At 45.6% G+C, this 114,697-nt stretch overlaps 1 protein-coding gene across 1 annotated transcript; it reads right to left on the reverse strand.

The window, feature by feature from the left end:
* Positions 1 to 343: 343 nt before the first annotated feature.
* Positions 344 to 58,418, reverse strand: LOC120057259 (spectrin beta chain, non-erythrocytic 1-like). Its single transcript, XM_039005809.1, has 37 exons — positions 57,813 to 58,418; positions 27,503 to 27,654; positions 27,080 to 27,253; positions 19,763 to 19,854; positions 19,276 to 19,356; positions 17,954 to 18,069; positions 16,768 to 16,880; positions 16,506 to 16,693; positions 16,219 to 16,336; positions 15,700 to 15,858; positions 14,997 to 15,299; positions 14,152 to 14,305; positions 13,549 to 13,943; positions 13,167 to 13,430; positions 12,695 to 12,906; positions 12,235 to 12,372; positions 11,719 to 11,938; positions 11,007 to 11,543; positions 10,625 to 10,918; positions 10,333 to 10,479; positions 9,963 to 10,226; positions 9,604 to 9,834; positions 9,418 to 9,507; positions 9,040 to 9,330; positions 8,778 to 8,908; positions 8,415 to 8,619; positions 6,540 to 6,914; positions 5,977 to 6,221; positions 5,726 to 5,864; positions 4,761 to 4,845; positions 4,430 to 4,626; positions 4,184 to 4,296; positions 3,991 to 4,066; positions 2,497 to 2,672; positions 2,029 to 2,202; positions 1,890 to 1,932; positions 344 to 1,798 (listed from the first exon to the last, which is right to left on the reverse strand). Exons 1-37 carry the CDS (start codon positions 57,919 to 57,921, stop codon positions 1,580 to 1,582), a joined length of 7,020 nt encoding a protein of 2,339 aa, XP_038861737.1. The 5' UTR covers positions 57,922 to 58,418; the 3' UTR covers positions 344 to 1,579.
* Positions 58,419 to 114,697: the final 56,279 nt, after the last annotated feature.

Consider the following 114,697-nt stretch of genomic DNA (forward strand, 5'->3'; position numbering starts at 1 on the left):
AAAAGCTCCCTTCGTGATTAAGCGCTATTCAAGGAACGACTGGGCTAATAAAGGGTTCTTAAGTCTGTGGGCTGCAGTAAGGCTCAGTACTCGTCCTCTCCCTCGTCCAGCACATCACCTTCTGATCCTCTACTCTCATCATCCCCCCTCAGCGCCCCGACCCTAACCCATCTGTAATGACCCCCCCCACCCACCTACTAGACCACCCCATGCCACATGGATGTGCTTCTGCTTACAATCCTCTCCAGTGTTGGGCACTGGCAGTGTTAACGTGCCCCTCTGCCATCACATACCAAAACAACAGACAGGAGGTGGTGAGAGAAGAGTGAAACGGAAGTCTTGAAACCATCTAGGAGGAACGTTTAATTAATTAATTAGCATATTGTCATCTACATTTTAAGAATACTTCTAGAAAGCCATCCCAACAACTTATTTAAGTGTGTGTTTATCTGTGTGAAGTCAGAAAAGCAGCATCCAACTGGACACGTCTGATTTAGAACAGAAACGTGCAAAACCCACAGCACCACAACTCTCACTAGAAAACTAAACCTCTCTGCTTCAAAAAGAAACAAGGAAACTCACAATCAAAGGAGAAATAATCCCGCAGAAGAACAAAATCAAACAGGTACAATTCCAAGTTAAAATAAAACCACTTTAAATATATCTATCATTCTGCACTGGTGAAAATCACTTAACCGCACACTGCTAAAATTTACTGAGCTTTCTTAAAAAGAAAAAACCCACCTCAAACTGAAAACGATACAAACAGAAACGAGACCAACGTGGTCCCGTGAATTAAACCAAATTGTTGTTTCGCAACATGACTCAATACATCCACTGACATACTCTTTAAATAACTTCCTTTTTATCCCCCTCAAGCTTGCAACAGCAAAAAGATAAATAATAATTATAATAACAACAATAATTATTGGCAACGTTAATAACGCCAACGTCCCAAAAATGATGTGGTCCTTCCCAAGGAGGGGGGGAGAGAGAGACTGGGAGAGGGGACGTGAGGGGACAGCACCCTCTACCGTGGTCCATGGGCTCTCTTTTATTGGTAAAACAGCATTAGAGCATATTACCCATCTAAAAACTGGTCGAGGAAGAACTAATTTTAAAACAGAATCCAATGTGGGTGAATGGAAGAGAATTGACTCTTAGGGGCCTCATAGCCTCTTGGCTCTGCCAATGCTAACCACCCCTGCCTCTCATCTCCCCACAAACACCTTGGTTCCCCCCAGCGATGAGGTCAAAGAGTTCTTATTAGTGTGACTGATCAACAAACCCAGCTTCTTGTCTGAAAATGCCATTGACGCTATAGACAATGGCTTACATTGGTAGGATGAATCTAATGTGAGAAAGGGAAAGAGCGATAGAGGGAAAGAGAAGACAAATGGAAAAAGAGAGGGAGAAAGAGCAAGCTCTGTGTGTGCCACATAGTTGTTGACAAACTCCTCAGGACCAAGGCTGAGAGCGATGCGTTTATCCCACAAGACTGTTTTCCTTTCTGCCCGTTTCAGTTTGGTGGAATTTCGACAAATATCATTTTCCTTGATGTTGTTATTCTCCAGACGTTTTATTTCTTCTTGCCAAAGAAGCTGAACCTCTTTTCGCGGTCCTTCTCCTTGCCCTCCTTGTTGCGCATGGTGACCCCTGCAGCCTCCGCTGAGCTAGGGGAGATGGGGGGCATAGTCATGGCTCGGCTCAGGACCCTGGGGCCTCCGGGGGAGCGGTCTCCTGACCCCCCTGCTGGGATGGAGCTATGAATGGAGTGGATCCACGAGGCCATCTCCGGCTGGGACAGACAAACGCAGGGTTAGTCCTCAGGAGGAGGAAAACACCAGAGGAGCATCAGAATCTTGTTTGGGTTGAAATGTGACACTTACCTCATCTTTAGCTTGAAACAGGAACTCCTTACCATCCCCTAGCCTGCACAAGAGAAAAGCCGGGTCAGTATAGATGCACATCACAATTTAATTTACAAGACTATTCTCTATTCAAACCGTCGTGTTTCCTCTCTCTCACCGTAGCTTGAAGACGTGTTTCCTCTTCTTGTAGTCGTGCGCCACCTCACACACAGCCTCTCCCAGGCTGATGGGGACTTCTCCGTGGTAGGGGATCCCGTTGGAGGCGCTCTTCTGGTCCTTGTAGAAGCCAAGGCTGCCCTTACGCAGAACGCAGTACACATTCTGCCAGGACCTATGGGAAGAGAGAGAGAAGCTGTTGGCGGAAGGCATGCAGGCATGCGCCTGAAAAGGTTAGGGACATCAAAGAGTTCATGGCGACACACAAAAGGCTATTTTCTTCATCAAAAGAATAGACACTCCAAAAATCCTACATCTAACTTATGTTGGTGTTGTTTTTGCTCGTATTAATCCCAAACTTCAACAGACGGAGTCTATATAACCCAGGGCTCTCCATTTACCCTTCAGGGTACTCCCACGCTCACTCCAAGACGCCCCTCCATGCCCAACTCCCGTCGCGGTATCTCACCTGCTAGCTGCCCTCTTGGCGTGGGTCTCCATCTCCTGCTTGCGGTAGAGTAGGCCTTCCATGGCGTCTGTGCCAGCGTCATCTCCCTTGCTGGGTAGCGTGGCAGACGGGTCCAGGCGTGAAGACGCCAGCCCGCTGTCTCTCCCCGGACCATTCACAGAGTCGGACTCAGAACCCTGTCATCCAAGACACACGGCAGTCAGGACACATGGCCACAACAATTCCTAGAAGCCATGCGGCGCAATACCAGTCATTGAGTGTCTGTCGGAACTTGACAAAACGAGACCACAGCTAAATGTCCATATCCACATGCACTAGACGGTAGCTTTGAAAAGGATGGACAAAAAACACATACAGGACTTCACAGACACACGTTAACAGACGACAGACACATGGAGAACAGCTTCAACCCCACAGGAGGGTCATCGTCTGAATGTCACTCACAGCCTTACTGGAACATGGCAAACGCAGCAGAAAGCCTTCTCATACTGTTGCTAAGATACACACTTGCTTTTTATAGAGGGGGTGTGGCATTGTTATCTTTGTTTCCTGGCAAAACATCAAATTCAATTTGAAAGGAAATCAACATTTCCTCTCGTAAAAAATAAACTTTCCCTACTAACACCCCATTCAAAACAACCCCACCAAGCTAGGCACATCCCACCCAGGGACCTGCCAGCTAGGGACAACCCTCATCACCTCATACTAACAATAGCTTGGAACTGAAACTACCCTTAAACACTCATGTGCTGGTCATTTTGAAGATGGGTACAAATGGAACAGCACCCAAGAAAGGTTTGAGAGCCTCTGATGACACCAAATGATATCATGAATCTGTGTGAGGCATGACTGCCTCAACAGCTGCGGGGACTGTATATCTTCAAAATCAAATAAAGCAATGGCAGTGACAGAGGACGATGGCGCCCTCTAGTAGGTCATGCTGAGGTACTGCAGGAGCTGAGCGCAGGCGGTGATGGGGGGATGGGATGAGGAAGCTAGGCTAGGGCTAGGATAGGTACTCACGCGCAGCGGATGCTTTGGCTTAGACACAGGTTTAGAGACAGGTTCACACTTCTCTTTCTTTTCCACTGACACTGATGATACTGATAACGACTGCAGGTAAAGACGCAAAAAGTCATTGTTAAGAAGTCCTTGTGCTAGGAGATAGCATGCTACCCTGTGCTAACGCGTTTGAAACAGACCCTGACGCACGCACGACAAAGGGACACAATCACATCATAAACGGGGAAACGGACTCACGTTGAACATATACAGGCTTGGTTTCAGTCATGTCAAAGACGTAACATTCTCTCACACTTAGAACATTTAAAATCTTTCATTCAAATCTCCTCAAACATATGAACAGGACAACACGAAGAGGAACAAGACATAAAACATGAAAAAATTATTTCAGTCAGTAGTTTAATTTGAGTGTATTAAACAGGAAGTAAGAACCTTTGATTAGATACAGTATGTCTCAATGTCCTCTCTCACCTGGGAGGTGTCCTGGTAGCTGTGGACTCCATTCACTGATACTGACTGGTTCAGTGTGGTCTGGTCTAGGCTGGTCCTGTGTTACACAGAAGGGGAAATGAGCTTTAGAACGAGGGAGGGATGTGGGGGGGGGGGGGGGGGGGGGGGGGGGGCTTCAAATTTCTCTGGTTACTAGGAGTCCCTCCAGTCTTACCTGGCATCATGTGTTTCGGCCTCAGACGGGGCCACCTCTTCTGTCGGGGGTGGTGTGGGGGTTCGCCTCGCCCTCTCCTCCTCCACCCTCCTCTGGATCTCCTGCTCCTCCAGCTGAAATGGAAGCCCAGGTTAGTGGCTGTTCAGGAGACGTTACCCTACCTTCCTAACAACGCCAAGTACATGCATTCTCCCAACTCCTGCCAACCCACCATCTTCCCATTTGCAACCCCCCCGTCCTCCTCACCGTGGTGAGTTTCTCCAGCAGGGTGAAGCGCTCCTCCCAGCCGGCGGCCAGCTTCTCGAAGGCCTCGTGGCGTTTGATCAGGCTCTCCACCTCGTCCACGTTAGAGCCCAGCTCGGCCCCCCGCACCAAGGGCTCCTGGCCTGCCAGCCATGTCTCTGCCACGCACGCATCCCGGCCAAACTGCAGCACCTCCAGAACTGAGACAGAAACCAGAAAATAAATGAGTAACCATGAAAAGATCACGAGCAAACACCCTAACTAACACACGTGTTAAAACAGACAAACGCAAAATAAATTAATACATTTAAAAAACACCCTGAAGTCCACATACCTATCAGGAGGTGGTCCATCTTGTCCTGCCACTTGTTGCTGATCTCGTCTCTCTTGCCCTGGAGCTGGTCCAGTTTCTCCAGGATCTATGGGATAGCCAACAGGCATGTCAGTAACATTACATGAACAAGCTGCAATACACACTCTGGGACAACGCCGACACGACGGTGGTAGGCCTGGTCAGTGTGGGGCCGGAACAACCGCTCCCTCAACGTCAGTAAGACTAACAACTTCAAATGGTCCGCGCGCAGTTGTGAAGAAACCTCAGGAGTTTGAACAGGTTTGGCATGGGCCCTCAAATCCTCAAAAAGTTCTACAGCTGTACCATTGAGAGCATCTTGACTGGCTGCATCACTGCTTGGTATGGCAATATCACCGCCCTCGATTACATGGTGCTACAGAGGGTGGTGCGGACAGTCGAGTACATCAGTGGGGCTGAGCTCCCGGCCATCCAGGACCTCTATATCAGGCGGTGTGAAAGGAAGGCCCGGAAAAAGACTCCAACCACCCAAGCCATAGACTGTTCTCTCGGCTTCCGCCTGGCAAGCGGTACCCTTTTTGCCCCAACTCTTTACTCGTCACATACGCTGCTGCTACGGTTTATTATCTATCCTGTTGCCTAGTCGTCACTTTACCCCTCCCTATATGTACATATCTACCCCAATTACCTCGTACCCCTGCACATCGACTCGGTACTGGTACCAAGAGTATATAGCCATGTTATCATTACTTACTGTGTATTTATTCCTTGTGTTATTATTTTTCTATATTTTTCTTTGTGCATCATTGGGAAGGGTACGTAAGTAAGCATTTCACCGTTAGCCTACACCTGTCGTTTACGTAGCATGTGACAATTTTTTTTTGATTTGATTTGCATAAACACACCTTTTACATTTGCTTTTGTCCTAATCCCTAAATCCAAATGTGGGTGTCCAGTATGTGACGTAACGGTGACATGGCCCATACCTCATCAGCTGCATAGTGGTTGTTGTTGATGAGAGAGTGTCCCATCTCATTGCAGGTGGTGAAGCTGTCTGCCCGGGTCTCGATCTCAGACTTGATGTCCTGATGGTTGGCTATGACCAACCCTGCAGAGGACACGTCCCTGACAGAGAGAGAGAGGATGGGGACGACGACGACGACAGAAATTCAGCGTAAAACCTTAATAAAAACATTGAGAACAACGATGACAGAACAGAGGCAAGGTCAGGTCTCACCTGGGGCTGTCGTGGGCGTCGATCTGCAGGTTGACCCCGTCCATCCACAGCATGAGGTCACGCACCATGTTGACGAAACGGAACTTCTCCACGGTGTCCAGCAGGACGTGTCGGCGAGCCTGGCCGGCCCCCAGCAGACCCTCCCAGGCCTCAGTGACAGAGCGCTCACTCCGGTGGATCTCCTCGGCCTTCTCCCCGGCATAGGCCTTCTGCAGCCGCGCCGCGTCGTCCTGCACCTGGTTCACCTGGGGTTGGAGGAGGCAGCCGGCTCAGAAGGGATCCTGAAAACCATGAACCTGCCACCTCATGTGCTCTGACACATTTCTGATAGCCCCCAGTACGAGTCTGAAAAGCAGCCCTCACAATGCACTAAATCTAATATTCCACTGTGGGATGGTGTGCAAAAGTGTGTGTAATGACATTATTTCTCCCACTGGTGTTCCTGTAAGTATCCCTGTACACTGGTGGTATGGTGCCGAGTTCATCCAATTGAATTCAATATCTTTATTGTCCCGAAGGGAAATTCATTGTGCAGCCAGGAGTTTAAAAGAGCAGCGGCCTACCTGTCCGCTGAGGGCCTGGATGTCGTGCTCGTAGGCGGTGTGCTGTCGGTGGAGGTGCTGGACGGTGTTGAGGTCACGGCCCAGGTCAGAGGACAGCGCCTCCTTCTTCTCCCGGACCCTCCCCAGCGCCTCGCGGGCGTCCTGGTGGAAGCGGTGCAGCTCATAGGAGGCGGACAGCATCTGGGTGCGCGTGTCGATCAGCTCCAGCAGGTCGGCCCACGCCTCATTCAGACCGTCCTTCCACTCCGCCACGCTGGCGTTCTCAGGGTGACCCGACTCGATGAGGTCATCGGCCAGCCCGTTAACCCCGTCCACGCGCTCCTGGCCGATGGTGCTGGTGTCCCGAGCAAACTCGCGGAACTTGTCCCGCAGCATCTGAGAGGAGAAGAGGTTAAAATATGGATAATAATCCCAGGTTATCGTCATACTTCTTAAAAAGGTAGCTGACAGAAAAAAGAAAAAAAAGTTGTCGGTGAGCAATTAGTGTGTGTGTGTTGTGTTACTAAGTGTGTGTGTGTGTGTTGTGTTACTAAGTGTGTGTGTGTGTGTGTTGTGTTACTAAGTGTGTGTGTGTGTGTGTTGTGTTACTAAGTGTGTGTGTGTGTGTGTTGTGTTACTAAGTGTGTGTGTGTGTGTGTTGTGTTACTAAGTGTGTGTGTGTGTGTTGTGTTACTAAGTGTGTGTGTGTGTGTTGTGTTACTAAGTGTGTGTGTGTGTGTTGTGTTACTAAGTGTGTGTGTGTGTGTGTTGTGTTACTAAGTGTGTGTGTGTGTGTTGTGTTACTAAGTGTGTGTGTGTGTGTTGTGTTACTAAGTGTGTGTGTGTGTGTTGTGTTACTAAGTGTGTGTGTGTGTGTTGTGTTACTAAGTGTGTGTGTGTGTGTTGTGTTACTAAGTGTGTGTGTGTGTGTTGTGTTACTAAGTGTGTGTGTGTGTGTTGTGTTACTAAGTGTGTGTGTGTGTGTTGTGTTACTAAGTGTGTGTGTGTGTGTTGTGTTACTAAGTGTGTGTGTGTGTGTTGTGTTACTAAGTGTGTGTGTGTGTGTTGTGTTACTAAGTGTGTGTGTGTGTGTTGTGTTACTAAGTGTGTGTGTGTGTTGTGTTACTAAGTGTGTGTGTGTGTGTTGTGTTACTAAGTGTGTGTGTGTGTGTTGTGTTACTAAGTGTGTGTGTGTGTGTGTTGTGTTACTAAGTGTGTGTGTGTGTGTGTGTTGTGTTACTAAGTGTGTGTGTGTGTGTGTTGTGTTACTAAGTGTGTGTGTGTGTGTTGTGTTACTAAGTGTGTGTGTGTGTGTGTGTTGTGTTACTAAGTGTGTGTGTGTGTGTGTTGTGTTACTAAGTGTGTGTGTGTGTGTTGTGTTACTAAGTGTGTGTGTGTGTGTTGTGTTACTAAGTGTGTGTGTGTGTGTTGTGTTACTAAGTGTGTGTGTGTGTGTTGTGTTACTAAGTGTGTGTGTGTGTTGTGTTACTAAGTGTGTGTGTGTGTGTTGTGTTACTAAGTGTGTGTGTGTGTGTTGTGTTACTAAGTGTGTGTGTGTTGTGTTACTAAGTGTGTGTGTGTGTGTTGTGTTACTAAGTGTGTGTGTGTGTGTTGTGTTACTAAGTGTGTGTGTGTGTGTTGTGTTACTAAGTGTGTGTGTGTGTGTTGTGTTACTAAGTGTGTGTGTGTGTTGTGTTACTAAGTGTGTGTGTGTGTTGTGTTACTAAGTGTGTGTGTGTGTGTTGTGTTACTAAGTGTGTGTGTGTGTGTTGTGTTACTAAGTGTGTGTGTGTGTTGTGTTACTAAGTGTGTGTGTGTGTTGTGTTACTAAGTGTGTGTGTGTGTTGTGTTAGTACGTAATTGAACGTATGAGGAAGTGAAAGGAAAGCCACTCACGGTGACATGTTCGTAGTCCTGTCCCAGCTCATGGGATCCGGCCACCACCTCCCTCTCAGCGATCCACTGCTCCAGGTCGTCCACCTCTCTCTTCAGCTGGGTCAGCCTCAGCCTCTCCTGCAGACGCCCACGCCGCTCCTCAGCCAGGTCCTTCAGCCCTGCGTACAGCTTGTCCACCTGGGCTTGCCGTAGGTTGATACGCTCGCTAACAGCAGGGAATATATATGTGAGTGAGTCAGGCCAGTTGTAATGACTGAGACATTGTGGCTGTAGTTAAATCCTATTGTGAAGTGGCATTAGTTTAATGTACTTAGCTTTTAACTGCCCCCCACCCACCCCCTCGTTAACCCCTGTGCCCTTCACCTCTCTGGGTGTTCGCTGGTCATCATGGTGCGGCTGCTGTTGGCCAGCTGGTGGATGGGCTGGGCGTAGTCCTCCAGGGTCTGCTCTAACGTCTGGTGCTTCTTCACCATCACCAGAGCACTCTGCTCATCCTGGGTCACACACACACACACATTACAGAGATGGAGTTAGCGCCATTAAGCCAGGGACACAGCACTAGAGAGCGCACAATAGACGCCATTAGGACAGACAGAGCTCAACTTCCGCCTGTCTCTCCTCTCACTTTGGCCTTCTCCTCTGACATCATGTGTAGCTCCTGCTCTCCCATCCAGGCCTCGGCCTCGGCAGCGTCGGTGTAGAACTGCTGGGCGCGGTTGGCCTCCACCAGCCGGGCGTGGCGCTCGTCCGTCTCAGCGATGAGCTGGGCCCAGGAGTCTCGGAGCTCCGCCAGACGGCCCTCCAGAGCAGACTGCCTCTCCCCGTCCATCTCCTCCTGCCCTGGGGACATCCCCCTGCGGTGGGTCTGGATGTCATCAATACGGGGCTGGTGGCCCTGGATCTCCTTCTGCAAAGTCTGGAAAACAAAACAAAAAAGGTGTTGCATTATTTTTCCCTCCTACTGTCCAGACTCTTCCCTAAAATTCCTCTCTCGTCTGTGTACCTGGTTCTTCTTGATGAGCAGCTGCACACTGGACAGGTCCTTCCCATGGTCGGTGGATGTGGCCAGGGGCATCCTCTCCTTCACCCATAGCTAATTGACCGACAGACAGGAGGAAGTGCATTAAAAGACGACGATGATGATTCTGTACAACATCTCTGTATTTAGAGTCAGGTGGGTCCCACTCACAATCTCATCCTCCAGGTCTCTGTTGAACTGGTGGCCCTCCTTGGAAGCCAGCAGTTGCTGCCGCCTCTGGTTGAGGGGGTCCTGGAGCTGGGAGAAGCTGTCAGTGACACGTCTCTGCTGGCAGTCCACCTCCACCACGGCCCCACCAGCATCTTCCTGGGACAGCGCCAGCGCCTGGGACTGCAGCGACTGCACCTCCTTCTCACGCACCTCCATCTGGTGCTCCAGCATCTACACACACACACACACAGGGATGTTTGTTATTACGCTTTCATTTCGATACGGACACTTCTCCACGCAAATGGTCACAAAGGAGTATGACAACTGAGAACTGTCTTCGGCGGTGTAATGTCACCCACCTGGTGCTTCTTGAGCAGGATGTTGACGGAGGTCAGGTCCTTGCCGAAGTCGTCGCTCTGAAGCTGCCCTGACAGGTTCTTCAGCCACACGTCCAGAGCAGAGCAGCTCTGGGTGAAGAGCTCCGCCCTGTTGGCATCGAAGAGGCACTGAGCCTTGGTGCGTGTAGTGTTCTCTAGCTCTTCCCATTGGCTCTGCAGGCCCTCCAGAGTTTGCTGGACTACAGGCTGTAGCTCTGGCTTCTCTGTCACCAGGGCCTGGCCCTCCTAACAGGGGAAAGGGGTCAGAAAAAGCATAAATACTGGCACCCACATCTTTCGGACTGCTTTTTCCACTTATTATTTTCGTCGTATAATAGTTTTATGATCCTACCTTATCGATCTTATCCAGCCAGTCTTTGTTGGAGGCCAGCTCAGCCATGAAGGCCTGGTGTTTCTGCCACTTGCTGTGGAGGTTCCTGGCCTCGTCGTACGACATGTCCTGAGCAGTCAGCATCTTCTCATTGATCCACAGAGTCAGCTGCAGAGAGAGAGAGGAGAATGATATTACTCAATGCATGTGCCTCAGGATAACTGCGGTTTTATATATTTTTTACTACAAGACAAACAGTGTCAATAAAATGTATCACACCACCATTATTATTGTAACAGTTGGCGATTCGTACCTCTTGTCCGTCCTGCAGGAAATGCTGAAGTTCGCGGTTGTCCTTCAGTTTAGACAGGAGTTCATTTGCAGCTTCCCTATTCTTCTGATGTCTCTCCTGGATGGAGTCGGCCTTCTCCTGGATCTTGTCAGAGTTGGCGTTAAGGTCGTTGACCAGGCGGCGTCCGGCCTCTACCACGCCCGTGATCTTCTCCTCGCTGGCCTCCATGGTGGTCAGGAAGTCCTCGTGCTTCTTGATGGCCTCATCTGCCCCCTGCAGGCTGGAGGGCATCTCAGTGTGGGACAGCACATACTCCTACAGAAGGAGAGAGAACTATTAGTAACATCATCGAGATAGACAATAGATGTGTTTGATTCTTCTCCACTGGTGTCCTGGTCCTCACCTGGCTGTTGAGGAAACCCTCAGCCTGCTTGACGTCCCTCAGGAAGCTCTGGAAGTCGAAGGCTTGGGCCAGAAGGCTGTGGCGGTTCTCCCACATCCGGCGCAGCTCGTGCCAGCCGGTGTCCAGTGCCTGCAGCCTCTGGGCCAGGAACATGTACTGGGCGTCAGTCTGGCCCTGGGTCACCTCGTCACCCACCGCCCGCATCTTCTCATAGTCCTCCTTGTAGTTGTCCACCTCGTTCTTGATGCTCTCGTGCTGGGAGAGCAGGCCCTCAGCCTCTGGCAGCGAGGTGGGGATGTCCTCGGACGCCACGGCGGTCTGCGTGCGGGACAGCCAGGACTGGAAGTCATCCAGGTCCCGGAGGAAGCCCTGCAGCTTGCTGGCCTCGCCCAGAGACTCCTCACGCCGCTTCATGGTGGCGTTGAGCTCCTGCCACACCTCCTGGATCTCCCCCAGGTGGGCATGGATCTCCTCTGCCTGGTCCGGGTGCTCCTCAGCCAGCTTCTCTGCCTCCTTCTTCAGGTCGTCCAACTTACCCTGAAAAGATATAGAAAATAAACAAATGGTGTCACCAACATCATATGGCATAAAATGATACAAAAGTATTGACGTGAACCAGTTAATGACTCAACTGATCGCTATAAAACATTATCTGATGCTGTGGTTTAACTTTGTCCACCTCCATAACCTTTGACCCGTCTCCCTGCCGTACCTGAATGGCCTCCAGGTCTCTCTCCATGCCTGTGAGTTTGCGCTGCAGGGCCATGACACCAGCCAGGTCGTTGCCCAGGCTCTCGGTGGACTCGATCACCTTGGTCTTCTCTCTCATCCAGCTCTGGATCTCGTTACACTCCAGGTGGTAGTTCTGGATGTTGAGGGCCGACTCCAGGGCATGTTTCCTCTGGTCCGCCAGACGCTGGAACTCCTTCCACCTGGGGACCAGAGCAAGGGGAAGTCTCAATGACCTGTTTCCAGTGCTCACTTCATACAATGTATTGGCTATGCATCAGAGGGTATTATGTGTTTTTCATGTTCTATTCATATTTTATTTGAAAAGAAATACACCGAGTCAAAAACACTCCCATGCATTTAACCCAGGTATTTGAAAATACTCTCAAATACAATTTGGTAGACTATTTGGTTCTTACAAATAACCATTCAAATAAAAGTACTTGGTTTGGGCTGTGTATTTGGATGTCTGAGAGGCATCATGTTGAGTACTACTAACCTGTTGTTGAGCTGGTCTTGCATCTGGTGGATCTGCTCTTTGCTGCGGTTGTCTGATCCCAGCAGCTGTTGGGCCACCTGGTTGACATCAGAGATACGAGTCCCCAGGTTGTTCATCTCAGGCTCCAGGGTCTCGAACCTGCAGCCACACACAGGGATGTACATTCAACACTCTGTCCCCACTCATATTTCCATTGCTTTGTCTCTACAATGGAGATTAGAAGGGAAATATCATCATAGGAAGAGCAAACGTTCTTCTGCCATGCCACAAAAAAAGACCAGAATTTACATCTGTACTGTAAAAAGGAGAGATTCAGTTTGATATCCACTCCACTTAACGAAGCACAATGATCAGAGTACACAGATCAATACCAAATTAAAAGGCTATTTAAATCACTGCCTAAAGACCACCTCTTCCTTCCTAACCCATCGTTGGAACACTCCTCCCTTCCCCAGCTCACCTCTGCTGCACCACCTCCAGGTCTTCCAGTTTGGTGGGGATCTGCATGCCGTCCAGCCACTGTTCCTTCTCCCCCACCCACAGCTGGCAGGCGCCCGCCTCGCTGTACATGCGGTAGAGGGCCAGCGCCCCCTCCAGGGCCTGACGCCGCGACGCAGACAGGGCCTCCAGCTCGTGGTAACGCTGCTCTATGGCAGGCAGACGGCCCTCTACCTACACACAGCCAGACGGCAACAACCACTCAGTCAGAGGACGCCCCTCCAAGCAGAGTCAATAACAAGTCAAGGAATACAAAATGGGAGCGATAAATAAAATATGTCTCACTTAAAATCGGAGACATGGAGAGTCTTTATGTAATATGTATGGACCAGTGTTTGTGTGTGTCAGAGAGAGAGAGCGCAATAGAGGGAGAAACAGCACGGTGCACTAGCCTAATGAGTGTTGGTTGATATGCTGTTCCAGGGGTAACTGACCTGAGGGGAGTTTGCATGGACCGGGGGCAGGCTGAGGGCCTGCTCGTGCAGGGAGTCGATGAGGGTGCGGTGGCTCTGGATCTCCTCCTCCACCTCCCTCTGCTTGCGGGCTAGGGTCTGGGTGGAGAACTCGTCGTGGCCCACCTCTTGGCTGGACACCTGGCGCAGCGTCTCCAGGATCCAGGCCTCCATGTCGTTGGCGTCCGTCTGGAACTGGTGCAGGGCCACCGCCTCCTTCAGCTGCTGCTCCCTCAGCTGGGACGTCTGGGGACGGAGGGGGAGAGAAGGAATCAGCATATAAAACAAGAGGAACCACTTCTGAAATCGATCAATTCATTCGCTCTCTCCAGACCGGTCTACCTCCTTTCCCCTGCCTGCTCACCTCCTCCAGGTGTGCCCACTGAGCGCGGACGTCCCCGATCCTCTCAGTGCACTCTGGGGCTCCAATGTGTCCCTCCTCCACCAGGGTCTGTCCGGCGGCGATGCTGTTGCCCAGAGGGCCGTAGCGGGCTGCCATCTCGTCCCTGAAGGCCTCGTGCTTGCTGAGGAGGTGCAGGGCGGAGGCGAGGTCGCGGCCACAGTCTCCTCCTGACAGGATCTGCTCCTGCTCTCTGATCCAGGCTGCCTCCTCTCCCAGCTCCCACAGGAACTGCCAGAGGCGCCGTGACTCCTCGAGGCGCACCCTCCGCTCCCCAGCCAGCTGGCCCAGCTCCTCATAGGCCCGGCCCAGCAGAGACACCTTCTCTCCCACCAGCGCCGGCTCACACGGTTTGTAGACTGAGAGAGATAAGGAGAATTAGCTAAATGGTTATTGGTGAAGAGGCATCCAAATAAATTTATAAATTCCTTCCTCCTCATAAGTTACGTGATGCATGAAAGCTGCAGAGTGCATAGTCGTTGAACGCAATCGTTACCATAATCACACGTACACAGTAACTGACTGTCGAGTGTATATTAGTGAGGGGGCGCAGGTCTGTAGTCTCACCCTGTTGGTCGGAGGTGAAGCGCTGAGCGGCTCCCTGGACCCCGCGGACCCCCTCTGCCTGGGCTGAGATGTCTGCCTCCACCAGGTTGTGAGTCTGCAGCAGGTCCTCCACATCATGCAGATGCTTCCCACTGTCCTGGGACTGCAGACGACCCTGAGAGAGCACAGAGCAGGAAGAGGTTAGAAACACATTCACTCACCATGTCTGGATTGCAAGTAGTTAATAAATGCCGCTAATGAGATGCTAATGGCAGGGAGCATTAGTAAAAGACATAGCTGCAGCAGTCACTAAGAGATATAGATTAAGTCAAGGCGTCAAAAACGTAAATGAGGGGCCAGCTTTTGTGCCGACTGATAAGTGAGACTTTATCTTTAGAAAACAGAGCGCTCATTTGGGCTTGATGAGGTAAGGCTCTCTGAATCCCAATACCATCTCTCTGAGGCGCAATGACGAAGTCTATGGGTAACGCCAGTTAGCATTGGCTCGCGAAACTACCTAACTTCCTTCATACTGGACACAGAGACAAAAATGACATCCACGAGTTCGTCTGACTCTGGGGAAGTAGATAAAGGGCCTCATTGCCCAAATTCCCGAAGTATCCCCTTTAAGGTAGGCAGGGGAAAGGGAATCAGCTGAGGCCAAGAGCTAAGAATATACTCTCTCCTAGTCAGGACCACCTCAGTCAACCTCTGTAACCCATCACACCCAGGAGTAGCCGCCATTTTGAAAGGAGTCATTTGAGTTTGGACTGGCATGCAGGGTTGATAGTGTGAGATGTACAGCATGACCAAGTGTGCATTTTCTACACCGGGAGAATATCGGGTGTGTTGCTATGTTCCAATACCTTCATCTCTCCCATCCAGTCCATGATGGATCTCATCTCCTGCAGCAGTCTCTGCAGGTCTCGGTGTGCGTTGAGTCTCTCCCTGCGAGCGGCTAACAGCTCCTTCAGGTACTCCCACAGCCGCAGCACGTTGTCCCTCCTCGCCAGCACACGGCGCACGTCGTGGTAGTTCTCCGCCTCCAGCTCCCTGGCCACCGCCTCCACGGCCGCCACGCGCTCCCCATACGCCCCGATGTCCGTCTCGATGGCCTCGTGTTTACGAGTCGCGGCGTCCACCGCTCCCAGGTCCACGCCAAAGTTGTCCTGAGGGACAAGAGGACAGATTGAGGTTAGAAGAGGTCAACGTGTGCATTGGTCATGAAATGATCTGTGATCGAAATGGTCAGCGTGTTCAAATGCATACAACGGTAGCCTGTTTAATAACCTCATGACAGTGATAAAGCTACTGAATAAGCGTAGATAATCCCCCCCCCTGCCTCACTGAGATAATTAGAGTGGTTTGTCTGCAGGACAGCAAGACGCTAAGCCTGTCCACTCCATCAAAATAAAGTCATCACAACCATCACCTACGATTACTGTTATCTCTGGGCTGTGGACAACTGACAGACAGACAATATAACCGCCATCCTTTGTCACCTGCCTTCCCAGTTTGAACACATTGCCAATTCAAGGTCAGGGGGGTGTGTGTGTGTGTGTGTGTCACCTGAGAGACGAGCCGCTGGTTCTCGCTCAGCCAGGTCTCCCTCATGGCGGCCTTGCGGTCGAAACGAGCGGCAAGCATCTCCAGCTTCTCCTGGCGAATCAGCTCGTTCCTCAGCGCCAGCTCCCGCTCGTGCTCCGCCTTCTCCAGGCGCTCCCACGCCTGCAGAGCCAATCAGAACACAGCAAGTCGGAGGTGTCTCTTAAACCAGGGGTGTTATTCATGATCCTAGACGGCTGTAGGGTCAACTGGTGTTTATTAAACGTTCTACTCTAGTCATGCATTTAAACAGGGAGTAACTGCACCTTGATACAAGGCATCAGTGTCACCAGAGGGTGTATTCATTAGGAACCAAACAGAACCACAAACGGAAGCAAATGGAACAAACGGGGAGGGGCCTAACAATTTGATCTGTAGAAACTTCTTGCCATTGGACTAAAGGTGTGTGGGGGCGTGTCTGTCCCCAGGTGCCATGTGCCCCCCCCATCGCCCTGTGGGTGGACAATAGAGTGACAGTGATACCTTGTTTATGTCAGAGATGAGCTTGCCCTCTCTGGGCATGTACACCTTCTGGTTGTTGGCTCTCATCTTGCTCTGGATGGTGAACAGCAGTACTTCCAGGTTGCCTTTCTCTGTGAACCTGAGGAACACCAACACAGCCAGGTCAGACACCTAACCTACCATGGAATACGTGCAGTTATGATTCCAACCTGCTGGAAAATGTATATCTGTTCACTTGAGATTTATGTTCTAATCTAGAACATCATCCCAGTTCTTAAATTCCCCCCAGCGGTGTATCCCCGTCTTACTTAGGGGGTTTCTCCACGGTGCGGTAGGTGTTGAAGGCTTGCAGCTGGTTTTGCACAGCGCTCAGGGAGTTGGCCAGCTGACGGTCGTTCAGGGTCAGAATGGTCTGCTCAATCCACTGCAGCAGCTCTGACGCCAGGCTCTCATAGTTCCCAACCAGCTGGTCAGCCTCAATGGCATAGTCCAGCACCTGGGAGGGAGAGAAGGGGTAAGATGGGCCCCAAGAACAGTAACAGGCCCACACACACAGCCGTTGTACCCCACCTTGCCAACCCTCTTGCCCTCCACAGCCAGGGCCTTCATCTTGGAGAAGTAGTGGTAGTAGGTGGCCACGTAGGTGATGATGGACTTCTCATCCGGCTGGTCAACGTTGACATCTGGAAAGAGAGACAGCCAATACTTCAGCACTGAAGTACATTTACACTTGATCCTTTTGCTCCACATTTCCTCTCACACACTTCTGCATGCACATACACAGACAGACACGCCCCCACACACACAGACAGACACGCCCCCACACACACAGACAGACACGCCCACACACAGAGGCACGCCCACACAGACAGACACGCCCACACACAGAGGCACGCCCACACACAGACAGACAGGCCCACACACAGACAGACAGGCCCACACACAGACAGACAGGCCCACACACAGACAGACAGGCCCACACACAGACAGACAGGCCCACACACAGACAGACAGGCCCACACACAGACAGACAGGCCCACACACAGACAGACAGGCCCACACACAGACAGACAGGCCCACACACAGACAGACAGGCCCACGCACAGACAGACAGGCCCACGCACAGACAGACAGGCCCACGCACAGACAGACAGGCCCACGCACAGACAGACACGCCCACACACAGACAGACACGCCCACACAGACAGACACGCCCACACAGACAGACACGCCCACACACAGACAGACAGGCCCACACACAGACAGACACGCCCACACACAGACAGACACGCCCACACACAGACAGACACGCCCACACACAGACAGACACGCCCACACACAGACAGACACGCCCACACACAGACAGACACGCCCACACACAGACAGACACGCCCACACACAGTCGCCCATACAAACTCCCATCTCAACCCAGTCAATTAAAACTTAAAACACACGGTGGTCTTCTCTAAATCTGCCCTGATTGATGGCCCTGGAGCGTTGCCAACCCCTCACCATGTATGGACTTCCTCTGTGATGTCAGAGGGCATCATTAAGCCCTGCCCCGTGTCCAGCCAGACCACACGGCACCTATTCTCACTTAAGCTTTAATTCATTCCAGTAATCCTCCCTCCCCACACACCACGTCCAGCTATCCCGGTACAGGACAGGAGCACAGTCTTGGTGGCCATTAGCCATTGGGGGAAGGCAGAGGGCACACACAACTCAACCCATGTCTCAGAGCTCTGACCATACTCACCTTCTGGGTCCAGGAGTTTGGTGAGGCCCAGCTTATTCTCTGCTATGTTGAAGGCATTCTGGAGGTTGTAGTGGGCGTTGGACCGCTTCAGGCTGTCAAACTCAATCACGTCCGGTCTGGAAGGGAACACAGGTGTCGCTTTTAATGAAAGGAATCGCATATTTTCTGAACAAAAATATAAAACCCACTTGGTCTCATGTCATTTTAGAGAATTTGGCAGTACGTCCAACCGGCCTCACTACCACATGTAACCGCACCAGCCCAGGACCGCCACATCCGGCTTCTTCACCTGGCGGGATCGCCTGGGGGGGGGGGGGGGGGGGGGGGGGGGGGGGGGGGGGGGGGGGGGGGGGGGGGGGGGGGGGGGGGGTGCTGAGGAGTATTTCTGTCTGTAATAAAGCCCTTTTGTGGGGAAAAACTCAATCTGATTGGCTGGGCCTGGCTCTGCAGTGGGTAGGCCTGGCTGCCAAGTCAGTGGGCCTATGCCCTCCAACACCCACGCATGGCTGCGCCTCTGCCCAGTCATATGAAATCCATAGATTAGGGCCTAATGAATGTATTTCAATTGACTGATAGATAGCATCTTCATCAACATGTCACCATGATTCTGTGAGTTCTACGGTAAGTGTGGACCATGTCAACGTCGACATTGTTTCTTCAGAGCAGTTCTAATCATCCCTTCCACTCCCTCAGCTCCACTTTGAATAGGATCAGATATGAAAACAGGGCAGTGACAGAATTGACATGATTGCCTTGTAGCACATTCAGAAAATATTTCAAATCTGCTCGTACTTTGAGCCTCAGGTGAGAAATAAAGAGTCAATGATGAGAATAATACATTGTCTTCCATTTGTTATAGAGTTGTAGTCATGTTAAGGCCAGACGCTCTAGTGGCCCGACGCTCTAGAGGCCTGTCTCCCACTGTAACGCAGTAGGAGCCACCAGCAGTGGGCAGCGTTGAGTCACCCAGGCATTGCCTTGCATGCTAAACCAGTGGGGTTTTATTTCTGTTATCTAGGTCAACTTATTCCAATTTATTTGTATCCACTTATCCAAACTGTAGTGGGTTTGAAAAGAGGGTCAAACCCAAATAGAGAACGGGGACACAGTCACCCCAGGGAGGTTGTGTGCCATAACAGGTAGCCTCTTTCTCAAACGCACTGCAAGTAAAACAGGCTACGGTATTGGACAGACTGATTATATCACAACACACACAAAGCGTGTCAGGTGATGGACAATGTCAGCGCCTACTGTTGAAATGAGTGACTGAAGCATTTCATACAGTGCGACAGGCCACATTGACAAAGGGGAAGGGCGTTGACCTGTGTTTGTGCACGATGGCGTTGAAAGCCAGGCCGTCTCTCCAGCTGGTGGTGAAGTTGTGAACGTTGACGTTGGGGTACCTGCAGGGACATGGTCACAGCTCATTAATCATCGACACAGTACCTAGGCTATTTTGATGTTGACAAACCGAGAACATGGGACGATAAGGTTCCATTTGCAAAAATATGATTCTGAGATAATTGGCTTTAAAATCGCCGAACCCTAATTGGTTTGAATGGTGTCAGAAATGTTTCTTGTATTCTTTTGAACTGAACATGAATTGTGGTAGTTCGAGTACTATATAAAGTGGACAACACTGAACAAAACAAGGCTATGTCAATATCTACATTTTGAACCTTATAGTCCCAAGCTCTCGAAACCCAACGTTCTTCAAATCTCTAATCATTTCACTTCTATCATACATTCACATTGCTTGCACATCCTTGAACATGTCTCGCTCCCCCCTCTCACTTTCCCCCTTCTCACCCAGCGGTCTTCATCTGGCACCAGAGAAGCAGGGCCTCTTTGGCAGACTTCTTCTCCTTGTTATCCCCAGTCTCCACACTGATGTCCTGGATCTGTTAGCAGAGCAGAGTACCCTCTTAGACACATTGCCTACTGAACACTTCAGCCAGCTCTCTCTCTCTCTGGGTAATTCAAACTTCACTGAAATCAGTCTTACATGCAGCTTTGTATTAGGTTTGATGATAAATCACAATCCAATCAGTCTAACAAGAGAGCAGAGATTAGGGCCGATTCATTAGAGTTTTTTTTGTAATTATGTCTTTCTTTTTTTTAAAGGAGAGGAAAAAAATTGAGCGCTGAAATATCATTCGAATATTTACATAATCTGAAACCACAGTCGTCCCAGAATACCACAGAATGGTGGTTTAGTTACGTTTCTTAGGGTCCCCATTAACTCCACATAAATTGTACAAATACATGACAAAGTATGGAACAGTAAGAACGATTCCATTAAATTAAACAGAGTAATAAAGGAAAGACACCGAGACAACAAAAATACGATTTACACATTGTTCATATACAGTTGAAGTCGGAAGTTTACATACACCTTAGCCAAATACATTTAAACTCCGTTTTTCCCAATTCCTGACATTTAATCCTAGTAAAAATTCCCTGTTTAGGTCAGTTACGATCACCACTTTATTTTAAGAATGTTTAATGTCAGAATAATTGTAGAGAGAATGATTTATTTCAGCTTTTATTTCCTTCATTACATTCCCAGTGGGTCAGAAGTTTACATACACTCAATTAGTATTTGGTAGCATTGCCTTTAAATTGTTTAACTTGGGTCAAATGTTTCAGGTAGCCTTCCACAAGCATCCGACAATAAGTTGGGTGAATTTTGGCCCATTCCTCCTGACAGAGCTGGTGTAACTGAGTCAGGTTTGTAGGCATCCTTGCTCGCACACGCTTTTTCAGTTCTGCCCACAAATTTTCTATAGGATTGAGGTCAGGGCTTTGTGATGTCCACTCCAATACCTTGACTTTGTTGTTCTTAAGCCATTTTGCCACAACTTTGGAAGTATGCTTGGGGTCATTGTCCATTTGGAAGACCCATTTGCGACCAAGCTTTAACTTCCTGACTGATGTCTTGAGATGTTGCTTCAATATATCCACATCATTTTCATTCCTCATAATGACATCTATTTTGTGAAGTGCACCAGTCCCTCCTGCAGCAAAGCACCCCCACAACATGAAGCTGCCGCCCCCATGCTTCACTGTTGGGATGGTGTTCTTCGGCTTGCAAGCCTCCCCCTTTTTCCTCCAAACATAACGATGGTCATTATGGCCAAACAGTTCTATTTTTGTTTCATCTGACCAGAGGACATTTCTCCAATAAGTACGATCTTTGTCCCCATGTGCAGTTGCAAACCGTAGCCTGGCTTTTTTTAATGGCGGTTTTGGAGCAGTGGCTTCTTCCTTGCTGAGCGGCCTTTCAGGTTGTCGATATAGGACTTGTTTTACTGTGGATATAGATACTTTTGTACCTGTTTCCTCCAACAAGGTCCTTTGCTGTTGTTCTGGGATTGATTTTCACTTTTCGCACCAAAGTACGTTCATCTCTAGGAGACAGAACGCGTCTCCTTCCTGAGTGGTATGAAGGCTGCATGGTCCCATGGTGCTTATACTTGCGTACTATTGTTTGTACAGCTGAACGTGGTACCTTCAGGCATTTGGAAATTGCTCCCAAGGATGAACCAGACTTGTAAGGATGAACCTGACTTGTGGAGGTCTAGGCTGATTTCTTTTGATTTCCCCATGATGTCAAGCAAAGAGGCACTGAGTTTGAAGGTAGGCCTTGAAATACATCCACAGGTACACCTCCAATTGACTCAAATTATGTCAATTAGCCTATCAGAGGCTTCTAAAGCCATGACATCATTTTCTGGAATTTTCCAAGCTGTTTAAAGACAGTGTATGTAAACTTCTGACCCACTGGAATTGTGATACAGTGAATTATAAGTGAAATAATCTGTCTGTAAACAATTGTTGGAAAAATTACTTGTGTTATGCACAAAGTAGATGTCCTAACCAACTTGCCAAAACTATAGTTTGTTAACAAGAAATTTGTGGAAAAACTAATGACTCCAACCTGAGTGTATGTAAACTTCCGACTTCAACTGTATACATATTCATATTTTCAGTACAGTTAAATTAGATCTTTAGATAGAGGAGAGACGCTGTGTTCAGCAGTTGTTTTAAGTTAAACTTGCTTTTTGCCTGAGTAACCTTTGGTGGCAGAGCATTCCATAACAGGTGGGGTAGAGGAATAGGACAGGACTGGGCAGGGTGACCCAGGTGGGGTAGAGGAATAGGACAGGACTGGGCAGGGTGACCCAGGTGGGGTAGAGGAATAGGACAGGACTGGGCAGGGTGACCCAGGTGGGGTAGAGGAATAGGACAGGACTGGGCAGGGTGACCCAGGTGGGGTAGAGGAATAGGACAGGACTGGGCAGGGTGACCCAGGTGGGGTAGAGGAATAGGACAGGACTGGGCAGGGTGACCCAGGTGGGGTAGAGGAATAGGACAGGACTGGGATGGGTGACCCAGGTGGGGTAGAGGAATAGGACAGGACTGGGATGGGTGACCCAGGTGGGGTAGAGGAATAGGACAGGACTGGGATGGGTGACCCAGGTGGGGTAGAGGAATAGGACAGGACTGGGATGGGTGACCCAGGTGGGGTAGAGGAATAGGACAGGACTGGGATGGGTGACCCAGGTGGGGTAGAGGAATAGGACAGGACTGGGCAGGGTGACCCAGGTGGGGTAGAGGAATAGGACAGGACTGGGATGGGTGACCCAGGTGGTGTAGAGGAATAGGACAGGACTGGGATGGGTGACCCAGGTGGGGTAGAGGAATAGGACAGGACTGGGATGGGTGACCCAGGTGGGGTAGAGGAATAGGACAGGACTGGGCAGGGTGACCCAGGTGGGGTAGAGGAATAGGACAGGACTGGGATGGGTGACCCAGGTGGGGTAGAGGAACAGGACAGGACTGGGCAGGGATGGGTGACCCAGGTGGGGTAGAGGAATAGGACAGGACTGGGCAGGGATGGGTGACCCAGGTGGGGTAGAGGAATAGGACAGGACTGGGCAGGGATGGGTGACCCAGGTGGGGTTGAGGAATAGGACAGGACTGGGCAGGGATGGGTGACCCAGGTGGGGTTGAGGAATAGGACAGGACTGGGCAGGGTGACCCAGGCGGGGTTGAGGAATAGGACAGGACTGGGCGGGGTGACCCAGGTGGGGTAGAGGAATAGGACAGGACTGGGCAGGGTGGGGGTGAGGAATAGGACAGGACTGGGCAGGGTGGGGGTGAGGAATAGGACAGGACTGGGCAGGGTGACCCAGGTGGGGTAGAGGAATAGGACAGGACTGGGCAGGGATGGGTGACCCAGGTGGGGTAGAGGAATAGGACAGGACTGGGCAGGGTGGGATGACCCAGGTGGGGTAGAGGAACAGGACAGGACTGGGCAGGGATGGGTGACCCAGGTGGGGTAGAGGAATAGGACAGGACTGGGCAGGGATGGGTGACCCAGGTGGGGTAGAGGAATAGGACAGGACTGGGCAGGGATGGGTGACCCAGGTGGGGTTGAGGAATAGGACAGGACTGGGCAGGGTGACCCAGGCGGGGTTGAGGAATAGGACAGGACTGGGCGGGGTGACCCAGGTGGGGTAGAGGAATAGGACAGGACTGGGCAGGGTGGGGGTGAGGAATAGGACAGGACTGGGCAGGGTGGGGGTGAGGAATAGGACAGGACTGGGCAGGGTGACCCAGGTGGGGTAGAGGAATAGGACAGGACTGGGCAGGGATGGGTGACCCAGGTGGGGTAGAGGAATAGGACAGGACTGGGCAGGGTGGGATGACCCAGGTGGGGTAGAGGAATAGGACAGGACTGGGCAGGGATGGGTGACCCAGGTGGGGTAGAGGAATAGGACAGGACTGGGCAGGGATGGGTGACCCAGGTGGGGTAGAGGAATAGGACAGGACTGGGCAGGGATGGGTGACCCAGGTGGGGTAGAGGAATAGGACAGGACTGGGCAGGGATGGGTGACCCAGGTGGGGTAGAGGAATAGGACAGGACTGGGCAGGGATGGGTGACCCAGGTGGGGTAGAGGAATAGGACAGGACTGGGCAGGGATGGGTGACCCAGGTGGGGTAGAGGAATAGGACAGGACTGGGCAGGGATGGGTGACCCAGGTGGGGTTGAGGAATAGGACAGGACTGGGCAGGGTGACCCAGGCGGGGTTGAGGAATAGGACAGGACTGGGCGGGGTGACCCAGGTGGGGTAGAGGAATAGGACAGGACTGGGCAGGGTGGGGGTGAGGAATAGGACAGGACTGGGCAGGGTGGGGGTGAGGAATAGGACAGGACTGGGCAGGGTGACCCAGGTGGGGTAGAGGAATAGGACAGGACTGGGCAGGGTGACCCAGGTGGGGTAGAGGAATAGGACAGGACTGGGATGGGTGACCCAGGTGGGGTAGAGGAATAGGACAGGACTGGTATGGGTGACCCAGGTGGGGTAGAGGAATAGGACAGGACTGGGATGGGTGACCCAGGTGGGGTAGAGGAATAGGACAGGACTGGGCAGGGTGACCCAGGTGGGGTAGAGGAATAGGACAGGACTGGGATGGGTGACCCAGGTGGGGTAGAGGAATAGGACAGGACTGGGCAGGGTGACCCAGGTGGGGTAGAGGAATAGGACAGGACTGGGCAGGGCAGGGTGACCCAGGTGGGGTAGAGGAATAGGACAGGACTGGGATGGGTGACCCAGGTGGGGTAGAGGAATAGGACAGGACTGGGATGGGTGACCCAGGTGGGGTAGAGGAATAGGACAGGACTGGGATGGGTGACCCAGGTGGGGTAGAGGAATAGGACAGGACTGGGATGGGTGACCCAGGTGGGGTAGAGGAATAGGACAGGACTGGGATGGGTGACCCAGGTGGGGTAGAGGAATAGGACAGGACTGGGCAGGGTGACCCAGGTGGGGTAGAGGAATAGGACAGGACTGGGCAGGGTGACCCAGGTGGGGTAGAGGAATAGGACAGGACTGGGATGGGTGACCCAGGTGGGGTAGAGGAATAGGACAGGACTGGGCAGGGTGACCCAGGTGGGGTAGAGGAATAGGACAGGACTGGGCAGGGTGACCCAGGTGGGGTAGAGGAATAGGACAGGACTGGGCAGGGTGACCCAGGTGGGGTAGAGGAATAGGACAGGACTGGGCAGGGTGACCCAGGTGGGGTAGAGGAATAGGACAGGACTGGGCAGGGTGACCCAGGTGGGGTAGAGGAATAGGACAGGACTGGGCAGGGTGACCCAGGTGGGGTAGAGGAATAGGACAGGACTGGGCAGGGTGACCCAGGTGGGGTAGAGGAATAGGACAGGACTGGGCAGGGTGGGGTGACCCAGGTGGGGTAGAGGAACAGGACAGGACTGGGCAGGGTGGGGTGACCCAGGTGGGGTAAAGGAATAGGACAGGACTGGGCAGGGATGGGTGACCCAGGTGGGGTAGAGGAATAGGACAGGACTGGGCAGGGATGGGTGACCCAGGTGGGGTAGAGGAATAGGACAGGACTGGGCAGGGATGGGTGACCCAGGTGGGGTAGAGGAATAGGACAGGACTGGGCAGGGATGGGTGACCCAGGTGGGGTAGAGGAATAGGACAGGACTGGGCAGGGATGGGTGACCCAGGTGGGGTAGAGGAATAGGACAGGACTGGGCAGGGTGGGATGACCCAGGTGGGGTAGAGGAATAGGACAGGACTGGGCAGGGATGGGTGACCCAGGTGGGGTAGAGGAATAGGACAGGACTGGGCAGGGTGGGATGACCCAGGTGGGGTAGAGGAATAGGACAGGACTGGGCAGGGTGGGATGACCCAGGTGGGGTAGAGGAATAGGACAGGACTGGGCAGGGATGGGTGACCCAGGTGGGGTAGAGGAATAGGACAGGACTGGGCAGGGTGGGATGACCCAGGTGGGGTAGAGGAATAGGACAGGACTGGGCAGGGTGGGATGACCCAGGTGGGGTAGAGGAATAGGACAGGACTGGGCAGGGATGGGTGACCCAGGTGGGGTAGAGGAATAGGACAGGACTGGGCAGGGATGGATGACCCAGGTGGGGTAGAGGAATAGGACAGGACTGGGCAGGGATGGGTGACCCAGGTGGGGTAGAGGAATAGGACAGGACTGGGCAGGGATGGGTGACCCAGGTGGGGTAGAGGAATAGGACAGGACTGGGCAGGGATGGGTGACCCAGGTGGGGTAGAGGAATAGGACAGGACTGGGCAGGGATGGGTGACCCAGGTGGGGTAGAGGAATAGGACAGGACTGGGCAGGGATGGGTGACCCAGGTGGGGTAGAGGAATAGGACAGGACTGGGCAGGGATGGGTGACCCAGGTGGGGTAGAGGAATAGGACAGGACTGGGCAGGGATGGGTGACCCAGGTGGGGTAGAGGAATAGGACAGGACTGGGTGACCCAGGTGGGGTTGAGGAATAGGACAGGACTGGGCAGGGATGGGTGACCCAGGTGGGGTTGAGGAATAGGACAGGACTGGGCAGGGTGACCCAGGCGGGGTTGAGGAATAGGACAGGACTGGGCGGGGTGACCCAGGTGGGGTAGAGGAATAGGACAGGACTGGGCAGGGTGGGGGTGAGGAATAGGACAGGACTGGGCAGGGTGACCCAGGTGGGGTAGAGGAATAGGACAGGACTGGGCAGGGTGACCCAGGTGGGGGTTGAGGAATAGGATAGGACTGGGCAGGGTGGGGGTGAGGAATAGGACAGGACTGGGCAGGGTGGGGTGACCCAGGTGGGGGTGAGGAATAGGACAGGGTGGGGTGACCCAGGTGGGGGTGAGGAATAGGACAGGACTGGGCAGGGTGGGGTGACCCAGGTGGGGGTGAGGAATAGGACAGTACTGGGCAGGGTGGGGTGACCCAGGTGGGGGTGAGGAATAGGACAGGACTGGGCAGGGTGGGGTGACCCAGGTGGGGGTGAGGAATAGGACAGGACTGGGCAGGGTGGGGTGACCCAGGTGGGGGTGAGGAATAGGACAGGACTGGGCAGGGTGGGGTGACCCAGGTGGGGGTGAGGAATAGGACAGTACTGGGCAGGGTGACCCAGGTGGGGGTGAGGAACATGATAGGACTAGGAAGAGTGGTGGAAGTGAGGAACAGGGCAGTACTGGCCGGGGGGTAATATTCACATGCACCCTCTACTCTCTAGAAAGGCATATAGAAAGGCATTGTATAGAACATTACAAGGATTCACACGGTACCTGGAAGCGAAGGATGATGGTCCAGATGAGACCCAGGGTGAGGCGGTGGTTCCCATCCACGATGTCGTGGGAGCCCATGTTCTCCAGGTGGACCTTCTGCTCCTTGAGGAACTGCAGGGCCTTGTCCACGTTCTCCAGGCAGTGGATACGCATACGCCCCTTGGTGGGCTTCGGCTGGAGAGAGACGGGAGAGAGTCAGATTGTGTGAGAGAGTGCTGGAAAGAGACATGGATAACAGAGAGGGAGAGGAAGGGCGTACAGGAATGAAGACAGATTTCATGTTCAGCACGGTGGAAGGCTCAAAGGAGGAAAAGAATGAAGGTATGAGAGAGGGGTTTGTTCAGGACCAACAAGGTGAGTGATGGGTCAGGGTTAAGGTCAGGGTCGGGAGTCAGGAGGACAGAGGAAGTGTGAGTTACTGACCAGCTGTTCTCCTGACAGCACCTCCAGCAGGCGGATGAGCATGCGTCCATCTCTCAGGTCAGTGTACAGGTCCCCGATGCGGCACGTCACACGGCCCAGGTGAGAGTTCACCCACTTAGTGAAGGTTTTCTTCTGCACCGCTTCGCGCTCATCTGGAGAGGAGAGCAGAGGGGAAAGGTGGGTTACAGCGAGGGTAAACCAATCGTAAGCCAGCTCATAGTGACTGGGAAGCAAGTGGGAAGTCATTCATTGCTTCGTAATAACCTACGTCCAATACGGTCAGCCAAATACATAGAGGGGATGCAATTCTTCGCAAGACAAACACTGATGTAGTCGTATAAGGCCATTCAAAAGCCTGAATCACCCCTCAGACAGACTGATGACAGGGTCAGTAACTCATGGGGACCTGAGCTCCGGTGCGCAGCACTTCATTTCACAGATAAGCTATGCCATTAGGTCATTGGGATCGTTGAGTTGACAGCTTTAGCAGAAGGCTCTTTAGGCCCCTAACTGAACCGATGTGTCTGGGCTGCTGACGCCGCCTCCGCCAGTCGCCTGGGAGAGTCTGGATGGGAGACCGGCCTGGGAAAGCCACGCTAACGGCTCACAATGATGCTAAACAAACACACGCCCTGGGTGAAGGAAGACAAGATGAAATGCGTTGCGTTTTAAAAAAGGAGAACACGTCACTATAACGTTTCGGGAAGATAAAGGGGACACCATGAAGCAGTGGCAGAGATATGGAGCAGGAGGAGTAAGACGCTGAACCTGCCTCCAAACAAGGTGACCTCAATTCTAGGTCACATGGTCTGTGTGAGCTAGATCTAGTCTAGGGCAGAAAATATCATTACAGTCTAGTAGCTATGGCACCCCACACACGTAATAAACAAGGCAACGCCCACCCCCCTTGGGTCAACAGATATTGCGTGTGACTAACACATTTCAGGCAATTACTATAGCTCCCGCCTAGGGCCGATCATTGCAAATAAATGCCGGATCTCTATGGAAAGATGCATAATTCAAGTTTCGTCAAAATTGGGCCAGCTGTGTCTGAGATATCGCGGGTGACCTTAGGTAAGAAACGAACAGACGGAAACAGATCCACAATCCCTTTTCCGATTTCATCATGGGACATAAAATAAACTATAAAATGTAGATACAACGCAATAAAATCAGATGAACTATCCTGCGGCTGCGAGGTAAAAAAAAGCAGATGATTTCTGAAGCTGTGTGAAATTGGCTGTAGTAATTAAGGTAAAGATTAAAGCCTCTTCAAATCCTAACAGAAAAAAAGTAATGGCTTCACAATCTTAAAATTCGCCATGTATACAAACCAAAGCCACGCTGCTGCGTTTCATGTTGTTACGGAAAGCGTCACACTATCTCCAAGACCCAGTGAAATGGATCTCCATGTGAGAGAATTTGTGTGAGATACAGAAGGGAAAGCTCCGGGTGAGATGTCCCACGTGTGATATACGCAACACTCCTCATGCTATTGGACTATGTTCCTCGTGACCTAGGCTCAGGTTGTCTGGCAGAAAATCTCTCCTCAAGGCAAAGTTACGTCACATTGTGACTAGGGGCTAAATGACTAGGAAGCCAGTTCTCCATCTGGCCAGGACGCTACCCTGCTGTCTCACACCTCACCCACCCCTGGAGCAGGAGGTCCATTAGGCTGAGCCGGGCACCACCTGGGTCCAGGCTAACAGCTCCCTACACTGGGGCGAGGGACAGAGATAGGCAGCACCACGTCGCCTGGCCAGTGGCCTGCTGGTGTCCTGCCCGATGACGGGCACAGCGACCGGGCCGGGGAGCAGCTGGCTGCTTGACAGAGCGATGGTAATCCTGAGCTGATTTATGGCAGTACTTGAAGGATTAGGTGGCCACTTTACAAGGTTTAAGGAAGCCCCCCTATCCCTGCTGAGGATCCTTTCAATCAAACGCTAATGGATTTTTTTCAGGAGAGGAGGGTGGCGGCGGGAGGGAGGGAGGGACATTGACAGGGAGGCAGAGAGGGCCAGCAGCAGGTCACTCCGAGATGACAGCCTGCAGACTTGCCAGCTCCCTTTGGGTGACACTAGGATGGAGTGAGGCATGGGTGTACCCTTTTAGGGAAGGAGGCGAGTTTTCAACTTGAAACGCTCTACATGTATTCATCAAATACCATCTCAGAGAGTCTGACTGTGGCAGCCATTTTATTTATGTAGGGTATAAGAGGAGGTTGGCATAATGAGTTAGGCCTGGCTAACTCTATAAACATGACTCTACACTCTTACAAACTTCAAAAAGACCACACGTCAAATATTACAAACTTATCTTTTAAACCATTTCATAGTAGATATATATTTAACATGCCCAAAGGCTCTACTGTGGAGTATAATGTAAGCTCCTCGCCAGTCTAAGCAGCAGCCTATTGTTGGATGAAATTGTTGGGTTCTACAGTAAGCAGGATTACTTCTAATGAGACGGACTGAGGTTTGCTCTCATCAGACCAGATACAGGAAAGCCCAAGCGATAATGGCGGACCATTAAATCTAACTGAACCACTATTTAATGAGCACGTCCCATGACGACATGCTAAACGTCTTATCTGAGGGGGAGAGCTTAGTAAGAAACCTGTTCAGCGAGTTGCTGCCCTGAAGTCACGCATGACAAAACACAACTAAAACGTTGACTGTCCCATGTCAACTTGAACCCAGGACACCAAATAAAAATAGACCCATTCTGGAATATATCTATTTTTCTTTCAATACAAAGTAATAAGCAAAAATCCCCAGTGTGACCACACTGCCCTTCTGGTTGTTGACGAGGACATCTGCTCCAGCTCACCCCAATTAAATTCCGCTAAACCCCTCTGAGCTTGACCTGTGACCCCTGTGAAGCAGCTCTGACCTCCCCTGTACCCCTCTACTACACCTGACAAGGACTGAAATGTTACTTCTCCCTCTAGAAACATGGCTAGGGGGTACAGGTGCTGCAGTATGTCACTGTTTGACGGGCTGGGATTATAATGGGATGTTTGACATCCATAAATTGTTAAACACGAGATAAAGAGAGCAATTAACAATTAATGGAATTCCATGGCTGTGAATCTGGCTGCTCATGCAACAGAACACTTGCTCAAGTTATCTGGGACTCGGGAAGAGATCTTCGGGAGGCTCGAGTGTGTGTGTGTGCGTGCGCTTGCGTGTGTGTGACAGGAACCAGTGGTTGTTATCTAGCACAAAAAGGAGAGGATAACCTCCCCCTCCTGGACTGAGTCTGTGCCTGGATCCTGGCAAACTTGACAGCTTCAGGGTCCCGGGCCAAGCCTGGCTGGAGTGGAACAGACAGACAATGGCCTTCACTTCACCTCAGTACATGATCATCAGCTGTTCCAAGTGCCATTCCTATAAATCCCCATGATGCGTGTTGATAGAACAAACAATCCACAGCTCAGAAGGTGAAAACTTGAAATGGTGGAAATGAATGTACTCTGCAGAGAGATCTAAACAAGGTCACTGTGAAATACAACTGTCAGGTGGGGGCCGAAAACACTCAGTCGGAGCACAGAGCGAGAGAAGGGCCACGTGTGCAATGCAGTGCCAGTGGTGACCTGTTTCATCAGGATAGGGCTGCTTTGCAATGCAAAACTGGGCACAGTACTATACACACACTCAAAGGGAACAATCAGTTCAAATAAATGGTCCCCATAGGCTAATCACCTCCAAACAAAGTGAGGAAGAGCCTTTCTTCACATTTCTATTTTGTTGGTATGCCACCCCCTTTTTCTCCCCAATTTCGATCTTGTTGAAATCAGACTGCAGGCGCCCGGCCAGCCACAAGGAGTCGCGAGAGCGCGATGAGCCAAGTAAAGCCCCCCCCTAACGACACTGGGCAAATTGTGCGCCACCCTATGGGATTCCCAGTCACGGCCGGATGTGACACAGCCTGGGATCGAACCTGGGTCTGTAGTGATGCCTCAAGCACTGCGATGTAGTGCCTTAGACCACTTTCAGAATTGAATTATTCACAGGAGTGTTCCTGTAGAATGGCCATCATAAATGAATATGTTCCATGGTCTGGGTGGATAATATATTACTGTCTAACTGTGATACTGATACATAAGTCATATCCAAACAGCTAAAACATACTAAAAGTGCTGCCCAGAGGTGTGCTGCAGTAGAGTGAGTGGTAACTGAATGTTATAAAGTGTTATAGAAAGAAGGAAATTAAAAACATGAATCATTCCAGCCAACAGCATTACAGCCTCTCTCAGGGGGATGGGTCAGAAACAACGACTGTCTGAATAACAAAACACAGAGGATGGCCACTCCATCTGGACTCAGTGCACTGCTGGCCAGTTAAGGGGGGCAATGTAAATAGTCAGGTGGCCATTTGATTAATTGTTCAGCAGTCTTATGACTTGGGGGTAGAAGCTGTTAAGGAGCCTTTTGGTCCTAGACTTGGCGCTCTGGTACCGCTTGCTGTGTGGTAGCAGAGAAAACAGTCTATGACTTGGGTGACTGCAGTCTCCAGTATTTATGCTGCAGTAGTTTATGTGTCGGGGGGGCTAGGGTCAGTCTGTTATATCTGGAGTATTTGTCCTGTCTTATCCGGTGTCCTGTGTGAATTTAAGTATGCTCTCTCTAATTCTCTCTTTTTTTTCTCTCGGAGGACCTGATCCCTAGAACCATGCCTCAGGACTACCTGGCCTGATGACTCCTTGCTGTCCCCAGTCCACCTGGTCGTGCTGCTGCTCCAGTTTCAACTGTTCTGCCTGCGGCTATGGAACCCTGACCTGTTCACCGGACGTGCTACCTGTCCCAGACCTGCTGTTTTCAACTCTCTAGAGACAGCAGGAGCGGTAGAGATACTCTGAATGATGAAAAGCCAACTGACATTTACTCCTGAGGTGCTGACCTGTTTCACCCTCTACAACCACTGTGATTATTATTTGACCCTGCTGGTCATCTATGAACATTTGAACAACTTGGCCACGTTCTGTTATAATCTCCACCTGGCACAGCCAGAAGAGGACTGGCCAGCCCTCATAGCCTGGTTCCTTTCTAGGTTTCTTCCTAGGTTTTGGCCTTTCTAGGGAGTTTTTCCGAGCCACCGTGCTTCTACACCTGCATTGCTTGCTGTTTGGGGTTTTAGGCTGGGTTTCTGTACAGCACTTTGTGACATCAGCTGATGTAAGAAGGGCTTTATAAATACATTTGATTGATTGATTCTGACACCGCCTAGTATATAGGTCCTGGATGGCAGGAAGCTTGGCCGCTGTGATGTGCTGGGCCGTACGCACTACCCTCTGTAGCGTCTTACGGTCAGATGCTGAGCAGTTGCCATACCAGGCGGTGATGCAACCGGCCAGGATGCTCTCGATGGTGCAGCTGTAGAACTTTTTGAGGATCTGGGGACCCATGCCAAATCTTTTCAGTCACCCGAGGGGGAAAATTGCAGTGATTTTTGCGATAACATTGATGATTTGACTGTTTTATGCAGTGATTGGTCAAATTTGCAAGCTCTTGCATAATATGCGGGGAATTACAAAATAAAAATGCCATCGCAGAATCCTAGACGGACTGAGTAGGTTCTTGTCAAGGCTCTATACTGAATGACACGAGACCGTTGCTGTTGTGAAAGGAAGTTGCACCTTTTCCTGCGTTACAGACTTTGCAATAAACAAGCTGAAGGGACAACAACAGAAATACTGTTTCATCATCACCATCTACCAACAAACACAGTGTTCCTCCAAGGAGCTCATGACTGTGGAAAGAAGATGGCAGTGGCAGCCACACCCTTCAGCTAGATTGCAGAGACAGATAGCCAGTAACAAATTATAGTGTCTCGTGAGCACATCCCCCTAAAAACTAAAACAATTGGTGGTAAAAGCATCTCTATAGTTGAATGACTATTCAGCCAGAAAAACAATGACAAGGATGAGTAACAGGAGTGTGATACGTTTGGGATTGAATCTGGATTAAAACCATTATAAATGCTAGTCATCACGTCCACTACCTCCTCATCTCCCGGGGCACCAGAAGCAAAGACACAGGAATGACAGAATATGAGACATGTCCACAGCTACACATCAGTCTAAAAACCCTCCGGCTGCTATAACTCGCTCTAATTCAGGTGTGAATAATGACAGTTCGAGGTGACATTTTCCAGCCGCAAAAGCATTTTCTTTCCTCTCCTTTTTCTGGACCCTTGAGAAGCCCCTGGCTTAGGTGAATGAGTGTTGGGTTTCATAGGCTTGTGTAACAATGGAGGTATAACTTACTCTCCTGCTCGGTCTCCCCCCCGTCTTCTGCGTGTCTGAAGGCTTGACAAAGATTGAGAGGAGTAGGACAGTGGGCTCCCGAGTGGCGCAGCGGTCTAAGGCACTGCATGTCACTGCTAGAGGCTTCACTACAGACCCTGGTTCGATTCTAGGCAGTATCACAACCGGCCGTGATTGGGAGTCCCACAGCACAATTGGCCCAGCGTCGTCCGGATTAGGATTTGGCCGGGGTAGGCCGTAATTGTAAATAAGAATTTGTTCTTAACTGACTTGCCTAGTTAAATGAAGGTTAAATAAAAAATAAAAGATAGGCTTGGCTGTGTGTTTGTCAGTCAGACAGTCAGCAGAAGCCCATTAAACACACAGATCAAATATCTGCGGCTTAAGGACGGTTATGGCCTGGACTTGACACACAAACAAGCATTTGTGAGTGCACTTACACACGTATGCATATACGCACAAACACAGGAAAATAGTCAAATTCCCGCACTTATCAACCGAACATCCCTGGTCATCCTTACTGCCTCTGATCTGGCAGACTCACTAAACACACATGCTTCATTTGTAAATGATGTCTGAATCTGGAAAGTCACATATTAACATTAGAACAGAAAGACTTATCTCCCGACACTATTCCCGACTCAGAAACAGATGAGGTTCAGTAGATACTAGCTGTACTGGGAGACTTGGAGTCAGGAATAGAGAAGTCTTCCTCAAGGCCCAGCCACAAGGTTCTTAACCCTCACCGTTGTCATGGACACACACACTTCCTAATGACTCAAGGTAAACACTGATAGGATAGAAATATATGGCATTACACCACAATAATGGCTCTATGGCTTCCACAGTTCAGAAATGTCAGAAAATATAATTTCCTCCTCATAGGACACCACAGCCTCACTGACAGTGCTTTTTTGTCATGGGTCTTTGTGAGAACATCTGCCATGTCACATACCCCCCACCTCCTCTGGGGATCATACCTGCCCTGGCGCTCCCAAAAAACAAACCAGTAATAATAGCCGCTTCACTCTCGCTGCTGCTTCTCTCTCACACAACAAGAGCCAGACAATAGAGTGTGGTTTTCCCTCATAGCTGAGCGTGCGGTTACCTTTCCAGAGGTAAGCCGGGGCGCTGCAGAGGGAGCCTGGTCAATGAGCCACCTGAGGTGGATTACACTGCTGGGAGGGAGGGTGAAGGGGGGGCACATTCCTCCTGATGCTGGTCATGTTGTGACAGCACCCAGCCCTGCGGAGGAGGAGGTAACAGGGTGCAAACAGAAACCAGGCTCAACCCTTCCCTGTCCCACTTCTCCTAATAGCAGACCCAGTCAGGAGGATACAGACATCTCTGCTGTGTTTGCTCATCATACACAAACACTTAATCAGCTGTGTAAAATGCTTTAACTTAAAAGCATAGTGTATTAGAACAAACTGTACCACTGTCCTGTCTTAATGACTCAAAATCATCTGCATTAAAGTGTGTATGGGTATTCACACGCACTATAAAGTGTGTATGGGTATTCACACGCACTATAAAGTGTGTATGGGTATTAACACGCACTATAAAGTGTGTATGGGTATTAACACGCACTATAAAGTGTGTATGGGTATTCACACGCACTATAAAGTGTGTATGGGTATTAACACGCACTATAAAGTGTGTATGGGTATTAACACGCACTATAAAGTGTGTATGGGTATTAACACGCACTATAAAGTGTGTATGGGTATTAACACGCACTATAAAGTGTGTATGGGTATTAACACGCACTATAAAGTGTGTATGGGTATTAACACGCACTATAAAGTGTGTATGGTATTCACATGCAATATAAGTGTGTATGGTATTCACATGCAATATAAAGTGTGTATGGTATTCACATGCAATATAAAGTGTGTATGTAAACTGAATGTACAAAACGTTAAGAACACCTTCATTTTGAGTTGCGCGTACACAGATTTGCAGATGTTATCGCAGGTCCAGCGAAAATGTTGTGTTTCTAGCACAAACAGTGCAGTAATACTTGGTCTGTGGTTGTGAGGCCGGTTGGACGTACTGCCAAATTCTCTAAAACGATGTTGGAGGCGGCTTACGGTAGAGAAATGAACATTCAACTCTGGCAACAGCTCTAGTGGACATTCCTGCAGTCAGCATGCCAATTGCACGCTCCCTCAAAACTTGAGACATCTGTTGCATTGTATTGTGACAAAACTGTACATTTTAGAGTGGCCTTTTATTGTCCACAGCACAAGGTGCACATGTGTAATGATCATGCTGTTTAATCAGCTTCTTGATATGCCACACCTGTCAGGTGGATGGATTATCTTGGCAAATAAATACATTTGTGCACAAAATGAGAGAAATAATGTTTTTGTGCATATGGAACATTTCTGGGCTCTTTTATTTCAGCTCATGAAACATGGGACCAACACTTTAAATGTTGCGTTTATTTTTGTTCAGTGTATTTACACTGAGTATGCAAAACTTAACACCTGCTCTTTCCATGAAAGACTGACCAGGTTAAAGCTATGATCCCTTATTGATGAAACTTGTTAAACCCACTTCAAATCAGTGTAGATGAAGGGGAGGCGACAGGTTGAAGAAGGATTTTTAAGCCTTGAGACATGGATTGTGTATGTGAGGGTGAATGGGCAAGACAAAATATTTAAGTGCCTTTGAACGGGGTATGGTAGTAGGTGCCAGGCGCACTGATTTGTTGTCAAGAAATGCAACATTGCTGGGTTTTTCACGCTCAACAGTTTCCTGTGTGTATCAAGAATGGTCCACCACCCAAAGGACATCCAGCCAATTTGACACAACTGTGGGAAGCATTGGAGTCAACATGGGCCGGCATCCCTGTGGAATGCTTTAGACACCTTGTGGAGTCCATGCCCTGACAAATTGAGTCTGTTCTGAGGCGAAAAATGGGGGGAGGGGTGCAACTCAATATTGAGAAGGTGTTCCTAATGTTTAGTATACTCAGTGTACTGCAAAGTTGTCTCGGAGCTAGAAACAGTGCCATCTTGTCATACAAAAACAAAATTCTTGGGTCCGACCTGCTACCCTCCAATTTAACCCCAACAACATCTGATGGCATCTGTGCTGAAACACTGATAAGAACGGTGATCTGAAGGTAATCCATGCAGAAATGCAGCCAGTGTTAATCTTGTGTCTGTGAGGCCCATGCAGGCTTAGCCTGGGCTTGAGCCTTCAGTTCAGATGGGCAGATAGTGAACCAGATAGTGAACCAGATGGGCAGGTAGCTACAGTAGACTGCATTGTAACATGTAGCCTACATAACATAGTTTGACTTTTGAGTATGCCATGACATCTCACTACTGTATGTCATCTACTGTCAGAGCAATGGTGGAAGGGGGAAATAATGACAAGCCTTGACAAGGACAGTGGACGGTTATAGAAGAGGGCAACAGGTCCTTTGATGGCTTGTTGAGGAAGTGGGTCCACTTGAAAACATGATGCTTGACTGCACTGATACGGTATATCATTTCAGAGAAAATTTCCCTGCCCCCTGTTTCCTTGGCACGGAACATGAAGCGGTCTCTCTTTAGGAACGCCTTCATGGCGAATTACATGCTGGGTCTGGATGCTTGACAGCAGCTCTACTAACTAACTGATCTGTAGCATCTTCATCAAGGGCATACACTTCAGGGTCTGCTATTATCATGACTGTCTAAGATGGTGTCATTTCAAAAATGTCTTCACACCATATTGACAGCAAACTTGAGGCACTGTATACACAACACGCTCTGTGTTAGTACTGGCACAGGGCTAAAGGACTGTTCTGATGATTACGTCACGTCTACCAGAGACAGAGAGATGATTGATGCGTTTATTTCCCTTGTGCCTCTAATTGAACATGTCCACCTTTGCCCCGACATACAGTATCCTCCTGTATTCTACAGTCTGCTCCATGTCATGGCATATCAGTTCTAGACTCTCCAGTCTGTCAGTCATGCAGTGGCAGGTGCAGTAGAACATATAGTGGTACAGTTCTGTGCCAGGTATCCCTGCTGACTGATGTGTTGCTCCTGACCTGGCACCTCTCACCACTTCATGGCTCCCACAAGGCTAACTTGAGGACAGGACACAGAATGGGCTTTGGCCAGAGGGAGATGTAGGATTACTAATTTCGTCAGAACTGAACACATCCTGTGTGTATGCGTTTCCTGGGTACTGTTTTCCTCCTACCACAGTGCGCTCTGCAGATGAATTGGTTCACAACATTCCCCACCGCACATAATCAAGGGTTTATGAACAAGCATCTGGTCAGGCTACCTGGTGTTGACCGTCTGCTAATCATTACTCGAGTCCTCTTCTCCTCCTTTCATCTCCCGCTCCTGTCATCTCTTCCCCTCTCCAGTGTTTCAGCTGCAGTCATTTAGCTGTGGCGATGCTCCACGGCAAATTCATTGTCGCCATGCAAAAAAATATATTTCTAACAAGGCGCAATTTGAAAACGCTGGAACAGTCCACATTTACTTTTCCTCCGCAAACAAAACAAGTACCGACTAGAAAACAAATCTGAGAACCCCATAGAATAATAGTTATCTATTTACCTTAGGGCTGTCCCTGACTAAAAACAAATCTTGGTCGACCGAGAGTCATCCTGTTCTTTCGACCAATTGATAGTTTGAAATGTTTCAACTTATTTTTCCATATTTAGACAGACACACCCTATGTGTTTCAATAAAATGAACAAAATATGCATTGAGCTTGTCTGATGCTTTAAGCACACTGTTTGATTAAATAATTAAGACACAAAAATTACTCAAGAAAGAGACTGACGGCCACACTATCTTAAAAAAAATGACAGCAAGTGCCTGTGTGGCTGGCGCACGCTGTCTCTCTCTCCTCCCTACTGCAGTGAAAAGGCACCACAACACGTGTTTATTGTGCTGTCCGTGCTGAAGCTGCAACATCATTACAGTCATTTAGTTTCTTACTTGTTTCTGACTGAAAAGTTCTGTTACCAAAATCCCTCATTTGTTTAGGAAGAACATTCCCTATTCTCTCAACCCTTGTTCTCTTTACGTGAAACATGTAAGCATCGCATGCATGTGAACAATAGGGCCTGACCTATTGACTATCATAATCACATCAATAAATTGGTTATAACATACTCCGAAAACAGTAACACTTGACAGCAAAATGTGAAAAAGAAACACGAAGCAGGTGAATGTGTACTGGTTGCTCAGGAGGTAAAGGGGAAGTCAGATCTGTGGAAGACATTTGACTTAGTTGTGGAAACTACTGCAGATATATACTGTAGGAGCAAGCATTTCCTGAGTATTATGTGTGCCAAACAGTTGCTGTTAGATTACAAAACTATATATTTTAATGACCATTTGGAACAGTGTAAACCATCCCACAACTGTCCCAGACTATGTTTGGAATATTTATTTCTTGCACAGAATAGGTCGTCTTTTGTACTATGGGGGATAGTAGATTGACATAGGCTAGTGCTTTTGCTGTTCATTAGGCCTACTCATCTTGTTGGCTGATGAAAAGTAAACGTGGACAGCTCTTCCAATATCTTCAATATGCACCTTGGAATTGGATAAGGACGCACACAGTTGCGTCCCCGATGTGTCCTTCTTCACTTGTAGCCTGTGAGAAAGACCCAATCCTTTTTAGGGTGCATTACGTTCACACAAATGGGATGCCGCCGTGAAATTCGAGGCATTATCAAGTGCTTGTCAAATTGTGAATTGCGAGACTGATAAAGTGTTAACATCCTGCGCAAAAAAACTAAGCAGAGCTTTTTCAAATCATCATTAGGGGTCACATCATGCAGCCTTACAATGTATTCAAAATCCAAACATAGCCCAACTTTTGTAGAACAACTAAAGTTACATTAATAACTCCAAATTAAGCATAAAAACGTATTTCTTTGTTAACCGAACACCACAAGAATAGCCGCACGTGCGCACTCCCTCAAATCGTTTGTTCAATTGTATTCTTCATACTATAAAATAATAATAAATTCTAAGCAAATCTTATCTGCTAAATGAACTAGTGTAGCCCACAGCCATTTGGTATAGCCAGATCAAGACAACTCAAAGTATGCTATTCTGTTCTTCTGAAATAAACTACATTGTCTTCATATCATGTTTCTTTAGACCTGTCTAAAATAAATAATGGATTCATTGTGAAGGTGTAGGCTATATTACATGGATTTATTAGACTTTTTAACATGTAGATGTTCCAAAAGTCAGCATCAGTGGCTTGTAGGCTGCGTGGAAGCCAGGAGACGCTAAATGTGTTTATGTCAATTAACGGTCAATTACCGGCTGACAAAATTTCATGACCGCCACAGCACTACCCCTGACCCTGTGAAGTCTGCCCTCCCTCGTATCACCACCACTGGGCTGCCTGCTTGAGTAACCAGCACCAGCGCCTCCAGTCACCTCGTCCTGAGAAAGAATGAGGAAACTACCAGCATCAGTCAGTCAGTCTGCCTTTACGGCCTTTTGTTACACACTCACCACTGATACAGGATTATTATGGGGATCCTGCCCAAGGCCCAAGGGCACTACAAAGGCCCTCACTACCTGACAGCCCTCTCTGAGCCAGACTTATAAATTCAGCTCTAGTACCTAGAGAGAAAGAATCTGTCTATTTATGTAGACAGATACGACCACAACATAATGTTACACTGAAGCAATCGGTTTGCTAGAGGCTTTATTCTGGTGGAATTTATTTGAATTTCAATTCTGTTTATTGTAATGATGTTCGGTGTAGTGACATTTACTTTCGGATGCGTTTGCTTGTTATTCTGTATTAATGTAGATGTTCAACTGGGAATAAAAATGTACCTTTACTTGTAATCTGCTCTGGATAACAGTGTAATGTAAACAGAGCATAAACGTGATGAATACCTACTGTAGGAAGAGCTTTTATTGGGCCAGGAGTGTGAATGTGTGAGAGGAGTAAGCACTGTGACAATTGGCCTACCGTATGTTGGTTTGTTTATCAGTGTGTGCGCCTGCGCGTGAGTAATACCCTCATCAGAAGGGCACTATTAGTGCAGTCAGACGCTGCTCCTTCAGCTCTGTAATTGAACGCTGAACTGGGCTTAAGGATCCATTTCTAAGCCAGCACACTCAAGCAGCTTCAATACAGCCTGTGATTAGAGTCTAGAGCCAGGGTAATCATTAACACTGGCCCAGCCACCCACCCACCCACCCTCACGCAGGAAATAAGACTATAAAATAAGTAAGGGATAATGAAGAGGCTACGCGTTCTATGGAAAATAAGGAATGACGTGGAAGGTGTGTTCCAAGACACGCTAGCGGAGTTGAACTGACCTTCCACGGAGTTGCATTATTTTCCAGAGAATGCAATGAGCCACAAGTTGACTATCCATTTTATACCATGGCCATAACTTAAACACATAGCCGCTAGAAATGTGTTCAACGTCCACTGAAGTAGCTAGCAAGTTTACTAGATAGTGACAGTAGTTGCCTTGGTAACCAACCAGACTTGCTAGTTTAGCTAACTAAACCATCAGCCCTAGCTTGCTTTTATGAAAATCGATTTCAACAATGCCAATAATGTTTTCAATTCGACTTTTGCTTTCAAAAGCAGCTCAAACATAGAACATGTAAGAATTAACTATAGCTACTGAATTCTACCATGCTGATATGCTGTGCATGCTCTCGAATGTCCTTCAAGCCAATCAGACTCTAGTATTCAACAGTGCCATGGTATAAGTAAGGGATAAACACCAATGTTCTGTAGATTACCTTGGAAATAAGAATGACCTATGTTTACCTTTGATGTAAAATGACATTATGCTTATCCTTGTAATTCCGATCATAACGATTTTATTAACATTATTATTCTCTTAGCCAAATAATATATTCACAAATGTAAATGGGGTGGAAAAATTCATTATTTTCTAGTTTCTTTCATTGAACTGTTACAATTTTATAAATCTCTCAAACTTGTGAAACTTTAAAAGTTGGAAAAGTCATGTCTCTGAATGTCTGTTAATGTCTGATTGCCTTATCACATTAATGATGTCCTGAATTATTCTTATTTTTTGTATTAAACACATTTTCTTTGTGGGGGGGGAGGGTCACCTGGTGTTCTATATGATTTTGTTCATTGTATTCACAGGAATGTCCCTGTATTGATGTGTAATATTGTTATTATTGTTGCAATAAAAAAAATGGAAATAATCAACGCCGCAGCCTAGGTAATGTACAGAACGGAGGCGTTTATCCTGCTTATACCACAGTTGCCAAAGAAAACAATACTAAAGAACACATTTCCTAGAAGAAATAAATGAAACATTTGTGATATTTTCATTTTTGTAAGAGAATCCACACTTTCTCATCTTTTGATTGCTAGAGAATATATGGAGGTTCTATATTGGCAACGTTATTGTCCCTTGCTTGCTAGCTAGCCAACTAGCTACGGCTAACACGGTCATGGTCTCTGCAGCCAAAATAACAGCAAAGTAGATACATTTGCATTTGTTCAGCCTGTGTTCTATTGACATTCATTTGGATAAATCCATAGCAATGAGTTGATGATGCCCAATTTTGCCTGGAATAGCTAGAAAAGCTTTGCCTTCTCGTCAGGACACTCGATACTGTTCATTACAAGGAGATCACATTGCATATCAAATGCTAGGCTAGAAGCTAGCTAAATAGTATGTTGCCAGCAAACCTGCCAGTATGGCAACCGAATTTAAAAATACCAGTTGCTTAAAACAGCTGGTCAAACTAGAAACATGTTGGAAGGATTTGACAGCATAGCGCCACTTGCGTCATGACTGCAACATAGATACCGGAGAAATTAATGTCAATCCCTCACGCTATTAGGTCATCAGACGCTCCCCCCAAAAATGTGTCTAGCTACGTTTTTTCTCCTTGGACCTGCGTTTACAATGTAACCAATTTCGGGTTGTGTGGTTGTTGGCATAGCTTTCAGTACTTTGTAGTAAGTACCGTCTGCATGTGCAGGCGCATATTGCAAGGTGTCCCAATATATTTTCCAACTGTCCCGTTATCTGTTTTTATTGTCCATTCTAGAACGCCCTTCTAGCCAATCAGAAAAGAGTATTCAACAATGCTGTGGTATAAAAGGAAATAATGCACGTTCTAGAATGCCCTCCAAGCCAATTAGAAACAAGTATTCAACAAACAAACAGTATCAATGATTTTATACTACTACAACTGCTCAGATAAAGATTTTGTTTAACAAGTAATATTTGTGTTTCTCAAAAAGATAGGGGTAAAAATTATTGCCACCCGTTTTCAATACCTCACCTTGCAAGGATAACGGCACTTGAGCCTATTTTTATAATATTTTATGGAGACTGGAAAACACAGGGGTTAAAGCAACAATAAAAAAAATCCCATGACAGAAACTTAAGGCGATCTCAGATTGATTGTCTAAGGCCAAGTTAACCTCCCCGTTCAAGTAAGAAAGTCATGACTATAATGATTTTTGGAAAAGAGAATAACCAAACGAATCTGACCAACTCCAGACCCCTTGGTTAGGGGGTCCGGGGTCCTCCTTGGGAAAACGTTTATGTAAAGGACTGAGAATCTCACTTCTGGTGACTTTTAAAAAAAAGACCTTCTACACACAAATTATTAAAAATAAAATGATAGACACCATCTAAAATATAATTTCCAGCTCCAGAAATGGGCCCAATAACATATTGGTCAAATTATGTAAAAAAAAAAAGTTTTTTAAAGTACATATTGGACCATGCGTATATTGGACCAGCCTTATGCATGGTCTATATTATCAGATGTGCTATTAGCAAGAAGCATTATCACCCGTAGCTCAACTAATGAAGCGAAGTGGCTATAAAATGTACATAGTCTGAAGCATGGAGTTTTTAACTCGCATAGAACACAAGCCGACTAGGTAAATAGGTAAACTATTCTACTATGGGGATGTCTGATTTTGTTTTAATAACAACAGTGCATGGCAAAAATATTAGCACTGGAAAGTTACATCCTGAGTGATAAAGTAGAGGCGTTGAATTATTCTGCCAGCAGCTACAGTACGCTACACACCGCTGTCTGAGTCGGGCGCTATGGTGGTGCTCATTATAGACTATTTCATTCCCTTCATCGGAACATCGGGGTGTCATCAACAATCATGCGTGTCAGTTCAGTGCGCACAGCGTAACAGAAAACAACATACAGGGTATTTGAGTATACAAAACATTATGAACACCGGCTATTTCCAGGAGATGGATTAAATAAGGATTTGTAAGCCTTGCTACATGGATTGTGTATTCAGAGTGAATGGGCAAGAAAGGATTTAAGCGCCTTTGAACGAGTTATGGTAGTAGGTGCCAGGCGGTTTGTGTCAAGAACTGCAACGCTCCTGGGTTTTTTCACACTCAACAGTTTCCCTGTGTGTATCAAGAATGGTCCACCACCCAAAGGACATCCAAACAACTTGACAACTGTGGGAAGCTTGAGACACCTTGTAGAGTTCATGCCCGACGAATTCAGGCTGTTCCGAGGGCAAATCATGTTTTTCATCGTCACAGGTAGATGCAGTGAAATGTGTTGTTTTACAGGGTCAGCCATAGTAGTACGGTGCCCCAGGAGCAAATGAGGGTTAAGTGCCTTGCTCAAGGGCCCATTGACAGAGCCTTATCCACTCAGGTATTCAAACCTGCAAACTTTCAGTTACTGACCCAACGCTCTAACCACTAGGCTACCCTGCCGGCCTATTAGGAAGGTGTTCTTAATGTTTTGTACAGTGTTACGGAGGACTTTAAACCCTGAGAAAACATGGTTGAATCGAATTGGATGGTCCTTGACTTAGACCATTCTTCCATACAGAATCTTTTCAGATCCTTGATATTCTACATCTGCGCATATTAGGGGTATGCCTACCTGAACATACTCATTTTCGTAACTGTATCCGTAGACTGACAGTTGATAGTCAGATTGGATCGAAAAAAAGGAAGCGTTTTAATATGCCTAAATAGGCTAGATGTTGGCAAAATACTGCACGTTTATAGACCATAAAAGCAGATTAGGAGCAGCACGCAAAGTGTGTGTGAGACTGTCATCAATTTGCAGTGGGTAGAGAAGTCGGCTGTCACTGAGTCAGAATGCCCATCAGCATTTCATATTTTTACCCTACACTAACCCTGCGTGTTTGATGCTAAGCACATTGATACAGTTGAAGTCGGAAGTTTACATAAACTTAGGTTGGAGTCATTAAAACTTGTTTGTTAACAAGAAATTTGTGAAGTGGTTGAAAAACTAGTTTTGGCAAGTCGGTTAGAACATCTACTTTGTGCATGACAAATCATTTTTCCAACAATTGTTTACAGACAGATTATTTCACTTATAATTCACTGTATCACAATTACAGTGGGTCAGAAGTTTACATACATGAAGTTGACTGTGCCTTTAAACAGCTTGGAAAATTCCAGAAAATTATGTCATGGCTTTAGAAGCTTCAGATAGACTAATTGACATCATTTGAGTCAATTGGAGGTGTACCTGTGGATGTATTTCAAGGCCTACCTTCATGGGAAAATCAAAAGAAATCAACGAAGACCTCAGAAAGAAATTGTAGACCTCCACAAGTCTGGTTCATCCTTGGGATCAATTTCCAAACGCCTGAATGTACCACGTTCATCTGTACAAACAATAGTACGCAAGTATAAACACCATGGGACCACACAGCCGTCATACCGCTCAGGAAGGAGACGCGTTCTGTCTCCTAGAGATGAACGTACTTTGGTGCGAAAAGTGCAAATCAATCCCAAAACAACAGCAAAGGACCTTGTGAAGATGATGTTGGAGGAAACCGGTACAAAAATATCTATATCCACAGTAAAATGAGTCCTATAGAGACATAACCTGAAAGGCCGCTCAGCAAGGAAGAAGCCACTTCCATAAAAAAGCCAGAATACGGTTTGCAACTGCACATGGGGACAAAGATCGTACTTTTTGGAGAAATGTCCTCTAGTCTGATGAAACAAAAATAGAACTGTTTGGCCATAATGACCATCGTTATGTTTGGAGGAAAAAGGGGGAGGCTTGCAAGCCGAAGAACACCATCCCAACCGTGAAGCACGGGGGTGGCAGCATCATGTTGTGGGGGTGCTTTGCTGCAGGAGGGACTGGTGCACTTCCTGACATGAGTCAGGAAGTTAAAGCTTGGTCACAAATGGGTCTTCCAAATGGACAATGACCCTAAGCATACTTCCAAAGTTGTGGCAAAATGGCTTAAGGACAACAAAGTCAAGGTATTGGAGTGGCCATTACAAAGCCCTGATCTCAATCCTATAGAAAATTTGTGGGCAGAACTGAAAAAGCACGTGCGAGCAAGGGGGCCTACAAACCTGACTCAGTTACACCAGCTCTGTCAGGAGGAATGGGCCAAATTCACCCAACTTATCGTGGGAAGCTTGTGGAAGGCTACCCGAAACATTTGACCCAAGTTAAACAATTTAAAGACAATGCTACCAAATACTAATTGAGTGCATGTAAACTTCTGACCCACTGGGAATGTTATGAAAGAAATAAAAGCTGAAATAAAATCTACTTTTTTTCTGACATTTCACATTCTTAAAATATAGTGGTGATCCTAACTGACCTAAGACAGGGAATTTTTACTAGGATTAAATGTCAGGAATTGTGAAAAACTGAGTTTAAATGTATTTGGCTAAGGTGTATGTAAACTTCTGACTTCAACTGTACCTTGTAGCAAACGTCCTCAGCATTTGATTTATCATAGTAGCAGGCTAACTGGAGCCAGCAGCAATCTAAAACAACCCAACCGAAACATGCAAGGAAAAGTGACCGGGTGAATGAAGCAAAGCGAGTGAAAGGAGAAATACGGCTTCGCTCTATCCAATCAGAGCCGCAGAGTCAACGTACAGCCCACCCTACAGCCCAAGACAAACTAGTTGAGTTACTTAGACCACATAGCACCTCACACTTGATTGAAAGATGCGCGCTGGCACCGGGAAAAAAATATCATTATATCAAACAAAAAATTACCCTGACCATAATCGTATCAGGACAATTGCCCATATCTGTTACGATACTTGTTGTGTCCGACTACTTGGCACACCCCTAGCGCATATACAGTAGACTGCCCTCTTCAGTTCAAACCACAGATTTTCAATGGGGTTCAAGTCCGGAGACTGAGATGGCCATTGCAAAATGTTGATTTTGTGGTCAATTAATTGATGTGTGCTTGGGGTTATTGTCTTGCTGGAAGATCTACTTGCAGCCCAGGTTCAGCCTCCTAACAGAGGCAATCAGGTTTCTGACTAAAATGTCCTGGTTCTGGGAAAGTTCATGATGCCGTTGACCTTAACAAGGGCCCCAGGACCAGTGGAAGCAAAATAGTTCCATAACATCAAAGATCCACCACCATATTTTACAGTAGGTATGGGGTTCTTTTCTGCTTATGCATCCTTATGTCGATGCCAAACCCACCACTGGTGTGCGAGGCCAAATAGCTTTATATTTTTTGCTCATCTTTGTCAAGGAGGACAATCATTTTGGATGTGAATGTATATAAAAATTTGTCATGCATGATGTCACCAACACACAAGTGTCTTGTATCCCTCACTTCCTTATCTAACAGATGTAACCTTCATATTGTCCCTTTTAATTCCGACACCTATAATAATGCAATTTTTTTTTAAAGGCTGTGAATTGGAAACGCATTTGAAAATGCAAAGTTAGGTTTGTTTCGCATAGCCAGTTTAGGCTAAAATTGGAATTGAGTTACCCTTAAAAAAAAAAAAACTGTACAATGTTTTCTCTGCCCCATGGCAAAATGTGTAAAATTGCAGGAAATTAGCAAAATGTTGTCTCTGCTGCCAAGAGGGCCGCTAAGACCAGCCACTACCATGCAACCCCCCTTTAAATGTATGTTTTATTAGCTGCCTCATCACAGCAGTTGCACGTTCAATAATAGGCTTGCTATTGTTGAATGTTTTCATTAAGCTCTTAATGAAATATGTCTGTTCGCTGTATGCATGCTTGCTTTCTGTTGGTCACATCATTTTACTGTTTGTTGACCGGTTAATGTGACTTGGTTAGTCGGCAGCAAAAATGACCGAAATCTGCATCTCTAATCCATAAAGACGCCAGAGCAAAAGCAGGTCAGACCACAAACAGCTTCAGAAGGAAACACGCAGCTGCCACACAGGCAACATCAAAACAGAGTCTCTGAGCAAGACTGGTTGTAACAAATTCAAAAGCAAAATCGGATTGGTACAGGGGATCAATTCAACTGAGCGTGTTTCTTCGGCAACCATTTATAGTAGGCCGTCAGTACAATGCTACATCTTTGTCAGCCACAGCTCACCTGTCCTCTGTGCCAAGGACAGCACAGCAAGATTGCTGGCTGCACAGCCACAGTGTGTGCTGCTGTCATATTTATCCTACAAGCGCCAGGGCAAGGATTCCCCCTGACATGACTGCTCCTGTCATGTCTGCAGAAGGACAGCGAGCTGAAGGACAAAACGCAGACGGACACAAAACCACACATGCAAACTTCCTTTGCTCTACAATAACATAACCGCCCAAGCAGCTTTAGACTTCAGAGAACAGGGCTGATGTGACCCAACCCTCAGTGCTGCTCAACCACAGACTAGCCACGTGTGACGCCGGTTATTCTGTATTCTTTACAGCTTGTGGGCACAGGCATAAAAACAAATGGAGTGTGTCGCCTGGTCTGGTGCCAGCTCGGTCCATGTAAACCTCAATAAATACACTGAAAGGGAAACAGAAAAGGGCAATTTACAGGAAGTGCTACGTTTTGACTTCTAGAGAACACCTCTATCAGTGGGTAACCGGTAACGTATGGATGGGTCTCTAAGCCTGTCTCCCGCTGACTGTGGAAGGTGGAGGTATGGACCATACCCAGGCCTCTCCCGTTCTCTGTGCAGCTGCTGCGAGGAGAAGATGAGGACGGCCAAGGCCAGTCCCCTGGGATGGAGGCAGAGCAGACACCCCTCAGTCATAACATCTGGACACAGAATGGGCGTCAACAGGCAGCAGCTAATAGCCCTCAAGACCCCAAAGCTGGAGTCTTCTGCTACTTTCCCAAGTAGGAAACTGTAAATAAAAACTGTGTCAACAAAAGCGTCCTTGTTAAGGTATCATTTGTGTGTGTAGGATAAATCCCAACCATGGAAATGTGAATCTAAGCCGGAAGCCTCTAGGACTAGGTTTAGTAAATCGAGAGATAGGCCTACTATAGAGCCTTCTACTACACCTGTAATGTGACCGAGAAATGAGAAATAGATCTCCTCATGTGCCTATTCACTTCTTAAATAAAAGTAAAGGAACAAAATGCTGAGGAAATGGAGCCCAAGCGTGTCAATGACCTGGGGAAGGAAGACTGGACCAGGTCTTCTATTCCCTCAACACTTACACCTACTCCACAGGGCTCAAACGCTCCAAATGGGAACAATCACTATTGGGTGACAACAACGTGACCTGCATCTAAATTAGAATAACACTACTACAGTGCAACAGGCTGCCTGTGAACAAAGTAAACCACAATAATGGCTTCTCTCTGCCCTACCAACTAGGGATGTGACAAATCGCCAATTTTGTAAAAAGGTTTAATAGCAGTAAGGCCAAAATCAATGGTTTCAAATTATTTTTTAAATATATTTTTGTAATACTTCAAGGGGTCTTAAAATTCAAAATCAAATAGCAAAATGATCCTTGGTATGACCTAACCCCCCCCCCCCCGGATTTAGACAGGGCTTAGACACCAAGGGGTTAACCATTACATTCTACCCTATAGGAACTAGCATACCGCTGTTATCCTATTTCGCAATCAAAACCTCACATTTTGTCAGACTAAGTCACTGTGACAGTGCAAGATCATTATTCAAATCAATTCCACAGGGTGTGGAATGACCCTTATCACCTGTCTAACTGACATTCTCTGATTCCCCTTATCTGGTCAACAGCTGGGCAGATCATGATGTTCAGCCTAATCAAATGGGTTTCAAGGATGGTATACACGTCCAATGAAATGCATATTCGCTGGTTCCTTCAACAATAAGAAATAAAAGATGAGAATACAAAACCAAGTACATGGCTCAGTAGAACAGAATAAACATTGTATCTTAAGTATAATACAGGAAGGCACAAATTATAGTCCAATATTTACAGGTGTTTTTGGGGGAAGGTGGATTTGGGGGGGAAGTGTTTAAATTGTGCACTCAATTGTATTTAGCACTCATAATAAGAGTCTGGTAGCAGGAGTTTTTGTGTGCGTAGCATGAATGAATGAGTGTGTTAAGGTGTGGAGAATCAGAGCAGGTGGTCAGTCCAGTTCAAGTTTTTAGCAGTCTGATGGCTTGTAGATAGAAACTGTCTCTGGGCCTGTTGGTTCCAGACCTCACGCTCCGATAACGTCTGCCTGACGTGTGGCTCGTGTGTGTTTAAAATCAGGTAGGCCTGATCCAGCCTATAGACAAAGATGGCACAATGAGACAGACATTTTACCGGATGTGTAAATGTGAAGCATTTGCTTGGCGTTTCAACTCACTACCAAATGGGGTGGGAGAAGATGAAACGAGATGGATTTTGGCCGGCATTCTGGACATTTTCTCATCGATGAAACGTTTGATGTCAATACAGTTTTCTGTTGCCAAAACTAAAATCTGTTATGAACTTTACCCATCACAAAAGTTTTTAAAAAAGCAAGTTGTTTAGAAGGAGTGTAAAGGCAAATTGAGTTATTGCACATGCACACCTCAGAGGTGGTGTCCCCTAACGGAAATATGCAGATCTGTCACGCCCCCCTCAAAACAACAGATGTGTCTTGGTGTCTAAAATGGTTGAGTGTACATGTTATTTTTCTTCTGGTTGAATAGAGGCACACTAATGACTACTGAGCAGTCCCTCCTAAAGCACACATCAGTATTTACTCAGAAGTGCAGGCAGAGGTGACTGGCACCAGGGACAGTGACCCTTTGGACCCGGACACACTACCTAACCAAATTCACCATGCCTATCAACATGGCAACATGTGATAGGCAGTGATGATGGACTGTATCCTTTAGCCTGTGTGTTTGCATTGAAACAATTAGATGCCCAGACTGGCATCTCCAGTTGAACAGGGCTTAAGGCTGACTTACTGTTGGTTACAGTACAGCTTTTAACTGGATGATTTTGTTTGCCAAGTAAAGACTACGTGTTTGCCATGTAAATTATGATGAACACATAGTTCACCAGATTTGTGCTGTACTGTGGTGAGAAACAGCTGCAAATAAGGCCCTATAAAATCAGTTTATTTTTTACCTGATTCCGTTTGAGTTTCTTCCCAAATTCCGTTTTTTGCCTTCTATATAGAAAAACAACAGCATTTGAGGTTCTAAGTCCACAACTTTTGAGATCTGGGAGAAAAAATAACTAAAAGAAGTGTAGATACCCTTTAATGCAAGTGCGCACAAGCAAGAGACGGTTGTTTGGTTAGCGATGTTTATGTAGCGCTCATGTTATTGCAGAGTTTGCAAGAATACATAGCCACTGGATTCATGCATATAATCATGACATCATTCTGCTAGGTAGGCATAGGCTACTTTGTAGTTAACGTTTAATTAAAAAGTTTTTGGGAAAAATCTTTAGATCTCTACCACAAGAAGGTTATCATTAGCATCATCGCTAACGGCTACACAAAGTGTAGACACACACACTAACCTAACGTTTCAGGCGTAAAATAAACACCTGAAACTAGATCGTCTACATACTGGTCTTGACGAGAAGATTATTATAATAATTTGTTATAACTGTCGAGCGAGGTTCCTCTCTGCGCTGTTCAATCAATGTGAATGTGGAGGAGGAGTTAACTTTTTATGGCTGCAGGGGCAGTATTGAGTAGCTCTGTTTAAGGTGCCCATTTCAAACGGCCTCGTACTCAATTCTTGCTCGTACAATATGCATATTATTGTTATTATTGGATAGAAAACACTCTAGTTTCTATAGCCGTTTGAATTATGTCTCTGAGTGGAACAGAACTCATTCTACAGCACTTTTCCTGATATGGAGTGAGATTTCAGAAATGTTGGCCTCTGGTCCCAGGTCAGTTTTAAAGTCCCTGTAAATCCTATGAGGATACAAACACTGCCCACGCCTTCCTCTAGATGTCAGTAAGAGGTGACAATTTGAATGGAGTCGATTGCGCAATCAGGGCCTGTATAAAACGCCAAAGACCGGATGTACCGTTCTTTTCCTGCTGCGCCTGACGCACGATGGACGTTGGACCTGCTCTCTTTCCAAGCTTGGGTTTAGCCAGTAATATTTCGCCGGTCATGTTTTTACTCGTTATAGGTGTTAAAGACATCATAAGGTAGTTAATTTAAACCGTTTTATAGCAATTTATATCCGTTTAGTGCGATTTTGAGGCAATTCTTAGTGATGCACTTTGAAGCTTTGGGCACGTTTCCAGTACCGGTCGAACGTTAGTGGGCATTTCGACGGACAAGAGGACATCTTTCGACCAAAAGAAGATTAGACCCAAGAAAGGATACATTGCCCAAGATTCTGATGGAAGATCACCTCATAGTAAGAAATATTTAAGATGATAAATCGTTGTTCTGTCGAAAAATTTTAAACGCATATTCCGCCATTTTCTTTGGTATAGCTTCGCTTGGCGAACCCTGTATTGCACAGTAAGGATAATTTTAGAAATGTAATTCAGCGATTGCATTAAGAACTAATTTGTCTTTCGATAGCTGTCCAACTTATATTTTTTTAGTCAAGTTTATGAATAGTTAATCATGAGACAAGATCACTGTCAAATATGGCGCCCGACATTTTCAGGCTAGTTTTGTCATTGTATAACCACGTTTTTTTGTTGCTAAATATGCACATTTTCGAACAAACTCTATATGTATGTTGTAATATGATGTTACAGGAGTGTCATCGGAAGAATTCTGAGAAGGTTAGTGAAAAAATTAATATATTTTGGCGATGATTACGTTATCGCTCTCTTTGGCTAGAATCAATGCTCTGGTAACGTTTGCACATGTGGTATGCTAATATAACGATTTATTGTGTTTTCGCTGTAAAACACTTAGAACATCTGAAATATTGTCTGAATTCACAAGATCTGTCTTTCCATTGCTGTGAGCTGTGTATTTTTAAGAAATGTTTTATGATTAGTAATTAGGTAATACACGTTGCTCTGTGTATTTATTCTAGTCGAGTTGTGATGGTGGGTGCAATTGTAAACTATGATTTATACCTGAAATATGCACATTTTTCTAACAAAACCTATCCTATACAATAAATATGTTATCAGACTGTCATCTGATGAGGTTTTTTCTTGGTTAGTGGCTATCAATATCTTTATTTGGCCGAATTGGTGATAGCTACTGGTGGAGAGAAAAAATGGTGGACAAAGAAAAATGGTGTCTTTTGCTAACGTGGTTAGCTAATAGATTTACATATTTTGTCTTCCCTGTAAAACATTTTAAAAATCTGAAATGGTGGCTTTATTCACAAGATCTGTATCTTTCATTTGGTGTCTTGGACTTGTGATTTAATGATATTTAGATGCTACTATTTAATTGTGACGCTATGCTAGCGATGCTAATCAGTGTGGGGGGGGTGGGGGATGTTGTCATAGGTGTACCGACCTCGGGCTTGCAGCCATAAGAGGTTTAATTAACCTCTTAAGATGGAGTGACGCCTTCTTAACGTCCAAAATAGGAAGTCGAGTCACAGGCTCTCTTACCATTTCTCCGGAAAACCGGAACATCTGGTTGTTGGGGACTGGGCAGTGGCTACACACGCCCAGGTAGGGGCATTTTCTGTACCGTTTCAGAAAGCTGCAGGAAAATACGAATCAGAGATGCATTTTGTTCACATCTTATGAGTGACTTGGACAAAGGAATTAATTTTCCAATAAGGTCAATACATAGTTGATTTCCTATCATTTTTTAATATTGTTGAACTCCGTTTTAATGTCAAGATTCCGTATACGAAGCTGATTTTATGGCACCCTAAACAATCACACAGCAACAGTACCTTCAACCTGACAACGTCACACATTCACACAGTGTTGGTGGTGTATTCTTTACCATGTTGAGTATGTTATGACAATGGGAAAACAAGTGTGAGTCAAGACATGTAACTGATCTCCAAACAGTAGTTGGAGGCTCCGTTAGTAATTTAAGATAAAGAGACTCGTGTGTTTATAACAGTGCATTCGGAACGTATTCAGACCCCTCAACTTTATCCACATTCTTTTACATTCCAGCCTTATTCTAAAATGGATTAAATCGATCCCCCCCCTCATTAATCTACACACAATACCTGTTAATGATGAAGCAAAAACAGTTGACATTTTTGCTAATAATATAAAATAAAATAAAAACAGAAATATCACATTTAGATAAGCATTTAGACCCTTTACTCTGTACATTGTTGTAGCACCTTTGGCAGCTATTACAGCCCCGAGTCTTCTTGGGTATGACGCTATGAGCTTCGCACACCTGTATTTGGGGAGTTTCTCTGCAGATCCTCTCAAGCTCTGTCAGGTCGCATGGGGAGTGTTGCTGCACAGCTATTTTCAGGTCTCTCCAGAGATGTTCGATCGGGTTCAAGTCCGGGCTCTGCCTGGGTCACTCAAGGATATTCAGAGACTTGTCCCGAAGCCACTCCTGCATCGTCTTGGCTGTGTGCTTAGGGTCGTTGTCCTTTTGGAAGGTGAAACTTCACCCCAGTCTGAGGTCCTGAGCAGGTTTTCATCAAGGATGCTCTGTTCATCTTTGCCTCAATCCTGACTAGTCTCTCCCAGTCCCTGCCGCTGAAAAACATCCCCACAACATGATGCTGCCACCACCATGCTTCACCATAGTGATGGTGCCAGGTTTTCTCCAGACGTGATACTTGGCATTCAGGCCAAAGAGTTCAATCTTTGTTTTATCAGACCAGAGAATCTTGTTTCTCATGATCTGAGAGTCTAAGTGCCTTTTGGCAAACCCCAAGCGGGCTGTCATGTGCCTTTTACTGAAGAGTGGCTTCTGTCTGGCAACTACTATAAAGGCCTGATTGGTGGAGTGCTGCAGAGATGGTTGTCCTTCTGGAAGGTTCTCCCATCTCCACAGAGGAACTCTGGAGCTCTGTCAGTGACCATCGAACTCTTGGTCACCTCCCTCACCAAGGGCCTTCTCCCCAGATTTTTCAGTTTGGCCAGGCAGCCAGCCCTAGGAAGAGTCTTGGTGGTTTCAAACTTCTTCCATTTAAGAATGATGGAGGCCACTGTGTTCTTGGGGACCTTCAATGCTGCAGACATTTTTGGGTACCCTTCCCCAGATCTGTGCCTCGACACAATCCTGTCTCGGAGCTCTACGGACAATTCTTTCAACCTCATGGCTTGGTTTTTGCTCTGACATGCACTATCAACTGTGGGACCTTATATAGACAGGTCTGTGCTTTTCCAAATCATGTCCAATCAATTGAATTTACCACAGGTGGACTCCAATCAAGTTGTAGAAACATCTCAAGGATGATTAATGGAAACAGGATGCACCTGAGCTCAATTTCGAGTCTCATAGCAAAGGGTATGAATACTTATGTGAATAAGGTTTCTGTTACTTATGTTTAATACATTTGTAAAAAAGATATATATTTTTCGCTTTGTCATTATGGGGTATTGTGTGTGAGGAAAATGTTTTGTTTAATCAATTTTAGAATAAGGCTGTAACGTAACAATATGTGGAAAAAGTCAAGGGGTCTGAATATTTTCCGAAGGCACCGTACGTGCCCTGCTATATTGGCTAATGACGACGGTGGCACAAAGAAGTCTCAAATGACTGGCTAACCAGGAGAAGACCATCACTGGTTCGAACATTCCTGTCCTGTGTGACCTTCGGCCTACTGATTGATCACCATGTTCAAACGCAAACACACCGCCTGAGGGACGGTGACGCAACAAGAATGAGGAAACATTCCGTTTCTTTAGCATACCAACATATCACTTCAGTGACGCCTTTATTAACACGATAACTATGTGTACCGATATCAATCAAATATATCGCTATGTCTTATCAAACTGCTGCGGTCCCAGCAGACAGGCCAGTTTTCCTGTCCCCAGTCAGGGAGGAACAGAGGGAGGAAGAAGAAGCATAAGCCTCAAGTGCAGTCAGACCGGAATTACTAGTGTGGTGCCTAAGTGTGTCTACAGGGGGTGGGGTGGTGGCGATGCCATGGACAGAGACAGGACTGGTGAGGTGGGATCGGGAGGCAGAATGGGAAGGATCGGGACAATGCAGAAAACCCATTCATACATTTTGTCAGAAAGACAGGGGGGGCTGATCTTCCTTGCTATAGGCCTAGACTGCAGGCTGCTCTGTTAAGAGATTAAATGTTTTGTCAACAGTTGACTTAAATGCTGTCACCTCATAACTTTGGGTATGTGAGTGAAGTGAATGCGAGCGGTATGCGAGTGATGTGTACATCTTGTCTGGCATCAGCAGACTGAGCTCCTGTTTGGAGATGAGATGATTGACAAAAAGGTCAGAGTCGGAGGCAAATTTCAGACTTTACACAAGCCGTCTGAAAGAGAGTCGGATCCTGCTAAGCGCAGAGCTACCACTCCTTAACGCTGAACTTCACACTGATTGGTGGGATTTAGGCTCCCTCTTTTCAAGTGAAGGGACATGTAAGATAGTATACCCCCACCGTGCACTACATAACTCTTATCTCCACCGAAGTCATTGTGTAGACCCTGTACCTAAAGCTTAGCTTGGATACACCAGCACACCTACCAGCAGATGGACTGAGTGTCAGACACACACACAAATAAAACTTTCTTTGAACACGAGAAGCTAACAGATAAACAGGTTTATCATGGAGAAAGATCCTACTGACTGGTAAAGGGGGGGGGGACCTCAGACTGAACAGTGGAAGGAGGTCAAGGAGGTTATGAAACCCTGGGGGATTTCAAGTCAAATAAAACAAAACCCTGCGCGTCTGCCTTAGTGACACTGGACAGATTGCCCAACCCGGGAGGTGAAATATCATCAGAGCACACAAAGAATTTCAAACATGTAGGGTGTGTGGACTTGCACCACAAGTCAACTCCTTGAAAATGCTCCATCCCAGACGGCGTTTCTTAAAATCTTTAAGACGGCGAGGAGGCAGAGAGAAAAAAACGATGAAACACAATGCTCTTTAGTGATAACTTCATTGACTGACTGCATCGCACTTCTGCTAATCTAACCCTGCCTAATGGTCCCATGCTAGGGAGGTGTGCAGCTCAAAGGAGCCAGGCACACCTGGTCTCACACACACACACACACCCCAGATAGACAAAATAAACAAACCAAATACCGAGTAACGCATACCCACACTGCTCCTTACTGCTAGTCTGCTACAGCACCTCAACCTTATAACGGCTCTATTGAAAAGGGGGATCACCAGATGTACGTAAGGGGAGGCCCCATGGAATGGATCGTTGCTGGGTAAACACTTCAAACCTTTACCCTGAACAATTTCAACCAGCTATTGGGTTGTATTCGTCTGACTGTGTTTCTTACTATGGCAACGGTGACTTCCGTGCCCAGGACCACGCATGGCTTAGGCCACTGACGGAGGCCTGTAATTGGATATGGAGAGCCAGGTGGCCTGGTGATCAGTTGGAGCTGATCTGTCGGGCCAGCCAGTGTTTCTAACCCCCCTGAACAGGCCAGACCTGGGACAGGAGCCTGGAGCTACACAGCCCCCTGCGCTATACTCTGAAACACAGGCCACACAAAACGGAGACACGGTGTGGGGCCAGAGCTGACCACGCACACCAGGAATAAACGGGGGGGGGGAAATGTTTGGGGGAGTCATTTCTTCATCTCTCTGAACTGGGGACTTCTGGATGGACTTTCTGCACTCTAACCCAACAACATATATTACATCAGGAGCCAAAAAGCTCTACAGATTATCCATTTCTTTTTCCAGCAGGTTTAGGAGCCACCAGAATAAGTGTTAATCCAGCCTGCCCCAGGCAGGGGCCAGACCATTAGTAAGCTCTTACCTTGCAGCTGTTTGAATCTCCCCTCCAGGATGTTGGAGTACTGCACCTGGTTAACAAACGCCGCCGGGGAGAGACAGGGCTCCCTGTTTCGCTGGTGGTCCAGCTCCATGTTGGAGCGCTCTCTTCCTCTCTCTCTCCCTCTCTAAATCAACCTCAGGTATGGAGCTCTGCAGCGTGGCTGGGCCAGTGGGCTCTCCAGCATAGCACAGGGCCAGCAGGGCTGTCCACAGGACAGGAGCTAGCTATCTACCTGTAGATTCTACTAAAGAAGCTACAGGCTTTAGTTGAAGAAAGTTCCGTTAGATCCAAAACGTGCTTTTTATGGATCTTTTTCCCTCGTAAAATCCCAGTCCTTCGCCTCTAGCAGAGATTATGAGCAGAGCACGCCATGCTATCCTCCACTTCAAAAAAATATATCCTCCTTTCACTTCTTCACAGAGGTGCAGGAGTTTTTCCAAACAAAACTCAGAACAGAATGTTCTCTTCTCTTTCACCTCTTCTGGAATCTGTGCCACACACCTTTTCTCTGAGCAAAGTAGAAACTTTTAGAGCAGTAGAAGTTCTCTTCACATTCACAGTCAAATGAACACTGGCTCTTCCCTCCAAAACGTTGAGCGCGCATTCAGCCTCATACACACACACACACACCTTGTTTGAGCACAACAGGAGAACCGGCTGTGGTCGGATGGCTGTGTAAACAAAGTCTGCTGCTCACGGAAAGCTGGGTCATTTGCATAAGGTGTGTTTTAGGGAGGAGCCTGAGAAAAGAGCGGGTGGATGGGCTGGATCAGTGGAGGGGGGTGGGGGGACGGCTGGAGGAGTGGTGAGGTGGACTTAACCATTCAGCAAGGTACAGTAGGGAGAGGCAGAAGATGGATCATTCCAATCCTTTACAATGCCACAGTGGTAGTGTAGGAGGTGTGGTCAGCCAGTGTCTAGTCTTGTTGATCTCCCATCCTCTGTCTCAGTCTTACATGATCTCTCTCTTCTCTTTCCGCCCCACGGGACTAAAATAAGGCGTTAAGACAGGAAGGAAGTAGTTGAGAAACTGGCAGCAGCAGCAGCAACACGCTCTTTCCTGCCTGAGCAGCGGAGTGTGATGAGTGAATGTGTGTGTGTGTGTGTGTGCGTGCGTGCTCAATCACTGTACACTGAGGCCCACCTAATCAAAAACGCCTAAGCATCGATTTCCCGCATGTCTTCATACACACAAACACAACGATTTAACGCTACTAAAATAGAAATGTCAATGCATTCCTCAGAAATAAGTCGACTTAACAGCCGTTTGCACTGCTCTCAGTGCTGTGCTCAACACTTAGCTGCAGCAGCAGAAAGTCCTCCAGTGACCTGGATATGACACACCACAGCCGCGTTGTTCACTAGAAACAAATTAAATGAGCTTTCTTACAGGAAATGTTGGGGGTAAACCCTTCTCTTTTTCACACAAGTCAGGTCAGAGCCAGTGGCTGTGCTAAATCATACAGGAGCCCCTAGGATACAAGTTTGAACTTTTGTATTAGTCATATACATGTACAGGATACACGTGGCATACACCGTCTAACTAAATGCTTACTTGCGGGTTCCTTCTCGACAACGCAACAATAAGAAATGATAACAGATAAGAATATGAACATAAAGTCAACGGCTCAGTAGAATAGAATAAACCATTGTATGTTAAGTATAATACAGGAAGGTCGAATTTATAGTTCAATATTTACAAGTGTTTTGGGAAAGGGGTGGGATCGGGGTTCAAGTGTTTATAACTGTGCGGTATTTAGCAATCCGGTCGCAGCGGTTGTGATGTGTGTGTAGCATGAATGTGTGCGTGCTAAGGTGTGGGGGGTAAGGTGTGGGGGGTAAGGTGTGGGGGGTAAGGTGTGGGGGGTAAGGTGTGGGGGGTAAGGTGTGGGGGGTAAGGTGTGGGGGGTAAGGTGTGGGGGGTAAGGTGTGGGGGTAAGGTAAGGGTACATACAGCCTGCCCTGTCCATGGGGCACGTGTTCAGATCTGTTGTTTTACAGGCTGTGTTTGGGCTACTTTGGTTGTACAGTACAGGAGCCCTGCGGCCTGCTGGCATTAGAAGATCTAGGGGGCCAGGGTTTTCAGAGTGACCAGCACTTTATAGAAGGAAGAGGCTTAATGAGGCCCAGAGAACAGACGCAGGCCTCTCACTGGGGGGGTGAGGGGTTCTGTCGCCAGGGGCGATGAGAGGAGAGCAGAGCTCGGTGGTGCGCTCACTGCTGTCTTGACCAAATACCAAACATCCCTGTTAACATGCAGGTCTCTGTGTGTGTGTGTGTGTGTGTGTGTGTGTGTGTGTGTGTGTGTGTGTGTGTGTAACTGTGCTCACGCCTCGGGATAAAGAAGCTTCCTTCCTCTAGAAAACAGCTTGTCCGCTTGCTGTACAGAGGGCTGGATAAACAACCCTTTTCTGCAACTTGTGAAAACAAAAAGAGGGGAGAGTATACAAGGAAGCATTTGGCAGGAGCTCCTGTATGAAGCACGGTGCAATTACAGATAATGGCCCGGTCTACGGACATAACCAAGACAGTGGAGCAGAGAGGAGGGGGGAGTGAACCATGTGAGAGGGGGGGGGGAGCGAGAGGAGAGGGGGAGTGAACCATGTGAGTGGGGGGAAGAGAGGAGCGAGAGGAGAGGGGGAGTGAAGCATGTGAGGGGGGGGGGGGGGGGGGGGGGGGGGGGGGAGGAGCAGAGGAGCGATCCACTGGCGGGGCTGAAAGTAAACATCTCCACATCCTGCAACTCCTCCGCAAAGACCCAGGCAAGGAGAGGCGCCCGGGAACATTCCCCACACGCAGCTCAGCACACTCCTGCCCCTGCAAAAGGCACACAGAGGTCATACTAAAACCCCAGAATGGAGGACAGAGGAGGATGTAGAGTATCACTCAGACAGGCCTGTACACTGATGGTGCTAGAGGGTCTATTATGTTCGTCTTCTGCACATTCCTCTCAGTGAGGATATGTGGTGGGGGGGGGCAAGAGATAGAGAAAGAACAACCAGATGCCTCCTCTCGCAGGAGAGAGCGAGGCACGGTGTTAGAGTTGAGGCTGTCATGGTGCTTTCCCAACGACACTTAACCCCACACCGGTGGGCCGGCAGTGTTTGATGCTAATGTGGCTCTAGTGTTGTGTTTCCATCAGGAGTGTGACACTAAAGACTTGAGGCGAGCAGAATCAACAACCTCCGTATCATTCAGGACTGTTGCTTTGTGAGAAGGTGATCTAGTTCAGTCAGCCATTGTTCTGTCAATACCAGCTGAAAAGTACTTAAGGCCTTGCCTTGGCTTCAAGTCAGAGCAGGGTCCGCCAGGGCCATGGCCCAGTGAGACACGGGTGCCGGCCGCGTCTCACTGGGTTAAATCGGCAGTGGAAATGCGGCATCAGTTTTCTGGCTCCACACGGAGGGCCTCATTACATGCACTTTCACCCCCTCTGTGTTCCCTTCTCCCCGTCCCTCTGACGGCTCACTCAGCCCGTGTCTGTCAGTGGGTCGTGACCCTGGTTCCTACCTGCCATGTTACCTTCCAGGCATTTCACACTCCAGACAGGTGTGTGAAGACGTCGCGGGACGCCAGAGCTTACTAGGCCACACACACACACACACACACACACACACACACACACACAGTTGGATGAGTCACACCAACACACAAGCAGGAAGTATTCAAATGAACAGCTGAGGGAAGGAGGCACTTCTAGGCCATGGCAGGAATCAGACAGGTAACCAGAGTGCTGCTGAAGGAAGTCACAGTGCTGTTGTGCTCTGGTAGTCCGTAGATACAGACTACGCATGACATATAGGACTCTAATCCTCAGACTACGGAGGCCTGGACGTGACAGTTCGAGCTAGCTGTGCATAGATGAGTCTATACAAATGAGGGAGAAACCCATGCAAATGATCCTGAGCACAGGGGATGTTCGCACCTCCTTCGCTGTGTAGGGGGGAGCAGAGGATGAGTCAACAGATAGGAACACAGAGGGGAATCCCATGAATGGAGTGAGAGAATGAAAGAACAGAACACAAGTGTAGAAGGAGAGAGACAGAGAGCAAGATCGAGAGAGCGAGCGAGCCAGAGAGAGATAACTGCTGCAGCATGTCAAAGAATGTGCACATCAAGCTCCTACTTGTCAAAAGGAGATGGTATCAGTGGCATTCCCAGGAGATGAGTAAAGAGCACGCACACACACACACACACCTTGTCAAATACTATATGAAAAGACACACACACCTCCACTAACCACACACACATCCACTACTCAGGTCACACTAGTTTGTTAGTCAGTTCAGTGTGACCTACTGTAGATGACAAACAGCCAACAGTCTGAATGAGTCTGTTACCACAAGGAGAAGGGTTGCTTTTCAATGTGTGATGAGGCTAAACTTTAAACAGCGCTTTCTCTTCAGCACTATACTATCACATACCACAGCTGGAAGTCGTGGTGTCAGTTTCTCCCTCCAGCGTTGAGGGGTGGGTTGTGTGTATGTGTGACCACAGAGATATTTTGTCTGTTTAAAATGGTAGAGTGAGAACAGAGGTGCCCGATGCTGCTGCCTCTGGCTGCAGAGCTGCCTGGTGCTTCCCTCTGCTGGGCCTCCACATTACTGCAACCAGCGTGGCTGGTCATGTTCCACAACAGGACGGTGGACTGGGAACACACACTCGTCATACACCCCGACATTCACACTCACACACACACACGCAGAAGCCGGCGCTAACACCTGGGGCCTTGTCCTACCTGCCAGGGCTTTGATGCGCGAGCGCTCAAAGAGGCGCGCCGAGCTGTTCTCATTGTCCCAGTCGGTCTCTGCGGCCAGGTCCCAGCGGTTGTTGATGTCATTGTACTGCTGCTGGATCTCCTGGCTGTCGAAGTCGGTGGGAGAGATGGTGCTCATGGTGACCGGGGCTGGGGGAAAACCATCCAACCTGCAGGGGAACAGAGGCGGGGGGGGGGGGGTCAGTTGAGGTGCCTTGAAACCGCGTGGAGTTACTTTCCCACCCCAACAAGTGTTTTTTGTTTTTGTTTTTTAGATCTGCCCGTCCCTCGTAGACTTTGGAGAACCCTTAATTCTACCTCTAACACCTCCCGCAGTAAGCTGCAGTCTGATAGTCTCACACTTTCATTTGCCACATTTTCTAGCGTGATATGACAAGGCCGATGCAAATATCAGCTGGGACAGATAGTGAAAATGAAGCCAAGCAGAGACGGAGAAAGGTGAGGGACGGCTTGGTACAAACTGCACCTGTTGTAGTTCAACTGCCAATGCAACTGGCCGTTTACTTAAGATACATATTTTAAAATGCCATTGTTCTCATATACCAGAGAAACTGATTGTATTATCTCGACTTGGCAAGAGGAGCAGCTTCATGAGAAAGTCCTATGGTTTCGTATGCGCACAAAAACTTACACACCCACACACGTACCCAAATGCATAGCGTGAGGAGCATATACTTAACCGTGATGTCTCTCATAGTGAAATCCGTCTGAAGGACGCAGGCAAAACTGCTTTATTAAAGGACGCACACGCCTCACAAACACACACACCAATTTCTGATGCCACTCTGGCCTGGTGCCAAGGGTCAATGTCACCTAGAACTGGGACAGTAAACCGAAAATTACCGGCTCCGCCTTCTGCTTACTGAAGCATTTTGCGTACGTAGGTCATTTTTCTACACAACGTTCCTGTAGATTGTTCTAAAATCATTATTTTGGTCAACAGTAATAGCCTATGCATTATGTCGATTAATGCTATGAAAGTATTTGCCTGTCCCCTTTTGGCTGTTGAGTGAACGAGCCACTATCACGCCCTCTCTCCCACTGTGACGTGGAAGAGGGAGAGATGCATTCTGAGAAGCACAAGCATATGACCGTTGCTTAAAAATGCTATTTCGGGACAAATACAGTTTTCAAAGCAAATAACGTTACTGTTCTAGTTACAGAGGGGAGAGAAGCAGCGTTCTCTGAGTAGATCATTTATTTCTCACTTCTTAGAGGTCAAGGCCGTAGTATGGTTTTGATGGGCAGCATTTACAAATCTAGCTAGGTCTTTTCAGTTCCCATTTCCTCAGGTGGTGTATAATATAGCCTATAGGGCAGAAGTAGATCTCTGGGTAATGACTGAACTCAGGAGCCAGGAGAGGACAGAGACGTGCCACGGCCATGCTCCTTCTCAGAACCTCTCCTTCCTTTCCCTGTGTTCTGACTAAGCTGTGGCACAGTAAGAGTTAAAGCCCCACCATGGAGGGGAAAGGGAGATACCTAGTCAGTTGCACATCTGAATGCATTCAACTGAAATGTGTCTTCCGCATTTAACCCAACCCCTCAATCAGAGAGGTGCGGGGGGGGGGGGGGGGGGCTGCCATAATCGACATCAACGTATTTGGTGCCCATTGAACAGTGGGTTAACTGTGTGGGGGGGGGGGGGGGTTCAGGTTTCTCCCTGGCTAAAGTGACTACCATCCTCTATCTTCTCTGACAGCTATACGACCTCCCCTCCTCGTGGGGGATCTATTCAGATTGAAACCCACAGACAGTTAACTAAAAAGGCCCATTAGCTGACATGGCCTGTTTGTTTATGAGGACAGATAACAGATCGGATCTGTCTGTTTATCAAGGCCTTGTTTGTTTGTTCTGTTGTGTCTGGCTTTGTGTCTGTCGTAAGGCTCTTAGTGGGATCTATGAGTGGGGGTTGAGTAGTGGGGCTGTTGTGGTAAAGGCCGTCCACATGCTTCGGTTCAGCTCGGCGAAGCAAACGAGTGTACTCGCATACTCTCTTAAAAAGACCTAGGCTTGAAAAACCAAGACAAAAGCACCAATAGCCCCGTTTGTCCATCTTGAGACGCCGTAAATAACTCAAGACGTCGGTCACAAATCTTTACGTTTTTTTGCAGAGGAGATCTTAGTTGCACAACTTGACATCTAAACTAAGATGTTTGGTGCATTATTTCACAAATGAAAAATGTGCGCAAAAAACGTGCCGTCTACCGTTAAATGACAACAAACACATCATTGAAGAATCCCTACTGTTGACCAATCACCGACAAAAGGGCGTAGACTTCGGTTTCCCGAAAGGCCAAAAGTTGGGGGAAAAAACACCTTGCCGAAGGCCAAAATGAACAAAAACGTCACAAAATCTATTCATAATATATGTACAAACTGTTCCGAACTGTTTCGAATGGGAAGCATGTGGACGCCTTAAGGCTTGGGGTCTTTATGTCAGAGCGATAGCGAGGCTGCTCCCCTGTCCTCAAATCAGGCTGACCGACAGGCCTTCTGCTCCAGGCTCCATCTCTCCCTGCCCTGCAGGAGGCTGTCTTAATCCAGAAGTCTGGGGCAGAGCATGCTGCCTCTCTCCCTCCACCAGGATAGACAGCTCCTGCTGTTCCATGCTCTGCTATAGAAGACCACTCATTCGCTGAGCTAGTGTCAGCACTACTCTACCACATGAACTGGGAAATAGGGAAGAGTAGACCTGCTAGAGGAGAGTTGACCTGCTACAAAAGCCATTTTCAAATAGTGGTAAATATGCATGCAGGCAAGTATGCACACACTGACTCACCCCCTAATTTAGACATATCAATTAGGCCTAGCTAAATCCATACTCCAAGAATGAACCCTTTAATACACAGACGGATCCGTGTCTGAGCAACTGGGAAAAACAGAGGAACTTAAGCCTCATATATATTCAGCAGATCCAGCAGAATGTGATGTCTTGCAGTATTGAGCATTCACAGTCTCACATGGAGTATTCAGTCTCTTCTCCCGAGTCTGTCTTCCCTCAGCTATATAAAAAAGGTTTCCCTCTAATAAGCAGGAAGCATCATGGTAAGAAATGTGGACATATTCCAATGAAAGAACATTTGTCAAATAAACAGACATTAGATAGAGGCCAGGAATGATGGAGAGAACGGAAAGAGTTCATATAAGGGGACACCTTGTGGAGGATGGGGTGTTAAAACAAGAGATAGTATATGTGAGACAGGGCAGGATGTCTGTAGGGGCTCAGAGAACACTCCTATGGCACATTTCCATTAAGGATTTACCCTAGTGTTTTACCCAAAAGGGTGAGACTTGTCTGTTTCCATCTATGCGGTCCGGCACCCGTGTCTCACTGGTCCATGGCTCCAGCGGACCTGCTTTTACCTGGGGCCAAAGCCAGGCCACTGGTACTTTAACACCGTCTTACAAAGCAACAGTCTTGACAAAGCAGAGGTGTGTTGATTTTGCTCTCCCGAGTTCTTATAGCGCAGAGACACCGGTAGGATTGTCAAACAGTACTTAGCACGTCTGAACAGTGTCGGCAGTCAATCCCTTTTGTGTTCACACAGCTAAGACCTTGATGTCGTCAGCTACTCAGCATTGTTAAAATACTCCAAACCAGAAGGTGGCAGTAGCATTGTTTGGCAATGCATGTCCGTGTGTGTTGCTTAGTGGTCTAGATTCCAATGTTGGTCTAGCTAGCTGCGCTAATGTTGCTATTTTGTAGAAATCCCTTGTTGATACTAGCCAGATGGCCACAGCTAGATAACTACCTAGCAAGAGAACAAAGAAACAATGTAATTCTCTCTCCATCATCCAATACTGACAGTACCAGCACACAGCCAAATGTTTAGCTAGCTAGCTAAAATTAGCATATTCTCTAGTTAGCTAGCTAGCTATGTTGCGCTAAGGACACTGCACTAATTCGGCAGCTGTTTCATGGAATCTAATCTATTGTGTTGCACGGTATATCGAAACTTGTGTACTTTTTCGATACAGAAAAAAAAAGTTAGGTACTTCTGTCAAATGTGTCTCACATGATTGAGAGGATCCAAGTCTGCCCATCGGGGTCATCACTAGTTACCACAGCCACAAAGTCATAATTATGCTAAACCCCACCTATTTCTACAATAGTGTTGTGTGCATTGCATTTGTGCAATTAGCCATCTACCACCCCATAGCCTAAATTGCATATGAAGTGTGACTGGCAGTGGCTGGAAGTCTATGGGTATCTGCCAGCATGATAGTAGATAGCACAATAACTGGAAGTCTATGGGTAACGCTATTTATAAAACGCAACATGCAACAATTTCGAAGATTTTACTGAGTTAGGTCATAGTAGGAAATCAGTCAATTGAAATAAATGAATTAGGCCCTAATCTATGGATTTCACATGACTGGGCAAGGGCCCACCCACTGGGGAGCCAGGCCCACCCACTCAGAGTTTTTCCCCACAAAAGGGCTTTATTACAGGCAGAAATACTCCTCAGCACCCCTCCCCCACAGACGATCTCACAGGTGAAGAAGCCGGATGTGGAGGTCCTGGGCTGGTATGGTTACACATGGTCTGCGGTTGTGAGGACGGTTGGATGTACTGCAAAATTCTCTAAAAACAACAGAGGTGACTTATGGTAAAGAAATTAACATTCAATTCTCTGGCAACGGCTCTGTTGGACATTCCTGCAGTCAGCATGCCAATTGCACGCTACCACAAAACATGAGACATCTTTGGCATTGGGTTGTGTGACAAAACTGCACATTTCAGAGTGGCCTTTTATTGTCCCCAGCACAAGGTGCACCTGTGTAATGACCATGCTGTTTAATCAACTTCTTGATATGCCACACCTGTCAGGTGGATGGATAATCTTGGTAAAGGAGAAATGCTCACTAACAGGGACACGTGCACAACATTTGAGAGAAATAAGCTTTGTATGCGCATGGGAAATGTCTGGGATCTTCTACAAGTACAAATGGCAGGTTCGTCGCAACCGGGTCGGCACGCAGCAGGTACCGCTTTTGTTCTAGGAATAAAAGGAACGGCCTCCCACTGTGATAAATACCTATCGGCAGTCTATCGGCAGTGAGATTCTCAGTGGGTTTCATGTCACACGCCTAATGGATACACAACGACACTAGAGCTTATATTAAAACACTGGCAACACACTGATGTGGGGGTAAGTCTCCATGGAAATGCGGCACTAGTGAGGTGAAGGAGGAAGAAATTGTGTCATACAGGGCCAGCCAATACAGTCCATCCAGTACGGTTATGCCTTCATGGGACTCTTAGCTAGCTACCTGGTGATGTAATATGTTCGATGAACATGGACCAGGGTAGTGAGTCTTTGTGACAGAGATTGAGGGGACTGAATAAAGCGGTCTCTAATAACATCTCACAGGACCATCTATTCCACTGCCAAAACGCACCTCATCAAGGGCCTCACGGTGAAATCAATGAGTCAGCCTACAAGGGGACGGAACACACACAGACGCCTTGCTACAACACATAATGTAACACAGGCACGTGCGTCGCTCCGCTCCTCACACATGTAAATATGAAAACAACGAGAAGAAGAAGCAGGGTAAATCCCATTAGTCAGATTAGGAAGTGGCTCAGAATAGAAACTCAGTCATTATCCTTGGATTAAAGCAAGACAGGAGGAACAGTTGGCAACGCCTCCCTCCATTCCACCCCCGCGACCAGCCGACCCCGTTACCTCCCCACAGACAGACAGGCAGCCATGATGGGCCCACTGGGGATGACTGACTGACTGACCAGGCCCCTGCTAGAGCCTGGAAGAGCTTCGGTCCTTGGTACCTGGAGCCAACGCAACAAGAGGAGGACATCACGTTCCCCGGACGAACGGGCGGCCATGGCGACCACCACTTCCTGTACTTGGAGCAGGGGTATGACGGGAATGGTGATGGGTGGGTGGGATGGAGAGGGGAATAGGGGGAAGGAAATGGTACTAGGGGAGTAAGGGGGTGTATCCCTGCTATGGCTAGGAGGAGCTGGGGCTCAGTGTCTAGACTAATCACTCCTGATTGGATCAGACACACAATCCCCTGACCCACTATGACACAGACCCTCACACTTCCACAGCCTCCAATACAGGGCACAGGGTACAACACACATGCTACGATACACCCAGCCTATGACGTAGCCTACGACACACAGCCTCCGTCTGACACAACCTAGCCAATAGACACAGCTTCGAACCTAGCCAATAGACACAGCTTCGAACCTAGCCAATAGACACAGCTTCGAACCTAGCCAATAGACACAGCTTCGAACCTAGCCAATAGACACAGCTTCGAACCTAGCCAATAGACACAGCTTCGAACCTAGCCAATAGACACAGCTTCGAACCTAGCCAATAGACACAACTTCGAACCTAGCCAATAGACACAACTTCGAACCTAGCCAGCCTCCCACTCTGAGCCGAGAATACACACACAACCTCTGAACACAGCCTACGACACAGCCTCCTCCGAAACAGCATCCCACAATTTTGTTCTACAAAGTTAATGAGGCAAAAAGAAGACCTTTATGTCTGACATTTTTCATCATGATACCTGGCTGTCACCACCACCTCTATCCTCCAAAATGCGTCATCACACTAGTCATATCAACAGCGCGTGCCTTAGAAAAGTACAATTCATAAAGTAGAAAATGACAGTTTAAAAAGGCCTTCTCTGATATCTAATGAGTGAATTACAATATTCCCCTGGTCACTGATAAAGGTGATGAATTGGAGGGGACATAAATCAATAGGGCTTAGAGCTGGGGAGGGAGGGCCAGACACAGGACCCAGGAGGAGTGTGTCTGCCTGCAGGGGATGAGATGACAGGGCTTTGTTAGGACTGTCTGCTCCATACACACAAGCCAAAATTAGGGAGCCTACAGCTTTCTCACACATGCAGTCTTTTAATACACTAACTACATACCAACAAATAACCCCCTTTATGCACATATTCATTCCCGTCACACACACCCACCAACCCCATCTAAGCAAATTAACCCCTTACACTCGTGGAAACTGGCCTATATGGATAGGGCTAAATTGAAATGTTTCTTAATGAAGAAATGTGTAATGCATAATTAGTGGACCCCAGGAAGAGTTAAAGGGAATTAAAAGGGAACAGTTGAGATTATGGGAAAATTATTCAACTAATAAAAGGTGAGGACAACAGTTCACCTGACAAGACTGAATGCAAACATTACAATCTTGATTTTATGAGCAGTTTACTTTGTCGCATTTGTTGTTAACAAAATCTGAAAATATTCTAGATACATTCAGTAACATAAGAATATTCTTGGAAAAACGTGGGTCGGTGCAACATAAGACAAAAAAAATGACAAGGGTTTGAGTGTGAGGTCTAACTGGTGTTTCCAAGTGGCCACACACCTCTCCAAAGTGTGCACAGTTCCTAAGTCATTTCAATGCACTTTTATGACTCAAAGAAGAGTCTTCAACTACAAGTAGCTTCCTGAGCTCTCCTAGCTGTGCTATTGAGGAACTAGTGCAAGCACACTTGTGGTTGTTTTGTTTGGAACACAGCCCTGAATCCCTGCCTTTACACAATTACTGTTGTCGTTTACGCAATCCAAAAATGGTCTATTATAAATCGCAATCTGGAGCAGGTGGGAATAATTCGAAAGCTTCTTCTATTGCCAACACGACTAGCTAAATTATAAAATACCATTCTTACAGTGTTAGGCTTTCACAAGGCAATTCAGAAAAGCATGAGTCATGAGTGCATTCAGATGTGTGGCCCATGGCAAATTTTCTTCACAATACAACAAACGGGCTCATTCTGGTCAGGACATCCCAGGGTATGACGCCATGTCATCTTGTAACTGTACGTCAAACATAGTGATCATAAACGTTGACACTATATTACATATGAAAATGTGAAGTGCAACTTTGGACTCACAGGTGTTTGACTGACTTCCTCTACATGCCGTCAAAGCAGTATTTATTATAATCCTCAACGCCTCATCTTTCAAAATACATTGAGTCCTCGTAATTTATAGCTTTTTCCCCCCCTCACTCAGACGACAAAAGAAATGTGCCAAATTAGCAGGAGGGATGGGGGCAACATTTTGTCACACGGTGCTCAAGTTCAGAACCGCTGTCAGTCAAAACCCATACAGCGCTGTGAAGTGGAGACCCTGAGCTCTTGACGTCACGTATAGCACGTTACTGTACAGCCACTGCGTCCCAATTAAAGCGCTTATCAGTGTCCAAATCTGCCATTGTCAACCCGTATATAAGGGTACAAGTGTAAAGCGCTACCACCTCCCTAATCACCCTTAATGTATGTTGTACAGCTCTAATGTATAGAGAATTTGGGTGACTCTCCTCCCTGCAGTGCAGCCGACCCTGTAATAACCAGATCAGCTTTATTGCCCCCCTCCTCTGGTCCCCCTCTCCCCGTCATCGTGCGCCTGCCTCGTGTTGACAGCCGTTATGGTGGAAGAGCATGTTGACGTCTGCCGAGCTGTTGCAGTGGACTTACGGGGCAAACCTATGACCCTCAACCCAAAATGGATGACGTACTAAAATGTGCCACGGTTGTCCTGGATAAAAATCGCCTTGTGACCCTTTAACAGAGACAGAGGGAAAACAAAAAACACAGAGTGTGGCGGTCATAAACCAACAAGACGTCACAGCTAGAATGGGCTGCTAAAATGGTGGTCTGCGTAGACACTGAACACTGTGGACCTCTTCCTATACACGCCATTCATCACCATGAAAAACTGTCAACCGGGCTTTTGTCTCAAGAGTGTGCGTGTGTGAGAGAGAGAGTGAGGGATCACAACAGATCAGTGTGTCTTCAGGTCACTACAGATTAGCATGACATCTTGGTTACTTTTGGGGGACATTAGCTTTCTTATCTTGAGATGGAAAAAAACTGACTGAAATATGCAGGGGTCGCATTAGCTTTCAGAAATCAGCATTTGCAAAACGCAGACAATCAAAATCTGCATTTTAAACCACTTCACCTGTGTTTTATATTGAAAGTCAGTGGGGGTTTTTCTTCAAGCGATAAGAGGCGTGCAACTATAGTTTCTCTTCACACAAAATACATTAGTGCAATACATTCGGCAGAAACAACAGACAGAAGGGCAACGCTATTCGGCTAGCAACCACACAAGTAAATTAGCTTAAAAATAACTATTTTTCACAAAAACGATACATGGCCATCACATTTTGAATATGTATCATTAAAAATATATATATATGTAGCCAGCTACATTGCCTAATGTTCCCAAACTTCTCATCCTGCTCTGCTGCCAGCAAGAAAACCCCCAGATTAAAACCCTGCTTCAACAGTTAGGAGAGGATACTATTTTGCAATGCTATGATGATGCAAAGGGAAAGTGACAGAACACCTGTTCTCTTATATTAGCTATTAGCTAGATCTAGGACAGGCTATTCTTTCCAGAATTGGAGGAAGGTAGAGCTAGGACAATAAACCGAAGATTATCGACACCGACCATACTGATCACTTAACGCAGGCATTTTGCTAATAACAACACATGCGCCACGCTGATCCTCAACACGGGGGCCCCTCAGGGGTGCGTGCTCAGTCCACTCCTGTACTCCCTGTTCACTCATGACTGCGCGGCCAGGCACTACTCCAAAACAATCATTGCGTTTTCTGATGAAACCACAGTGGTAGGCCTGATCACCGACAACGATGAGACAGCCTATAGGGAGGAGATCAGAGACCTGACCGTGTGGTGCAAGGACAACAACTTTCCTCAACGTGATCAAGACAAAGGAGATTATTGTGGACTACAGGAAAAGGAGGACCGAGCACACCCCCATTCTCATCGACAGGGCTGTAGTGGAGCAGGTTGAGAGCTCCAAGTTCCTTAGCGTCCACATAACCAACAAACTAACATGGTCCAAGCCCACCAAGACAGTCGTGAAGAGGGCACGACAAAACCTATTCCTTCTCAGGAGTGAAAAGATTTGGCATGGGTCCTCAGATCCTCAAAAGGTTTTACAGCTGCACCATCGAAAGCATCCTGCCTGGTATGGCAACTGCTCTGCCTCCGACCGCAAGGCACTACAGAGGGTAGTGCGTATGGCTCAGTACATTACTGGGGCCAAGCTTCCTGCCACCCAGGACCTCTATACCAGGCGGTGTCAGAGGAAGGCCCAAAGAATTGTCAAAGACTCCAGCCACCCTAGTAATAGACTGTTCTCTCTGCTACCGCACGACAAGCGGTACCAGAGTGCCAAGTCTAGGACAAAAAGGCTTCTTAACAGCTTCTATCCCCAAGCCATAAGACTCTTGAACAGTTAATCAAATGGCTACCCGGACTATTTGCATTGTCCCCACCCAACCCCCCATTTTTACGCAGCTGCTACTCTGTTTATTATCCATGCATAGTCACTTTACCTCTACCTACATGAACATATTACCTCGACACCGATGCCCCCCCCCCACCACCACACATTGACTCTGTACCGGTACCGCCTGTATATAGCCCCACTACTGTTATTTACTGCTGCTCTTTAATTATTTGTTATTCTTGTCTCTTACTTTTCTTTTGTTTGGGTATTTTCTTTAAACTGCATTGTTGGTTAAGGGCTTGTAAGTAAGCATTTCACTGTAAGGTCTACACCTATTGTATTCGGGACGTGACAAATTTTGATTTGATATCGTTCATTACAATAAGTAGCCTATTCAAGAGAAATGTGATGTTTGAAATTAAATACGTTTTCTAATATGGCTGATTGTTAATGAGACAATTGATGGCTACAACCATCAAATTAGTAGTAGTAGTAAAAAAAAAACTGGTCCACATTAATGCTATAAACGTATGGTTGTAGTTATCATTATCGCATCAATTCAGGCAATTTATCGCGATATTTGTCCATATGGCACAGCTCTAGAAGGAAGAATAGTGTTGGTGGCTATTCTGGCACGGAAAGGGCATCACCTTCAGGAGAACGATGGGAGCGTGGAAGAACGAGGGAAAGCAGGACAGAACAAGCAGCATCACCACCCCTCTTTCCTCGCTCTCCATTCTCTCCATCCCTCCCTGACCTGCTTTCCTCTCCGCTAGCTGGTCTGTTTTTCACTGCACCAGTTAATCAGGGAGACATGGAGCCCAGCACAGTCGCCAGGAGGGAATTACCCCAGCGCACAACATGCCAGATGAGCACACGCGCCACACTACGTCCGGGGGATGGGGCCACACTTCACTCCCTCACCCAGACAGACAGACAGGCCGTAAGCCTGGCCATGCATCCGATCCCCCCAACACCACAACAATACTTAAGCTTGCTTTGTCAGACAGAGAATACAGTCTTATAGGAACCACACACACACCGCTCATCAAATAATTTAGTTCTGCCAGTCACAGAGCTGAACTGTGGAAAATAAGGATGGAGGCTGCATGACCGCCCAGACAAACCCCCCACAGCACTGGATGATATTTCTCTATAGCTATATGCCAGGTGTATTCCACTCTGACCCTACGAGGACCGGAGCCTGCTAGTTTTCTGTTCTACCTGATCATTAATTGCACCTACCTGGTGTCCCAGGTCTAAATCAGTCCCTGATTAGAGGGGCACAATGAAAGAATGCCGTGAAACTGGCTTCTAGGTCCAGAGTTGAGTTGTAGGCCTATATGCTAATAATCAGGAATTCTAAATCACTGCAGCAAGACCCCTCTACCCACAGCCTCTCCTCTCCTGGGGAGGTAACCTCTCTCTGGCTCCATGTCCAACTGTCAGTCAAGCTCAGATGGGGTAGGACAGGAGTAGGGGCGAGATCCCCAAAAAGCCCAGCACAAAGCCCATCTCGCCAGTGACCCGACACAATGGCGGAGTCAGCAGAGCAAGGGGCCAGCAGCTCGCGCCTTTCCTGTTTGCAGAAATGAGGTGGCCAGAGACACACATGTATCAGAGGGCCACTCAGAGGCGCTGATCCAGCCCTGAATGCTTTTCTGAATAGAACAGCGGCGGCCCATTGTGAGCCTGTAGCGTCGCATTCATCAAACGCTCCAACGCCCCCCCCCCCCCCCAGAATGCTCGCAAACACGGAGTCCTCCAGAGAGAGAACGCCCTCTCCATGACACACTCTCCTATTTCTCTCTCCATCACTTCAACACCTCTACCACCCCCACATCTCTCCAAGAAACGTCTGTTTCGTTTTCCCCATCAGTGGCCATTCAAACCCACTCTCATTAGCCAGATTGATTCACTCATACAACGACACTCATCATGCCATTGCTGCGCTCACCCACGTCATGCATTCACCCGCGGAACACACGTACCAGGCGCTCAAGGCTTTTATCCATATAAAAACACCCACACAAACCTCTACAGGAACAATCTACTACATGCTTAATCTAGTGGAACACTCACACAGAGACATAGCTTCACACTCACAGACACACTAAAGACAGTTTCTTATAGGCATACATGTAATGTAATGTGACACACCAGAGACTTTAGGCCTATTCTCTCATTTGTGGCTAGCTCAAATTCAGTTGTGTTTAAAACTGAACACCTTTTTAGCAAAAATGTGACCGACAGGTTGGATTCTGTCTTACGTAGCAAAATTTGAATGTTTTAAAAAAACATTTATTTTTTTACATTGGATAAAAGTAGAGACTCAGAGCTAGAAAATGGTATATCATGCACTAGAGTCAAGGAACAATGGGAAAGTAATTCTGCTTTGAAAGTTGATAAACTTGTAGCTTCACTTTTGAAAAAATGACCCTTGAATGTTTTGGTACCTAATGAAGAGCTCTTCTTAGTCTACACCCATTCAGCATCGCTCACACGCTCTTAAGCTTTAGCCCCACCCATCTCTTTAAAGATTCACATGTGAGGCTATGTACTAAACAACCAAAGATTTCAAGACTAAAGGCTGGATACTATGGTTGTGATCGTAAATTTAATCTGGAGTGATAGTGTGTGCTCTCGGGCGTTCGTAAACTCAGAACATTGTCAGATTGTCTGTTCGGAAATTGAGAGCGTTTCGCTCTCGGAGCGTTCACAGCGCACACTGGATGCTCTGGCGACTGCAACTGTGCTGCTGGCAATGATTTAATTAAGCTTTTTTTGTATATTCTTTTGTATATTCAGCCGGTGTTGAGTGTTTGTAAATTTGTCAATTATTCTGCGCTCTGGCACACTCAGACGAGAGTGCTCTGAAATCGGCATAGATAGACGTAGCTGGTATATTCGCTCTGGCTATCGACAGTTGTCGCAGTGACATCATTAACATTCTATTGAAATGGATACTTGCATAGTGGAGTCTTTTGTTAAGACATGTAGGTAGCTAGCTAGCTAATCAATGAACCATAATCCCAACTCATAGCGTTACTACCCTGCATGAATCTGCAGGTAGCTAACCAACCAGTTTAAATGTTAGCTAGCTAACATTAGGCTATAACTAGCAATGCAAATGGCTCTGATATACGAATAATATTACTACACTGATCATACACGTTACGTCAGCTAGATAGCTAGCTACCTAACGTTAGCTGGCTCGCTAACAGTACACTAACTTGAAATGAAAACAACTTTGACTAAATTAGAAACATAGATCTGAAAATGTAGCTAGCTAGACTCTTACCCGTATACATGGTTGGACGCTTCTCCCCCTCTGTCACGGATGCCATGGTTGCCCTTCGTTTGAAGATGTAATATGCACGTTTAATACAAAATCCTTGTGTGTTCTCTTTTCGACTCAGTCTGCATATTTGCTATCAAAACGCAAGAATTTGTGTGAAGTAGTGACGCACGCCTAGTTTCCTGGGACGAGTCACAAATGTGAAAAGACCAAGACGGCTACAGCCACAGAACATCAACTGCAACGTATTAAAATGCCCAGAGAAGGGAGACCGTCGCAAATCGATATTGTACAGGATGGGCCTGGCTATACATAGACAAATCGCACAAGCCATTTCTCCACACAAGCAATAAGAACACTATACTAAAGCTAGGTTTCATTACTCAACACTGGGTAACAGAAATGACATTACTGTGCAATAGGCTAATTATGGCGTGACTGGCCAGGAATAAGGGCAACATCTGTGTGTTATCGCCATCTAGGCTACATTCTAACACAAGACTCAAGTTTAGTATGAAGCTATGAGCGCAGAAACTCTCATCCTCTCCATTCTCCTCCCTTTTATTGTGCTCGGTTTGAATTTGTAATTTAGCCAAACTGGCAGAAGTGAGCCATCCAATGTACTCCATTGCACTCATGACCTGTAGCACAAACGCCACCCACAGGTCCTGGGTCATGAGGCGTAGGAGAAAGGTCAGGGTCGGCGCTCTCCTTGGGTAACTGAGACCTTCAGCCTAATCACGGTCACGGAAAACCTCACAGATCCCAACATTGGGTTCTTTCAGCAGATTTCCTTACAGTCAATCATTCCCAGCCTAAACTCTGAACCTTAAACCCTTCTCCATTTAAGGTAATGGATGGACGCCCGATCAGTTCAACAGATTGTTGCTTCTTTACTTGAGATGGCTCAAAAAGGAGCTCTGGCAGACTTGTGTGAAGCCCATTCTCTAAGCTGCAGTAAACCTGGGGGGGGAATTTAGGAAGAATTCCAAAAGCCCAGCATGGACTCCACAGGGAAAAATTAGGAACACATGTTCAAATGTTGGACTCACAAGGCCAGAGGAGGCGTGAGGGCAAACGGATGTGTCCACAACTTGCAAAACATCCCCCACCCCCTCTATCCTGGGCGGCAAAACTCCTGCCTGCCTTGGATAACTGGACGGATGATGTGGGGGACAAACTTATCACCATATCCAAAACAGAGCAAATTGCCAGGGGACTGCATTTCCCAATACAAGAGAAACATTGCAAAACAACAACGTAATACAATCTAATTTAGGGCAACATCTATGAATTGATTAAACCTAACAATTCCATCTCTAAATACTGAGTTAATATAATAACAGCCAATTCCTGCTCTCTCCCCTAAGGCAGCAGACTTCAATATAAGTTGTGTTTCAGCACTACTAATTAAAGAAAGGAGGATCTCACTCACAGCCTATGAGATCAAACATACAGTGTATTCGGAAAGTATTCAGACCCCTTGACTTTTTCCACATTTTGTTAGGGATGCACGATATATCGGTGAACATATCGGAATCGGCCGATATTAGCTAAAAATGCCAACATCGGTATCGGCCCGATGTCTAGTTTAACGCCGATGTGAAAAACCGTATGTAGGTACATGACGTAATGACGCCACGTAAAAGTTGGCGTTACACGTGCAACACAGCATTCCTAACTTAGTCCACAATGTCTGCTGTGTGGATTGAGCAGTCAAAAAGTCGAGCAGTCATTTGAAAGAGTAAGAAAATTTCAGAGAGACAACTCAAAGGCGAAATCCATTAACGCCAAGATAATGGAATTCATTGCCCTTGACAATCAACCGTTCTCTGTCGTGGGTGATGTTGGCTTTCGCGACTTGTCGAGCACCGGTACACATTAACGTTACCAAGTGCGCTATTGTTCAGATGTTGCCCTACCGGAGTTATAGAGTAATAGCGTCACTTCACGACATACTATAGAACGCAGCTTGGGTCTTTGCGTGGCAAAAGAGACACGTCAAATAACACAGTTCTATTATAGAATGTTGTGTGTTCTGAATTTGCACGTGCAAGCCAAGCGCCACCACTGCTATCAGTAGCACTGTTAAAGCTGTACAAAAAAAGTCTGCAAACAAGCAAACACTGGCCACGAACGATGTGTTTACAATACCGCGTTGGTAATAAAGCATTATTTTTTTGACCGCAACTTCTGGGGTAGCTAGCTTTAGCTTGGTACCTAGCTAGCACCAATACAACCAGCCTGAAAACAATGACCAGTAGAAACTGCAGTCATTTTCATTATTCTTAGCAATGATTTAGGAATCCTTGTGAGTAAGTATTAACTAGGTAGCCACTTGTTGTTCACCTACTGAAATTGAACTTCAGTTCATGAAAATAATTAGCTAGCCAGCTACTTAACCCTGTCGCCCAAAGCTAACGTTATAAGCAGCCAGCTAGCTTCATCTGGCTAGTGAGGCTCGACCGGACCGGGTTATGTTGTGAAGGAATTTGCGGCTTGCCTTCAAAATAAATGATGTGATGCACAAGGTTACAAGTGATGCAGAAGGTTACAATTGTTGGAATCATGCCATATTTAGACTAGATAAAGTATTTTGCTCTGTTCATCTTTGCCTTGATCCTGACTAGACTCCCAGTCCCTGCCGCTGAAACACATCCCCACAGCATGATGCTGCCACCAACAGCTTCGCCGTAGGGATGTTGCCAGGTTTCCTCCAGACGTGACACTTGGCATTCAGGCCAAAGAGTTCAATCTTGGTTTCATCAGAACAGTTGTCCTTCTGGAAGGTTCTCCAATCTCCACAGAGGAACTCTGGAGCTATGTCAGATTGACCATTAGGTTCTTGGTCACCTCCCTGACTAAGGCCCTTCTTCCCCGATTGTTCAGTTTGGCCGGGCGCCCAGCTCTAGGAAGTGTCTTGGTGGTTCCAAAATTCTTCCGTTGAAGACCTTCAATGCTGCAGAAATGTTTTGGTACCCTTGTTTAACACTTTTTTCGTTACAACATGATTCCATGTGTTATGTCACACTTTTGATGTCTTCACTATTATTCTACAATGTAGAAAATTGGAGTGTGTAGGTATTTGGAGTGTGTAGGTATTTGGAGTGTGTAGGTATTTGTTGACGAAATTCGTGCTAATGTTGGGTTTTGCGCTAGCGCCCAAAAGACTCCCATTCACTCCTTAAAGGAGAGCTCTCATTGTCCTAGAATCGCCCATGACATGACAAACGTTTCCCATCTCCTCAAAAGTATATCCGCCGTTGCGAATGACTCCACTTGGAGGCAAATCGATCTGCAGGTTGAACATGGTGAGATTGCAGACTACTAAATTGATAGTGCAGTTTGTTAGGTGAGTTCACAGCCAACTAGCTATGTTACATGCTGATATTGTCTTTGGTATTGTGTGTAGCTACGTTTGCTAGCTAGCCAGCCAGCCCGCCCATAGAGAGAGCATTGCGAATTTTGTATTAGACTTGAGCTGCAACAGACCTTCCCAAAAATATTGTTATCTAAACACTGTATATTAAGGGAATGAGTGGTTTTGGGTGGATTTTTCCTTCAGGTTCAAGGTCCGAATATGCAGAGATAGAAAATGGAATAAAAAAGGGAACTATGTTCCATTTATACACGCTTAACTTGGGTCGGAATTCCCCCAAGTGATTAAAATTTGAAATTCTGTTACCAAATCTAACAGAATTTCTGCTATAGAATTGGCTGTAGTTCAATAACGAAAAGCATTGTTTTCCATTAGTGATAGCAGTTGGCTAATCAGCCGGTTAGAGACTAATTTTAGCCGCCTACTTGTTCCACTTAATATTAACTAGGTTACTTTTAAATTTAAAAGTGTCAATTCGCTAGACCGTCGAGCCCTCTTCCGTTAGAATGAACGATATGCATCTTCTAGAGATCTATTGAGAGCAGAGGCGCCTGTCAATCACAAAGCGAGCCCGCATCCCGGTACAATTTGTGTGCGCTGTGGTTGGTTGCAATCAAATTTCTTTACACGGTGGAGGGAGAGAGAGCATGATGCTTGTGAATTTGCACGTCCCATGTAATGTATGTCCATGGTATCGTATGTCGGGGTTTGCCAGACAGTGTCGCTAAAATGAGTGACTCCTCTCATCAGTCAATGTAGACTACCGAATCGGTGAGAGACATTCATTTGGCTACCTAATTTGCATAGGTTACATGTAGGCCTAGGCAGATAAACTTCATGGAATGTTTTCATAAGTTGTGAATCACCACTACAGAAACAATAGGTAGTGGAGAGCCTCATTCTGGTCCAAATATGATAATTAGGGCCTTCACGAAATCCAGACATTAAAACCGAATTCAACAATATTCAAAAATGTATTGACCTTAGGGAATCAACTAAACGTTTATAAAAAGTTTTATTAATGTAATGAATTTGCTCAAGTTTATCATAAGACATGAACTCAATGAATCAGTGATTCGTAGTTCGTGCAACTTTCTGAAGAAGCAACGAGAATGCCCCCGTCTGCGTGTGTGGTGCGCGCGTCTTCCACCTTGTGAAGCCGTTAGCGACGATGCTAATGAAAACAGTCTTCTGGTAGATGGATAGCCTTTCCCAAAAACCTTCTCAATTAAATACCAACCACAAAGTAGCCTATGCTTACCTGGCAGAATGATATCATGATTATTTTTATCAATCCAGTGGGTATATGTTTTGCAAACTACAATGACAAATGCGCTACAAATAAACTGCTAAACTACTGTCTCTTGCTAGGTGCACACTTGAATTTAATGGTAATTACACCCCAAAATGAATTTTTCCCCCAGACGTCATGTGGTCTCCTAACATGGCTTAAGCATTGGTGTGGACTTAGAAAAACAACAAGATTGGATGTTTTATTTTAAAAATTGATTGAATTTGGGAAAGAACAAAACGAAATCAGGCAAAAATTATTACGGGTTTTATAGGGCCCTCCCTAACAATACTTTTTCATTAATTGGGGCTATGTAAAATCAGAAAGATAATGATATAACCCTTACATTGTTTCAATATAACGTTTCATTTCTTTTCCATGATGATGTGGGCTATTTACAAAATTGTTCTGTTTTAATAAAATAAAAAATGTGAACAAACATCAGCGGCAATTCATATCATGTAGTAAAACTGTAAATATGACATTAATCTCAAAAGACAGGTTAAATGTAAAAAGGTCCCTTAGAAAACAGTCCTGGGCCCATATCCACAAAGTGTCTCATAATAGGAGTGCTGATCTAGGATCAGTTTAATATTTTAGATCATAATGAATACGATTATATGGACAGGTGTGGACCTGATCCTAGTCCAGCACTCCTAAGCTGAGATGCTTTATGGATCGGGCCCAGATAATATAGGCCAAGACGATATCCAAAACAACAATACACTGAATTCATAAATGTTCAGTCATTTAAAAAATTGTAAAGGCATGTCTTTCTAGACAATACAACACATTTTTCCAACCTGGGAGGTAAAGAAAATAATTATTAAATCATTTCACTGTGTATTTCAGATGGAATCAAGTCATTAGAATGTTCCAGAGGCCACCAAAATAGAGTGCATTTTCTGTTTGGCTGGCTACCCTATGTACTTGTGGAAAACACTGCAAAATAGATGTATTTCAAATTTAAAGGTGTCATGTCATAGCTGACACCCCAGAGCAGATGGTTAAGAGTTTTTGGAAAACGTGGTCACATCAACTGAGGGAGATTTTACCAAAATTCAGTTACCAAGCTTTGCATCGGTTTATTTAAAATGTTCAGTGTAAATTGTTACAGGGCTCTACGCTTATCTTTTAAAAAAAAATTTTTTTTACAAGGAACACGTGCGCCTAAGTTGAAAAATGTTGGCGCACACAAAATAACAAAGAAAATAGAGGTATTAATGCTAGAATCCTTAAAATGGTCGCACTGTAGAGCCCCGAGATAAAAGTAGTCATTGTGCATAGTTCTATGGTTTGTTACACTTTGAAATCAAGTTTTTTAAATACATTTGAAGTGAAAAACCTGAGTCCGTTAACGTGGAATTGCCCAGAGGACAATTTATTGAAGCACTATAAAACAGCCCAGCAATTCAAATACTCCATACAAAACCCAGACAATGAGGAAATCACTCTGTCCTCAAGTATCTTAAGCATGCAGGTAGACCATGGCATTCATTTTAGTCCATCTCAACGTTTCAATTAGCTGTGTGGGCTAATGACAACACATTGGAACTTTCATATTCAACCGTGTAAAAAAAAATGTTTAAAAAAAAAAAGTGAATATTGAGATGTCATAACATGAATCTTCATTGGGCAGATCAAATGATTCCTGCTGAAGAGGCTGAGAGCAATACTGAAATATGAAGAGGTGCTCGAGTTGTACAACCACCAAACAAATAATAGGCAGAAACAGAAAGGTAAAAAACTGAAGGCTATTTGCCTTTTATCTCAACGGCAGAATAAAGTTTAAATGAGTTGCTGCATCAGGACCTGCACATCTGATAAGAACAATAACACTGTTAGTGATAATGGCATGACTTAGCTTAACTGACATGGATGACTGCAGCACAATGATCCTGTGAGTGGCCGGAGTTGAAACAAGCTTGTATGGGAGGGATTCTGAGCATCAGCACTATGGGCGGCCCCACAGTCACATTCCCCAGCCTCCATAACATGCGCTCTCCAATCATCATCCACCTAGGGTAGACAACAACTGAGGACACTCGCTAACCCGTCCAATAGTCTATCCATAGATTTGAAGTAGTCTATACTAGAGGTCGACCGATTATGATTTTTCAACGCCGATACCGATTATTGGGAGGACCAAAAAAAAGCCGATACAAATATATAAAATCGGTAATAATGACAATTACAACAATACTGAATTAACACTTATTTTAACATAATATAATACATAAATAAAATCAATTTAGTCTCAAATAATGAAACATGTTAAATTTGGTTTAAATAATGCAAAAACAAAGTGTTGGAGAAGAAAGTAAAAGTGCAATATGTGCCATGTAAAAAAGCTACCGTTTAAATTCCTTGCTCAGAACATGAGAACATATGAAAGCTGGTGGTTCCTTTTAACATGAGCCTTCAATATTCCCAGTTAAGAAGTTTTAGGTTGTAGTTATTATAGGAATCTCTCTATACCATTTGTATTTCATATACCTTTGACTATTGGATGTTCTTATAGGCACTATAGTATTGCCAGCCTAATCTCGGGAGTTGATAGGCTTGAAGTCATAAACAGCGCTGTGCTTCAAGCATTGCGAAGAGCTGCTGACAAACGCAAGAAAGTGTTGTTTGAATGAATGCATACGAGCCTGCTGCTGCCTACCAACGCTCAGCCAGACTATCAAATCATAGACTCAATTATAATATAATAAAACACACAGAAATACGAGCCTTAGGTTATTAATATGGTCAAATCTGGAAACTATCATTTCAAAAACAAAACGTTTATTCTTTCAGTGAAATATGGAACCGTTCCGTATTTTATCGAACGGGTGGCAACCCTAAGTCTAAATATTGCTGTTACATTGCACAACCTTCAATGTTATGTCAATTATGTCAAATTAATTACGGTCTTTGTTAGGAAGAAATGGTCTTCACACAGTTCGCAACGAGCCAGGCGGCCCAAACTGCTGCATATACAGTGGGGCAAAAAAGTATTTAGTCAGCCACCAATTGTGCAAGTTCTCCCACTTAAAAATATGAGAGAGGCCTGTAATTTTCATCATAGGTACACTTCAACTATGACAGACAAAATGAGAAAGAAAATCCAGAAAATCACATTGTAGGATTTTTAATGAATTTATTTGCAAATTATGGTGGAAAATAAGTGTTCCACCATAGTTCCCAACAGCAATAGCCTACGTCCAAGACGGTAATACATTCAAACATGCAAATAAAATAAACATCAGCAATTAGACTGATGCACCATGAAAAAGTTTACATTTGACAAATCCTGTTGATTAACACGCCAGTACACCAATGGCTGGACTACATCCATCTAGAGCTCGCAATACAGAACTCATAAAAATGTTAGTGTAAAATAGTGGGTCTGTCTAGGCTGGGGGAGCCCAAGGGTGGGTATGGTTTTGAAAGATATAAGACAGCTTTGCGATAGGATCGTTTTTGTCATTGGCCCATTAAGGTTCTCCATAAGTGGTCATTCAGTCATAATCAGTGGCGATTTTAGCATGTAAATCTTGGTGTGGCAAACGTAACAATTTCTTTAGATGCATGCCAGCAAAGCCACTACACAACACTAAACAATACATGAATTGAACTATAATGGTGGCTAACGGTGCCCACATAAAGCTGTCCCCAACAGCAGAGCTTTGTTTTCAACACCATGAAGTGAATCCTTACCACTGCTACACCTGGCTATCAGTGGAGCCTTGTCTGGCAGTGAAACAGTTCATTCAGCCTCATTTACTGCCTTTTAAAAAACCATAGCTGATACGGCTGACTTGCTTAAACAAATATGGCTTCTACTGACTCCTTGTGGATTTGTGTAACTCGATAAAAACCGCATCCTTCAATAATAACGAACGCTGACATGAGAAGTACAAACTACGACATAAGGGAACGATGAGGGGATCTGAGGCAAGCCGTAATTTCGATTAAGACATTAATGAGTGAGCTAAGACGGACGTAGTCAATATAACTATTTGTTCAGCACTTTGAAATGTACAGCGACAGAATTCAGAACATTTGCGGATTCTTACAGTATTCTCCCTGTACACCAAGCTAGAAACGTATGATAAATAACTTGGGCATAGAGACAATGAAAGCTTTTACAATATTCAATGATTACATTAATCCAAGACTGCCTATAGGCTACAGAATAGTAGGCAAAATTAAGAGGTGCAAATAGACCAAATTGGCATGGGCTACTAACAGCTTACTACACAACATACACATAGTATTACTTAGCTACAGTATACATAGATCCCTGGCATATTACATCATTTATACAGCAGCATACAAGACATAGGCCTATTTTAGCACTGTTATACTTGAACAGTAAGGTGGCACGGCGGTTCTTCTTGTGTGCAAACTGTCATCAAAGTCTAGCATTCTATGGATTTATGGTGCTTTCAAGACAACTGGGAACTCAGAAAAAAACGAGGTCGAATCATGACGTCAGCAATCTTCCAAGTCGGAAAGTCAGAGCTCTAGAAAGAGGCCAGAGTTCCCGACTTGGAATTCCAAGTTGGATGACCGTTCAAAATGTATTTTCCCAGTTGTTTTGAACCCAGCAGAAGTCATGCTGGATTGACAGCATTGCCAATGTATTCTACATTTTCTGGCCCATGGTGTGCGAGTGTGAATGTTTATCCTTTTAAGCTTGGAAAATAGACCCTTTCAGACAGACATTTTAAATCCTTAAACCCAGACTTGGACCAAACACCCTCCCCACCAAATAGCAGGCAGGGGAAGCAAAATAGTGATTGCAGTTAACCACGGATTCCTTCCAAACCACTCATGGGTGAATTCGCGATTTACGACTTATTGTGTAATGTTTATGTCCAATGGCCAATGCGCACCGATACATTTAATCTATAATTTCCTCTTAAAATGTTCACTCCAGAGTGGTGCAGCGGTCTAAGGCACTGCATCTCAGTGCAAGTGGCGTCACTACAGTCCCTGGTTCGAATCCAGGCTGGTTCACATCCGGCCGTGATCAGGAGTCCCATGGGGTGGAGCGTCTGGGTTTGGCCGGGGTAGGCTGTCATTGTAAATGAGAATTTGTTCTTAACTGACTTGCCTAGTTAAATGAAAATTAATTAATATAAAGGACTGAAAAGGATTTGCCAGTAGATTGTCAACGTTATTCATGATGATGACTGCTTGTCTAGCTAGCTAAGATTTTGAAAGTATGATGTTGACATGATCAATATAATCAAAGCTACGGTAGATAAGGTGATTTGACATCATTTTTATCTGTGGCCAATGACCATGAGCCTTCTTGAATGGGCACTTCTAATATAAATCTAATGGCAGCAACCAACGGGGCTTGAACTGCCTAGCTCTCCCTGAAGATTATGCAGTGACGTAGTGTCCCCATGAGTGACAGAACACTGAGCCAATCACAGCGCAACTAGAGAAAACTACCAACGCCTACGCTCTGTGCTTTCGCTGGCTGCCCCTCCACCACAGAAAGTACTGAGCTAAGCTGAAACGCCTGCATTTTGCAGCTGCCTTACTCAAGAGACCATGTATTAACTGAAGGATTTTTATTTCATAATTTTTTTTGCAAACTGATATGTAACACCAATTAATGCCAAAATGACATGCAAAAATAGGCCAATTATAATAGTGAAGACATCAAAATTATGAAATAACACATGGAATCATGTAGTAAACAAAAGTCTTAAAAAAATGAAAATACATTGTCTATTTGAGATTCTTCAAACTAGCCAGCCTTTGCCTTGATGACAGCTTTGCACACTCTTGGCGTTCTCTCAACCAGCTTCATGAGGTAGTCACCTGGAATGCATTTCAATTAACAGGTGTGCCTTGTTAAAAGTTTATTTGTGGTATTTCTTTCCTTCTTAATGTATGTGAGCCAATCAGTTGTGGTGTGACAAGGTAGGGGTGGTATACAGAAGATAGCCCTATTTGGTAAAAGACCAAGTCCATATTATGGCAAGAACAGCTCAGATAAGCAAAGAGAAATGACAGGCCATCATTACTTTAAGACAGGAAGGTCAGTCAATTCAGAAAATGTCAAGAACTTTGAAAGTGTCTTCAAGTGCAGTTGCAAAAACCATCAAGTGCTATGATGAAACTGGCTCTCATGAGGACCGCCACAGGAAAGGAAGACCCAGAGTTACCTTTGTTGCAGAGTATAAATTCATTGGAGTTACCAGCCTCATAAATTGCAGCCCAAATAAATGCTTCACAGAGCTCAAGTAACAGACATCTCAACATCAACTGTTCAGAGGAGACTGCGTAAATCAGGCCTTCATGGTCGAATTGCTGCAAAGAAACCACTACTAAAGGACACCAATAACAAGAGACTTGCTTGTGCCAAGAAACAAGATCAATGGACATTAGATAGGTGGAAATCTGTCCTTTAGTCTGATTAATCCAAATTAGATTTTTCATTCCAACCACTGTGTCTTTGTGAGAGGCAGAGAAGGTGAACGGATTATCTCTGCATGTATAGTTCCCACCGTGAAGCATGGAGGAGGAGGTGTGATGGTGCTTTGCTGGTGACACCGTTTGTAATGTATTTAGAATTCAAGGCACACAACCAGCATGACTACCACAGCATTCTGCAGCGATACATCATCCCATGTGGTTTGCGCTTAGTGGGACTATGATTTGTTTTTCAACAGGACAATGACCCAACACACTTCCAGGCCGTGAAAGGGTTATTTGACCAAGGAGGAGATTGATGGAGTGCTGCATCAGATGACTTGGCCTCCACAATCACTCAACCGCAACCCAATTGAGATGGTTTGGGATGAGTTGTACCGCAGAGTGAAGGAAAAGCAGCCAACAAGTGCTCAGCATGAGGGAACTCTCAAGACTGTTCAAGACTGTTGGAAAAGCATTCCAGGTGAAGCTGGTTGAGAGAATGCCAAGAGAGTGCAAAGCTGTCATTAAGGCAAAGGGTGGCTACTTTGAAGAATCTCAAATATAAAATATATTTTGATTTGTTTAACACTTTTTTGGTTACTACATGATTCCATATGTGTTATTTCATCGTTTTGATGTCGTCACTATTATTCTACAATGTAGAAAATAGTAAAAATAAAGAAAAACCCTTGAATGAGTAGGTGTGTCCAAACTTTTGACTGGTACTTATACTGTATATACACACCACCATTCAAAAGTTTGCAGTCACTTATAAATGTCCTTGTTTTTGAAAGAAAACCAAATTTTTTGTCCATTAAAATATCAAATTGATCAGAAGTACAGTGTAGACATTGTTAATGTTGTAAATGACTATTGTAGCTGGAAATGGCTGATTTTTAATGGAATATCTACATAAGCGTACAGAGGCCCATTATCAGCAACCATCACTAATGTATTCCAATGACACGTTGTCTTAGATAATCCAAGTTTATAATTTTAAAAGGTTAATTGATCATTAGAAAACCATTTTGCAATTATGTTAGCACAGCTGAAAACTGTTGTACTGATTAAAGCAGCAAGAAAACTGGCCTTCTTTAGACTAGTTGAGTATCTGGAGCATCAGCATTTGTAGGTTTGATTACAGGCTCAAAAAGAGGCCAGAAACACCAGTCTCAACGTCAACAGTGAAGAGGCGACTCCGGGATACTGGCCTTCTAGGCAGAATTGCAAAGAAAAAGATGTATCTCAGATAAATAAATAAAAACTAAAGATTAAGATGGGCAAAAGAACACAGACATTGGACAGAGGAACCCTGTCTAGAAGGCCAGCATCCCGGAGTCGCCTCCTCACTGTTGACTTTGAGACTGGTGTTTTGCGTGTACTATTTAATGAAGCTGCCAGTTGAGGACTTGAGGCATCTGTTTCTCAAACTAGACACTAATGTACTTGTCCTCTTGCTCAGTTGTGCACCGGGGCCTCCCACTCCCCTTTCTATTCTGGTTAGAGACAGTTTGCGCTGTTCTATGAAGGATGTAGTACACAGCGTTGTACCAGATCTTCAGTTTCTTGGCAATTTCTCGCATGGAATAGCCTTCATTTCTCAGAACAAGAATAAACTGACGAGTTTCAGAAGAAATTTCTTTGTTTCTGGACATTTTGAACCTGTAATCAAACCCACAAATGCTGATGCTTCAGATACTCAACTAGTCTAAAGAAGGCCAGTTTTATTGCTTCTTAAATCAGAACAGTTTTCAGCTGTGCTAACAATTGCGAAAGGGTTTTCTAATGATCAATTAGCCTTTTAAAATGATAAACTTGGATTAGCTAACACAGCGTGCCACTGGAACACAGGAGTGATGGTTGCTGATAATGGGCCTCTGTACGCTTATGTAGATATTCCATTAAAAAATCTGCCGTTTCCAGCTACAATAGTCATTTACAACATTAACAATGTCTACACTGTATTTCTGATCAATTGTATGTTATTTTAATGGACAAAAATGGGCTTTTCTTTCAAAAACAAGGACATTTCTAAGTGACCCCAAACTTTTGAACAAGACATATATATACACTAAACGGGTAGGGCTCAAAACCTGCCCTGAATGACAGGTCTCCACTGGTCATAATCATACCTCAAATGGTGACTAAACCGTAGCTGACAAAACACAGGTTTAGTTTCCTACTAAATCATATACAATGTGGTGTTTTCATCTAAGTTATCTAAACGGATCCTACTCGTACAGGCCACACAGGCTCTGTCCAGGAAGAAATAAAAAAACACTTGAAGGAGGTGGACATCAATAAACCACTTAGCTAGCTATGCATTACAGATATGATCTTAACAAACAGGCCAGCCATCTTAAATTATAACGGTTGTAGTTTATATCCACAGGCAATTAACATTGCAATGGTGAGCAAGCAGCAGATGATGCTGGCTACCTCCGTGTCCCCAGAGAAGACTAATCGTGTTGTTTCCTTGGTCTCATCGTGAGACAGCGCAACAGCCAGGTTTACCCATAGCTACGATGACATATCAAAACTCCTATGAAACTCGCCCAACTGAACATTTACAAAGCTGTGCAAACAAACATTTGATGAAGATGCTTAATATAATTTGAGTCGGGTATGCATACACAATTTATTGAGGGCGAGATACCTTGCCCAATGCTAATGTCATGTTCAGTGGGACGTCGGGTATAGTCACACAGCGCCTGGTTGGACAATATGGTCAGGTTGGATGGCTGGCGGACTCGACAGAGAAGATGAGGGGCGCTATCAAGCTAGTAGCTAACTGGCGAACATCGACTCAAACAAAGGCAACACAGCATGGCGAGGTAGCCAATAGAATATACATTAAATAGCCAAGTTGAGAGCAAATGCTTTATTCATGTATGGCTCATATTTTTAGACAATGATCGATTTTAAAATGACAAAGGGTACCCCAATAACATCTTTACCTGAATATTAGGATTAGCCCACGTTTGCTAGCTAGCTGGTTCTGGTTGGCGGAGGTGATGCTGTGTTGGAGAGAAAAAAAAGCACGCTTACCCGTTCTCGTGGTTTATCTTCGTTGGTGGTTGGCTCTCGATATTTTTACCGCGTCACTGATCAAATATAAAACGAACATAAAGAGTATCTGGTTACTGGCATTAGTGACTTAATTCAATGCTAATGTTTAAAATTCCAGTTGGCAGCGTATTTCTGTTAAATCCGCATCCTTGAATCAGATCTTTTCACGCTGCTTGTGCAGCACGGCGTGATAGGAAACATAAGCAGTCCTCTACATTTGACAGAATAAAGGCAAAGCAATGGTGGTAGGCTACTCGCAAGGATATACGAAATCGTTTATAAGTTAGCATCTGAGAGATGTCCGCAGTTTCCTAGATAACCTCCAACCGTCGTCCCCTAATTCCGTTCGTTCAACAGGGAGATAGAAAGAATGAATGATACGGGGGGGGACTGAATACGCTCAGTCAATCACATTCATACCGCGGAGACACGCAAAGCCTCCAGAGTGGTGCTGTCCCTGGTTCATAATTCCAGCCTGATTCCAACCCAACAATTTCCGTTTATTAGTCGAAATATTCATACACGGTATCCTTTCTGCAAATGTGAACAGAGAAACGTTTTTTTTTTATGGGGGCGGATGAATATTGTACATTGTGCGTAATGAGTCAGGTAGGCCTATACCAGTGACTAAATTAATCAAATTACTCATGTGAATCACGTGTTGGAACTATCCCAAAACGTGTCATTCTGACGCGTCTACATCGATATGATCCTCCTGGCAAATCGATTTTATTTTTTTTATTTTTTAAATCGGACCATAGGCTATTTATCTATCCTTCCATCTTCCATAGAAATAGCAACTGATCAATATAGTGTGATTATAGCGGCACACTCCCCAATAGTGTGTGAATGTACAGTAGCCTAAACACAAACCTGTTGCATTTCAGTAAAACACTCATGCTGCAATGCATATCTTTTTTTCCAGTTGAGTTTATTTGCACAGGGAAACAATCACACAGAAAACAAATCTCAGTCACACAGGAGCCTGTATGCAGGATGAGGCGGGATAGTCGCCTTATTTAACTCAGAACACGAGCATCCACCTTTATGATACAGTCTTAAGATGACTGCAGACAGAGAGGGGCAGAACTTGCTCCATTTATACAGTGAAAGATATAAGAAATGTTACGCCTATGTTTTTGACAAACAGACTAGGAACACATTATAATGACTCCAGTAGGAAGCAGAGCACACCTACATTACACAGTGTGTGTCAGTGTAGCCAAAATGGTCTAAACAAAACAATGATCAAACTCTTCTCTATTGTTCTTGTGTGTTGCTATGTTGGTCACTGTGCCCCCCATGCACTCTATATGTCTGTGTGTCCTGTCCCACCTTTATCCGTTTTATGAGCCATATAGTGCAGTGATTAGGACATGAGAGATGGCTCAAACGGTTGTCTGTTGGTGTGTGTGTCGTGCTCGACAGGGGGCTGGAATCTGACAGGGGGTGGTGAAGAGTCAAATCTACCAGTCGGTCCAGGGGAAGTCCTCAGGACGAGACATTTACCATCTGGACTCTCCCTTCACATTAACGGTTCTGACACCGAGTCAGAAAGAGTGACCCAGTCCACTCATCTATCTGAAGCGGGAATAAGTGTGTGTGGGTGTGCGTCGCAAATTATGTTTAACAAACTGTCTGTATCTCTGCCTTGGGAACTTGGGAATGGCCCACCAACCCACTTTGGACACCCATGCTGTTCTACCTCCAAACTTTCTTTGTCTCCCTCTTCATCTCTCTTTCACTCTGTGCTTCTCGCTCTCTATATGTGGTATAGACTGAAACAAACCAGAGCATTTTACCAGTGTTCAATAGAGCATCCCATCCCCCCAGAGCCCCTCCATTCCATTCCCGCTCCTGTCCCGCCCCTACCTCGTCCCCTCTTTTAAACAGACAGCCCATCCACAATCCACCGTGACAAAGGGAAAGAGCTGAGTGCATGATATCAGGGTGCTACTGGCAGCCAGACTCTGGACAGCACAGTGCTTACACAGGGGTGCTTTCTGCAGATTGCAGCAGTTTGAGCTAAACCCCCCTCTGTCCACTCACTATGGACAGGACCTAGAGGGGGAGTGGGAGGAGGGCATCACAAGTGTGATGGATGGTGTGAGGTCGGGGTAGTCATTATTTGTTTGTCACTTTGACGGTCTGTTTTACACACCATTTTCATGTTGTTGTCCATGATCACAGCGCATGGTTTGCTCTCATAATGAGTGCATCTGTCTTTGTGAGTATGTGTGTTTGCAGTTGATAATCCCATCCTCAGCCAGGGCATGTGATACATGTGACTCCATTACGGGGCCCACCACCCTGCTACCATTGCTGTGGGCCAGACTGCTGTAGCTAACCCCAGGGGAGAGGGGAAAGGGGAGGAGATGGATGTATATAGAGAGTGAGACACCGAAGGTGAGAGTTAGGGAGGGAGGGAGGGAGTATACCCCAGAGAGGATGGAGATCAAACAGAACAGGCCTCTGCAGCCTGTGGCAGAAAGCACACGGCCCTCTACCACAATTTACAACATCAGTCTCACCTCGTCTTCCTTAGTGCTGGCCTTTTCTCTCAGCTCTTACCTCCGATGCGTGATTCACTCCAGAAGAATGAGCTTCCTCAACTGAGGGCTCTCACAGAATGGGATTTCATGGTTGAAATGCTATGGTTGATTGCTCCTGGCCGGAACCACAGAATTCAAATATATTATTATTGTTCAACATTAATTCATGTAGAAATTATGAAATTATAGCATTAAGCAATAACGCCCGAGGGGGTGTGGTATATGGCCAATATACCACGGCTAAAGGCTTTTCTAACACACGACTCAACGCGGAGTGCCTGGATACAGCTCTTAGCTGTGGTATGTTGGCCATATACCACAAACCCCTGAGGTGCCTTATTGCTATTATAAACTGGTTACCAATGTAATTAGAGCAGTAAAAATACATGTTATACGGTCTGATATACCACAGCTGTCAGCCAATCAGCATTCAGGGCTCGAACCACCCAGTTTATAATGCTATATAATGGGTCCCATGTGGCTTAGTTGGTTGAGCATGGAGCTTGCAATGCCAGGGTTATGGGTTCAATTCCCACGGGGGACCAGTACTCAATTGTAAGTTGCTCTGGATCAGAGCGTCTGCTAAATGACAAAAATGTATTAATCTGTGTCATTATATAGATACTAAGAACACATTTTGACATTGTGTTAGCCATGCACAAAATTGTGAATGGAGGTCTTGAATGTCCCCTAATCAAAGCATGCATGTTTGTTCAGGTTACAGTGAATTACATCAGTGGTTCCCAAACCGGGATCCTGCTGCAGGGTGTCCGTGGCTAGCAACAAGTTTAGAGGATGCAATACAGTACAATGTAATGTAATATTACTCATCTCCAATATAGGCTACCCTAGATGCACAACAGGGCCTGGGAGGCTCACAAGGATCCACAGAACTCCATCAATGATCCAATTTTCAACTCAACTTGTATTCCCTAAAAATGTTGTTTTGAACGTAAATGCACTGTAATTTAAGCTTTAAACCTGAAAATGTGTCTCTCTGCCCCATGGGAATATGTGTAGAATTGCAGGAAATTACCCAAATTGAGGGGGGGGCCTTTAAAATGTTATTTCCCAGGGCCCAAGACTTGGTTAGTCCAGCCATGCGGTGCAGCAGTCGTAGTAAAACTCCTTGTATGCTATTTTTGTTGGACTCTAAAGTTGGAGTTGTGTTCTGATTTTAAGGGGGTCCCTGATGCATTTGCTATAACAAAAGGAATCCCCACCCCAAAATGTTCCAATCATGTCAGCATGACTTGATCAACTCTAACTTACGTGTCAGTTACATGTATTAATCATACCAGTTGAGGTTTACATTTTAAAGCAGTCCAGCACTGCTGGTATAGATAGAGCTAAGTGACTCACTGGTATCTGTCACCCCCACCTCCCCATGCCTCTGAAACTTTCAAAGTCGCAGTCTCCAGAAAGCCGTCACCAGTATAGCGGGTTACTTTCTGGTCGATACGACCTACTAAAAGATATTTATATTCCTCCCACTGCTTTTTGGAGTCATCTCCCTGGGACAACCAGCCTATTTCTGGTGTCTTTCTTGCTCATTCTCCCTCTCGCCCTCCCCTCTCCACATCTCCCTGCCTCCCCAAACTAGTTCCTGAAGGTCACCCTGCTGTTCTAGTTTGAACTTTGAGAATAATTAGACAGAATGAAACCAGGACAGTGAGGAGGAGAGCTGGTGCCACGGCAACGTAACTCAGTGAGATCAGGGGACGAGTGCCGCAGGTCTGTTACGTATCGACGTCCCTAAGGAAGGAAGTCATACTGTAGCTCACTGGGCGACGACACTTATATACACCACACATCTGCTTCATGATTGGCAAATGCTCAGTCAGTTGCTGTCACTTCCTCACCATCCTACCCTAGTTGCTAGTGAGGCAAAAGAGGGAGGGTTTGTGTGGGGACAGAGAAGTGGATAAATGGAGGCGGTTGCTAAATATACAAGACTAACAGCATAGAGACATACATGGACAGTATATGGGAAGATTTTCCCTTATGACCCCTCCCCTGCATAGACTGCAGCTAGGTCACCTCCAATGAGGCATGAGCAGTGTGAGCAGGATTCAGCTGCTTGTTTGCCATCTTTAATGATCTCCTGTGGATATGTCGCAGATACTTACTACATACAGTACACAAAAATTGTAACAAACTGTATTTTGTCCTCATTCACTTCACTTCATTTAATTCCTTAATTGCCAACATGGCTCGATAGGCGCAATCATGTAACCAGTCAGGTGTGTTTGTACAGCTGACAAGTGAACCGGACAGAACAGACCTTTACTGTCAGTTTACCTTTTGAGGCCAGTGTCACTCTCATCCTGATTTATGACAGAACTAGCTACATTAGTCTGAATCCTAGTTCCCTGTGCGATGAAACAATTACACCTGAGCAAGAACTAAAATCACTAAGCAAGCTTTCCAACAAACAATGCATGGTCTTATTCAAGTCCATTACTGGTAGCCATCACATGGTTAACCTGACTGCTCTCCTTTTGGGCTCAGCAGTGAAAAGCAGAGCCGGAGAGAGATCCAGTTTCAGTGTGAGGATGTAGCAGAGATCTCGCCTGGATATGACCTGATTTGAGACCATTGTTACACTTGTGGGTGGAGGGAGGGAATGATAAAATGAGGTCACAGGAGAATCAGCCCATCGTAGAATAGAACCTGATAAACTAAAACCGTCCATTCGTCTCCACGCTCCCTCCGCAAGCTCTTGTTTCCAGGACAACTCCCACAATGAACATCTGATGCGTTGTTATGGCAAGATGTGTTCTTGAGTTATAATAGAGCATAACAGGTTGTCGTTACAGCACAGCCTTCCTATTTCATCTTCCTCTCTGAAGTTCACTGTCCCAACCATTCATCACTATTCACTGCACCTCTGTGTAGTTTCCTTAGAACCTTAGTATGTTCCTCTGTAATACAATGCTTAAATGTATAACATCGTCTTCACAATGAAAGCCAGGAACCGGGACTTCTGTCACATAGTATTATTGTGTTTATGAATGGTCGTGTCGACTTGTTTTGTTTATGTAAGTGGTCTTGCTGAGAGTTTTGGGTACTGGCCTTAGGACATGCACTGAGCATGTAATGCTAGATAGTGGGTTAGGATACTCCACAGTGTACTGTACAGAGAAGATGTGTGTGAACAGCAGTAGGTGTGCTAGTAAGTGTAGGTGTTCTCTTGTATAACAGACCGTGTATTTGTGTAGGAGTGGTGGGTGTAGGTGAGTATTAATGTACTGTAAGTGTGCCCCCGTGTAAAGAGTTTATGTGTTAATTCTGTGAGAATCACAGTACTGCCCCACATATATATCCCCTCCATCCCTCTCTACCTCGACCCTGGGCCCTGTGGACTGGGATCTGCTACCTCCTCCTCGTTAGCACACCTCACTAATTATACCCTAATGAGGTGTCGGGCCTGTGGGGCCTTAATCACTTCAATATTTAAAGAAAGAAGTCTATATGGCTTATTTCTTTATCTGGTCTGTGAGATTAACATTGGGTTGGAAAACAGGAAGTGAGACAGTATGGCGGAAAACCCATCGCCTCTGGCCTAGTTACCACGCGGATAGGAACAGTCTTCCTCACTCATTATGAGCCAAAATCATTTTCATCCCTACAGTTTGACTGAGAGAACCAGTCAAACATGAATCCTGTTGCTATGCAACTACAGTATCACTCTCTATTTTTTATCAGATTACCAGTACAACATGGAGCTCATAGCAAATCAAATAAGAAGCTAATCCGTTCAAGTCAACATGCATGTGATGTAAGAGCTAGGTAATATAAAGCACTGCTGCTCGTCGTTTTGAGTGGCACATAGAAAAAGGTTATGCTTTTGAGTAACCAATTACTACCACAATATTGTTGTAAGTATTTAGCTAGTAAAGGGGTGATGTTAGCGGATTCTAAACCTGATCCCCCAAAATAGTCTTGCCATTCATTGACTCCCATTGACTCCGCCCAGCCAAGCACTGACCTATGATCCCCTCCATCCTCACCCTCTTCACCTACACTGGAGTGATCTATTACAGGAGGCCACTGTAATAGCTGCTTGACACTTCTACCTTATCTGACCTCCAGGGCCAGGCGATTAGAGATAATCTCAAATTCGCAGACCTTTAGACTGAGCTGGAGGGAGATTTGAGAGTGGCTAGGCGATCCTGGAACTAGAATAGTACTGAATCAATGGTGGCTGTGGCTGTCTAGTAACAGGTACAAATAACTCTGTAACGATAACAGTCTTTCTTTTTTTTAGCCCTGAATGACCCAACTTTTTTATGGCTCCCCCCTCACCACTACCACCTTCACATCTCTCATAAAAAGAGGTTACAGTTGCTAACATCATACCATACCTATAAATAACATCTCTCAGTTAATTATAAATGTACAGATATGTATACCTGATTAAGTATTCCCTGTTAAAATACTGTATGAAGCGCTCTGCATTTTCAAGCAAGGGTTCCCCCTAGTGGATAAACAATAGAACATCTCAAAGCCGCAGCAGCTACAAACGCGACATGAAAACATACCTACAATTGGGAGATTTTATGTGATTCTGTTGAAAACACTAGTCGTAAACAAACTGAATCTATATGTTGCCCTGATCAAGTGTTTCCATAACATCTAGAACAGAGGGAAAAACACACCAGCTGTTGTTGAAGTAAAATAATCGACAGCAAACATTTCTCATCCCATCCCTCAACATAACTCACCACAAGCAAACAAAACCTGAAATGTTGCTGTTAAAGATGTGTGCGTAGTAAATGCGTACAAAAAATGTGGGTGTTTCTCTCCCAGGGTAGAAAGTGTGATGGAGAGTATATGACTGGCTGGGATGCAAAGCAGGTAAGGCATAGGAGGGTAAGAATGAGTAACTGTACCATGTGTGCCACACTCACTGTGAGACCATCCTATGGTCCAGGAGTATCAGTGCCCTTCCACGCATCCTATCTCAGGTAAATATGGCATCCCTATCTTAGAGAAATTGATTGTTTACAGTGTTGTTGTTTTTTTGTATTGCTTAGGTTCAATTACAACATAATGTCTGATGTAAGATGTTGTAAAGTGTATTTGTCACTGATGCTATTAACCAATTTGGTTGACAACAAAAATGTTTTGTTTAAAATATATGTAGAAATTGATTGGCATGCGTAAAGTATGGTGCATAGAGTCCAGGGTACGTAAAGTAAAGCGAAACAACAGAAAGTAAAAGTCACAATATGTAATGGACAGAAGTGATATCGGAGACATTTGGTTGGTGGAGAAAGAGGAATAAAACACGCAGACTAATAATTGAATGAGCTTTTTGAGTCAACATTACTGATAGAAGTCATGCCGCCTTATTGATGCTGGTTTTGCATGACTTCCTCATTTGCAAGATGTACCACTCATTGTGGACATCTACATGACTACTGTATCTCTCAGGCAAATGAAGGGCAAATGAAGGGCTAAAGATGTGTTAGTTGTCCTCTGTATAGTTAATAACGAATCTCTTTCAGACTCTGTTGAACTTACTGCTTGACATCTTGTGTTTTGAATTTTCACTACTTCACTACCATGTTGTTCTGTCTGCTTTGCCAAAGTTAACAGTCAGCTGCTGCTGAAAGTATTAACATAATTCTCCTTTTTGGCATGTGAGGATGTTCTCCTGGATGCATTTGATCTCAGATTTGATACGCTTATAAAAGCTTTGGTACTCTGTACAGCTATACAGAGTACAACTCAGACAGCACGGCAGGTCGATTTCAAGTAGGGAAAGGGAAAGTGGGACACCTCGTCAATTGTACAACTGAATGCATTCAACTGAAATATGCTGCAATTTGCTTGTATACCTGTATGTACAGTATGTATTAGGAGTGAACATACTGTCCCATGTACTGTATGAACACACACTTGTGTACCCTCCAGGATCATACATGAGGGAATGTCCTGGTCACACCATGGCAGAGAAAACCCTCTCTCTTCTCATTATCATTACAGGCAAGTATAGCTCTTTCCATAGAAACGGAACACAATATGGACAACAATGGATTTACTTTTCAGATACAATGGATGTTTTAGATGTTTGTCAGTATGCAAGACAAATTGTTTTTCCAATAATATAATGCCCACTAAATTAATTTGCTTTACAAATAGCCATGATCAACATGAATTGCTTAGGTAACACTTTATTTGGATAGCCCATCTGTAGATGCTCTACAGACTATCTACAGACTATCAGTAACATTTCAACTACTTATCTACTAACCCTAGCCCTAACCTTAACATTAGCCTGTATCCTAACCCTAAACTTAACCCTTACCCTAACCCTTACCTTAACCCTTATTGTAAACCGAACCCCAACCTTAACCTTAGCAAGCAGTTGCTTATCAACAGATAGCTTGTTGATAGTATGTGTCACGTTCGTTCTCCTCCTCGTCTGAGGAGGAGCATGGATCGGACCAAAACGCAGAGTGATATGAATACATCTTCTTTTATTAGAGACGAAGATGAAACGAACACTATACAAAAACGTGAAGCTACAAACGAAAGTGCACACACAGCTACAAACGTTAGACATAGACAATTACCCACAATCACCTAAAGCCTATGGCTGCCTTAAATATGGCTCCCAATCAGAGACAACAATAAACAGCTGTCTCTGATTGAGAACCAAACCAGGCAACCATAGACTTTCCTAAACCTCTCTACTGAACACAACCCCATACACTATACAAAACCCCCTAAACAATACACACACCCTAAACTAGACAAAACACACAAACATCCCATGTCACACCCTGACCTAACTAAACTAATAAAGAAAATCAATATAACAGAGGCCAGGGTGTGACAGTATGTCCATCTGTAGAGCATTTACAGATGGACTATCCGGACTATCCAAATAAAGTGTGACCTCAATGATGAGTAATACAATCAGCACACCTCTGTCTTCTTTCAGGAATTGTTCACAACACTATGTCACCATTGCCAGGCAATGCTATCAGGTATGCAAATCCTATGCTTTACAGTATCTTTGGTTTCTATGTTTTATTGCCTTGTTTACTCCATGTCAGTAACTACTTTGTTTAAAAGGTAAAGTTACACCTATAAAAGAGGATAATTACACCATTACATTTATCTCAATGGTTTGTCTTTAGGGTGAATGGAAGAGCACATGACCCCTATGTTGACATCAGTGGCACTACCCAACCCACTACTGGTCCAGGAGATCCTGAATCTACAGTTTCCTCCGAAATATTAGCTACCACCACATCCATGGACCTGTCTGTATACACCACTGAAACAGCCTTTACAAAGTCACAACAGGGAGAGTCAACCCCCCCTTCAACAGCATTAGGAGCGCCCTCACCTGGGGATGAAATCATGACGGAAACTTCACATGTCCCGGCAACCACTTTTACACAAGCACCTTCCACAAAAGAACCCCCTGCAAGCACGTCTCAAAATGACCTTGCGACGACAATGCCTGCCCAATTTGAAACAGCAAATGTAAAGGCCATAGAAACTACAAACAAATTGGAAGAAACTTCATATGAGACAAAAACAACAGAGAGAACAGCCGTAAATTCATTCAAAACCTCAGCAACAGGCATCTTGAAAACATTGACCACAGTTAATAAAGGAAGAGTAACTGCAACTGCAGAATCATCTGGAAATTCAGAGGTTAAAACATCTGAAATGTCTACAAGTGCATTTGAACCAGTCCGTGTTGACGCTCCTGTAAGATCCTCAATTTCAAAAGACATGATAACTACACCCATAACCTCTTCTTTAATAACAACACCTAAAATGAAATCTGCAATCAAATCAGAAATAGCACCAACATCTGTATATGCTTCAAACTCATCTGGAATGTTAAAAACAACTACATTACAAACCATAGCAACAACTAGGACATTAGGGGGGGAAACGTTTGAGCTGTTAGCCACCTCCCCTGGAAAACCATCTGAAAGAACATTAGAGACGTCAACTATAATGCCCATGTCGACATCTGCTTCTTCGGCGCCAGGCAGCGTTTCTGAGGCATTGTCTGCAATTACATCACAAAGGATAACTTTTGCCACAGTTACATTCCTACCTATTGTATCAGTTCCTACACCTGATAGCCCATTGGAAACTAAAGCTACAGCTACGACAGAACGTACAGATGAAAACAATCCTAAAACCACAGCTGCGACTCCGTATGAAACAACTGATATAAACACACCTGAAACATCATCCACAACCCCATCAACTACACCTAAAACATCATCCACTTATGCAACATTCCCATCAACTGCACCTGAAACATCTGTGAAAGTCATTAAAGAACCCTTTACAACAGATGCAACCATGGCCACTAGCTCATCAGAAAAACTGTCAACAGTCTACTTTCAAGCATATCAAACCACAACTACAACTATAACTTCTACAACAAGTGACTCTTCAACTATTACTTTATCTGCAAAACTGTTAACAGTTACAGCAGAAAGGATAACTACGTTCCCCCCATCAACTGAACCTAAACCAACATCCATGGCCACATACACAACAAACCCACACACCGAAACTGAAACATCATCCACAACTACAACATCCATATCAACCAAACCTGAAACATCATCCACAGCCACATACACACCATCCCCATCAACCAAACCTGAAACATCATCCACAGCCACATACACACCATCCCCATCAACTGAACCTGAAACATCATCCACAGCCACATACACACCATCCCCATCAACTGAACCTGAAACATCATACACAACTACAACATTCCCATCGACCGAAACGGAATCATCATCCACAACTACATCATCCCTATCAACCGTACCTCAAACATCATCCACAACTACAACATTTCCATCAATTGAAACATCATCCACAACAACAACATCCATATCAATCAAACCTGAAACATCATCCACAGCCACATACACAACATTCCCATCAACCGAACCTGAAACATCATCCATATCTACAACATCCCTATCAACAACTACAACATTCCCATCAACTGAAACATCATCCATAACTACAACATCCATATCAACCAAACCTGAAACATCATCCACAACTACAACATTTCCATCAACTGATACTGAAACATCATCCACAACTAAAACATCCATATCAACCAAACCTGAAACATCATCCACAGCCACATACACACCATCCCCATCAACTGAACCTGAAACATCATACACAACTACAACATTCCCATCGACCGAAACGGAATCATCATCCACAACTACATCATCCCTATCAACCGTACCTCAAACATCATCCAAAACTACAACATTTCCATCAATTGAAACATCATCCACAACTACAACATCCATATCAATCAAACCTGAAACATCATCCACAGCCACATACACAACATTCCCATCAACCGAACCTGAAACATCATCCATATCTACAACATCCCTATCAACAACTACAACATTCCCATCAACTGAAACATCATCCATAACTACAACATCCATATCAACCAAACCTGAAACATCATCCACAGCTACATACACAACATCCCCATCAACCGAACCTGAAACATCATCCACAACTACAACATTTCCATCAACTGATACTGAAACATCATCCACAACTACAACATCCATATCAACCAAACCTGAAACATCATCCACAGCCACATACACACCATCCCCATCAACTGAACCTGAAACATCATACACAACTACAACATTCCCATCGACCGAAACGGAATCATCATCCACAACTACATCATCCCTATCAACCGTACCTCAAACATCATCCAAAACTACAACATTTCCATCAATTGAAACATCATCCACAACTACAACATCCATATCAATCAAACCTGAAACATCATCCACAGCCACATACACAACATTCCCATCAACTGAACCTGAAACATCATACACAACTACAACATTCCCATCGACCGAAACGGAATCATCATCCACAACTACATCATCCCTATCAACCGTACCTCAAACATCATCCACAACTACAACATTTCCATCAATTGAAACATCATCCACAACTACAACATCCATATCAATCAAACCTGAAACATCATCCACAGCCACATACACAACATTCCCATCAACCGAACCTGAAACATCATCCATATCTACAACATCCCTATCAACAACTACAACATTCCCATCAACTGAAACATCATCCATAACTACAACATCCATATCAACCAAACCTGAAACATCATCCACAGCTACATACACAACATCCCCATCAACCGAACCTGAAACATCATCCACAACTACAACATTTCCATCAACTGATACTGAAACATCATCCACAACTACAACATCCATATCAACCAAACCCGAAACATCATCCACAGCCACATACACACCATCCCAATCAACTGAACCTGAAACATCATACACAACTACAACATTCCCATCGACCGAAACGGAATCATCATCCACAACTACATCATCCCTATCAACCGTACCTCAAACATCATCCACAACTACAACATTTCCATCAACTGATACTGAAACATCATCCACAACTACAACATCCATATCAAGCAAACCTGAATCATCATCCACAGCCACATACACAACATTTCCATTGACCGAAATGGAAACATCCTCCAAAACTACAACATTCCCATCAACTGAAACTGAAACATCATCCATAGCCAGAAACTCATCATCTCCACCAACTGAACCAGAAACCTCATCCACAACTACAACAACTCCATCAACCAAACCAGAAACATCCTCCACAACTACAACATTCCCATCAACCGAAACAGAAACATCCTCCAAAACTACAACATTCCCATCAACTGAAACTGAAACATCATCCATAGCCAGAAACACATCATCTCCGCCAACTGAACCAGAAACCTCATCCACAACTACAACATTCCCACCAACCGAACCAGAAACATCATACACAACCACACACATTACTTACCCATCAACCGAAACTGAAACATCATCCACATCCACAACATCCCCATCAACCGAAATTGAAACATCATCCACAACTACAACAACCCCATCAACCGAACCTGAAATATCGTACATAACCAAATACATGACATCCCTATCAACCGAACCTGAAACATCATCCACAACTACAACATCCATATCAACCAAACCTGAAACATCATCCACAGCTACATACACAACATCCCCATCAACCGAAACTGAAACATCATCCACAACTACAACATTTCCATCAACTGATACTGAAACATCATCCACAACTACAACATCCATATCAACCAAACCTGAAACATCATCCACAGCCACATACACACCATCCCCATCAACTGAACCTGAAACATCATACACAACTACAACATTCCCATCGACCGAAACGGAATCATCATCCACAACTACATCATCCCTATCAACCGTACCTCAAACATCATCCACAACTACAACATTTCCATCAATTGAAACATCATCCACAACTACAACATCCATATCAACCAAACCTGAAACATCATCCACAGCTACATACACAACATCCCCATCAACCGAACCTGAAACATCATCCACAACTACAACATTTCCATCAACTGATACTGAAACATCATCCACAACTACAACATCCATATCAACCAAACCTGAAACATCATCCACAGCCACATACACACCATCCCCATCAACTGAACCTGAAACATCATACACAACTACAACATTCCCATCGACCGAAACGGAATCATCATCCACAACTACATCATCCCTATCAACCGTACCTCAAACATCATCCACAACTACAACATTTCCATCAATTGAAACATCATCCACAACTACAACATCCATATCAATCAAACCTGAAACATCATCCACAGCCACATACACAACATTCCCATCAACCGAACCTGAAACATCATCCATATCTACAACATCCCTATCAACAACTACAACATTCCCATCAACTGAAACATCATCCATAACTACAACATCCATATCAACCAAACCTGAAACATCATCAACAGCTACATACACAACATCCCCATCAACCGAACCTGAAACATCATCCACAACTACAACATTTCCATCAACTGATACTGAAACATCATCCACAACTACAACATCCATATCAACCAAACCTGAAACATCATCCACAGCCACATACACACCATCCCCATCAACTGAACCTGAAACATCATACACAACTACAACATTCCCATCGACCGAAACGGAATCATCATCCACAACTACATCATCCCTATCAACCGTACCTCAAACATCATCCACAACTACAACATTTCCATCAATTGAAACATCATCCACAACTACAACATCCATATCAATCAAACCTGAAACATCATCCACAGCCACATACACAACATTCCCATCAACCGAACCTGAAACATCATCCATATCTACAACATCCCTATCAACAACTACAACATTCCCATCAACTGAAACATCATCCATAACTACAACATCCATATCAACCAAACCTGAAACATCATCCACAGCTACATACACAACATCCCCATCAACCGAACCTGAAACATCATCCACAACTACAACATTTCCATCAACTGATACTGAAACATCATCCACAACTACAACATCCATATCAACCAAACCCGAAACATCATCCACAGCCACATACACACCATCCCAATCAACTGAACCTGAAACATCATACACAACTACAACATTCCCATCGACCGAAACGGAATCATCATCCACAACTACATCATCCCTATCAACCGTACCTCAAACATCATCCACAACTACAACATTTCCATCAATTGAAACATCATCCACAACTACAACATCCATATCAATCAAACCTGAAACATCATCTACAGCCACATACACAACATTCCCATCAACCGAACCTGAAACATCATCCATATCTACAACATCCCTATCAACAACTACAACATTCCCATCAACTGAAACATCATCCATAACTACAACATCCATATCAACCAAACCTGAAACATCATCCACAGCTACATACACAACATCCCCATCAACCGAACCTGAAACATCATCCACAACTACAACATTTCCATCAACTGATACTGAAACATCATCCACAACTACAACATCCATATCAACCAAACCTGAAACATCATCCACAGCCACATACACACCATCCCCATCAACTGAACCTGAAACATCATACACAACTACAACATTCCCATCGACCGAAACGGAATCATCATCCACAACTACATCATCCCTATCAACCGTACCTCAAACATCATCCACAACTACAACATTTCCATCAATTGAAACATCATCCACAACTACAACATCCATATCAATCAAACCTGAAACATCATCCACAGCCACATACACAACATTCCCATCAACCGAACCTGAAACATCATCCATATCTACAACATCCCTATCAACAACTACAACATTCCCATCAACTGAAACATCATCCATAACTACAACATCCATATCAACCAAACCTGAAACATCATCCACAGCTACATACACAACATCCCCATCAACCGAACCTGAAACATCATCCACAACTACAACATTTCCATCAACTGATACTGAAACATCATCCACAACTACAACATCCATATCAACCAAACCTGAAACATCATCCACAGCCACATACACACCATCCCCATCAACTGAACCTGAAACATCATACACAACTACAACATTCCCATCGACCGAAACGGAATCATCATCCACAACTACATCATCCCTATCAACCGTACCTCAAACATCATCCACAACTACAACATTTCCATCAATTGAAACATCATCCACAACTACAACATCCATATCAATCAAACCTGAAACATCATCCACAGCCACATACACAACATTCCCATCAACCGAACCTGAAACATCATCCATATCTACAACATCCCTATCAACAACTACAACATTCCCATCAACTGAAACATCATCCTTAACTACAACATCCATATCAACCAAACCTGAAACATCATCCACAGCTACATACACAACATCCCCATCAACCGAACCTGAAACATCATCCACAACTACAACATTTCCATCAACTGATACTGAAACATCATCCACAACTACAACATCCATATCAACCAAACCTGAAACATCATCCACAGCCACATACACAACATTCCCATCGACCAAAACTGAAACATCATCCACACCTACAACATTCCCATCAACCGTAACGGCAACATCCACATCTACCAAACCTGAAATATCATCCACAGCCACATACACAACATCCCCATCGACTAAAACTGAAACATCATCCACAGATACAACATCCATATCAAGCAAACCTGAATCATCATCCACAGCCACATACACAACATTTCCATTGACCGAAATGGAAACATCCTCCAAAACTACAACATTCCCATCAACTGAAACTGAAACATCATCCATAGCCAGAAACTCATCATCTCCACCAACTGAACCAGAAACCTCATCCACAACTACAACAACTCCATCAACCAAACCAGAAACATCCTCCACAACTACAACATTCCCATCAACCGAAACAGAAACATCCTCCAAAACTACAACATTCCCATCAACTGAAACTGAAACATCATCCATAGCCAGAAACACATCATCTCCGCCAACTGAACCAGAAACCTCATCCACAACTACAACATTCCCACCAACCGAACCAGAAACATCATACACAACCACACACATTACTTACCCATCAACCGAAACTGAAACATCATCCACATCCACAACATCCCCATCAACCGAAATTGAAACATCATCCACAACTACAACAACCCCATCAACCGAACCTGAAATATCGTACATAACCAAATACATGACATCCCTATCAACCGAACCTGAAACATCATCCACAACTACAACATTCCTTTCAGCCAAACCTGAAACATCATACACAGCCACATACACAACATTCCCATCGCCCGAAACATCATTCACAACTACAACATCCCTATCAACCAAACCTGAAACATCATCCACATCCACAACAACCCCATCAACCGAACCTGAATCATCATACACAACCACCTACATGATATCCCCATCAATCGAAATGGAAACATCCTCCATAACTACAACATCTGCAATATCAAAACGTGAAACATCAGTGAACGTCATATCTGAAACATTTACAACAGATGGAACGACAACCACTATCTCAGTAGAAAAACGGTCAACAGCCTCCCTTCAAACATTTAAAGCTACAACTGAGACATCAATAACTACACTTGAAACTCCAGTTTCTACACCAAGTGACTCTTCAGCTATCACTGTACCTGCAACACTGTCTACAGTTACATCAGGAAGGATAACTACAGCCCCACCAACAGAATCACCATTAGAAACATCCAAAGCTACATTTGAGACATCAATATCAACCATTCCAGTAACTACAGAGATAACCCCCACCGGAATATCAGCTACAATAGAAAGTGGAACAGCAGCAACCTCACCTGGAAATGTATTGACAACTACAATCACATCCTCAATATCTGCTTCAACTACTGAGGGAAAAACAGAAAACCCATCTTCCATCACTCCGGAACCTCCAGCTACAAACACACGTGTTACATCAGCATTTACAGCCTCTTCAGAGAGGATGAGTATATCAACATCGAGTACCCTCCCAGAAATCACAACTCAGAATTTGACATCAACTTTAACATCTACCTTTTCTGCAACGACTACTTCAAATCACAGCATAACTCGGATGACAACAACAACAAAAACGACAAAAGCCACTGCAGGTTCAGTCGTAACTGAACCTGGCAGTGTGACGGACAAAGTTGACTCAACCAAACCTGAATCTTCAACGACCACACCTGTGCCAATCCCACCTCCACCCTCATCAACTAATGACATCTTTGTGACCATTACTTTGGTTATCCTATTATTGATTTTGGTTGCTATAACTTTAGTTATTTTTTTCTTTGATCAAAATCCTTGCAGAGGGAGCTATAATTTATAATATCTTGGACACAAAATGTATTTTTGACTGAAAGGACCTCACGTAGTAGACAAGTGCAACCTCAAGAAAGGGAGAGTAAGAAATCTATCCCGTGTTGATGTCACCTGAAAAGATTTAGTGCCTTTGAAGGGGGTATGGTAGTAGGTGCCAGGCACATCGGTTTGAGTGTGTCAAGAACTGCAACGCTGTTGGGTTTTTCACACTCAACAGTTTCCCGTGTGAATCAAGAATGGTCCACCACCCATAGGACATCCAGCCAACTTGACAACTGTGAGAAAGAATTGGAGTCCACATAGGCCAGCAGCATCCCTGTGGAATGCTTTTTGACACCTTGTAGTCCATGCCCTGATGAATTGAGGCTATTCCGAGGGCAAAAGGGAGTGCAACTCAATATTAGGAAGGTGTTCCTAATGTTTTCTACACTGTGTATACACTCTTAGAAAGAAGGGTTCCAATAGGAAAACCCTTTTTGGTTCCAGATATAACCCTTTTGGGTTCAATGTAGAACCTTCTGCACCAAAAAGGGTTCTTCAAAGAGTTCTCCTATGGGGACAGGCGAAGAACCCTTATAGGTTCTAGATAGCTTCCAACTTACCGTAACCAGGTAGGCCAGTTGAGAACAAGTTCTCATTTACAACTGCGACCTGGCCAAGATAAAGCAAAGCAGTGTGACAAAAACAACAACACAGAGTTACACATGGGATAAACAAACGTACAGTTAATAACACAATATAAAATCTGTATACAGTGTGTGCAAATGAAGTAAGGAGGTAAGGCAATACATAGGCCATAGTGGCAAAGTAATTACAATTTAGCAATTGACACTGGAGTGATAGATGTGCAGATGCTGTCGCTTGGGGAATTAAAAATATTGATTGGGGAACTATTTGCTGAGGAAAGTGGCTGTTTTTCTTGATTGTTTGTTGTGCTGTATTTTTGTTCTTGTACTTTGAATTGTATATGCAGCGCTCCCTTGCGAAGGAAACCCTGGTCTCAATGGTGACTCCCTGTTTAAATAAAGATTAAATAAAATAGCAATTTATTTTCTAAGAGTGTAGATCTTGGGCATGGTGCCACTACGAATAACCAAGAGAACCTTGCTTTTATTATTGTATTATGTAATGATTGTAAATAGACTGACATATTGTTTAATTTGGTCAAACTTTATTTGGATAGTCCGGATAGTACATCTGTAAATTCTTTACAGATGTTCATACTATCAACCAGCTATCTGTTGATAAGCAACTGCTTGCTAAGGTTATGGTTAGGTTTAGAGTGTAAGGGTTAAGGTTAGGGTTAGTGTTAAGTTCGGGGTTATGATAAAGGCTAAGGTTAGGGTTAGTAGATAGTTAGTTGAAATGTTTTTGATAGTCTCAAATCAAATCTTATTGGTGCGTACACAGATTTGCAGAAGTTATCGCAGGTGCAGCGAAAGGTGTGCTGAAATGTGTGCTGAATGGCACACATAAGTGTGCCATTCAGAGGGTGAATGGGCAAGACCAAACATTTAAGTGCCTTTGAACGAGGTATAGTAGTAGGTGCCAGGCACTGATTTGAGTGTGTCAAGAACTGCAACGCTGTTGGCCTTTTCACGCTCAACAGTTTCCCGTGTGTATCAAGAATGCTCCACCACCCATAGGACATCCAGCCAACTTGACACAACTGTGGGAAACATTGGAGTCAAAATGGGCCAGCATCCCTGTGGAATGCTTTCAACACCTTGTAGGTGGGCTCGGGTAGCTGAGGTCCTTGATGATCTTCTTGGCCTTCCTGTAACACCGGGTGCTGTAGATGCACTGGAGGGCAGACAGTGTGCCCCCAGTGATGCTTTTGGCTGACCGCACCCCCCGTCTGGAGAGCCCTGCACTTGCGGACGGTGCAATTGCCGTACCAGGCGGTGATACAGGTTATTTTCCTGGTACTACTCCACCAGGAGTCTCATCTCCTCTCTGTAGGCTGTTTCATCATTGTTGGTAATCATGCCTACCACTTTTTGGTAATCAGCAAACTTGATGATGAGTTGGAGAGGTGCATGGCCAAACAGTCATGCTTCAATGTTGACGCCTCGAAGCGAGCATAGAAGTTATTTAGCTCGTCTGGTAGGCTCGTGTCACTGGGCACCTCCCGGGTGTGCTTCCCTTTGTAGTCCGTAATAGTTTGCAACTACCCTACCATATTCGACGAGCATCGGAGCCGGTGTAGTACGATTCAATCTTAGTCCTGTATTGACGCTTAGCCTGTTTGATGGTTTGTCGGAGGGCATAACAGGATTTCTTATAAGCGTCCGGGTTAGAGTCCCGCTCCTTGAAAGCGGCAGCTCTACCCTTCAGCTCAGTGCGGATGTTGCCTATGGGGCCCCGTGTTGAGGATCAGTGTGGCTTAGGTATTGTTGCCTACCTTCACCACTTGGGGTCAGCCAGTCAGTAAGTATGTAAAGTGTCTGCAGGTGGACTATCCAAATCTAGTGTTACCTTTAAATTTATTTAGAGTAAAATATATTTGAATCTGAAGACAAAGTGTGCTGAATTCTACTCTATATCATTCTCTATATCAGATGGAAGGAATGGCGCTGGAGGGGGTGGCTGCCGTTTTACGTGCTCCTAACGAACTGTGCTATTTGTTCGTTTTTGTTCTTATTTTGTACATACCACCAGAAACCGATGCTGGCACTAAGACGGCACTCAACGTTGCTCCTAGTGGCCCAGGGACTTTAATGCAGGGAAACTTAAATCCATTTTATCTCATTTCTATCAACATGTTAAATATGCAACCAGAGGGAAAAAAACTCTAGACCACCTTTACTCCACACACAGAGACGTGTACAAAGCTCCCCCTCAACCTCCATTTGGCAAATCTGATCATAACTCTATCCTCCTGATTCCTGCTTACAAACAAAAACTAAAGCAGGAAGTACCAGTGACTCGCTCAATAAGGAAATTGTCAGAGGACGCAGATGCTAAGCTACAGGACTGTTTTGCTAATACAGACTGGAATATGTTCTGGGATTCTTCCGATGACATTGTAGAGTACACAACATCAGTCATCAATAAGCTTCGATAAGCTTCATAAATAAGTCTTCCCCACAGTGACCGTACATACATACCCCAACCAGAAGCCATGGATTACAGGCAACATCCGCACTGAGCTAAAGGGTAAAGCTGACGCTTTCAAGGAGTGGGACTCTAACCCGGACGCTTATAAGAAATCCCGCTATGCCCTCCGACGAACCATCAAACAGGCAAAGCATCAATACAGGACTAAGATTGAATCGTACTACACCGGCTCTGATGCTCGTCGGATGTGGCAGCGCTTGCAAACTATTACGGATTACAAAGGGAAGCACAGCCGCGAGGTGCCCAGTGACACGAGCCTACCAGACGAGCTAAATAACTTATATGCTCGCTTCGAGGCATCAACATTGAAGCATGCATGAGAGAATCAGCTGTGCCAGACGACTTTGTGATCATGCTCTCCGTAGCCGATGTGAGTAAGACCTTTAAACAGGTCAACATTCACAAGGCCGCAGGGCCAGACGGAATAGCAGGACGTGTATGAGCATGTGCTGACCAACTGGCAAGTGTCTTCACTGACATTTTCAACCTGTCCCTGACCGAGTCTGTAATACATGTAACATGTTTCAAGCAGACTACCATAGTCTCTGTGCCCAAGAACACCAAGGTAACCTGCCTAAATGACTACCGACCCATAGCACTCAAATCTGTAGCCATGAAGTGCTTTGCAAGGCTGGTCATGGCTCACATCAACACCATTTTTCCCAGAAACCCTAGACCCACTCCAATTTGCAAAACACCCCAACAGATCCACAGATTGCACTCCACACTGCCCATTCCCACCTTGACAAAAGGAAAACTTACGTGAGAATACTATTCACTGACTACAGCTCAGCTATCAGCACCATAGTGCCCTCAAAGCTCATCACTAAGCTAAGAACCCTGGGACTAAAAACCTTCCTCTGCAACTGGATCCTGAACTTCCTGATGGGCCGCCCCCAGGTGGTAAGGGTAGGTAACAACACATCTGCCATGCTGATCTTCAACACAGGGGCCCCTCAGGGGTGCGTGCACAGTCCCCTCATGTACCCCCTGTTCACCCATGACTGCATGGCCAAGCACGACTCCAACACCATCATTAAGTTTGCTGACGACGATGTGACAGCCTATAAGGAGGAGGTCAGAGACCTGGCAGTGTGGTGCCAGAATAACAACCTCTCCCTCAACGTGATCAAGACAGAGGAGATGATTGTGGACTACAGAAAAAGGAGGACCAAGCACGATCCCATTCTCATTGACAGGGCTGTGGAGGAGCAGGTTGAGAGCTTCAAGTTCCTTTGTGTCCTCATCACCAACAAACTATCATGGTCCAAGCACACCGAGACAGTCGTGAAGAGACTGAAAAGATTTGGAATGTGTCCTCAGATCTTCAAAAAGTTATACAGCTGCACCAACGAGAGCATCCTGACTGGTTGCATCACTACCTGGTATGGAAACGGCTCCACCTCCGACCGCAAGGCACTACAGAGGGTAGTGCGTATGGCCCAGTACATCACTGGGGCCAAGCTTCCCGCCACCCAGGACCTCTATACCAGGCGGTCAGAGGCAGGCCCTAAAAATTGTCAAAGACCCTAGCCACCCCAGTCATAGACTGTCTGCTACTCTCTGCTACCACACGGCAAGCGGTACCGGAGTGCCAAGTCTAGAACAAAAAGGCTCCTTAACAGATTCTATCCCCAAGCCATAAGACTCTTGAACAGTTAATCAAATGGCTACCCAGACTATTTGCATTGTCCCCACCCCACCCCCCATTTTTACGCAGCTGCTACTCTGTTTATTATCCATGCATAGTCACTTTACCTCTACCTACATGTACATATTACCTCAGTTACCTCGACTAACCGGTGCCCCTGCACATTGACTCTGTACCGGAACTCCCTGTATATAGCCTCGCTACTGTTATTTTATTGTTGGTCCTTAATTTTTTGTTGTATATATATTTTCTTTCTTCTTAAAACTGCATTGTTGGTTAAGGGCTTGTAACTAAGCATTTCACTGTAAGATCTACAGTACACTTGTTGTATTCAGCGCATGTGACAAATACAATTTGATTTGATTTGATATTCTAAATGATGAAAGTTTGGTAGAAATTGCTCTAGTATAATGAGATACTACATCATAAGTTAATAAGTTAATAAGTTAATCATAAGTTAAAATTTACCCCTTTTTCGCCCCAATTTTGTGATACGCAATTGGTAGTTAGTCTTGTCCCATCGCTGCAACTACCGTATTGGGAGAGGCGAAGGTCGAGAGCCATGTGTCCTCCGAAACATGACCCTGCCAAGCCGCACTGCTTCTTGTCACACTGCTCGCTTAACCCTGATGCCAGCCGCACCAATGTGTTGGAGGAAACACAGTACAACTGGTGACCAAAGTCAGCTTGCAGGCGCCCGGCCCACCACAAGGAGTTGCTAGAGCGCAATGGGACAATGACATCCCGACCGGCAAAACCCTCCAGTAACCCAGACGACGCTGGGTCAATTGTACGCCGCCTCATGGATCTCCCGGTCGCGGCTGGCGGTGACACAGCCAGGGATCGAACCCGTTTCTGTAGTGACGCCTCAAGCACTGCGATGCAATGCCTTAGACCGCTGCACCACTCGGGAGGCCCATCGTAAGTACATTAACATTCTGATGTATATGGATGGTGTTGATAATGGGCATACAGAATAAATATCTACAAACTATAGACAGGGAGAGCAGGGACCCTGAGCATTAGGAACACCTGCTCTTTCCATGACATAGACTGACCAGGTGAATCCAGGTGAAAGTTATGATCCCTTAATGATGTCACTTGTTAAAT

The sequence above is a fragment of the Salvelinus namaycush genome, chromosome 12 (assembly GCF_016432855.1).
Source record: "Salvelinus namaycush isolate Seneca chromosome 12, SaNama_1.0, whole genome shotgun sequence".
NCBI classification, from domain to species: Eukaryota; Metazoa; Chordata; class Actinopteri; order Salmoniformes; family Salmonidae; genus Salvelinus; species Salvelinus namaycush.

Excerpts from the sequence above, each read along its gene's own strand:
- LOC120057259 (XM_039005809.1), bottom strand. The coding sequence starts at position 57,921 with ATGGAGCTGGACCACCAGCGAAACAGGGAGCCCTGTCTCTCCCCGGCG. Across the intron at positions 12,907-13,166 it reads TCCATGCAAACTCCCCTCAG|GTAGAGGGCCGTCTGCCTGC; the intron begins GTCAGTTACCCC and ends GGCTGTGTGTAG. Across the intron at positions 1,933-2,028 it reads AAACACGTCTTCAAGCTACG|GCTAGGGGATGGTAAGGAGT; the intron begins GTGAGAGAGAGG and ends TCTCTTGTGCAG.